The 112,970-nt window shown below is 41.2% G+C and overlaps 4 protein-coding genes and 1 long non-coding RNA gene across 13 annotated transcripts; 3 read left to right on the forward strand and 2 right to left on the reverse strand.

Moving 5' to 3' along the window:
- Nucleotides 1-2,101: 2,101 nt before the first annotated feature.
- Nucleotides 2,102-67,346, reverse strand: CFAP74 (cilia and flagella associated protein 74). 6 transcript variants are annotated; one of them, XM_085080004.1, is made up of 40 exons: nt 67,083-67,346; nt 65,633-65,742; nt 36,826-37,183; nt 36,373-36,463; nt 35,780-35,926; nt 35,478-35,576; nt 33,936-34,040; nt 32,653-32,826; nt 31,974-32,084; nt 30,694-30,796; nt 29,797-29,954; nt 29,068-29,278; nt 28,559-28,738; nt 27,737-27,907; nt 27,119-27,237; nt 24,353-24,419; nt 23,856-23,945; nt 23,563-23,736; nt 22,660-22,819; nt 21,591-21,703; nt 20,996-21,118; nt 19,880-20,001; nt 17,214-17,342; nt 14,175-14,262; nt 13,652-13,825; nt 12,388-12,521; nt 11,543-11,819; nt 10,976-11,083; nt 10,201-10,352; nt 8,900-9,034; nt 8,414-8,523; nt 8,005-8,078; nt 7,648-7,767; nt 7,258-7,410; nt 6,822-6,951; nt 6,143-6,297; nt 5,154-5,292; nt 4,263-4,384; nt 3,705-3,839; nt 2,102-2,657 (listed from the first exon to the last, which is right to left on the reverse strand). In XM_085080004.1, the coding sequence occupies exons 3-40, from the start codon at nt 37,154-37,156 to the stop codon at nt 2,544-2,546; spliced, it is 5,298 nt and encodes a 1,765-aa protein (XP_084936130.1). In that variant the 5' UTR covers nt 37,157-37,183; nt 65,633-65,742; nt 67,083-67,346; the 3' UTR covers nt 2,102-2,543. The 6 variants fall into 6 exon arrangements, 5 of the variants coding, with proteins under 5 accessions (XP_084936130.1, XP_084936129.1, XP_084936128.1 ...); XM_085080003.1 differs by lacking the exons at nt 65,633-65,742; nt 67,083-67,346 and adding exons at nt 37,815-37,958; nt 38,082-38,190; XM_085080002.1 differs by lacking the exons at nt 65,633-65,742; nt 67,083-67,346 and adding an exon at nt 37,815-38,201.
- On the forward strand, nt 38,478-42,681 carry LOC146428250 (uncharacterized). Its single transcript, XR_014856141.1, has 3 exons — nt 38,478-38,575; nt 41,121-41,228; nt 42,339-42,681. It is a non-coding gene; the product is annotated as an uncharacterized LOC146428250 (long non-coding RNA).
- Nucleotides 45,019-60,461, forward strand: GABRD (gamma-aminobutyric acid type A receptor subunit delta). Of its 2 annotated transcripts, none has more exons than XM_085080007.1 (9): nt 45,019-45,145; nt 51,903-52,015; nt 52,564-52,631; nt 52,988-53,208; nt 53,997-54,079; nt 55,403-55,540; nt 56,452-56,607; nt 57,179-57,390; nt 57,694-60,461. In XM_085080007.1, exons 1-9 carry the CDS (start codon nt 45,078-45,080, stop codon nt 57,991-57,993), a joined length of 1,359 nt encoding a protein of 452 aa, XP_084936133.1. In that variant the 5' UTR covers nt 45,019-45,077; the 3' UTR covers nt 57,994-60,461. The 2 variants fall into 2 exon arrangements, with proteins under 2 accessions (XP_084936133.1, XP_084936134.1); XM_085080008.1 differs by having other exon boundaries at nt 56,455-56,607.
- An 889-nt stretch (nt 67,347-68,235) lies between the features above and the next one.
- Nucleotides 68,236-107,865, forward strand: PRKCZ (protein kinase C zeta). 2 transcript variants are annotated; one of them, XM_085080239.1, is made up of 19 exons: nt 68,236-68,551; nt 69,323-69,522; nt 73,163-73,284; nt 75,157-75,246; nt 75,628-75,678; nt 88,254-88,339; nt 90,226-90,357; nt 91,487-91,568; nt 91,773-91,825; nt 93,771-93,959; nt 96,346-96,443; nt 99,389-99,475; nt 100,082-100,217; nt 100,315-100,402; nt 100,859-100,978; nt 101,457-101,536; nt 102,098-102,187; nt 104,886-105,001; nt 105,202-107,865. In XM_085080239.1, exons 2-19 carry the CDS (start codon nt 69,452-69,454, stop codon nt 105,287-105,289), a joined length of 1,779 nt encoding a protein of 592 aa, XP_084936365.1. In that variant the 5' UTR covers nt 68,236-68,551; nt 69,323-69,451; the 3' UTR covers nt 105,290-107,865. The 2 variants fall into 2 exon arrangements, with proteins under 2 accessions (XP_084936365.1, XP_084936366.1); XM_085080240.1 differs by lacking the exons at nt 68,236-68,551; nt 69,323-69,522; nt 73,163-73,284; nt 75,157-75,246; nt 75,628-75,678 and adding an exon at nt 79,139-79,407.
- Nucleotides 106,377-111,789, reverse strand: FAAP20 (FA core complex associated protein 20). 2 transcript variants are annotated; one of them, XM_085080242.1, is made up of 4 exons: nt 111,531-111,789; nt 110,258-110,405; nt 108,970-109,583; nt 106,377-108,399 (listed from the first exon to the last, which is right to left on the reverse strand). In XM_085080242.1, exons 1-4 carry the CDS (start codon nt 111,632-111,634, stop codon nt 108,327-108,329), a joined length of 939 nt encoding a protein of 312 aa, XP_084936368.1. In that variant the 5' UTR covers nt 111,635-111,789; the 3' UTR covers nt 106,377-108,326. The 2 variants fall into 2 exon arrangements, with proteins under 2 accessions (XP_084936368.1, XP_084936367.1); XM_085080241.1 differs by having other exon boundaries at nt 108,970-109,586; nt 111,531-111,788.
- Nucleotides 111,790-112,970: the final 1,181 nt, after the last annotated feature.

Here is a 112,970-nt window from a genome sequence, read left to right on the forward strand (position 1 = left end):
TGGGAAGTACTGGGTGATATTCCCTATTTTTGATTCATAGAGCTCAAACCCAGTGTTTCCAGGCTCAGCAATGGCATGTGACAAAGTGACTGCAGTGCTTTCCTGTGCTCAGGGTCATGGGGACATTGGTCATGTAGGAAACCTGCATTCATACGTGTGAAGCAATTGCTGAAGTCACTTTTGGAGAAGCAGAACATGAATTAATAAGATGTGTATGACACTAGTGCTTACACTCACAGTTTGTGCTTTAGAAATGAACTGGGTTTGCTTTTAAGGATATAAAGATCATACACAGGCATGAATTGCTCATCAAACCAGAACTGCATCACCACCACGAAGTTCATGTTTGCCTTTAGATCCAAGTCTGAAAGCAGAAGTTTGTATCCAGGGACACAAGGGTGATCATAGTTGCAAAACAGCTTGAAAGCAAAATGGTGAAAAGTAAAGTTAGAGGAGCAGAAAACTTCAACATCTAGGAAATGCAAAAATATTTCTGAGGTCACATTTTCCATATTGCCCTCACAATAAGGGCTCCATCCCTACTGGAGTCCTGTAATATGGAAACAGAAATACCAGATTCCATGTTAGGATCACTTGGCAGTTTTAATGCTCCATGTGCTATGGCTGGAAACATGGAAACTTTGTCCAGTGAAACCCAGAACCTTATGCTCACTTCAGTCCTGTGAAAACATTGATCCAAGTTTTGCAGTCCCAGGAATGCAGGTACAGTGGATGACACTTCTGCTCACCATGAGCTGCTCAGTACCAGCAGTGCCTTCAGGTGGTCAGTGGCTGCTGCTCCTTGCCCAGGCTAACCCTGTGAGGGCACCAATGTCACAGTCTTTACCTGCATTCTTTAATTTTTTACCTCTCTTCATCCTCTGGATGCTTTTTCACAGTACCTGAGCTCTGTGAAGTGGAAGATTCCTAAGACAGGGATGTTGTTTCCTGGTAGATAACGTTCCACTTATTTCCAGCACTCTATATGGTTATCATAACCAGAGTCTGGAAATTAATTTACTGTCAACCATCACTTTTTGGTTACCAGGAGGGAAATCTGAAGGATCCTCACATGATGCAAGTCCACAAATTAGGTGCCTGAAATAGCTCTTCCACTCCCACACGCTGTGCCTTTCCTTGCTTTCTGAGAACTTCCCTGTCATGAGGTCACTGTCTAGTGAGCAGTGCTATGTGCAACAGTTTCATTTGATGTAGTGGGATTTACTCACCCCTTTGGGGCTGCAGAGAAGCAGCACACCAAGTCCATTGTCCCCAGCTCCAGCCGCCTGCCCAGCTGTGCCAGCAGCAGCACCCAGGGCCTCCAAGGAAGGCAGAGCTGTCTCTGGCTGGCACTGCCACCCCCAGCTCCTCCCCAGCCCAGCACACTGGGATTGCTTCAGCATCTGCAGTCTTCAGACTGAAGAGTTAAGTGACTCTGCAGGCACTCGAGCCATGATTAAATGAGAGCAGATCTCAATGGATCAAACACACTGTCTGGAAAAACAAGGAATCCCCTCAGCCCTGCCACAAGCCTCCTCTGTCAAAGGGGGAGCCTGGTTAAAGTGTTCACTGTGACAATTGCTTCCCTGCCTTTTCCTGCAGTTCCTAGCTCGTTGCCACAGGGATATTTACAAATAACGTTTCTATTTTCTGATTGCATCATCTCAATCAGTGATCTAACAGCTCCAGGGGCCAAAGGGCAACACACCCTCAGAGTGGTGGGGAGGGAGCTTTGCCACAGACTGGTTGTGACTCAGGAAAGAGTGTGATACAAGATGTACAGGATTTTCCTGTTTCTAATGGCTGCTGACTTCCTGCTCCCTCCATTCTCCATCTCTGCACTTTCCCTGAGCCAGCTGCTGCTTCCTGACAGAAGTTACACCTGCAGGGCACTCTGGCCTCCCCAGAACAGGAAGGATTCTGCTCTCAGCCAGAACTCCACAGAAGGCAAATACAGAAATACAAAGCTCCTGGACAGCCAGGGTCTGTGGCAGGAGTCAAACCATATCCAGGGAACAGCACAGGAATGTTCCTCCTTGAGCATGTGTTATCAGGCAGATTTGACTGCACATTGTGAAAATGACTGCCCAGATGATTTGGAGGAGGCTTGAATAAGAAACTTTATTCCGGTCTTAAAAGAGAAAAAGTTAAAAATTTCCCAAATCCTATAAAAAGCATCTGAAATTGGAAAAAGATAGAAACTCACCTATGTGGATGTAAACCTGACACACCTCCTGATGGAATGCCCACCTTTGGGAGACATGGGATTAACAACAGGTGTAGCTGCTTGGGCCCCTCAGTAATTCTTTCTTCTACCACAAGACTATTGTCACAGAATCAGCTGGAAAATGAAGCTACTGGCACCAGAGTTTACAGAGAACTTTGGGGGAACAGAGCAGAAATATCACAGAGCCCTTCCTTCCCATGTCCCTGCTCCCCTCACGTATTTGTAACAATCTCAAAGTCTTCCCATGTTTCACCAGAGATCCAGGGATTTCCCAGTAATATAACCTCCATCTTCCTTTCCATTTGGCTTGGATCCCTCAGTCGGTGGGAGCAGATGCAGACACAACTCTTGCCTTGAAGAGAACTCGGTACAATTCTGTAATGTCACCTTTTACAGTCAGGAGGGCTGACACAAGCGGGGGCTCACTGGTCTGCAAAAAGAACCACACATAAAACCAACCTGATCACCTTCTAAACTCTCTATTTCCCATCTTGGTGTCCAAGGTAGCAGTTTTAGCTCCAGGTTACAGCCCACTGTGCTGCCTCCTGTCTATCCCCAAGTGATGCTCATGCTGCAGCCAGTGAGGTATGGCAGTGACTCAGCATTCTGTCCCCAGAGTGCCACAGACGCTGTCACCACGTCACAGCCATGGCAGCTGGGCACAGCAACAAACAGCAGAGCTCCCAGGGAGGGCTGGGAAGGAAACAGATCCTGTCAGCCCCCAGTGAGTGCTCAGTCTTGTGTAAGAACCAGAGGTTACCAAGAGGCACCATGTGGGCTGGGTGCACCCTGCCAGGAACTGTGTTGCCTCTTTCTGCATGTGATGGCAGAAGTATTTTAATTTTGGAACCAGCTACTCATTCTGCCATCCCACACATGGGGAGTCAATCCCTCCACTCTCCATGAATGCCCCAGGAGGTGAATCAGGAAGGGCAGTCACAGCCCTGTGGAGTTGTTGGGACATCATATCCAACTTCTATGGTACAACAAGGCACAAGTAGCCAGGGCAATGGAGTCCTTTGGGCTCTGGAACAGTGACTTGGAGCAAGGAATTCCAACTCCTCTGGGATACAAGTGGCTCACCCCTGTCCTTGTCACCACACAGCCCCATGGGACAAGCCCTGGGGAGGCTCCAGATCATCCCATTGCTCCCAGCTTCTGTTCCCATAGGGGTGTTTGCACCACCCCTGCTCCTTCAGGGACTGCACAGGAGCTGTCATGCGGCTGTGTCCAAGCCACGTGTGCTGCCCACAGCCAACAGCAGCTGAGGGTGACACCCCAACAGGAGCAGAGGGTGACACCCCAAAAGGAGCTGTGTGTCACACCCCAACAGGAGCCCTGTGTGACACCCCAACAGAAGCTTTATGTGACAATCCAACATGAGCTCTGGGTGACATCCCAACTATGGGTGACAGCCCAATAGGAGCTTTGGGTGACACCCTCCCGGAGCTGTGTCCCCACGCGGGCTGTGGCTCACCTGCAGGTCGGCAGGTGGCACCCACGACACGCCGATGTGCTTCAGCTGCCCTCGCTCCAGGGCTCCCTTGGGGCTCTCCAGGGCGAACCCCGCCTGCTGCAGCTCCGGCACGCTGTCCAGGCTGAACTCCACGGCCTGCCACGGACACACGGCACAGTCACAGCACTGCCCCTGTCAATCGCCTCTGCCCTTTGAAACTCCAGCTGTCCACTGCGACATTCATTGTGTTGCCTTGTCACAAAATCCTCCATTAAAATAACACGAGCAGTCAGTTCTGGGCTCAAAACTCTGTATTTCAGAGCTGCGGAAGCAAACTGCTAAATTAAGTTTGTTGCTGACTCTGTATGATAATGCTAATTCCTTACATTAGCCCCTGACTAATAATCTTTACAAAACCAGTCATACTTTTATAATGTAAAATTTATCAGAAACCCTGAAAGCTGCATTTTTTCATTTATGAATTTGTGAATTTCAGACAGAAGGCACAAGCAGCCCTTTGCACACTGTCAGTGTCCCATACAGCACCTGGCACAAACCTGCAGGTTTAATTTCCCTCACCTTCTTGGCTTCCAGTAGAGGAGTTTCCATCGCCCCGACTGTGAGCTCTGCCCTGGCTGGCTCTGCTGAGCCCTCCACGTACTCCAGGATCAGGAGAAGAGACCTCACTGTTTCAGGAGCCTCTAAACAAACAGCAACCAAGTCAACTTCAAAACAGTCAAAAGAGAGCCTTTGGCAGTTTGGAACCAACACAAATTGCACCAGCATGGTTCAAAACAAAGTGATGTGGCAAAGTCAGCAGTTGGCACAGATAAAGAGATCCTTCTCACAGGGTTAGTGAGGAATTAAGGAAAAGGAGGGTTTGGATAATTTGCAATTGCAAACTGCAATTGTTACTTGTTTATCAAGTTCCAGGCTCGTTTTCTAGCCTATGGCTCACCTCTGTGTCCTTTTATTTCTACTTGTGTGTGTGAGCTTGGACTTATTTACAACTCAGGAGTTAGGAGCTGTTTGCAGCCTGTCTCTGAACACAGATCCTCTCCCAAGAAACTAAGGAAGAGTAACTTCAAACCCCTGAAAGTTTCATAACAGGACAAACAGGAGAATCCAGGATATCTGATTATATATGAAATAATTTCCTAAACATTTAATACACCTCAGAGAAGTGGCAGAAAGCAAATACATCTTCATACTTTGTAGTGGTATTTCATTATAATAGCCTTTTGCCAGTAAGTTGCAGAGATGGAAGATCATCATTAAGGCAAAAATGAAGAGAGAAACTTTCCTTAAGAGAAAGTTTCCTGAATTTTTTGTGTATTATGAATATACCATAATGCTTTTTTTTTTCTGATTCTGGAAAAATTGTCTTTACTTTCCATTTTCTTAAAGGAAGAGGAACATTCCCATGTCTTATCCCTCCCTGTTCCATAATAAACAGAGGTGGCACTTTACCTTTCTTCTGTGCTTTCTTTGATGGCACAGGTGAGATCACAGCCAAGGACTCCACAGGCACATCCAGGGGAACTCCTCCCTCCACAAACATGGGGTGATCCCGGGCTGCACCCTTCAGGAGGATCTCGTGGGCTGTTTGCTGGGTGAGACACAAAGTTCTGCATGCAGGTGACAGCTCAGGTCACCTGAATGCCACTGGCATCTCACCCAGCAGCACCAGGAAATGGTGACATCACCTCCCATGTGAGTGATTTCAGTGATCCTGGGCCCTAATCAGGAGTTCTGCATCTACCCCTGCTCTTGCCCACTCTGGCACTTCTGTTTTAAACAGTTTTTCATTCCTGGGAAATGTGCCTCAGGAGGGGATTGGACAAACTATTCATACAAAAGCCACTGAAAGAGGCAAAACTCTGCTGCCAAACTTGGGTAAAGTTTGTGAACCAGGAGCAGCTCCCATTCAGCTTCTCCCGATGTGCACTGCTAACTGCAATCCCAAAGCCTGCAAGGAGAGGAGCAGTTCTTGCTCAGCCCCAGCCCCGTTTGCAGTGCTGCTCGCTGGGCATTAGTGGTCACTCTGCACCAACTTTTGGTGTCCTGGCAGAGGCCCAGGGCTGCCCGTGGCGAGGCCACCTGCACATCCGGCCGGAGCGTCGTCCCAGGGCTGCTCTGCAGATGGGAACTCAGCACTGAGCGCCGGCAGGAGCTCCCTGGTGCTGCTGCTCCTGCCAGGCCGTGCTGGGCAGGTGGAGCTGCCCTCTCCCCTCTCCCCTCTGCTCTGCCATTAAATGCTCCCTGCAGGAACCCCTTGGAGCTGTGCTGAGCTCCCATCACCTCCTGACCACGCCGAGGCTGATCCCAAGTCACTGTGGTTGTCATTAATAACTGAATATCTGAACCTGGAAACAGTCAGAGGGCCCCAAACCTGCCCTCTCTTCCCTCCATCAATTCACCTCATATTTAGACTGTCTTCATAATCCTGAGTGTCTCACCTTGCCAAAGAGCACAACCTTGAGACGGTCGGAGTAGTAGAGACTTTCATGATCAGGACTGAAAGTAACAACAAAATCCTGGCTCTTCCCAGCCTCAATTTTTCCTTCTGTTGGAAAGACGCTGAACACACTGAAGCCACTGTAGTTCTGTGTCCCTGGTAAATAAAAATGAGGATAGAGAAAGGAGGACAGCTCTGTTTTACTTCTTCATAAATTTTAAACCCATTTAATTTTTGTTGGAACAGCAAATAAATAAGAGCTGATACATGGCTTTGCAGCAAAACAGGGTGTTAAAAACACCAGATAAATCCATCCATCAGTGTGATGCATTCATCTCCAGAGGAACTGAAGCAGCATCAACAAACCCTTCCTATATTCTGACGTGTTTTTACAGAGATGGACATCTCTAAATAGAATCTTTAATAAGCAATTCCTGTATGGGTTTATTTAGATTTAAACACCAATATCTCCCTACTTGTGGGTATTTGCTCAGGCTGCATAAATTTACAGCTCTCCATATTGAAAGAATTGCTACAGCTCCTACTGGGGAACAAAATGAGGTCTTTAATTTCAGGACTGTGATGCCCCAGGTTGTGTAGATCTAAGAGGACATAGCAGTGCTGTTTTACACCTCCTGAGTGTTTAGCAAAGGAAAAAGAGGAAATAAAAGAAAGTTTACCAACAATCTCTGTTCTCTGCACAGAGGATGTCAGAAAGGATGGAATTTTCTGCCGATCTCTGTCCCGTGTTGGTGACAGTGACTCCAGTTGTACAGAGAATTGCAGGGTCAGGCTGGAAGTGTTCTCTATCTGATGGCATTAATTCACACAACAGCATTTGCATTAAGGAAATTGATTGTCAAGCCTGTAGGATCCATAGTTTGCAAAGTGGCTGAATTTATTCTGCTGCATTAGTGCAGCTCTGTGTCCCCAGATGCCACCAAAGGCACAATTAGTGCTGCCCATAATGTGTCACACCAACCCCTGCCCTCCCCATCAAATCCTGGACCGTGGTTATTGCCATACTTGGACAATTTCTGGGAGGAGACAACTTATGTCATCTTCCTCCTTACAAAACTCCTGCTGTGTTCTGCAGTTTGGCACAGAGGGTCTTACCTGGACTGTAGAAGTCACCGTGTCCCTGGCCAGGACATATCCCACGTCCAGCACCTCTCCCACGGAGCAGACAGTGCTTGGCACCACCCCATGCCCAGAGAGATGGAGGCTGAGCTTGGTTTTTGCCACCTGGATGTCCAGAGTTTCCAAGAACTGCCCAGAGGGTGCCTGGATTAGTCCATCTGCTGAGGGAATCCCCACCCCTGCAGCTGACCCCTCCCAAAGGGCCATCCCACATCCTGGGTTTGGGGCACAGACAAGAGCCAAACACTGGGACAGGGAACAAAGGTTTTGTCATTATTGCAGAGCCTCCTCCCTGTCAGTAACACGTGTGTTACACACACCTCACATCTGTCCTCTTTTCCCCACTGCTGTTGTATCTTTACTCACCCATTTCTCCTCATTTGGACAAAAAGAGATGACAAGGGGTTTGCTTTCACCTGGCTCAAGCATTCTAACTGCCTTGACCAACACGAAGGGGCCATTGGGATTCAGAACTGAGAATCCCAGCTGGAACAGTGCAACTCAAGGAAAAAAGTTCATAAAGATTGAGAAAAAGGATATGAGAACAGATTCTACATATTGTTTATACATCTTTGGTGTGAACTAAGCATCTGTAAGCTTTTGAGAGATCAATAACTCAGAGAAAAGATGAGCTTTAGTGTCCAACAATTCCTCCTGCAGAGGAGGAGGATGAGCAGTAGGCAGAGGCTGGAGAATGAGCTCACATGTTCCAAACAAGGATACTTCCAGCTTCCCTGGGGAGATATTTTCTATTGTAATTCTCTTCATTAATCTGAGGCCTGTAAGGAATGAAAACACTTCCCAAAGTGAGGATGCTCATTCCTGCCCTCCCATTCCTCCCCTTTACTCCTGCTCCTGCCTGGGCCAGACACTCATCCCATGTGTGGCTAAGGCACTACTCAAAGCTCACCAAAATGCTTTCAGACTTGGTCAGTCACTTCTGGAGCTTCCAGTCCATGTTTGGGCATCAGGCCTGTTCTTTCAGTGCCTCAGCTGGCCAGAGGCTCCTTGTTTTCCACCTAAATACCCACTAAAGGCTCATTTCTTTCCTGACTTTTGAAAATGCAGAACTATCTTGGAAGAACTCTCTGTCAGAGAGAAACCACTCCAAACTTGAACTCCAATTCCATACCTACAGAAACATCCCCAAAATCAGCCGTGTTGCTCCCAGTGTCAGAAGTGACCAAAACAGGCGAGGCTACAGCAGGGCAGTGCAGCTCCAGGTACAAGGTGTTGTGAGGGCTGCAGAGAGAGCAAAGGCATTTAGGGACTAAAAGGTACAGCTTTGGGATCACAGGGATAACAATTATTGTCAGGGATCTGCTTCTCTGCCAGGTGTCACCACGTGGCTGTGACAGCACAGCACAGGGCTCGGTGACCAACTGGGTCTGTGCCTGAGCAGAGATGAGCTACAGCTGCTTCAAAGTTTTCACACAATTATTCCTTCAGCTGCTTTGATATTCATGTGTTTGATTCTTATCCAACTGGTGGGCTGGGAGCATGAGTTTTCTACCACTGAGCTATGAAGTAATGAAGATCAGAAAACAAACTTCTCCCCCAAATGAATAAATCACCAAGCCCAGCATTTCCCCCTCACATTTCTGGGTTTTGCACCCACCTGCAGGTTAAGTTCCCAGAGCTCTCCTCTCCAGTGGCGTGGCCACTTGCAACAGAGCATGGAATGATGTATTTATTAAAACTCCCTCTGAAACTCCTCATCAGGGAAGCTTGGGCTGCCCTATAAGCATCAGAACTAGAGAATGCAGGAATAAGAATCATCTCAGTGAGTGAGAGAGCATGAAAAACATCAAATAAATATCTGTGGAGCTATTTGTGATTATTGTTTCTTAGTCACATATTCAAAATTGAATGTAACAGTGAAACTAAATGACTGTCAAGTAATGGACTCACCCTACAAAATGGTTGGCTTTTGTTGCCAAAAGAGAATAAAAATAAAGACCCCAGATAACAGGTGTTACACTAAAGATCGCAAAAACTTCAGTAAAATTTCCTTTGGTTGAATACATCAAGTATTTCAGTGTCTTCAAGTAGTTCTATATCATTTCAGTGACATACAAACACACAGGATCACATTCCTCTAATGAAATATTGAGGCAATACTTCTAAAATATGGATTTTATTTTTATGACCTCTACTGAAAGTATTTAAAAATTACAATTAATGGATTGCAATGAACATGGGATTTTAGTAAAAGATAACAAAACATCCAGTACAGCCAAATGCCTGGTGCTTCAGTATGTATTTAATTCCAAATTCTTCAGATCAGGCAGAAGTGTGGCTCTGAGAAATTGAATTAGCTGCCACAAGTATCAATTTTTGCATGTGAGTCTCCCAACCTGCAGCCAGCAATGCAGTTAATGTTAACTCTCCCTGAGGTGCACAGGGATTGCTTCAAATGCACCATTTCCAGCAGCATTTCACTGCCAGCACTGACCATGCCCATGACTAATGTGATGAACTGTGTAAGCCCTCAAATTAAAAACAGAAATTACTCCCTACCATGGCTTTGGGCCATCAGATGGTTCTGGTCGATGTGTTCAGCAAAGGTTTATTTGAGTAGATTTTGTTGGTCCCTAAGTTGAGCTTTTCAGCTGTCCTTTCCATAAACCCCGCGTTGGCTCAGCCCCATCCGCCCGCACAGCCCCAGCTCCTGCTCCCTGACAGATTCTTTGAAGTCTTCAATCCTTCTGATGCATAAAGGGATTCTTTGCCTCACATGAGAGGGTACAGCTGTGTGGCTCACAAGCAGCACTAATTTTGGAAACAGCCTCTGCAACACAGCTGAAGCCGTTCCCTCTCCAGTTTGCTTTCTTGTCTACCTACAGCTTTAGTAGATTTATTAAACTACTTCTAAAGAGAATGTTGTCTGTGTAGTACAAGATGCTTCTGTTGACTTACTCAGGCTTTATCTCTTCGGGTTTTGGCTCTTTCAGGCTGTTTAGAGAAGCCAGGCTTTTCCTGCTTCCAGCCTTCCCTTTGCGACTGGAAATGCTTGATTTCCTTCTCTCTTTCTTTGCATCTTTCTTCTTTTGAGTGGCATCACTAGCAATCTGACCAAGACAAGGAGTGGGGAAAAACACAGCCCTGGCTCAAGGACACAGAGCAAGGAGGTGACACAATGCAGGGGCTAGGGACAGCCAACAGACGCAGTAGCTACTACAGACATTTCCAATAATATAAAATGAAGTTGAAATGAACATATTTTACCCCCTCTTAGAAGAAGAGGTCTCCTTTTGGAGCAGATGAGTAGAAGTCTGTATCTCATGGGAATTTTACCTGTTTAGCTCACAACCAAAGACAACCACAGGTGCTCACATAAATTAACTGACCCAAGGGTTGCATATAAAATCCATAGATGCTGAGAGGCTGTAAACCTGCAGCAAGTGTAGAACCCTTTTTTTTTTTTGAGTATCGCAGTTGGCATTTGCAATAAAACCCTCTAGGAATACTTTGGAAACTGTGAGCATGAAATTAAATTACTGCTCAGTGAACAGGCCACACACTGAGTGCACCAGCACAGTCACACTCCCGTCCTTTATAGGCAGGGCCTGCCCGGACCATGAGCTTGGGCTTCATTAATATGCAAATAATTTTATGATAAAAATACCATCCAGAGAAACAAATATCTGCAAGTGACAGACCAGCAGCATGTGCTGTTCTTAGCATTCCTTACTTGTATTCCTGCCTCTGGCACAGCTGCTGCGCTGAGCCTCCGCACTGCCTCTTCCCTGATTTGCTGATCTGCCAGCGCCGGGCTGAAGGACACTCGGATGGAGCTTTTCTGGGAATGTGAGAGCACAAACAGGAGTGAGGGCAGAGCTCAGCCACGTGTGGCACCTCCAGAGCTCAACAGGAGCACACAGAGCAGCACACAATTCACACAGCACAGTTCTGCTCTCAGTGAATCACTGCATCCTCAGCATAAGGTCACTCGCAGCTTGTTTGGAAGTCCAGGATGTTACAGTGGGCTGGGTTTACGTGACCAATGCTTTTGATATTTAAACATTCTTCAAATAAATCACACTGACAACACTGGGGACAGAACACTCCCATAAGGCATTAGCCAGATTTGGTGCTTAACTCTCCTGTCTGATTTCAAACATTATTTCAAACAATACAAAATATTCCAGCTACTCTAACAACAATTGATGTTTTGAGCTTTGTTTACAAGTGAGAGCTTTTGTAGGGATGCAGATGATCAAAGATGTGGCACAACACCTGACATTTAAAGGGAATTTACCTGCCCAGGCAGCACAGTTCCCACAGAAGGTGAAATGGTCACAGGACACTCTGGGGGCACATGGAATTCAAAGGCAGTGGGTCCAACTGGCACAGGGTCCCCAGTGCCAATCCGGGGCACAGGGTGAGTCAGGGGGTTCCCATACACGTGGGAATTGATCACATCCACAGTGGCTGAAGACACAGAGTTCAGGGCTGTAGCAGCAAACTGAACCAAGGAATGAGACAATTCAAGAGGTGGGTGGACTCCAACTGCTTTGCATGACAGCTTGAATTGTCTAAAAATAAACACATGATAAATTGTCTCAGCATAAAATAGTGTCTTAATCAGCCCGGAAAATAGGGAGCTAATCCTGTAGTCCCTATTTAAGCAGAATTTCAAGCTTGCAATGGGAATTTTGCCTAAAGATGAACAATAATACTATCTATTTTTAATGCACAATTGGCCAGAGTCCCTGCTTGAATTCTTCCTCTGTGAACTTCTGGAAATACATCCAGTCAAATCAAAGTTTATGCCATCATTATTGCAGTAGCATTGGCTTAATGCTTGAAGCGTTTATACAGAAAAGAATTCCTTCAATAATTGTGCTGAAAAAGCAGCAGAGCTCTGCAGGTTGAGTGGCCTGGGGTGTGGGACAAGGATAAACTTGAGGAGGGGTGGGGAAAGTCACATAAACCAAGGATGGAACCAACAGACACTGAGCAACTCTTGCAACTGGAGAATTCCCACCTGCCTTGTGTTTATCCCAGGCTCACCTCCCCAGAGCAGGCAGGGATTTAATTTCTGAGCTGGGTTATCAGTGTGATTCAGATTTTAGCTTACCTGCTGTCCATCCATTAACACACCTGTTGATCTCTGTCCTGCAGGTGAGCTCAAAGCTGTACTCCTTTGCTTTGGTGGCTTTAAAGATTATGTCCAATGTCAGGCTTTCCAGGGGAAGAATAATTCCAAATCCATCGTTTGGTTGAACTTCAACAAACTTCAAAATGGCAGGATAAGAAATTATTGGTTAAGTTATCCATTTATTAATACATTAGAATAAGACATTACTGGCAAGATAAAAAAAAAAATTGTTAATAAATGTGGAACTATCAGGAAAAGTCAAACCTTTCAGGGAGAAGTTTTTGTCTGAATCAGTGCCCAGAGTGTGATGGGCAGATTTCTCATCTCAAAGTAACTCAAAAGGTATTAAATCCATTAACTCAGAGTTCAGGAGAATCCCTTCCCCAGCTTCTTCCCATCTGTGGTAATCACCTCACTCTTTTATTTACTCTTCATAGACAACTGAATGAAATATGATAAAAATCTCAGCAGTTCCCCTGTGCCTTTGCAAGGTGATTCCTGTCTGAGGCACAGACACCTTGGTGACAGGAGCAGTTCCACACCTGTGGTTGTGCAGTGGTTTGTGCTTGAGTTGAAGATGACTCAAGAAAATCTCCCCATCACACTTTAAGCTCCTCAGGAAACACATGCAGGGAAGTAAAGCTTTCATGAAGCTGAAGCTAACAATTTCTTTTAGCTAATCCTTGATGCCAATATGCCAAACCATTTCACACTGTGATCATCCTGCTATTATGGAGCTTGAAGAACCAACTTTGTGCAAAAAAATTATTCAGGAGACCCAGCCCACATGAACCCAGCAGCTCCTGTGATTAATTCTGTGCTTCCACATCAACCTCCAGTCACTCAGAAATACCCAGGCATGGCTGATGATTCCCAATGAGCACTTTAGAGACAAAGCTTTGGACATTTGGGTGCAAAGTGGGCACATTCCTCAGCCTGGAGGCCACAGCCACAGCCCCAGTGACCCTGAGGCTGAGAGAAAAGTGCCCCAGGTGTTCTGTTAGGAGACCTCTTGGTCTAAAAACCCAGGAATTCTAACAGGAAAAAGTGAGGAACAGGAAAATCTCCTCACAGGGGTTGGCAAATGCAGAGGGTGAGATTCACCCACTCCAGGACAGAAGTAACCCCGTGCCTCCACAGGGAGCAGGATTCCCATGGGGCTGCAAGAAGCAGTCATGATTTATTTACACTCACACTGGAACACGTTCCCATGATACTGAAAGCTATTTTGACAGCAGAGGAGGTGTGTGTGGGATAACTCCGTACCTCTGGCAGTCCCACAAATCCAAACTCCTGTGGCAAGATGGATTTGTTTGTTAGGATGACATTTGCCTGCACAGCTTCATAGATCGTGCAGTATCCAAAGTTGATCTGTGCTGGGCTGATTTCCAAATCAGAAGTAGAAACAATGGCATGGACAGTAAAATTAACTTTTCTAGCCTGAAACAAATGCAAAAGCACAGGATAAAAACCTCCATCTGTGGGTTGTAAGGACAGGATTGAAATGAAATGTCATCCAAAAGGAAAACTGCAAGAAGAAGTCACTCTGTTCCTTGACAGTAACATGTGAGATCAGCACTGAGGAGAAAAGATTTGAATTTCTGTATTGTAAACATGTGACAAGAAAAAAACATCAAATCTGTATTAGCACTTTAAGCATATTTACTATTATCACAGAACTGCAATTAGTACAGAACTAATCTAAAATTAGATATCATTAGGTGAACATTCACTAAAATCATTTACATCCACTGTCAGCCTGATAAGCAGCATCACAAAAATCCCTGACCTTGTCCATGATCAGGATTGCCACAGGGACCTCCAGGACTCCTGTCTCTGCATTGAAATAGCTCCCTGCATCCTCTGGAAGAGACTGCCTGAAAATCCAAAAGTACAAATCCAAAGTACAGTCAGAGCCATTGAAATATTCTGGCTATTTTCTCACTAAGGGGAATAATGAACTTTTGATGGTTTATTTCCAACCAGAAAAACAAAACCTGTTACTTAAGGTCCAAAAATTTTATTATTCACAATTTTAATCTTAATTTAATCCTTCTCAAATCGCATAAACTCCAGTCTTCACTGAAGGGAAGTCTCATTAAAATTTTGCTTGCAAGATAAATACAAGTGTTAGAGAAAATGGAAAAAGAATGGTGGAAGAAAATGCCAATCAAAAATAGTGACCTGTGAAGTGCCACCTTCTGACCAAGGAAAAGAAGATGCAGTCAGGTCAGGAATATTCTGGATTTTTCCCAGATTTCCTTCAGCCTGGCACCCCCAGGCAATGCTCTGAGCAGGAGGGCATGGGCTGCAATGATTGACCTTGTACAGTTATACTGGAATTTTTTGTTGTTTTTAAAGACAGGATTTTGGACACACAGGATTTTGAGGGAGGTCACAGAGGTCAGCATCCATTTATCGTTTTTTTTTTTTTTAAATGCCATCCAGTCATTTAAAATTCTGAAAAATTAAAAGCTTACTCTCTAATCAGAATATAAACCCTGTGCAGAATATAAACCCTGCAGCCCCAGCATGTCACCAACCCAACCCAGGCTGTGGCTCCCTCTGGACAGAGGAGTTAATGATCAGCCTGAGGCAGAACCACTTTGGATCCCAAAGGATGAACATAAAGTGAACCAAGCTGGAGCCCAGCAGTGCCTGATTGCAGAGCAGATCAAGATTTTATAAGGACTATGCAGGTTTTCTGGAGGTGAAGCATCTTGCTGTCACAAGCTCCATTTCAGAGCTTCAAGACAATACAAACCTGGAGCATTTTTAGCTCTGCTGCTCTATTTATATCTCAGAGCACCAGAGTGAGTTGCTTCCTGTTCTTGGGTCTCCACGGTGCTCATGTTCTACTACTACTCATGGAATTACATGCAACTCTTTAATGCATTGTTAAAGAATAAAAGTAACACCCACTCAGTCACCATAGTGATCCAAAAATCTTGCTGTTATTTTGTAATAAGGGTGATATGCAAAGGTGTTGGGAAGTTCTTGACACACAGAACTGGGGTTAAGTACAAGGGAGCTTAAATCAGCTTTCACTTTGTCACAGGACATCTGAATTGCAGAAGAAATTAATCTATTTCAAAATAATCCAGAGGGGGATAAATACTTGCAACTGTATGGACACAGGGATGGACTCTAAATTAGCTGCTGTGCCTTGGGGAAAAGGTCCTGGAATCCTTCAGAAAGTTCTCTGAAAATGGCACAATTACAGAGAAGCACAAAAGACAAATCAGATTTAGACTGCCAGTACCTGCAGGACTAGTTCCAAATGCAGAGGAACTACAGGATGTGGTGTTTGGGAATTCTGAAAGGCAGCAGATAGAGAACCTGCCTTCAACTAAAGAGGAAATTTCTGTTGGCTCCAAGCTCCCAGAAGGTTGGGTATTGGAGCAGCTGCCTGAGCATGTCTGTGTGCACAGAACACTCGGGAGAACTTCCCAGCCCTCAGGCAGCTCCCTGCTCCCTTAGCAGTGCTGAGTGGGGGCTTCTTTTCCCTTTGGTGTCACTTTTAACACAGCTGCTCTATTAATAGAGCTCCTAATGCCAAATCACTGAGGAGGCCCTCACAGAAATGTGTCACTGGCTCAGTGCTTCCCCTCAGCTCCCAGCTCAGTGCTGCACGCACTTCCCCCCTGCATTAGGTCTTTAAACCTGATCTGTACCCTCAAACAGCCAGATACTTATTTCGTGTGTCAGAAATGCCTTAATCTCATCAAATCTCCTTTCTGAAGCTTCCCTGTTTTTTAAAGGAAGATTAAGGTTCTAAATCCAAGCTCTGTTTCCATCCACTCAGAGAGGGAAACAGTGCTTTACAGCAGCTGAAGTTGAGGAACTGAAATATGTCATCATGTTACAGTTGTTGTAATCTGATGGGATTTGAGATGCTGCAAGAACTGTAAATACTTTTAGTTCTTTGAATACTAACCTGGTGAAAATTTTGCCACCAGTGATTAGACTCTCAGGGTAGAATCCAGAGGTGCTGAGCACATCTGTGAGAATCCAAACACACTTACAGCGATGAAACTAAAAATCCACATCAAAGAAACAGCAGGTTTGCAGCAGCATCGAAGACAAAGCCACTGAAGTATTTGGCTGTACACCAAAATTAATTCCATGTGTCATTTAATTTACTTTTTGAAAATAAATGTCCTGCTAAATTCTTTAGGATGGCAATGATGAGGTAAATAAAATTAACAGTGGTCGACAGGAGCTCTGGTATTTAAATTGTTAGAAACTGGAATTGTTTGCTATCACTGAGCTATGTTTGTATTTGTAGATGTACCATAAAATTGAGAAGCAAAACTTCCTGGGATAAAGCTTTTAGCATCAGGAGATGTTACATAAAACATCACGTGAAATTCAAGATCGATACCTTCATCATTTCGAGAAAAAATGTACCTGGGGAGGAGAGATATGGACAGGAAGCCCAAGCACTCTCACCTTAATTAGCAAGCACAGGAGTTCTTGTCCAGAAATTATTCAATCAGTGATCCATGAAGTAGCCACCTGCCTCAATAACCTCCCTGCTGGATAAGAATAGCTTCCCACAGAACAGGAGCAGCCTACCGGGAATGCAGGAGCTCGATTGTCACAGTGCTGCTGTCACCACAGGAAGGCCATTGCCTCACAGCCCTGGCAGCCAAGTTCATTTCCTCCTGGAGCATCTGGCAGCTTCCAGGGGGACACAGGGAGACCAGACCTGCACTGCACCAGCAGCGTGAGGTCCAGTCTGGATGGCGGGAGGGAACAACAACCCTGCTGAGCTTTTCCATTGTCTGAAATCCTGAAAGATTAGAGTTGGATTAATGTTGGTTACCTGGGCAGGAACTTGAGCTGTGCACTGAAGGATGACTGAGGCTGGATGTAGCCTGTTTTTGGAAGCAGCTCCATGTGCTTGCTCAATTCTCTGCACACCTCAAACTTCAAACGCAGCGTGGTTGTTGCTCTGCAAACACATCAGACGTGCTCGGGTGGCTTTGAGGCCACTTCAGTGCCACTGCAGTCTGAGCCCTCCTGCCCCCACCCCTGCATTGTAATCAGAACAATCCCAAGCTCCCTTTGAAAATGATGGGCATGGAAAACTGCTTCAGCAAGTTCACACAGTTGTGTTCTCTTTTAAGTACAGAAAACAAGACTTGGAAGTTCTGTGACAAACTCAGCTGTACAGAAAACAACACAAACTGATCCAACCAGAGCTGTCAATGCTCAGCACAGGCTAAGTCAGGTCAGAGGGAATCAAAGCCAAGCTATTGTGAAATATCAGCTAATTATTTGCTCCTAACACACATTGGGTCTCTCTGGATCAATAGGATGGCTGAACCCTGGTGGCTTCTATAAACAGATGTACTCTGTCCTCTACCAGCAGAGACTCTGCAGGGCTGGAAGTCACAGCGTGGCTAAGCTGGTCCTGCCAGCTCCTCTGCTGAACCTTGGGATCAATATGCCCTGGGAATGGCACACTGGAAGCCAGGAATCCTCTGCCTGTCTACTGAATTCTGGCCCTATCATAGCACAGCAATAGCCACGGATCATCCCCTGCTTTGGAATTTTCTGCCTAAGTGCAAAATTGCCGAGCAATTTACAAATATTTCAGCTTGTCATTCTCCTTCCCCTGGACTGGTTTCCAAGCTGTCAGGCCAGATGGTCTCCTCTAAATCAACAGCTACAGCAAGTGGGGCTGGGAGCCTGCAATGATTTCTGACTGTTGACAATCTAAGAGAATTATATACTACTTCATTAAATCAGTGCAGATTATAACCTGCCAAAGAAATTACTTTTCAGAATGATTTATATTGAACGTGATTCTGATAAGACACTTTTCACCCTTTATACTGCTTATTTATGATGTCTGATCACCAGGGTCTACATGACCAGAACAAAACAAACCAAAACCCAGAACAAAACCAGTATTAACAATATTTTACAATTCACCATAACTTCCTGGGACACTCCAGAGCCAGAGGTATCTGACTCACTTGGAAACTTCATCTTCCCCTTGTACTACAGCCTACAAGTCACACACAGTGGGATACAGGCAGGATCCAGGAGGAATCCTGATCCTGACACACCACAGGGAAGCACCAGGAGCTACTGGAGGGAGCAACTGCTCAGGCCACAACAGAATGATGAAATCAATCCACTTTTGCAGGATAAAAAGTTCACACACGATATTCCTGCACATGAAATACATTGAATTTCAGCCCACCTGACTGTGTAAGAGGCAATTTTTGCTAATTATGGAAATTGGGTGATAAATGAAAGCCTTGACTTGCCAAGGTGCTAAGGACAGGCTACTACATATTAAATGCTCCTAATTTAGTGAAACTTGGCAAAGGATCAGCAGGATTTTTCCCTCAGTTAAGAAGTTTTGCCCTAAGCAATTTGACAGCTTCTATCTTTGGGGTCCCCTTGAACTCTTAAGTTTTATTAGGAGAGTTATTCTGCTTCTATACTTGTAAGTTTCATCCCTGGGTTATCTAGACCAAGTAAAATCACTTACATAACAACTTGTGCTTGTCATATCTGTAAGCTGAATTTCTGAGATAACAGCTTTACTCATTTCTTTCCAACTGTGAAGAATCTCTGCAGTCTGTAATTCTGGTAAGAGGTTTAGAATGGATGCCTTCCACAGAACCAATCTCTCCCCCATCCTCCCACAAACCCACCCCAATCCTATTGAAATAGACTCTAAGAAATGCAAATTGTTCCAATAAGAATTCCATAGTGACTGCATTAGGTGGAGGGAAGACACCCAGCACCTGAAGACAATTAAATGTTCCCATAACCACTTTCTAATGGCAGGAAATCTCCAGAAGCTGAGGAGCTGGAATATTCCCTTTATAACACAGTGCAAACAGAACCAGTCCTCAGACATGAGTGACTTGGACTCTGGAACACCCAGAGATTTTTCCCCTGTCAGTCACTGGCTGGTCACTTTCTGTGTCACCACAAGGATCTGTCCCTCCAGTGCAGTGCTTGAGGTCTACATGGGTCAGGAAAAGCTGCACCTTTCCTATTTTAGAGTAAATGCAATAGGACTGACATGATTTATCCAGCATGTAATCCCAGGTCTGGAAAGACTCTCAATAAAGCACTGCTGGCATGACATTGGCTTCCAGATCTAAGTCCCCAAAGGACTTGAATTGAATGCAAAATAGCTAAAAAACAACAAAATATTCTTACATAAAATTTCCTGGCTGAATCAACCCAATGTGCACTTAATTTTGGACACATTTATCTCCCTCATGTTTAGTGTGCAAATTCCACATGAGGAAACAGTAGGTTTGCTATTCCCTGGGGGTTTCACATCTCTCCCAAAGAACAGGAACAGCACAGGGAATGTGGCAGGAGTGGGAAGGTGTGTGGATACTTCACAGCTTGGGCTGCTGTTGGGAGTTTGGGCTAGCAGGATGCCCAAGGCCAGTTTCCAGAGCTCTGAGGGCTTTCAGGATGTCCCCCAAAGGCACCCCCAGGGCAGCTCACCTGCTCCACACCTCGATGCAGTCCTGGTAGAGCCTCTCATACAGGCAAATCCTGAGATCCACACAGGGCTGGGTCACCCAGATGGGCACATCCACAGAAACTCCAATGGCACTAAAGCTCAGCTGGCAGGGCAGGAATGGGAGGGGATTAGTCCTGTTAGTCTCAGATTCTTACTGACTTACAGCAAGAATTTCTGCTATAAATACAGCTGAGTAAAAGGGTTTATTATTCATATTGCAACAGGTTCTTTAATGAGGCAAAACTAGAAAATCATTTGCAAAGGAAACCCAAGAGGTCTCAGTGCCCCAGCAGAAAAACACAATTATATTTTGGTTTGGATTGTTTGACAGGGAACATGAAGGAAGAGCATCTGGCCATGATACTGAAAAGAAGTATTTAAAGTGCCTTTAGCTGAAGTGGATGGGCCTCAATCCAGGCTCCCCTGGGGCTGCAGCTTGTTCAGGCAGCACAGAAATGCAGTGAAGGCAGCACAGGGCTGTGCTTCCTGCAGTGACCCCAGTCTGGCACCAGAGCCCACGGAGCTGAGCCCTGGATGAGCTGATCCTGGAGGAGAAGGTGCCCATGGAGCCTCAGCAGGCGTCTGCAGCTCCTTCTGCAGCCCAAAAGAGAGCCAAGACTGGCTACTGAGCTTCTGGGAAGTTTGTCTTTATTTTTTGGCAAGCTTCTGTGAACTGTTCCAAGCAGAATTTGGCTCCCAATGAAATTTAGAATCACAATATGCTGAAGTGGTAACTAAAGTTGTCATCTCTTCCAGCTTTCACACATCAGCTTAACTACTGCCTGCTAAATAATTCCAATTCTGATAGATCAGAAAGAAAATAAACTATGTGGGTTGGGAATAAGGGAGAATACTTCCACTTATGTTTTGAGTTCATGAGATGTTTTCCAATATGATGTTTGATAAAATGACAGTTATTAGGATTATTTGCATAGAAATTAAGAGAATGAGCAGGTTTTATAAGCATCCTGCATCAGAAATAAGAGCCATGATTTAGAAAGTTACCTCCCATCAAGCTACCAAATACATAATTCTTAAGAAAAGCATAAAGCAGAAGATTTTAAACTATTTTACATGTTTTGAAGGAGGTCACTCACTGGTTTGCAGTCTGGGTTGTCAAACACGATCACAAACTCTGCCCTCACGTCCCCAGGGACAGCTGGGACAAACAGGACTGGGATTTTCACTGAGCTGAAGGGTCCAATCTCACCCTCAGTCACCTGGACAACAACAGTGAAACTCTAGAAATGGTATTGAAACAAAGAGGCTGTACATACTTACACTATACACACACTCTACTACACCTGGTTTGTAACTAAATGGAATGTACTATGCACAGGAAAAATCACTATCAGAACATTAATATGGCTCAAGTCTGACATTTCCCAGACATTCTTCCTGCCCTTCCTTGTATGTTGTCACCAGACTTTGTTTAATCACAGAATCACACAGCAGAAAAAAAGAGTTAAATTATGGGAAATGTGAATGTACACAGAATCTTTCAGCTTAAATATGTCTATGTAGATCAAAACAAAGGGGAAAGGTGTCCTGTGGTTTCATTTTCAGAATTAACTGATCCAGTGATGTCCAGGCTTTGAGTGACCATGTACTTAGGCATTTCTCACCAGAGCAATTGATTTGATGTAGGCTTAGACTACTGAAATCTTGTCTGCATCTCAGGACATTCATTACCTTTCCAAGCATAATTTCAGTTGGTATTTCTTCAGGAGAAAGTTCCACTAAATCATGTGTACTGCCTGTGTCCAGATCTGATATGGTATTTAATTCTCCTTGATCAAGTTGTTCTGGGGAAAAAAACAAACATAAAACATAACCAAATGCTGAATGTGTCAAGCAAAAAAATATCCAACAAAGCGAAAGTACACTGATTTGGGTCAATATTGCAAATCCAAGCATGTACAGCAGTGATGGGAAAATTGGAATATCTGGAAGGAAATTTCTGTTTGGCCATCCAGCTTTAGTCTTGTCTGGAATTCTACCTGAGGCACCTGAGCCTTCCACTGCTGAGTGACAACTTAAAGGTTCAGTGGGATAAAGTCTGTATTGGAGATTGGTACATCAAAAATGCAGACTCAGCAGGAAACCGGATGGGCTTCAAGAGCAATTTCAGTGGGATAAAGGACTGCAGCCAGAAGGACCTGCAAAAACCACCCACAACCTTTTCATGGAACTTTCAGCTTCCTGAAGCTGGAATGATCAATATTGGGAAGAAATGTTAAAGAACATAGATAAGAAAGTCTTTCTTCTACAAGACTGGATTTTATTAAGCACATAGTAAACATTAGGAATGAGATGGAAAATGTCTGAGGAGGTTCATCTTTCTGCTTCCTTGTTCCTAGAATTACAGCCTTTAAAAATAAACCTGTCATGTGGATTGCTATTCTGAGAAGTGGGGATTCAGTTGCTGAGACAAGGATGATGTTAACAATTTTGCAATTTCTGAAGCTGGTTGGGTTCTGTGTTCTTCTGAGACTGAATTGTTGATCACTAATGAGCACTGAGGTTCTCTGCTGCTTTTGATATAATGGTGTCAGGACATTATTTTTAGTCATTTTCTGTGAGGCAGCATACAAAGATACATAACATTACTAGCAGAGTGATGAACTACTTAATTTACTGAGTAACTTTGCCAACTGAATTGCTCAGTTTGTTACAGGAGACTAGAGATGGATAAAGCTTGGCCTGGGGAAGTGCAGGGTCTGGGGAAATGCAGGATCTGTGTTCCAAACCACCACCTCACCTGTGGCACTGCTGCTCTCGAGCTCCTGGGCTGCACAGGGTGTCACCTCCTCAGTGGGCTCAGCACAAATCTGGTCCTCGTTTTGATCCCCAGCTGCCACAGGACTCGAGGTGTTCTCCTCCTCAGGGTCACAGGACTCAACACTGGGATGTTGAGTGATCTGTTAGGAAACACAGAGAAGGATTTTCTCTCATGGCTGTTCCTCTGCCTTGCACCAACTCACCAGCTCCAGTTTTACCCAGCAAAAGTTTTATGCAGCTCAGAGTTGTGTTTTCTTGCAACAGTTCCATATTATAAATGGAGAAATGTGCTGGTCTTTCTACAAGACCTTTATCAAGCAGATTTAATTTTTGCTGGCTGCCCCAAACAGGTCAGTAATGTAACAGCAGCAATGCAGTGTAGTGCCTGTTATTTTACAATTAAGAGAATTAACATTTTTCCAGTGGAAACCCAGGCAGTTCTATGTTGAAACTAAGTGTGCTAAAACCATCCCTCTCTTTATCACACCCCTCACTTTATTGCTAGTTTTGCACCAGTTCACATGTTTCTGGCTTCCAGGAGTTGAGATTTTTAATGACTCTCTCAGAATGTCTTCTTTTAACTATTTTTTCCTAATTGTCATAAATGTGCAGAAAATAGGAATCATGACATAAATTACTAAAGTACTTAAAAAATTAGCATGGTTGGTTTCCCCACTCCTTGCAAAATAATTGTTTTTAATTTCATCTTCTAATATTTGGGTCTAACAGATTATATTGATACCAACCCAAATGTACTAAAGGTTGGACCAATGATCTTCCCAAGTCCTTTTTGACCTGAGCTGCTCTGTAACTCTGTACAACTCCAGCACACTTGGCAAAGCAGAACTTTTCTATCCCTTCAGGGAAGTGCTTTTGAACCCACCACTCTTGCAGGAGCAGCTTTTACTGTTGCTCTGTGGGCACTTGTGTCACCTGCTGACGTCTGAACTTTGAATCTCGTTCCCAAAGCCCCGCTGTTTGTCAGGCTGATGGTCCGTGAAATTGTCTCTCCCACCACAAGGCTGCCAAAGTCAATGAGCTCTTTATCCAGAGCCAGCTGTGAGAAGATAAACCATTAATTACCACTGTCCTACATAGCACTAATGTCAATTAAAGGAGCATCCGCCTCTTATGATAATAATTGTATTATCCACGTGCTTAAAGGGAGTCCCTTACAATGCAGGCCTTGGCTGTACATTTCAGTGGAACAGAAAAAGGACCTGTCTGGGCCATAAACATGACTTCTCCTTCCAGCCCTTCATTTATCTAGAAAACAAAACAGAAAAAAACCCTAAGTAATTTCAGAAGATTTAGCCTATGTAGTCTGATGAAAATTGTCACTCATTCTTTGAGTACCACATTAAAATGTATCTTTACTTATTCTATGTTTCCACTTTAAAACAGTCTTTGTGACAGCCTGGTTAATTTTAGCTAAGCAATATTAAAAATATTTGGAAACCTGCTCTGATTTGGAGGCATTTTTTCAAACATGCCCTCAGAATGTGCCTTTGTACAATTTATCAGAGCTTGAACATGCCCACAGCTGTCCATGTACAACAGCAGCTTCTCTAAAAATGTAGTTTGTTTCCTTGTTAACAGTTAAGAAATTCAGTTAATGATGTTTTTAATCAGACTACTGGACTATACTAGGATTCTCCTCACTGTGCACTTACCATTGGCTTAAATGTTACCACGAATTCACAGGACATGCCAGAAGATATTTTTCCAGGTGGGTCAAAACTATGGAGATAATGAACATAAAACTCCAAATTAAAGTTGTTGAGGGAACACCAAGCTTCTACTCTGGTAACAATGGCAGAAATTTTTAAATTTTCTTCCCCTCACTTGGACTAATTATCGGAAAAGTCAGAATGAGTGACAGATTAATGAAAGGCTACAGAACCCTGCTGCAACTGGGAAACAACAAAGGCTGGTTTGTCATTAAGGTTTTATTCAGAAAGACTTGAAGTGCTTTTAAAAAGCAGGACAGGGACTGCAGCCAAGGAGGTGAAACTGAGGCTCAAAATCAGCAAGAACAGGTTGAGCTGCCCAGTCAGACAATTAGGAAGCAACTTCTCCCATAATCCATTTATATGTTGCTCTGTAACATCTCCCCTGTCCAAACACAAAATGAAGAGGAAAAACCCAAGGAGGGAGCTGCAAGTGATTAGAGAATGTGCTGCTTGCTGCCAGCTGTATCAAAATTATCTTCAATAGAATCTGCCACTCATTTCATGGTCTGTGTGAGGCAAGGAAAATGCCCATCAGGAGACATCTCACAGCTGCACTGTAAATGAAATTATTGAGGCACTCCTGGAGCTCTGCTCTGCCTGGCAGAGGAGCCAGAGGAGATAAGGAAGTGTTGTCAGCCATGGGAGCCCCTAAGCCAAGTGAGACACAGAAAACACTTGCCCTTCCGAGTTTTAGCAAAACAAAATTAAAATCAAGCCAAAACAAGATGAAATATTAAAAAAATGGGAACACTCTTCAGAATTCAGGATCTTAAAATGTGGATAGGGAATAAGCAGCTGTATCCTGACCTTCTGAACAGATCCCTGGCAGTTTCTCCTGAGAAAGAGTTGAGGAATGGTTCTTTATTTAAAATATTACCTTGATAAAATAGTTCTGATTTCGAGCACAAACCGCCAAACACACAAACCCACACAGGACCACTCTGCTAAGAAGAGGCTCTGATTGCATGGGGTGTAATAATGCTCATTTTAACCACTAGAATAAAGCTTTTTATCAGCAAATGTAGTGCCTGTCACTGACAACAGCTCTCAAGTGCTATATCTGTAAATGTCTGTAAATACCTGTGCACTGATTTCGAGGCCAGTGACACCATGACAGTGTAGACATCCTGGAGAATAAAATCTTAGATTATTTTTGCTAGCTATCCAGCTGGCAAATGTATGGGTCACCCATTTATTTTTAATAAGTTAATTAATTCATCAGACATTGAAAAAGCATTCACAACACTTGATGTTTCATTTGTATTTGAAGACTACTTGGAAAGGCAATTATAGCAAGGAAAGACTTAGGCCTTTCAAAAAGCATTGTTTAATTTTTGGTCATAAACCAGAGGTGCTGATTTACCACATGCAATTGTCCAACATACTAAATGAGAGGGGAAAAAAAATCAATCTTTGAGAGCAGGAAACCCTCATTTTGTCGGATTAGTAGCTTCAGGCTTTGTCACAGAAATTAAACACGTGTAAGTGGGTCAAAATTAAATCCACACACGTGATTTCAAACAACCCACGAGCCACACAGTGAGGTTGAAGAGCTGAAGAGCTCTGCTGTGTCCTGGTCAATTATCCTTCTCCTTCAGCCTGGAAATGAAGTGCTCCACACCTTTCCCAACCCACCCACAGCAGCTGGATTCAGACTTTTCTGCTCTCCAGGGATGTTGTTCAGTCGAGAACTCCAGTTCACATTCCAGGGGAGTCTTGTAGGGACAAAGTGGGCAAGGAATGGCTTCACCTTGGCCATCCTGTCCTTATCAGACGAGCCAGCAATTCCACGTGCAGTTTATCCCTTTACATTTATAAATTTAGCATTTTAGCTGCAGTGGGCAGTGAGCTGGGAAAGGAGCTCTGGAGCAGGAAATCACTCCTGGTGGTGAAACAACTTATTTATTTACTGGGGTGGCATTAAACTGTCCCACAAATGGCTTGTCCAGGTCAGCCATAGGGGTTGAAACCTGAACTTTCTCTGTAAGCCACAGGAATTCACTTCTGTCTCTCCTATTTTTCCATAAGCCTCACTTACATATTGGAGCTGTAGCATTTTTTCACTTCTAGGCTGGACTAAAATAACTTTTTTGCTGCTACCACAGAATTCTGAGTAAATATATTCTTTTCCTGGCTTCAGTTTTTAGATAAGGGCAAGTTGTGAAAAGTAGTATTTTGTATTTTTAAAGGCTCAGACCAGCTCCAGAGAAAGCTGGTGTCTGAATTCTTAAAAAGAAACATTTTGTGGATACCTCCTTTTTTGTGGATACCTCCTTTCGTTTATTTATAAAGAGTGAGATAAAATTATCAATATAATTAAACTGAGATTAATTTGCAATCTCTCAATTAGACACACTGTTTCATTACATAACCTGTCAGCAGGATTACAGGAGTAGATTGATGGGACAGACCACAGGATTGTAATCTAAGTGCTCACTGCTCTGAGATTGATTTCCTTCATTCCATCAGCTTTCTTCCCTTCCTTTTCTGTCCAATTAAACTGTGTTTATCTCAACCCACAAGTTTTATTTTATTCCCTCCAGTTCTCTGCCCCATCCCACTGAGGGGGATTGAGGAGCTGCTCTGTGGAGTTTTTCTGCCTGCAGGGTTAACCCATGACAAGCAGGAGTTTCAACTGCTGCAGAATTGGGTTCCAGCTCTTGTTGTGGTGAAAAGGTAAAACAATTCTAGAATTATTTCACTTACTGAACACTGATGAAGTCCTTGAGCCATTCACTGATTCCCACCAGCCTGCAGTAATTAACACTGTAGGATGCATTTGTCAAAATTATCTTCTTTTTGTAGAGTTGCCCAACATCAAAATCCTTGGAAAGCCAAACACACCAGGTGAAGGTCAGAGACATTCATGGTCTAATAGAGTTATTAACAGTTTTGTTAATTATCTGAAGTCTTATCTGCATGGGAATCACCACTTCTTTTAGGACATTATTTTACAATAATGAAAATATGTAATTTATGTAAATATGTCAATATGTAATAATGTATTTATAAGCAATATACAAGTACCAGTCATGCTGCCCTTTACAAAACACAGAACAGAGCCCAACAAGAGATTTCATCCTCTGCTCACCTTTCTGACAGTATTTAAACTCTTCTAGGTAAAGGAAGTCTTTTATAATTTTGATAGTAAAACTAACTTTATATAATCTATCACTTAATTGAGAGTTTACCAGAGAAAAAGGCAAGAGCTGCTTCAAATTTCACTACAGACCTATTAAAGGCTGCAAGTGAATTTTGATCAAGGCTTTGGGATATACCTATAGCAGATACATCTCTCCAATTCCATCCAGAAAGGCCACTGACCTTGAAATGAATGCAGCTGGGTTTGCTGTGGAAAGCACAGCTCTTAGTTTCCCGACCAGGCACTGTTTGCTTGTGAAAAATACCAGCTTGGAGTTCCTCCATTCTTTTCTCAGCCATTTCTTTCCTCATTGCCCTTATAGCCAGCTGTGTTGGATCTTCTTCTTTGGGTACCTAATAAGGAACATTCAGAAAAGCCACCAAAGCTGTGTGTGATCACAGAATCTGTAGCTCCAGTGGAAAAGCCTGGAAAAGGAATCTTCCAGCACCTGCCCGGCCTTTGTCTGGCTCTCTCCCGGTCAAATTCACCCTCTCAGCCTCAACATGAAGAGTTTAATGGATTCTCAGCTGTCTGTGCTGTAGTTTTGCATCACTATGACATCATGTTTTTCATGGCAGGATTAGCTTTTCTGCAATCTAAGGGTTTTTTTCCCCTCAACTTATTAAACATTGAGAAAAAAAAATCAGCTGACTTCACTGGAATGTTTCAGTCATGGTCCAGTGCTTCTCCTTGTAAGTAAAGGAATATGTAGTGACATGATTTCTTTTTGATTGATTCTGAAGTTTTTTTAAATTCAAACAATTAAACATAATGTGATTTATGTCTTCACAGAGCTCTGAACTAAACCTGAAGTATTGTTTTCTCTTTGAGAGAACAAACTCCTCCAGAAGAATGTCAAACAGCAATGAGTGATGATATTCTCACATCTGAATTTCTGCATCTATGTAATAACATAAAGGCTGCATTTTAACTGCAAAATACACTATTACTGGTTTCAAGCAAGATTCTTTCCTTTTTCTAACAAGAGATATCACAACATCTACCTGCAAGTCATATTTCCGATTCCAAAGTCCTGGGAACTCTGGTACTAGGAGGGTCTTGTCCCTGTCTGTCTCCTCATCACCACTTTCCCAGAGCACATCTCGGGGTATATTCTCAGAACTCTCTCTTTGAGGAGCAATTTTCTCACCAGCCAAGGAACAAACTGATGGAGGGCGTTGAGACTTTGGGGAGAGAACACAAGTTTTGAAGATACAGTTAGAAACTACTAGAGAATGGTTACTTCAACAGTTATCAGTTTCTGAGGACACCTTTTAATTCAAAAAAGGCAGGTTTTAAAGCTCAGAGGCCAAAGATAACAACTTGGGTTGAATCCTCTCTCAAAACATTAAAAGTTACTGTATTTTCTTCAAGAAAAAGGAAACTAACAGACATTGAGAGATCTGATGGGGAAATTAATCTCCACTCACTGGTGAAGAATTTAATGACCTGCACCTTTAATAAAACAAAACAAAACAATCTAAAGACAGTTAATTCTTAGGCCTTTGATTACCTGTGATATTTCTCCATCTGCATGTTTGCAGGTCTCCTCACTATATTGCCAGGCTTCCCTTCTCTGCAGTAAAGGACCCTCAAGTTTACCACGAGCCTTAATTGCCTTAGTAGGGGATTGACTTTTTTTCTGCTTGCGAACAGAAGCTTTTTCTTGCAAAATTCGAGACACAATCTCCATTTTTCTTGATTTCTGCAGTTCTCTAAAAGCTCTGTAATCCAAAGTCGTAAGAAATATTAACCCAACCATGATTGTTTACCTATAATATTAACTACAACCCAGTTCCCTTGGAGCCTTTAGGCTAAATAGCAAGTCTTTAAGTTGGGTTCAGTGGTAATTTGTGCCAAGACACCAAGTGATTCAGAGGCTGTTTATACATTTTTGCAGACTAAATATACTCAGTTACAGTGTTTTAGAAGGCTGATACAGACTTTCACAGTGTTCAGGAGAGCTGAAGGATAGTTACTTCAGGTTTCCAGTTTAGGGTCACTGATCATGAACACCCACAGAGCTCTGGTGCTCTGAGCAGCCCTAGGCCAGCCGTTCAGGGCACCAAGAACAGGCTGTACAAGTGTCACAGGCTGTACAAGTGTCACACCCTGAGGGGGACAGGGACTTCACTCCCTCCAGGCACCAGCAGAGATCTTCTGCCTTCAGGATCTGAGCTCCAACACATTCCTGCATGAGCAGCAGGGAGCAGGGAGAGTTTGATGTGGATATGATACTTACTTTTTCTTTTTTTCATGCTCTTGCTGTCGTTTATGGAGGAAAATTTCCCTGATAACATTGCCTCCTTCTGCTAGGATGGCTTCCCTCATTTTCATCTCCTCCTTCTTTTCCTCCAAGGCCTTTGCTTTGTTCAAAATCTGGAGAGTTTGGAGCCTTTCCTATGAATGCCACACAAATCAGTTACATATCTGATTCACATATTAAAGAACATAAAAGAGAGAATTCAATGTTGGTCTCCTTATCCAAGCACACATTTGTGGTGGATGTCTCTGAAGCAGAAGGTATTGTTTTTAATATTCTCTGTAATCTTGGGGTGCTGAGATGCAGAAAGCTATGACTAGGTCCAGGCTACTTCTCTACCCTTTCAGCCTGCCCTGGAATGCTGCTCAATGAAAGAATGTGAAAATATAACAGTTCTAAACAAATCAGGATTAAATTAAGATCATTCCCTCAGATTCTACAGAGCATAAATAGAATAGCAAAGCAGCATAGCTCAGAAATTCCTAATTTATACTATTTAAATCCTTAATGTTTTCCTTCCATATGTTTTCTCCGTGTGGAATATTTCTACATTGGTATCCAAATAACTGGAAATCCTTCTGGCTGAACCTCCAGAGAACTTATTTTAGTATGCATTATTTCCCAGAGAGTCCCCCTCCCAGAACAACTAGACTGTTGACAGAACAAACTGCATCAGCAGAAGTGTCAAAAGCTGCCCACACAGATCTCACACCATCCCTCCCCAGTTAAACTGTCCTCAGTTTCAAGGGGTTTGGTCAGTGACCTGATCAAAAAATCATCCCACAGCTCTGCAAGGAAAACTGGAATGACTTGCATCAGAACTCAGCAGTCTCACAAGTCAGTGACTTCATTCCCATCCCAGCCCAGCAGCAGTACCCTGTTGGAAGTGATGCTGGTTTTCAGGGAAAGCACAGCTTGTATCCTTCTCTCCATATGCTCCTGAGCTTTCACTTCTTCCTTTGCATTTTTTTCACGGATTCTGTAAGCAAAGTAAAATCTTTCAGGCTCTCATCCTGGAAAGCTCTTGGTATCAGAATGTTTAAGCTGACAAGGAGTGATTGCCAAAGTCCCCAAGCACTGGTGCTGCAAACCCCTGGTTGGTGGGGCACTGGCTGTGGGCACAGGGGAACAGTTGGTGGCTCTTGCAAACACAGCACCACTCGAGCTCCAAGTGCCAACAGGTTTTCAAATATTTTGCTCAACAACTTTAATTTTTAAAAATTTTGGATATGAGGAATGTGTTTCATGTTATGACATATGACTGGCTGCTAAAATAAAGTAAGAATTCAGGTGTTGCTCATATAGCCAATATCTAAACATTATGTAGCAAATTTTTCAAGCCAAGCACATGTACCCACACTAAAAATAAACCCTAAAAACTCTGCAAGTTGGAAATATGTGGGCTGGAATCAAACCTGAGAATATTCCAGCTAATATAATGGGAAACTAGGAAAAAAATTGAGATTGGTATGTTTGATACATCTGTCATGAAAAATTGTTTTTGTTTTACTTAATTATGATCAGTTTGCACATACCATCTAATAAAAATAAACCAGCACAGAAACAGCACAATTATTTCCATCATTTCACAATTAACTCCTAATATTTATACATTAGGATATATTTGTATATCTGTAAAAATACGTAACAAATGTTCAGTTTCTTCAGTAGCAAAATAATTTAAAACCAGAGTAATAACATAAACATAAACCTATGAAAGAACATTTAATTTAAAATCAACCAGAGCAGGAGCACAAAGAAAGAGCCCATCAACCCACTGAGCTGACAGCAAAAGGCTTTTTTACCACATTTCTGAGGACACAGAATGGCACAGGGCAGGTTTCAAACCAGGATTTTGACACACACACATATAAAATGCTCCAAATCAGTATTAATGCCTCCAAGTGGTCAGAGTCCTCATGACAAAGGCCATCCCTTCAGCTCCAGGGAATTTGGAGACCATGCTAGGACAGTGAGTGGATTTTCTTCTTTCCATGTCCTTTTGTGCCTGTAAGATCTCAATGTTTCACTGCACCTGGCTTAAGATTTCCAGACGCAACAGAAGACATACCTTGCAGAAAAATAATTTTTGAAAGACTAGAGGATAAGGCATTGCCCAGCAGAGAATGTACAACTGGAAGGGAGTAAAGCCCCACCTTGCCATGCTTTGCCTCAGGAAGCTGACTGCTTTCTCATGGTTCTTTTTGGCATCCTCCAGGATTTTTTTATTCCTTTCTTCACGTTCTTTCCGGGTTTCCTCCTCCTTTCTACAAAACACAAACAAACCAACAGTTGCAGCAGGACTGAGAAAACTAGATTCCAACACAATGACACCTAAGGGTAGGGTTGGGGAGTTTATTAATGTGCTGAAATGAGGACATTAGTCTGCCCCCCATCCCCCATTTTACAGACTTATTGATAAACTTTGCAAAAGTTTATCAAAGTTTTTTGACACACTGGTATCTGCTTTTGCTCTTGGACATCTCAGTGCACTTGACCAGAAGTCCAGAAGGTCCTAAAGGCCAACAGCACTGCAGACACATGCAGTTAGTCTGACCCAATAAACCCCATTTCCTATAACAAAAAATCCTGCATTCATAGTTTTTTTCATTAACAAGTTTATTCTCATAGATCAAAAATCTTTACCTGCATAACTGCAAGGCCATGGCTAATTCTTATTTTAATTCCATTCCCTCATCAAATATTCCTGAGATACACCCAGCTAAGACACACAGTAGCACCAGTATTTGGACTAGCTAATCTCAGCACCTGCAGTAGTGAATTGGCTTAAAATGAACCAGGAAAGGCAGCAGGCTCTGCCTTAGAGGCTCTTACTTCTCTCGAGTCCGACGCCTTCTTTCTGCTTGCAGGGCTGCTTTTTTTTCCTTCCTAATCCTCACTTCTCTTTCCTCCTGGTATTGCATCTGTAGCTCCTCCTCATCTTTTCGAAATTGTTCATGGAGGTTTTCACATTTTTTCTTCTCAGTTTCTACCTGCCACATCTCAACCCTTTAAAACAAAGTGTGAGTTGTTTTGACTGGAATACTGATATTCTTTCACTTTAAGATGATAGATTGAGTAGGGAAGGCTGTATGGGGAAAATAAACATGTAACCATGTTTTCTTTTATTATTTTAGAACATATTTTGAATCAAACCCTTTTACTGACACAGATGTTCCAGAGTAAGGCTCATACGGAATAGCATATCCCTTTTAAAGACATCAAGAATATTGCTCAAAAAAAAAGGTAAAAAATAAACCCCAAGGTTCTGTTTCTCCCATTCACACAGAAAAAATATGAAAAACAATAAAAAGTATAAAAATAGCTTTTTCTCCAACAGTAAATAACTTCAGGGACAGGCCATAGCTTTTATTCTTCGGTGCTTTGCTGAAGGAACCAGCTATGGTAGGGATGAGTACATTAATCTGTTCTGTGTATTGCTAATCACACAATAAACAAGTCAAGCATTTTCAAGCTATTACACAACACTGCAGCAGAACACACTGTATCCTGGCTAACCACTTGGCTAATCACAGCTAGAAGCTCGTGCCTGTGTTCCTCCTTTGATGTACCTGAGGTACCAAAACACAAACACACTCACCTGTTGCCTTCTGCAAAACACAGTTTTACTCCGTCTAACAGAAAAAGGTAATTTATTATGTGTGAACAATCAATTACAAGCAGCAATATTAGCTTGGCATAAAAATACACATTACTGCTACAATGTCTCCATCATGCTCATTTTCTATCCTTTCCTTTATGCCCTCTAAAAACACTAAGAGGCATAAATTACAAGTATTTATGCCCATCCACAGACAGATTTACTTTAGTCTAGCTTATTTTCCATTTCAAATGAGACCTGTTTAGATCCACAATTTATGCACCTCTCACAATAAAATCAAAACTTTATTTACATATGCAAAACTAACTTGGGGACTGTGCCACAGCACCCAGTTTTGTAAGGAATGAATGATGCAGGCTAGAAGTTGCTCTCAAATAACATCGTTCGGTATTTACAAGCAATTTCTGTATTGATTAACTTTTGAATCCATCCAACAGCATATGAAGAACGCAATAAAGATTGATTTTGTTCACACCTTTTCCATTCCCTCACTTACAAGTTTTGTTTTAGTGTCAAAGCAATTCTCAGCTCCAGCTCCTTCTCCCTCTCCAGTTCAGTGCACAATCGGTTGCTCACGGCCTGCAGGCGGGACACGGCTGCGCTGGAAATGTTAGAAAGAAACAATCAGAAAGAAATTTGAACACTACCCACCTTGCAAGGTCAGCAAGAATAAAGCATGGCTCTGAGGCTGAGATTTATTCATTAGGATCCCAGAAATTTATGCAGCCTCTTGTTTAACCTTCTAAGTGTCCATTCTTGAGGCAGAGCTTTCTTTAAACTTTTACGCACTGGTTGATATGAACAGATGAGAATTTTAAAAATGCTGACCAGTAGCTAAATGCAACTATTCATTTCTCAAACTGATAAAAGTAGTAATATTCATGAAGATAAGCGTAGGTGAACCTAGAGAACCTAGGTTGATTTTGCTTTTAAAATGGTACTACGATATTCCATACACTTTGCCTACAATTGCAGTATTCCCACACAGTTATTTTCCTTCTCTCCCCAGGAAAACTAGCAGACAGTGTACTACAGGATCCACAGACAGGGGCCTGACTATACTCAACATAAATTCCCATCCTCTGAACGAAAATAGGATCTTCAACCTGCAGTTATTCCTCTAAATTCAGCATTTCTGTACTGGCACTGGTATTGCTAATGGCAGCCAGGATTTGTATTACTGCTAAAACACAACGCCTTTGAACTTCATAAGCCAGAAATCTATCAAGTCTTCTCATTCCACTAGTCACTTGCAAAGTGTAAGAGATTGGGAGAATTGCTATTTTTTACCTATCCAGACCTCTCAATGTGACCCATCATAAGGATAAACATTACACTGCCTTTCTCTCTTTGCTGGGTTTTGTTCCTGTCTCTGAGATCCCACTTGCACCACCTCAGGAGGCTCATTTGCATCAACTCATCAGTTTTGTTCAAGCAGCTCTCCCATTCTGGCAGCTAACCTGCCTTCCTTTCTCTCATTCATCGCTGCTCTAACCTGGAGATTAACACAGGTTAGAAATGCAGCTGCGAAGTTTGTTCACAAGCCTCTGGCTCCTGGTACACAAGCCACCCACTGCTTTCTATTTAAACCAAATGTGAAGAGTACAGTAAATTGCCTCCCACTTGATAGCACAAGTGTTTCAGAGCAGCTCCTGTATGCAGAGCTACTCCTGAAAGGCATCCCTGCATTCCAGAACAACACAAGAAAGAAATGGCGCATGTATGTGTATATATATAAATATATATGTACATATTTATAAATCCTAACTAAGTAATCACCAGAAGCAAAGCCATGACCTCCAGCAGTGCCACAGCACCTTGATTCACCAGACTGAATAGAAGACTGAGACCCTGACAGACATAACTGACAGCAGTGGGCTAGGCTGATTCAATACCTGTTGTTATATTTTAAAATATATCCCTCTTTTCCTACTCGTTCCCAGTTTCCACCTCTTTCTGCTCTGATCTCATTAATTACACACAGATGAACATAGTGGATGCCTGTAATCTGTGGTATCCAGAAATACTCTCTACCTACACATTGCCAGCCTCCTCCTCTCTCTCTATTTCCATGTCTACATGATCCAGCTGCTTTGCCAGCATCTTGCTCCGCAGTCGACAGGCACTCAGCGTGTCACTGCAAGAAACAAACACATCATTTAGATTTTGTAGGCTCCTTTCTCTCCCCGATGAAACTCTTCTTTTTGGGGACAAGATTCAAAGCCAGGATTCCTGTCAGATATAGTTTATCATTCTATAAACTAACATTTATGACTGATATAGTATCTCAGTATTTGTTGGTGATCTGTGCTGATGGGTTATGTTTTCTCAAACACTAACCTGGTTTTTTGGACCACCAGTTCCTTTTCCCTGATTATGTCACCAAGCACTTGGATGTTCCTCTGTGAGGCTGATATGCGAACTCTGTCTGCAGACTTCAGAGGCTGAGTGTTACTAATGTTGCCCAAATCGTGTTCTGAGCTTTGCCTTTGAATTGGAACATGCAATCAACAAAGAAACATAATGAGAAATTGGAGTTATGTGAAGTTTGTATGACGTCCTTACATCCTTGCTTTCTGTTGTATTCTAGCAGAATTGTTACAAATAAACCCATTATAAATAAGGAAAAACATGAACACAAACTGCTCAAGAAGTTGGTATGCATGCACTTAAACCAGGATTTTCATGATTATTCATTCGGATATCTAATGTTGAACATTTATACTCTCATTTAATGCATTTATTATATGTCTCTGTTTCCAAATGCCTGTGACTCCTCTTGATCCCACCTTGGGTTTGGAATTTTAGTGTTCCTGAACAATAGTTTACAATTTTACAAGGAACATTTTAAACTAGTTTAAGACATGTCATATGCAGCTGGTCTCTCAGCACCACAAAGGAAATTTCTCTTTTAACTGAAACAAGGTATTTACGTGCTAGAAGCAGACTGGTCTCCAGAATCTTCAGAAGTGTCCTTGTTTTCCCTCTTGCCATCACTAGCCAACTCTTCTTCCAGCTCATATTCTAGCAGATATTGAAACAGCAGCTTAATAAAGAGACTTTGAATTTTAAAATGCAAAGCTTTCTATACTTGCTGTCAAGTCACACCGTGGAGAATCAAAGATGACATTTTATAGCATTACTGCAGCCTACATTATAAAATTCATATGGCAAAACACACAGGACTATTGTACACCTGCAAATGAAGAGGAGAATGTTTTCTGCCTTTGTGTGGAAGTGTCACCAAGAATCCCATTTTTGAGGGAAAATCCCAGACAAGAACAGGGAGGGGACAAGGTTCTGGCCAAAAATCTAACATGTTTATCTCACATTAAGCTTACATTAACGGCAGTTTTTTGTGTGTTACCAAAACAATGCATTTTCACCTTCCCAGTATTTTTGCATGTCAGGGAGCTCACCAGCTGCATCTTCTTCCTCTTCCTCTTCTTCGCTTTCTTTTTCTTCCTCCTCTTCCTCACTTTCTTTTTCTTCCTCCTCTTCTCTTTCTTCCTCTTCTTTGCTTTCTTCTTCTTCTTCTTCTTCTTCTTTGCTTTCTTCTTCTTCCTCTTCTCTTTCTTTTTCTTCCTCTTCTTCTCTTTCTTCTTCCTCTTCTTCTCTTTGTTCTTCCTCTTCTTCTCTTTCTTCTTCCTCTTCCAGAAACATCAGTGGAGACATTTGCGGTTCTCCCTCACTATAACTGCTCTCATGATCTTCCATGCTGACAGTTCTCTCCAAAGGCCCAGGCTGATAAAAAGAAGAACATGTTCTGCACATCAAGTCTCCAACAACTTGCAATAGTGGTGACAATCTCTGAAGTTGAATTCACAGCATTCAGTACACACTTAATGCATGTGAAATAACTGGATACAACCACACACTTCTGTGCTAGTTACACATTTTGAGTATCAACTAGAACAAATATCTTAGCAAAAATCAAGGCTTATGCCGTTTTTTCTAACAGTGAGCTCAGTAATAAGACAAACCTGAATGTATTATATCCACTAAGACCATGACTTTACCCCAAATCATTTGGGCACAACTCCAAGAAACACTGTTTACTCTTGAGTCTTGGGCAGTTCTCCAATGTAAACTGTTCCCAAACGTTGTCACAATTTATTAGAATTCAGTAAATTCTGCCCATCATCTAGAATGAGTTATTACCACATGGTTGAGCATTTCACATCTTACTCACAGAGCGACTTGGACATATGATTAATTTCAACGAAGGTGGCTCAGCTTTGAGTGCATTTATGTCAATCCTTATGCAGAACTCAAAAACATAAACTAGAAGAGCATCTATTTTCTCCAGTTAAGGAGCAAAGCAAGCACAGCCCAGGATTTGAAGTATGGAGGAAGAAGTAAACGATAAAACCACCTTAAAGCCAAGCAGGGTTCCCACGCTGGGCTCCGGCTGATTTAGGGATGTCGGTGGCACTAAGGAGTGGCACAAACATCAAACGAGCTGCCAACGCAGCAGTGGCCCCAGCGCTCTTAGCGTTGTGAGGTTGTGTGGCTCCAACTGCCAAACAACAAAGTTTGGGGTAAATCAGCCGAGATGCAGAGCAGAGCAGAAGGCCCGAGCCTCCCTCAGGGCACCCGGGGGGATGCTGGGCTCTCCTGGCGCTGTCCCCTCACGGCTCACCGCGCTTAGCCCCTCACGGCCCGGCCGCCTCTCCGCCCCGCCGCGCTGCCACGGCAACGGCAACAACCACCGCGCGCGGGGGCGCCGCGCACCGCCGGCCGCCAATCGCCCCCGAACCACCGCGGGCGCGGGGCGGCGCTGCCGGCGCGGCTGCCTGGGTCACCCCCGCGCCCGCCGGGTGGTGCCGGCCGGACGGGCGGGCTGCAGGGCTGGGCCGTGCCGGGGTGCGCTGTCCGAGCGCTGGGTCCGCGGGTTCGGGTCCGGTGTCTGGCCGGTGGGTCTGCTGTCCGAGTGCCGACGTTCCTCGGTCCGGTCCGGTGTCCGGCCGGTGGGTCCGCTGTCCAAGTGCCGAGGTTCCTCGGTCCGATTGCCGGTGTCCCTGGGCGGGGTGCGTGGGGTTGTTCAGGCCACTGAGTCCCTGAGATCTGAGCCATCTGAGCAGCTCTTCGGGGTGTGTTCCTTCTTGATTGTTTGCCATTATTTACTCTCAGAAGGTAGATTAAAATATGAGCCACTGACAGGGCGCCTGTCCGAGTGTGGTGGCGAGGGGGTTAGGCAGCTCTGTGAGCTTTTGACACGTTCTCTAAAAGAATGATATAAACTTTGAAAATATCGTGCCATTTACAATTCCATGGCATTAGTGTCAATAATTACCCGGGTGGCAGTACCTGTGACACCTGTTGTGCCTCGCTGGGGCATCTCGTTCAGGGGATTTCAGGTAAAGTCTCAAAGTCAGAGACATTCTCAGCGAACTTTCAGCTTGGGTTTTATTTACATACATGTATACATCTTAAGCAAGTTAGTGGCATTACGATAAAACCCCTTTTCTGTGAATTCATGACTTGTTGCAATGCAAAGTCTTGTAGATTTGGGACTGGAGCACACAGATGTTAGAATACTGAAGGTTTCCAAGTTCCAATCAAAAATGAAGCTGTCTTAAACGTCTTTTCAGAAGCAAGCCTGTACTGTCCTGACAAAAGGATTTCAGCACTAGGTACTAATTAAAGGTTATTACATCAGAAATCATGTACTGCTCATGCTGCCCATTATAATATCACATTCCGAACAGTTCCTCTGGCTTCAGCAGCAACTGCAGCTCTAGAGGTGCCATGTAACACCTCCATAATTGTTATAAATCTGCACAAAATCACTAAATGAAAAGTATTTAGGTGATATTTGAGTGATTTACATAGTGAATGTCTGTGTTCATAAAATGACTCAGTTGGAATATTCTGTTCTTTAGCGGGATCTCCTGAGCCCATGTGTTCAATATCATGTTCAGGTACCAGGTTTAGGTTGCCCAGAGAAGCTGTGGCTGCCCTATCTCTGGAAGTGTCCAAGGCCAGGTTGGACCGGGCTTTGGAGTAACCTGGGACACTGGAAGGTGTCCCTGCAATGGCAGGGGGAGGAAACAGGGTGAGCTTTAAGTTCCCTTCCAACCCAGGCCATTCAGTGATTTTAGCTCTAAATTGGTAATTAACTGGGTTTCCTTTCTGTTCTATTCCTTGTATTACCTTGACAAAGTCAAGGACCAGTGCAGCTGGATCCACAGCCCTGCAGATCCTGGTTCCCTCACTCTTGGCACTAGGCCTCAATGACGTGCCAGAGAAGCCCAGCTATTCAAAGATTCACAGAGATTCAGTTATTGAAATACTGGGACATCATCCGCACCAAAATACACCCTGATCTGTACACAGAGACAGATGCATCCTCAGATTTATTTAGTTGAAAATGTTCCTTAATTGTAAGCAATATTGCTGTAATTGTTATAGTTGCTATGAGAGTAAGGTCTAGGTTTTGATCCCAGGCATACAAGCACATGCTGCTAATCTGAGCATTTATTTCCACTGGCACATGCAGTATGGAGTATAAATCACTCACAGTGACCAGTTCATTGTCCCACATTTATGCTATAGGACCTCAATCTTGAGAAATACACGGACATTCTTAGCTCTATAAATGGTGGAATCTTGATTTTATGGCATCTATTCATATTACATAAAACAAATTACATACAGACATTTGCAGGATTAAAGCTACAAGATGTAGGCTAAAAATATGCAGTGATTAACTGTATAGCTCTCTCTGCAGATCTGGAATAGTTATAACTGTGTTAACTCTGAACTTGCCAGATCCCACATTCGAGTTGGGATGCAAAAGATCCAACATGGATTTTCCCCTCAAGAAAACAATCCTAAGAACACCTGGAAATATCACAGATTTCCCCTTTCTTGTGATATTTTTATTCAGGGTGTTTATTCAGTCCCAGTTTATACCTGTTTGAATGGTTTTCATAGCAATAACAACAACAACAGAGGGTCATGATTTTGTGTCAGGTGAATAATGTGTATCTAGGGAAAGGCAATGAAGATTTTTATCTGTCATATAGATGGGAGAAGAGAGATGATATCTGCAGTTTCTCTGAAGGAAATGATGGGTCCCCAGCCAAGTTCTTATCTCCCAGTCCACAACTTACGTCTATCAACTTCAAGCCAGTGAATCTTTAAGATTTAAGCTCCAGAAAATGTACAAAAAAGGCTTTGGTTGATGCAGCTCTTCTAGATCTTGTGGGCTGTGGACCCCAGTGATCCATCTCAGAGAAACTGGGTAATGGAGTGAGCAGATATAAATTGAACCCCTGCTGGTTTGTTCCCATGAGGTTAAATTCAGAAGCATTTCTGTGAAGTTCCTTCAGTCCCCCCTCAGGATCAGCTGGAAAGGCAGCAGAGCTGGCCAGTTCAGTTTGCTATATGGCTGCATACTGTGCTTCCACAGGCAGTTGGCATTTCCCTTCCGAACGTTTCCAAGGTGACAGTAGCTCATATATGGAGCTTTCTGGCTTTTAGGCAGGAAGACATGCCAATAATGGAATCTGCATTTTGGCAGGGTGGTTCATATCAATTACATAACACAACTTGTCTGGCCCTCTTGTTTGATAGGGATCAATTCTGGCCTGTAAACAATGGCAAACATTGATTTGTTGGACTGTAAATAATGGCAAACATTGATAAGCATCTTCCCAATGACTCATCCTTACAGATGGATGGACAAAGAACGACAGGGGCATTTGCTATCAGAGCACTTCATGGAGGAATGACCTGGGATGGCACCAGCTGGGAATGCAGCCCTGAGAGCAACACATCTGGGGTAAAACAATCACCCTGCTCCTGGAATTAGCCCTGCCTTGGGGGCAAAGTGGGGAATTTCATCCCAACTCTGTTGCATAAAGAAAAGAAAAGGAGGGCAAAGTGTCTGGCTGCAGTGTGCTTCATGATTATAAAAAAAATTATGCAGACTGAGGGAGGAACTAGATGTTCTACAGAACATTTAGAAACAGATAAAAACTATATTCCTAGCACTTAAGGTGAAAGGGAAATTAATATTGTGGTTATCCAGATACTGATTAAATACAGACACGTTTGTGTTGGGGCTGTGGGACGTTCATACAGTGCAAGTACAGTACAACCCCTGAAATGAGCTAAATATTCCCACCATGAAATTGCTACTGATATTCCCAAATCTCATTTACAAAAATAGGCATATGTGTGTAATTTATATATCTAGAGACATTTGGCGATGTTGCCACAACAGTCTTTCACGAGCTGCTTAGGTGGAATCATGGGAGGGTGAGACTAATTATCCCTGTGGTACATTTTTTGCCTCTAAAAATTATATGTGACAATATGACATCTTTATTTTGCTGGCAGTAAAACCACCTGTTCTGTTTAGAAAATTATCTATTAAGAATACCAGGTATAGCAGTGCAACTGTAAAATAAATTGAAATAATGTCCTTTTGATAGGGTCTCAAAATCCTGAGTAATAAATGAGTGAAAACTTGGGTTTTGGCCCAAATCACTGAGCATGTTTCTCCTCAATCCCATCAAATTATGCAATCCAATAAATCATCATATGGTAGCAGTTACAGGAGTATGAATGACTATGATCAGGGAAAATCCATACCTATTACATGTTCCAGAAGAAAAATTCTTGACAGAAACTGAAATGTGGGTTTGTAGTTTCAGTGTAGTAAACTATACTTCAAAGTTTTAACCTTTATTACTACTTGGGCAGAGTAAATACCTCAAGAATTAGTAATTGTTGCTATAGTAATAATAACAAGTAAAGATTTAATAAATACTAATGATTAAATGTCGTTATAAAATTGTCCAGATGTGGGTGGAGCTCACCAACTTTTGACCTGGCATGGTCAGATACTCCAGAAACACTGATTTAAGGACCACTGTTGCTTTCCCAGACCTACTACAGCTTTACTACAGCAAAGATCAAAGTTTGTTCCAAGCTGTAGAACTCTGACCTGACATCCTGGCCCTGCTGGAGCACAGAGTGATCCCACAGAGTCCCTGCTGGTCCATCTGAGCCCCACATGCAAGGTCAGAGCATAGGATGGGCATTTCCATGAAAGCTGATGCCTGCAGCCACAGAGACTGAGGAGAAGTAGCAATTTATTAGTGACAAAAAGGCTTAGGAAACATTCAGTATCATGGGCCATCTTTTTAAGACTATTTGACAGTTTCCAGCCGGTAGCTAAAGCTAAAGGAAAGCTTTAATTATTTTCAAGAGGATTAGATGAGAAAGATTTGGAGAGCTTATTTATTTTGTTTTGTTTTGATGTTTTAATGGCAATTTTAATAGTTTCTTAATCTATGTCTTAGCAATTTTAATCTGTCATTGACTGTAATGAGGTTGGGATATTTAGCTAGAATTGCAGGAAATTAAATATATTGTTGATCTTTATTATTTTATCTACTCTCTTCCCTTTGGCAATATGAGTTGTTTATTTTGAGTGGGTTGTGCATATATATGTATATATATTTATATATATACCAGTCTATTTTAAATATGTATTGTATGCAAACCCAACTAAACCCAAGGCTGAATAACCAAGCATTTATCCTTCTTCTGTACAATATGAGGATATAATCAAGGCCCTTATATATTAAATGTAATTTATTTATTGGAGAGAACTTACACACGTCTTTTAGGATTGCCACTGTATTTTTATTTGTGTTAATGGTCACTTTTGTAGCAAGGTCTGTCCCTTCAGAGCATGTGTTGCCATGGTGTGCTAATATCAACACACAACTCACACACTCACATGTGTCATCCACGCATAAAATACACACAGACACACTCAATCCAAATGTACAAAAGGCCTCTGTGGATATTTACTACTTTTATGCTGAAGACATAGAAAACTGTTCTTTTTTACTAATAAGTTAGGTGACAGCTGTCCAGCCAGAGAACAACACAGAAGAATTCTCAGCATAGGTATGTACCCCATTGGAACATCAGCGTTCAGAGTAGGAGAAGTACGAAAGAATCTCAACTGAAAATATCCCAAAAGGTGTGAATGTGTTCCGTTGTACAGAGAGACAAAATCATTCTGTTCTGTGTGCCACCACGTAAATTCCATTAAAAATCCTTTGGTTTCCCTCCTCCAAAAAACTAATTTTCATGCAACAAGCCACCCCCTTGGGTTAAAAATTGTGTCTTTTCCTCCTTTTCGGATGTTAGCTGTAGGATTGCCATTGAAATGAGCGGAGGGAGGAAAAGATCAGAAAGAAAATAATCCCCTACATCATTCTCACTGGTTTATGTCGTGATCTTCTGTTAGTTGTATTACATTTGTGTGTGTATTGTGTACATCTGTTCTCCTCCTGGATCTCATGGGGCTGTTATTCCCCTCACCCACCACCCTTTACTAGCCATTTGAAATGCTGGTACTAAATAATAATACAGAATTAAGCAGACAGATAAATCCAACACTTTACCCCACGTGCCTCCTTTCATTAGCTTAAGGTACCTGCATAATATTTTTTGTTTTCTGGTATAATTTCTTGAAAATGTCTCCTTCACACTGTTTCCTTTGTGGGTTGGTTTTAAAATTGTCATTCGAGATTGAACAGCACCAAAAAGCCGAGGAGGCGGAGGAGGAGAGAAGGAAAGAGCGAATATGGAGGAGAAAACCGAGTTTGACCCGCAAGTCAGGATGAACCCGCGGTCCCTCTGGCCCCGTGCCGGGAGCCGCGGTGCCCGGGAGCCAGCGGAGGTCCCGGCAGTTGGCGAGAAACGAGAGATGGAAGCTGGACGATGGCAGCTCCGGGATGGAGCAGTGAACTGCTCCGAGCGTTTCACTGTAGAGAAGCCCCTGAGGAGCCCGAGAGCGGCGAGGCAGAAGTTTGCATTGCCGGCTCTGCCCCTCTCGGTGGTACCGGCGGGCCGGGACAGCACGCAGACAGCGGAGAGGCGGCAGTTTCCCTGGGCACGGTGCCCGGCTCCATTGCCGGCTCGCTCGGAGCGATGCTGGAAGCCGGGCTGCAGCTGCGGTGCCCGAGTGCCGCCGGGATTTGCCGGGAGCTCGGGGGGGCGGCGGGGGGCGGCGGCAGCGGCGGTGCCTGCGGTTCACATGCCCCGTGCGGAGCGGGCACAGCGGCTCCGCGCCCCCGAGCGCCCCGGGACCGGCCGCCCCTGCCCTCCGCTCGGGCTGCAGCTCCTCCTGCTCCTCCCCGGCACGATGCGCGCAGGACATTAGTGGCTCCGGAGCACTTTGAGTTGCTCCCACCCCGCTCCGTGGGATTAATCTATCCTTTTGGAGGTTATTTTCGGCAAGCAGCCTCGCAGGCGGGCAGAGCGGCCGGAGGAAGAGCCCGCGGCAGGGGAGGGATGCGGGAGCAGGGCAGCGGAGCCGGGCGGGACTGAGCCACCCGCAGAGGAGAGGAGGAGAGGGAAGGAGAAGAGAGGAGAGCAGAGGAGAGCTGCCCTGCTCCCTGCTCCCGTGCCGGGCTGCCTGCATGGCTCCCGGGCACTGTGGAGATTGTGGGGGCTGCTGCTGCTGAGCAACCATCCATCGCTTTAAACTCAGCCTCAACTTAGCGCAGCAGGCAAGGATGGCAACGCCACTGGAGCTTTGGAGCTGCCAGGAGAGCCAGGGAACCTGGGTTTTGGTCGCTGCTGTCTAATAAATGGGAGTAAAATGGAATTTCTTACCTGGGTTTTTCCTGCCTTGATTCTACTGTGCACCCAACAGCACAGGTGTATCAGGTAAGAAAACGTCTTATCATTCTTTCTTAGACTGGCCTCAGGCAGCCGTTCTCTCGGTGTAGCTGGAGTGAGTGATGCCAGCTCTGGCTGAGGCTCCCACTTTTGCCCAGGGATGCTTTCTGCACTCACGGGCCACGGCTGCTTTGAGTGAGTGTTCAGGAGAAAAAGGGCCCTTGACTGAAGAGTTTCCTTAATGTGCCTCATCTGTTTCAGTTTTTTCTTTCTTCATTCCCTAGTCGAGGATGCACTTCTGCCAGTTGAGCAGCAGTTTCTTGGCTTAGTCAAGGGCTGTGTTTTTAACAGGATGCTCCTGGAAGCCTTTTCCCAAGGGCACTTACTCTAAATTGGGGGCAATCACTTTTTTTAAGGCACTGCATATCCCAGCTCAGCCTCAGCCCCTCCAGCAGCTCTGGAGGGCCCTGCTTGTACATGAAACTCTTCCATAAACCCCAGCACCACCAGTGGGGTATGAGCTGAATGGCTTTGCTTGGGGCCTCCATAGGTACCATTAAAACCCCAAAATACAACCATTCCTTTCTAATGCGCTCATTAAGTCTCCTGAACTTGTGTTAACAGGAGGAGATTGGCAGAGATCTTAGGGGAAAAAATGTTTGGAGAATGAAAACCATTTCTTAAAATATTAAATTGTAAAGAAAGATACATATTTGCAGCTCTCAGTCACATTCCCTCCGAAGGTGTTAGCTAGGCAACCAGCGACGGTCTCGGTATATTCTTATTCTCTCCAGATCTGGAGGCTGGATGTGGAGAAAGCTTGCCATGATTACGCAATGAAAATAGAGGGGGGAGTAAAAAAGAACTTGCTGCATGTAAAAACATGCCTACATCCCCCAGAGCAGGGGTGGTTGTGGCATCAAAGGGGTCTTATATCTTCTGCATCCTAGACATCCTTAGTAGCTTCAGAGGAGTGGAAGAGGCAAAGTGGCAACTGGAGTAAAACATAACGTTGTTGGGGGTTTTGTAATTAATCAGGGAGATTCGATTTTTTTCACTGGGAAGGAAAAGGATCTTGCTTAAAGGAAGTGTCAAGTCAACTGCTCTTAGTCAGAATTGACAGAATGATTTATCCTGTGACCTTGAATCTGTTATCCAGGGTCAGATCCTGACATCCTCAGACTCTGAAGCAATCTAGTGTTACAGTGAAGGCAGAGGAGATACTGCTTATTACCTAAGGGCACCCAGATCTTGCCCATAATTTCAATGATCCTGTTTCTCCCTCTGCACTTGGGCTACCATTGAGGCTGTGGGTTGAAAAGTGGCGTTTAAGTATAAAAGAACAAAAAAAGAGGATTTTATGGAAGAGTCAGTCTTCTCAGCCTCTGGCTTCAAGGTCTGTAGACACAGCAACTACCAGGATATGTGCAACCTATAATTTGTTGGATACATTATTTATTTTATTATTATTTCCCTGACTTTCTTTATCCAGTTACACAATAGTGATGAGTTGTTTGTTAGGAATGCATCTACTCATGGCAGACTCAGACAACAGACAACAGACTTCTGAAATTCCAACTCTTCGGTTTGTAGTTTTCCAAATATGCCAAAGTGTGAGACATTCCACGGTCAAGGAAAGCTGCTCTGTTTGGATTCAGAATTTAGGGTGGCCACGGCAGGAAACTAATCTTGTAAAAAGGGAGTAACCTTGCTTACATGTGTACTTTGGATCAGTTAAACAGAATTAAAGTGAAATTTTATCCTTACATTAGTAAAAATAATTTTGGTATGAGATGCTTTTATGAATAGCAGTATAATAATGGGCAAAACTGCCAATAGGTTCATTTTAAGGCTCTGATTTTGTTTTCTAAATGCAATGTGATTCACACTTATGATGACAGAAGCCATCCAACCCCTCTAAACTCTCTGCTCCTGAGTTCTGTGCACTGTATATTGACAGGTGTAAGAAAAACATATTCCAGAAAGGAAGAATATTTTGGTAATTTCAAAAGACACTGATAAGACAAAAGAGACTAAAGACTTCCCAAAGGCAAAACTACCAAAGAAAAGAATGTTATGGTTTGGCAGAGGAGGGAAGTGGGGGATATATGCAGCCTGCTTCCTCATAGCATTTCTGAATATCCTTCCAGGGTGTTTTAGCTGTGTGTGAAGCAATTTCTCTGTCATGTGTGCCATTTGACTGAAGTGAATGAGACAAATTCAACCTAAGTCAGCACATTTTTGTCAGGTAAACATTTTTAAAAAGTAGTGTTTTTTGGTCTGCTCAAAACAGTGATTGGTGGCAAGAAATTTGGCACTTATATGATTGATAGGTTTATGGGACAAAGACTGTGGCTTCCACTATTTTATCAGGGTTTGAGATGCTGTGGATGCTGCAATAATAAATGTGCCACAGTGAATGAGATCATCTGCAGAAAGACACTTAGGGAAATATTTCTTAATTTGTATGGGGAAAGAGCACTTTTGATAGGAGTTTTGGGGTGTGTGTCTGTACTTTGTAATTCCTTCCTGAAAGAGATTTTTATTCTACAATTAAAAGCAGATGTATAATTGCTATTTGAGTTTCTACTCTGTTAAGTGACTTTTATACTCTTGTATTTAATTGTCATTCTGCTGTGTGTCTCCCTAAGCCTTTGACTTCTATTCGTGGAAACAGAGCAGCTTTAACACGTGAATGTATGCAAAGAGTGGTCCATTTTCTGTAGCTTAAAACTGGCAGAGAGGCTTTGATGTTCTAAAGGTTGCCATGAATTAAGCCTAATGCTTTTTCAATTACATTTCAAAATACAAAACATATTTACAGTGAGCTGCCCTTAGAGTCAGGAATGGCAGATGGGAAGGATATACATACTGCTATGGATAATCCTGGAGTTTGGCAGAGGTCAGGCCGTTCACTGACCTTGCAGGATATTCCTTGTCTTTTTCCTAAGAAAAAGTTTTCTTCAGTGGTGATGACATCTGGGACATTTGTCCCAAATGCTTATCTCAGGGAAAATTAAATGTACTCCATCCCAATCCTCCAGTCAAACTGACTTTTCCATCTACCAGGTTAAAAGATTCATATAACGACCATGTCACAACCCCCAAAAGAATCAGGTTAGCAGATCTAAAGAAGAAACAGAAGATTCAAAAAGTGATTTTCTACATCTTACTGCTCTATGTATTTGTTAGAAGGTCAGTGCACCCTCCTGACAAGTGTGGCCTCAAATCAGTGTCTCGCTGGCCACTGACTTAAGGATGCTGCTGAGCTTTTTGCACTGATCCCAGAGATTTTGGCACTCCTGTGCAAAAATAAAATTGCTAATGCTATCCCTTGGTCAGCTGCTGTTGTGCTCTCATTCACATGGAACTTACAGATTGCCTCTTCCCTTGGTGTGATTCAAATGCCACATATTTTCTAGTAATATTGATAAACTTCTAGCAACTGTTTTCAAGCAGTGTACTGGAAGAGAGCAAAGACAGGCTAATGCCTCACTTGTCTGACAAGCCCTTTAAAGATGTGCTGTCCACGTTGATGGATGTTTCTCCCCGAGATCACTCCACATTAGTAGGATGCCATGGTCCTGCAGCAGCTGAAAGGAGGATGTCAGCTCAGATAGAAAGGATGTGTGCACTTTTTATTCTAGAACTGCTAGTACTTAGCTCCAAAAGAGATGCATTTATTTGCTCTGTCATGTGACACTCATTGCTTGGAGTTGCTTTCCCTAACCTATGTCAATATTAGGGAAAGAAGAATTCCACAGGTTTGTGCAGTTTATCTATGGGGATTTCCATTCCCCTTTGTCTATGCAGAAGAACTCACTATTGCTTTCATGGTTTAGACAGCAGTAATCTATTTGCAATGAGCTCAGCAGAAGTTGTCTCAGTGCTTAATCTCCAGATATGGACAGATGCAAATATATTCTCAAAAATATCTGCTTGAAATGAGATGTGTACAGAGTGAGAGTGGATCATCCTATTCAGCTTTAGATTTGGGAATGACTTCCAGAGGGATAGAAGTGCACATGATGCCATTCAGCCAGCGAGGCCACCCACACTGGCCTGGTGCAAACTGAAGAGGAGCTTTTGAGGAGCTCTTTTACCCCTCAGATTTGACAAATCAATACCTTAATTTCACAAAGTCCTTTTTCTTACTAGAACAAGCTTTACAGCAGCTTACATTGGGAAGTGAAGTTGCTGAATCAACTAATAGTAGTTTCCTTTCTTTTCATCTTTACTGCTTACACTCTGAAAAATTAATCCCTTCCAATGCATCTTTTCTACGCTGGTCTTCCTTTTTCAGGTACAATAATGAGTAATATTTTAGGCCATATATAATCCCAACTGCTTATCAAGGATGAATGAAATTCTCCCACCATCCTTCATGTCACTTTAAAGCACTGGATGTGATGCACAGAAGTCTAGAGGAGTAACTCAAAGGAGTTATCACCACATAGTAAATCCAGCCATAAAATTATTTCAGCTGTAATACTTTAATAACTCCCCTGCTATTAAGTGCATATAGCTCCACTAACTTCAGCACATTTGTTACACTGATGATCTGACCCTCAGGCTTTATTAATAATAGAAACAAGATTTATTTTAATTGTGTCATGGATACTTAAGTAAAACTCCCTCTAGATTGTAATCTGCTTAAAACACATGGCAGGCTCTAGCCCTCAGTCTTTAACCCGACTCTCATCATTTTAACTTCCTTTGAGCTCCACGGCTTTCCTTAATGCCATTAAAATAGAATCCTGACACAGGAGAACTGCTGCATTCTAAGTGCTTTGTCAAAACAGATGATCAGGCACATGAGATACATCACTCCAGTGCTGTCACCTTCTGACTTGAATTCTGTTTTCAAAACACTTTACTGAACTTGGTTGCTGTTTTAGCAACAGAAGCTGAAAAGCACCACCTTCTATTGAAAAAGCAAAGAGATTTTAGGCAGATATATTCATTCAAGTGAATTGTAGTTATTTAATTAGGGAAAGACACAGAGTACCATTCTTTACATATAAAAGGAGCTCTGACATTTTACTGATTAGAAACACTGTTCCATGTCTTATGGCTGAGACTTTGAAGTTACATAAGTATGTTTTTAAACAAACTTATTACAAAGCTTTAATTTCATTAGAGTAAATAATGGCAGTTGGATGACTGAAAGACCAGCAGTCTAACAGAAAGAAGTGTTGATATAGTTGATGAGACCCAATAAAGAAGGAAAAAACCTCTGTCAACATCTGTTATAAATCTTCAAAGCCCTTGTCTAAATCAAGATCCTTCCTCAGTAGAGACAGAGGAACCTGAGAAATAGCTGGGTAGTAATTTGAGATGAATGTACAGTGGTGTGCTCATGGCAAGGAAATCTTATAAATGCAACTTAATATAACATTTTACTGGGAACTAACAAAGTTTCACTTGGGGCAGTGTCCCTGTGTGTGAGGTCACGTAAACTTTGACAGCTCTGCTAATGCAAGTCTTCAGCATCTCTGCTGCTCAAAACTTATATTTACACATTCTAATCCCAGGACTCCTTTCTTATATAATTGAGTACAGACAAGAATTTCAAGTCCAGGGCAATCAAAGGGTTTTCTTACAATCTCCTGTGAGAAGAAGAATTGATTGTTGTAGGATACTCTGCTCCTGTGCTGGCAATAACTGCTTGTGCTGAGCAGAATGCTCAGGCTGGCATATTTTGGAAAGAAAAACCATGTGCTTTATGTGGGTCAATGTCACATGAACACTCTAAGAAAGTTATGTAAGTACCAAGGCAGAATGTGTTTGTGGTGTATTACTCTGCAGCCTTCCATGGATATTTAACCATTTCTCTCCTGTTACAAGTCATAGGTACCTCTCAAATGCCATATCTATTGCTGGGCTTGGTGGAAGATGCTAAACCAGTGCTCAGGGAGCTTTGATCCAGCACTTGCATTCAGTCACAGGCCCTCTCAAAGAACTGGAAATTCTCTTTGCAAATAGTGGTGGCAGACATTGTCCCAGTCCCTCACTTATCTCCTCCTGCCCTGTCAACCACAGTGCAGCGAGAGGGACGATGTGAGCAAGCACAGATCTTTGACTGAAGTCTGCCAGCTCGGTTTAGCAGATAATGAAGACAACATAATGTTGCCTTTGTTTGCAAGAGATGGTGGAATATCCACATCACTGCTTGTAGCAGGGCTGAAGGGATGGTGGTGGGAAATGGCAACAAGAACCTGGGCTAAAGTCTTCAAGGAGCATCACTGGGTCAGCAAGAAGAGGCACCTGACAGAGGGAGCCCTATTGCTGGGAGGGGCTGAACCATGAGAACAAATCCCACAGCAACACGTCTTCTCCCAGACAAAATCTCCTGCCTGTTATCCAAATTCCAGATGTGCGGTTTTCCTGTTTTCCCATCACATTTGACAATACACCAGCCTTCTTGATCTCAGCTGTTCCATAGTAAGAAGCTGTCACAGCTGCATTTCAGCATCCACAGATGCATTCTAGAGTGTATACAAAGTATCTTGGTTTCCCCTCATGCTTTTTCTAGGTTTCTAAATCTATTTTTTCTACTTTTTTTAGAAAGAAAGGAACTTTTAAAAGTCTGTGCTTGTACTAAAAGAGGCCATAGATTTGCTTGAAATTTGTTTTGATTTAAACTGAAAAATCTGAAATGGTTTTCCTACCTATTACAATCTCCAGTATTGCTGATTCTGCTGTAGGTGGTCTCTGGTGTAAAATAAGTCAATTACTTCCATTTTCTGTCATTTTTCTGTTTGTGAACACGGGAAATTTTAAGATACTTGTTCTCTTTACCCAGAGCTATGAGTGACATCGGAGATTACATAGGGTCCAACATCGAAATCTCCTGGTTGCCCAACCTGGATGATTTGATGAAAGGCTACGCACGAAATTTCAGGCCTGGGATTGGAGGTGAGACTTGGAGAATAAATAATGCTTTTTTGTTCTGGCAATCCTTCTACCCTCTGATGTTTTTGTGAACTTCATACTTTATATGATTATGTTTTACTTGAAAGCTGGAAAAACATGAAAATCAACAATTTGCTAGATTTTGACAAGAGACAGACTGTTCAACAGCAACACAGACTTCTGATGCAGTCCTTAAATCGTTGACATTTAAGTTGAAGGAATTTTGTATTTCATTAAATGGTGATAATTTCTGCATCTGCTTGAAGTCATGCTGTCTTAAACTAGATAATGTGATTTCCAGAAAGGATTCCATAATTTTCAGTAGTTGTGATTTTATCTTGTGTCCCTTATCATTGAAGTCAGGTGTGCTATTGGAAATTGAGGGCACAATTGGTAAAATATTTAAAACTCCTGCTTTAACAGTGTACTTTATCAGAGAAAATACTTTAGTGAACTCACTCAGTATGAAAGAATTAACAGTCTTGCCTCATTGATATTTTATGGGTGCTTTTGATAATGTAAATTACCCTATTCAAACATTTTTTTCTCAGGTCCTCCCGTTAATGTTGCTCTAGCAATCGAAGTAGCCAGCATTGACCACATCTCAGAAGTGAACATGGTACAGTATCAGATTTTTTAGTTTTGCTTTTAAAAGAGCAAAGGTTCAAACCCCAAAGCTGCATTTCTTGAGATATATAAACTGATTTTCTTCATTAAGACCTATGCAACTCTTGAAATGTGTTATATATAACACTGATATCGAATCACATTTTTGTATCTTGTGCTTATCCATGGTAGGAGCATATGACTGAAATTCAAATGCTTGGGCAGCTCCCTGGTTGACTAAGTATAAAAATATGTATTTGCACTGAAAGCAAATAATATATTTCTAGGCCAAGACAATGATTTTTGGCCAAGTTCCAAGACACTATCATTGTCAGCAGCACTTCTTAATTGGGATTTCTCTTGTCATAGGAATACACCATGACAGTATTTCTGCACCAGAGCTGGCGAGACGACCGTCTGTCTTACAACCACACCAACGAAACTCTGGGCTTGGACAGCCGCTTTGTGGACAAACTCTGGTTGCCAGATACTTTCATAGTCAATGCCAAGTCTGCCTGGTTCCATGATGTGACTGTGGAAAACAAACTTATCAGGCTCCAGCCAGATGGAGTCATTTTATACAGCATCAGGTGAGTGACAAACAGTGCAAGTGCAGTCTGTTGTGTGTTAACTTTTTGAACAGACTATAGTCACTCAGCTTTCTTAGGGTGGTTTCCTAAAATAATTATTAAAAATGGAAGAAAAGCTCCTGTCTCTTATCCTTTTCTTTATAAGGATAAGTCAGAAAATCTCTTTGGCAACACGAGCACATTTTGCACTGCACAGTCACTAATTATGTTCAGAATTCCCTCAGTGGGAGAGAAGCACCTCATGGCTTTGGTCACCAGGCAAGGAGGTGCTGAATACAGAGCAAAGATTCTGTTCTCCACTCTCTTGCTATTTTCCAAGGGAACTGTGAGCCTGATTTAGGCTCAATTTCCCCATCTTTCAGAGAAAGTAGCATTTCCTCACTTTGGAAGAGGGCTGTGGCTGGAGCTCAGTAACTACATTGAAAGTTAATTGTGTAATGTTCTAAAAAATAATGAATGTACACTTTTGAAATTGTAAGTCCAAAGTCCCCCTTAAGGTATTGGTAGTGATCTTGGGAACAGTGAAAGGGAGGAAATTGAATCAGAAAATTCCTTTTTATCATCATCAGTAGCTGCAGAATCCGCTGACGTTAGACGAGTCATTTGACCTTTCTTCAATTCCCTCTGCCTTCAGGTTTCCCACAGACTCAGGCAACAGCCATAAGGACTTTGAAAACAGTTTCCTTTGTTAGTATTAAGGTTTCAAAGTATTCCATTCAGTCTTTTGAGTTCTGAGGAAAAGGTTCTGTCTGAATGTAACTAACTGGTGTTCATGTTGCTTCAAACAGGATTACCTCAACAGTGGCCTGTGACATGGACCTTTCCAAGTATCCAATGGATGAGCAGGAATGCATGTTGGATTTGGAGAGCTGTAAGGGCTGAGTACATCTGTGTTTTGTGTAAAGCCTGCATGTGTGGTGCTGAGATAGCTGGAGCTGGCTGGGATGATTCTGCTTTAGTCAAGGGAATGTGAGGTCTGCCTTGGGGTTTAGAGAGAACAGAAGTCTCTTCATCCCCTGTGTTGGGCATTAGACCATGGACTTTTCAATACCAGTTCAGCTCTGATCCAATCCAAAACTCTAGGATTTGATTTAGGGATGATGAGCAATGTAAAGTCCTACTGACAAGTGTCTGGAACTTTGTGTTTCATGTGAAACCTTGTGCAGTTGTGACAGTCACTGGCATTACTGAGGTTTGTATAAAATCCAGTGAGAACAAATAGAAAAGCCCACAGGCAAAATGTGATGTGCTATTTTTAATTTATAAGAAAATAGGAAAAAGAAAGATTTTCCTGCTTTTAATGAATGCCATTGTGACTAACCTTCACATAGCTCTTTAGCTTGTGTTGGCATTCCTGTATCTGTTACACAAAAATCCATCAGAATACTGCATGGATGGGCTTAATTCTTTTGTACTTACAAAGGAGGGTGAAGAATTAATTAATATTTTATCCAACTTGTATTTAATCTATGATCAGCATGTAATTCCCATGAGCATTAATATTTCTGAATGAAAATCACCACTGACACAAGCAAGGACCACCCAGTCAGTGGAAGTTAATCTGGTTTTTAGATCAAGGAGCCTACAGCTCCTGAGGGTTCCAGAGGTCTGGGAATAGCAGATCCTGAGCAGATCCCTTGGCCTGTTGATGCAAGTTTCTCCTTTTCTTTTTTGTCACTGGCTTTGTTTTCTAGGCAGTTAACCACAATACCATTTTATCCTGTCAGAAATAGCTATCTACAGTTTTACTTATGTAATCACCAAATGCAGAGGCAGCAGACAGTGCCCTAGCAATTTGTTCTTTCTCCCAGCCAGTTCTGCAGGGAGTTTTGGTGGGGGCTGAATGTTTTAATTGAATTTGAGGGGTTTAATTTCAGTGAAACAAACAGAAATAAAGTCTCTTTAAACAAATGGATGCTTTAGTAACAAGTTGTCCATGAACAGGAAACCTAGGAAGGATTGATTTCCTGTATATTTGCATATTACATAAATCTCTTCATAAATATCCCCCCTTTCTCTCATGTCCCTGCACTTCTCCAAAGCAGAGAGAATTACCCAGACTGAATCTCAGCATGTTTGCAACGTGTCTGGGGAAAATCAGCATAGCAGAGGAAGTAGAGAACTTCCACTATGAGTCCTCTAAGCTCTTAATTTCTCCCTTGAACTTTGTGTTTATTCAGCTTTCTTTTGGCAGATGGCTACTCTTCAGAGGACATTGTCTACCACTGGTCAGAAAACCAGGAGGAGATCCATGGGCTGGATAAGCTGCAGCTTGCTCAATTCACAATTACCAATTACCAGTTCACAACAGAAATTATGAACTTCAAATCTGGTAACAGAATCTTTCTTCAATTCAGGAACAGTATCTGACTTTTTCCTGCAGATAGAAACCTCCTCTAGCTATAATAGAAAATCCTTCTTCTTAAGTAACTAATTTAAGAACCTGTCAGGTTTCTGATAAGGGTTTCCTTCAGCTTCCACTTGTAAGAAGTGCCATCCTTTGCTGAGCCTCCAGGTAGCCACTGTAGCATGTTCTGTCCTTTAGCTCTCTCTGCTTGACAAAATACTGCATGGAGTAGCCAGACAGCACTTGGTAAAAAGCACTTGAGGTATAGCTCACATTTTCTTGACCTAATTTGCAACTTCAGATCAAGAAAAATTTCCATTAGCCCTGATGTGATGAAGCTTATGACGTACAGTCAGATCAGTCTAATTCTACCCCGTAGAAGTCAGTGGTGTGTATGTCTATCACTGGGCTTATTGCAATGTTTGTACAAGATTGGAGTCATTTCTTTCCTGCTGATTTTTCATCCTCTTTCATGTATTCAGATTCTCATTTATGCTGCACATCTCCTCTAAGCTCTTTTTTGAGTTTGAAATTAACTTGGCCTTTTAAAAAATCTAAATTTAGTATCTGGAGGACTTTCTACAGCAGATGATAAGACAGTACACATTTTGAAGCAATACTGTTATTTGAGAAGACTCATGATTTTATTTTCAGATCTGGCATTGATATGACCTGAGACAAATCATTTGACCTATTCTTAGCTGATGAAAGCTGCAGTACCTCGTGCAGGGTTTACGAAGCATCAATCGAACAGCATTCAAAAAAGCTTTTTGTGATCCTTGTCCAAAAGCTGTTAAAGAATGTAGCTCTGTGTCATTATAGGAAATGGAATTTTTAATATCAGTTTAACCGTAATTCACGCAGCCGGAATCTTTTCTGTCTGCTCTCTTTTCCAGCAGGTCAGTTTCCGAGGCTCAGTCTCCACTTCCACCTGCGGCGAAATCGAGGAGTTTACATCATCCAGTCTTATGTCCCTTCCATCCTACTGGTGGCCATGTCGTGGGTGTCCTTCTGGATCAGCCAGTCAGCTGTGCCTGCCAGGGTGTCACTAGGTAAAGCAGATGGCTTGGGGGACTAACGGGGAAGGGAGTGCTCAAGTGGTAATTATGCTCTCTGGTAATCCTCACTGTCCATGAAGGTGCATTTATGGCTACTATGTTTACATTTGCGGAAGAGATGTTCCTGTGAAAGATTTCCCTCCTGGTTTAATTTCTGTCATGTTATCAGAGCAGCTGCCTCAGTAAAGAACAGCAAATAATCACCTAGGGAGGGTTAAAAGCAGTAATGACTGTGAGAGAAAGAAAGAATCGATTTGAAGGAACTGGGACAGGGACAAAAAAAATCTTCCTGGAGCTTGTGGGTCTGTCTGAGTAAGGGTTGCCAGTCCAGATGCAAAAGTGTTTGAGGTTTAAGCCTTTGGGTTTTGTCTCTCCTGAGCTAGAGCAAAACCAAGGATAACTTGTTCAAAGCTGCCTTAGTCATACAAATGCAAGTTCCCCTGTTTTGAAATTCAGAAGCCACAGTATTAAGGGGCTTCTGCTGTGAAAATAATCCTCAGCCTCATATTAAAAAACATATTTACGTATATTAGTGCATGTATTTCTATCTCATGCTACCCTGCAGGTATAACCACTGTTCTCACAATGACCACACTGATGGTCAGTGCCCGATCCTCACTTCCACGAGCCTCTGCCATCAAGGCACTGGACGTTTACTTCTGGATCTGCTACGTGTTTGTCTTTGCTGCACTGGTGGAATATGCCTTTGCTCATTTCAATGCTGACTACATGAAAAAGCAGAAGAACAAGATCAAGGCGAGAAGGCAGAGTGCAGAGGTCAGTAAGTGTGATACTGGGAATAACCTTGCCAAAGCAATCACCCTGCATCATGACCTTTTTCTACAAGTTCTTCCTAAGAAGGCTTTGAGAATATTCTTGATGGTGCTTTGGCAATTCAGAGCATGTAAATAAGCAGAATTATACAAGGTAGCACAGAGTCTTGCATCAGTTCTGCCAAAGCAAGGGCTAAATCCCATTTGGCACTTAAGGTGTTTCTCCACGTCGGTGCTATGGATAGCTCAGGTGAATGACACTGCCTTTGCCCTAAAAATTGCCATTATTCTCCTCTTTCCTTTGCAGATCAACGTGAAGAATGCCATTGTTCTGTTTTCCCTCTCCATCGCTGGTGTGAACCAGGAACTGGCCATTTCCAACAGGCAGCACCGAATTCCCAGAGGCCTGCCTGGATCATATGGCACAATAGAAATAGAAACTGGGGAGACAAAACAGCAGCAGGGAATGAAACTGGACAAAAAGACTGGCCTGAAGTCGCTCTTTAAGCCCATTGATGCTGACACCATTGACATTTACGCCAGAGCCGTGTTCCCAGCAGCCTTTGCAGCAGTCAATGTTATATACTGGGTTGCATACACAATGTAAAGACAACAAAAAAAGGGAAATTCATCCGAAGACCTACAAACTGAACAATACCCACAGGCTAAAAAGCCCTCGCTGAAACTGAATTAAGGCATCTCTTCTCAAAATATTTTCCAACAAGCGCAAAACACTTCTGAAGTCAAGAAAGTCCTGCTATGAATTCCTACTAAAAGCAGCAATTTATTGCTGACCTGATTTGATACAGTAAGACTGCACTCTGCCAAACAATTCCAGCTCTTTCTTTCCTGTAATACCATGAGACAACTTTTCATATGTACATATTTGTAGCAAAAGTTTAAATCTTAAATGACCATGGTTTTCCTCCACTTCAAGGGTTGATCAGTAATGAAGATTTGGCTTTTCACACTCAGATAATTTCCTTTTTTTGTAATGAAAGAGTTAATTCCTCACTTCTGCACAGGAGTGGTTTTCTGCATCTGGCCTTCTGTGGGTTGGTCTAGGTTTAACAGTAGTGCTAAAGTTGGAGGTTTCAATCAGAAAAATCTCATGAACAAAGTAAAACGGAATAGAGGGGAGTGGAGGTTTTTTCTTAAAATATTATTTGTCTTGGATAAAGTATTGAAAAATTTCAATGCTCTTAGTCACAGCATGAAATAAAATATACTACATAAAATTCTACTGAATTGTTAATAATGACTGTATTACATTTCAGATGTAAGCTAATGAAAATTTAAATGCTTGAACACAGAAATATTTATTAGTTTAATAGGCCCCAAAATAGATAAAAGTGATTTAAAACCACAGGAAAATCTCAGGCCTCCTGTGTTGGATTGGGAAAAATTTGAAACGTGCTTGATAATGAAGTCAGACTCCATTTGCAGGAAGGACTTTAGAACTTGTTCTGTTAATTTTCAGTGAGACTCTACCATGTGTGCCTCTGAAAATATCTTTTTTGAATCTGTCCCTAAATAGCTGAGGGAAGTAAAAAAAAAAAAAAAAAAAATCATAACTGTCTTTAAGTTATTCTGTTGCTTTGGATATTTTTGCTGGTTTTATTCAGAGGCTGACCTAATCTCTTAGGCCTCTTCACTTCCATTTTTCAACAGTGAAATTTATGGGTCCTCATATACACTGCTTAATTCAGGATTAGATCTCTCACCCAGCTCATGCAAAATAACACATTTCTCTGTAAATAATCTCAGTGAACTCAGCAAGTGAACACAGCACTCACAACAAACTAGTCTCACAATTATTTAAAATCTCCACAGAAAATATATTGGAATATGGATTAAAACAACTGAAATACAGTTAATGTAGGAAGCCAATGTAAGATGCTACAAAAGGGAAATTTATTTCAAGGATATTGTTGCCTTAAAAGTGAGAGGTTGTTTTAAAAATAGACTGACAGAAAAGAATAGGTGAAATGAGAGAGATGGAAAGAAGGAAGCAAAGCAAGAGGCTGAAAACGACAATGGAAAGGAGCATGGAGAGAGACTAAGCCAGAAGCTGTAGGTGAGAGAAGAGCTTTGCTGGCATTTAAGGTGGAGGTCTTGAATGTGTGGCTGATAATTAATACTTGCAATAAGGGTGAAAGAAGAATTAGATCCCAGTAATCCCAGTTTGATCCCACACATTCCTCCTGCCTTAATTCAGCTGTGATTTATGGTTTTGTTTCATATGGCCAGCACTGAAAGATAAAACATTTTAGCACTGATTTATAACTTAGAATAAGATTTGTTCAGTATCAGTGAAGTAAGAGAATGCTTGGAAGAAAATATAATGATCTGGGCTGTAATGGAAAATATGCTCTTCTGTAAGTCAGGCTTAGATTCACCTCAATTTTTAGTTTCTGTTATCATGGAAAAGCTATCAGCCAACAGTGTGCTGGAAAACCCCAATTGACCTCAAGTTGTAATTGTTCCACAAAGTCCTCACCAATCCAACCCTGGACTGAGATACTCGGATTCTGCTCCAACATCTCACCACTGACCTGCTGGGGAAACTCAGTTAAGACCTTTTGCTGCATCATCTGAAAAATTGCCATAATGATTTTTTTCCTATATCTGAGTTTTACAGAAGAAAAACCCTTCAGGAGAGGCAGAAACTCTTACCCTCCAAATAGGTAAGTGCACCCAACTGGTACTTTCATGGTACTATTTACCATAGTTTCTGAGACTCACATACTGAATTAAAGTATCACTCAAATTTTACCTTATCCAGAAATGTAATGAAAATTTGCACCTCTTTCAATATATCCAGGTAATCAGGCTTCTTTTTTTCCCCTCCTTCTTCTCCTCTTTATAATTTATTTTTCTTACTGTTTGTTCCTGATGTTGATGAAATGCTACCTTACAGAAATACACTATGTTTTTTTTCTAAGTGTGTTTTTGGTCCTAATCACTTTCTCTCCAAGGAAATTCAACCTCTCCTGCCTTCTTCTGAATCATTCCTACTGTTCTATAAAATGATTTAATGCAGAGTGGAATAAAAGCAGCAGAAGCATGACTTTACATTGCCTTTTCCTTACTAAGTGGTTGCTTTTTACATGATCCATCACCACAAAAATACAACACCCTCTAGAAAGACCACAGTGCCGCTGCCTTCTCTGTTACACTTGCAAAAATCAGAAATAATCTTTAGTTTAAAATCAGTAGATTAACTTCTGCTGTGAAAGCAGAATCAGGCCTTTTTGTATCCCACTGTTTCCCCCAGTTATTAGTTTATTACATAGCCTGTCAGTATCTTCTGCTGAGTGAAATTATTGACTATATCCAGCTGAAGGAATAGTCACAGCAAGTTTCTGAGGAGTGCAAATCATAAGAAAATAATCATGATTTTGGAATTAAAGATATTGAAGAGCAGAAAAGAAAGCACTGCCCTAGTCCCTGTAGTGTGCACTGGCTGGTTATGGAGAGTAATTAGCAAGAAGGTAGCTGCAGATATTATAAAGGCAATGTCGAATCTAATTACTTCAGCAGTAATAGTTTGTAATTGTGCACCTGACATAACTCCTTACACTGCAGCCAACTGACTGATCACATGGGGTTATTGGACAAAATTAGTTGCTTCTCCATCTGGGAGACAGTCACAGGCTGCATGTCCTGCTGACTGCTCCAGAAGATTTATTCAGTGAATTTTTTCTGTAGTTTGACTGCAGATCTTCAAGGTGCACATCTCAGCATGGCTGATCAAAGTAAAAGGTGGCAGCAATCTCCTCAAAAAACCCCAAAGCCAGAATGCCAGACTACATACAGTGACGTAGATAGAAGCATAAATAAAAGGAAAAAAAATCTCAGAAGGTTGCAGGGAGTCAGAAAAGTGCCCTGTGAGTACACATATGGCAATGAGTCCATCACAAGAACAAGGGGAGCAGAGGGAGAACAGGAGTTTTGGCTCTGTTGCTGCACTTGCATGAGTAGCACAAGACAAAACATATCCATCAACAAGAGGGAGATTTCCTTAAATTGGTTTCCAGAGCCAGAAACAGAAAATTCAGATGCCATTCAAACTTTTGAAGAGACATTTCAGTACAGGGGTATGGTGAATTGATTGGGGTTTTGCATTAATTTGAATCTTCTATACTTTTGTGTGTGCTTCACTTGTTTTTTTCATTTAAAACCATCATATTTAAAAATCCCCAGATATTACTGCTTTAGACCTATTAACATCTAAAGACAATTCCCTATTCAACTCTAATTTCATGATGCCCCTAATAAAGTGAAATAAGCCAGATTTTATGTCAGTTGAATGCTGACTTTGGATGGGTTGTACTAGTGCCATAAAAAAAGTATATGACAGATGAGAAGGCACTTTTTCTGTGCTGCACCTGAAAGCATTTGTGTTCCTTTCAGCAATTTATAGTACTGCTCTATGGACTGGCGTGTCTGTGAGAAAAAGAGTGGGATACGTGTTAATGTAATCATTCTAAATGTGAAGTGTTAATAAAATGTAGATATACAGAAACTGGAGCTTCTATAAACGGACAAAATAGGCATTCCAGCTATTGAACTGGAAGATAAAATGCATTAGAAGGAAAATCAGAATGACCCTAGAGATTTCATCCCATAATGACATCCTGCCTTTTCAGTGCCCAGGGGTTTGTAAAACTCTCCTTTGGCCTTGACAACAGAAGAGGAAGTGCCATTGTGTGTTTATGAGAGCTTTCTGGGGGACACTTATGCAGAATGCTGTACTGATGTTAAAAAATAGCTAGTGCTGCCTCACGAGGTTGAAAAGAATCAGAAAGCACAGGAGGAAAGATGCAGAGCAAGATACTGCATTTGTTTGAAAGTAATGCTGGCATTAATAATGACAGCACTATGAAGAGGTTCAAAACCAGAAATGTCTGTCCTGTTTCTGGGCAAAAATGAAAACATTTATCCCAGTTAAAGTAAAAGCTCTCACATCAGTTCCTAACTGGTTTGCGAATCCAATAGATAATGTAGCAAAACCAATTTAGCTCAATGAGGCTTCTGCTGTTGGGACAACAAAACACTTAATACGATTGCTCTGGTTTTAAATACTCCCAGTCATTACCCTGGAAAAGCACTGCTCGTTAGGAGGAAAACAGCACCCTGTATATTTGTCCCTGAAGCCGAGGAGATAACAAAAGCTTATTGAAAGTTTCTGAGAATATTTTTGTTTAAAAAAAAATCTGAAGCAACTCCCTCCTGCCCTGTTTATTACAGCAGTTTAAACCACTTGCCACGGTTGAAAACCTGCTTGATATTAAAATAGCATTGTGTGCAATATATGTGACAAACATAGAGAGCTGATTCTTCCCAATGAAAACTGAATAAAATTTCAGCAATGTTTATGTGTTGTTGGATGGATTTGGTAGATAGATGAGAAAGACACTGTCTTAAATGGAATTAATTTGAAGATCTAAGCCACTCATTACATAATTCATCAGGGATCTGCTCTCTCCTTGTACCAGCTTTGTGCCACAGCTATTCCTTTTACTAAGTCCTGCACAATAAAACCAAATCTGAGAAGACAGTCAAGCCCAGACTGTCAGAAAATACAGCACCAACAGAACTAATCAGATGTTATTGGGAGTTCACTGTTCCATGAAAAGATTGGTCAAAAAAAAAAAAAAAATCCAAATATCCTGCATTTCTGAGACTCTGGAAACCTCTGGAAACCCATCCCTTTCTTTAACTCTTGCAATACTTCTATTTCACTTGATCCTTAGTTCTTTCCCTTTTTTGCCCCACTTGGAAAAGGAGATTTTCTTTCTCTTTGGCACAAGAACATATCGGGCAGAACTAATAAAATCTTACCACCCAGCTATGAAAAACAGAGAGACTGAGAGTCTCAGTTTACAAACCTTTGTACCTTCCAATGATTATTACATAGAAGGCGAGAAATTGAACTCTGTGATAATTAACCAGCACACTCCCACACAAACACACTCTTTCCCCTTCTTTCACTCTGTTACACTGCACACTGCTAACCCCATATATGCAATAGAGAGAAAAAGACAGTTTAAGTCATGCCTCAAATTCTCCACACTCTTAAAGAGACTCTTCTTCCTAATTTTGGCCCAAACATCTTTAACATAGTTACTAACATAAGTTACTAACCAATACAGGCTGCACTAGTTGCTTATTGGGTAAGTAATCTCAATGAGAGCAGCAGAAATACTACAAAACTCAATTTTCATTCATGGGGTTACCAAGTGGGGCAGGGAGAACATTTTTCTTTCCACAGTAATAAATAATTGGCCAGCTTTGGTCAATTGGAACAGGCAGAGCTGGAAGTAGCAAAACAATATATAGGCCATTGAGCTATTCTAGTATTACAATTACTACAGCCTTAAGATTAAATAAAGACTGAGTGATGAAATACAGAGTAATCTGTAAAACATCTGGTATAATGTTCCATCCAGGCTGTTCTTCCTTTATTGCTACATTTCTTCCAGCTTTAGACAAATACAAAAGAACTATTTCTGTACATATTAAACTAACTACATTTTTTACAGATATATTTAAGATTATCCTACCCTCATCTTTGTGGGTGAAACTTTTACATATATAATCTTCTACATGCATATATATAAAGGACAAGAGGATTCTATATTTTCATTATCACTTACATTGCATATAGTATTGTAAAATTGAACAGGTTGTTTAAATATCCTGAAAAAGTAAATACAGAAGCACAGAGGTTTGGTTTTAATTGCTTTTAAGGATAGGTAGTTTGGGCTACCCATAGAATTCTTTCTCCTCCTGGCTAATGAGGTGTCAACAAGGGAGTCAGCTTCTGGTTGCTTCTATCTTATATAAGACAGACAAGTAAGGGAGGTGTTGGCTTAAAATAGTCTTGAAACATTATTCATTTTGTCTATTTTAACACGGACTAGAAAAACACTAATATTCAAGCCAGCAAGAAAATCTACAAAGAATTACCATGGTGATTTCTGATAATATGCGGAATATCTGATTTACTCCAGTTTATGTTCAAATATATTAATGCTTTGCCTTATTATTTTTATCCAAACTTTGTGGCATCTGTCCCAAATTCATTCCCACTGCACCCAACGATTTCACTGCCAGATATTTCAATAGAAACAATATCTAGTCTCTTCCTTGGCAAAAGAAAAGAGTAAGTAGGCTGGAGAGCAGGCTGCACATGCTGCTGGTTTGATCTGCTAAAGAGACATTCTATGGGGAGGCATTTTTATTCTAAAGTGATACAGAACTGGTTACTCACATTTCACATGCATTTGTAGATATGAGCTGTCTCTCTCAATTTCTTTGTTGTTTAGTTCACAGTCTGAAATCATCATTCTAATCCCTACTAAATCTTTAAAACCTTGGAAACTTGAAAGTTCTTAATATAGCTGAAGATTTTGAGTCATGAATTCAAGTATTAACAGGATACCTGTCTTCTACCGAGGTGAAATTAGTGCTGATTGCCCCTTTTTTTGCAACAATTGTCTTTAAGAAGTAGCTGCCATAATGATGTTTTCACTGGAGCATTTGGTAGGGAGAAAACAAGGTTTTGGTGAACCTTGTCAGAAACAGAAAAGTACATTGTTTCTGATGGCTCAAGCTGTGCTTTAGATTAATGCAATCATTAACCCAAACATTTTTTCCCCTTTAAACTGATTTTTAAAGGACAGTTCTCAACAGCCTGAAGCACTAAAATAAACACGTAGGACTTGTAAGCATCGTGTATACAACCGTGATTCCCAGAGAGTTGCCTGGGAATCTCTTGCCATCTGCTGGAAACCTGCGGATGTACAGCCTGAAAGGAATTTAGCTTCAAAGTTGCTGCCAGAGACAAGTGTGCCGCGAAATAATGGGGAAGGTTGAGAAAGCAACACTCTGGATGTACATCACTTCTCGTCAAAAAGACTATTCAAGAAGGAGGCAACATCAGACTGCCAGGCTGCAGCAGTTTAACCACCATCATTAGACTCTTTAATAAATCACGTCTTCACTGCTACAATTAATCTGTGGCATGGCTGGATGCTGAGGTTGAATGTAGAATTTCAGAAATGAAATATTTGAGAAAAAAAGAAACCTTTTTTTAGCTTTCGCTTTCTCAGACAGATAAATTCACATCACTGTTCTTCGGAGTAAAATATCTGATATGAAAAGATTCTAATGATTTTTAAAAGAACTAAAATTTTACATATCTCATTTACACCCGGGATAAAATAAAATTAAATTACCTGTAGGAGCCTGTCAGCCCTTCAAATCTAGATGTAGTAGACAGAACTATTACAATTTTTCATTGAGGTGAGGATGGCTTGGTAGAAGAAAAAGGTGCAATGCCTGCCACCTGGAAAAATAAAGAGAAAAAGAAAAAAGAAGATCAGGAATGCACTCAGGATTTGCAACTTCTTGTGTTTCAAACCAGTTACAATCTTGCCAGCTAATGCATAGAGCAAAGCCAACATCCTCTCCAAAAAATGCCATCTGCCCAGAAGTGGGAAGCATCTATTGAGAAATTCAACTGTTTAAACAGTCTTGTATTAAAGAAAATACAAACCAACCCAAAACAAGACTACTAAAACAACAGCATGAATACTAAGTGAACAACCACAAAATATCTCTGCGAGATGTAAAAATATTATGCTTGAGATTTTTTCCATCAAGCACTGAAAATGTGCCTAAGCTTTTTTCCTCGGTAAGTTGTGCTAGAAGAAAATAACAGCAATAAACCACACGAAACTTCAGATCACAGTTCTGAAGAACCTTTTATCTCCCAATCCAACAGCTCAAGGAGCTGAATCGTTTAATTGACATGACACGGAGATCAAAGTCTACCTTGACCTGGAAGAATGATGTTTGTAGACCTATCTTACATAATGTTCCCCATTTTAAGCAGAGAAATTTGGAGCACATGAAGATTTAAAGGCCCACTTTGAAATCAGATTGACAGGTCCCACTAAGATAAAATTAGCAGTGGACACACAAATATTTCAGATTAAAGACTGATAAATGGAGCCATTTGGTGCATTTCCTTGGTGTCAGAGAAAACATCTTGAATGATGGCAATAAATTTTCCCATTTTACTGCTAAAGTAGTGCCAACTATTATTTATTTGTATTTTGGAAGATTGGAGAAACACCAAAAGAAACTTCAGAGCAATACTGCTGCAAACTCTCCAACACACAAACCCCAAAAATCCCACAAAGATTCTAGCAAAGTGTTAAATGTGCCTGAAAAAATAAATCTAACAGTTGTGTCTCCTTGTTTTGGTTTATTTTTCAAACTTGTAGGGTTATATTGCCCAATGGTGGATATAAATACATCAAGAAAACCCCCAAAACAACCCTTTTGCTTGCATAGCTGATTTGCTTGGAGAAGTTTTAAAATACACAAGGAAACCAGCTGTTTGGGCAGGATGAGCAGCATTTCCACTAGAGGACTCTCTGAGTTCACCATCCCAGCTTTCTGTGAGGAAAACAGGAGATCCTGATTCAGTCACAGAGGAGTCACACGTTGGAAGAAAAAGATCAAAGTATCAGTAGGGAGAAACATCCAAACCCAACTTTAAAAAGCGAAGGGCATTAACCATGTCACAGACTGGCTCTTGTGAAACTCTGGTTGCTCCACCACGAATATATTGTTTTTCTCTTTGGTCTGGCCAGTCTAATATTATTTCCTCTTTATTACCTCAGCTGTGATTTTCCTGCTTTAGCCGCTTTGAGCAGCCTCTCCCCGGGATGGATGCTGGATTGACACTCACAGGACATCACTGCTGGGGCTTCCTGCTGACCTTTCCTGGGAAGCAGCTCTGGCAGATGCAGACAGGGCTTGTCCCCTGACAGCTGTCCCTTCAGCACCTGTCCTCTGTCCCCTCAGCACCTCTCCTCTCAGAACATGTCCCCCCTGAGTCTGTCTCCTCATATCTGTCCCCTCAGGACCTCTCCCCTGTCCCCCCTGGTCCTCCCCAACCTGTGCCCTCACACCAGTCGCCCCTGCATCTGTCCCCTCACACTTGTCCCCTGAGCACCTGTCCCTTGTCCTCTCACATCAGTCTGCCCTCACACCAGCCCCCTCACCATCTCCCCCTCACACCTGTCCCCGTCCCCTGAGCACTGCCCCCTCACACCTGTCTCCTCAGCGCCGTCCCCTCAGCACCGTCCCCTCAGCGCTGTCCCCTCACACCTGTCTCCTCAGCACTGTCCCCGTCCCCTCACCACTGTCCCCTCTCCCCGCAGCACTGTGCCCTGTCCCCTCAGCACTCTCCCCTCACACCTGTCCCCTGTCCCCTCAGCGCTGTCCCCGCAGCACTGTCCCCTCTCCCCTCAGCACTTTCCCCTCAGCACTTTCCCCGCAGCACTGTCCCTTCAGCACTCTCCCCTCACACCTGTCCCCTCTCTCCTCACACCTGTCCCCTCACACTCTCCCCTCAGCACTCGCCCCTCACACTCTCCCCTCTCCCCTCAGCGCTGTCCCCTCACACCTGTCCCCTGTCCAGTCAGTACTGCCCCCTGTCCACTCAGTACTGTCCCCTCTCCCCTCAGCACTGTCCCCTCACACTGTCCCCTCACACCTGTCCCCTCACACTGTCCCCTCACACTGTCCCCTCAGCACTGTCCCCTCACACCTGTCCCGTCCCTTCAGCGCTCTCCCCTCACACCTGTCCCCCCCCCGCTCCCTCAGCCGCCCCGCCCTGCCGCGCCGCGCTCCCATTGGCTGCAGGTGTTGCCCGCCGCCCCCCCGCCCGCTGTGGTTGGCCGGGACGCTCCGGCTGCCCAGGTAACGGTTCCCGCGCTGCCATTGGCGGCGGCCGGGCGAGACCCGGGCGGGGATTGGCTCGCATTGGCTGCGGCTCACCGCCCTCAGGCCGCCATGTTGCCGCGGGCGCGGGGCTCCGAGCCGGGACAGCGGCTGAGGGGCCCCGGGGGCACCTGAGGCGGGACTTGAGGGGACACCCGAGGGGCACCGCGGCTCCTCCGCCGGCCAACTTCGCCGCTCCCCGCTGGGGGCACCGCCGGCAGCGAGGCAAAGTCCTCTGCGAAACTTCCTTGCGGGACTTTGAGCAACTTGAGGCCGCGGAGGTGTAGCCGCGCTCCCCGCAGAAAGCTAACCGCGGGAACCGCCGCGGTGTGAGGGTGGAACCGCCGCGCTCGGAGCAGGTAGGAGTCCTGAGGGTCCCGGCGGGGCGGCCGGGCAGAGTCCGCTCCGCTCCGTGCGAAGTGCCGGCGCCACTTTGTCCCGAGCGGCGGTGTCGTGTCGCCTGCCGGCCGCTCCTAGCAGGCCGGGCTGAGGGGACACCGGGTGGGCGACAAGGGCCGTGTGATCCTCTGAGCCCCCGGGAGGGTCTGTCTGGGATTCTAGGCTCTCCGCTCCCCCGGTACCTGTGGCCCGGCTTGCCCGGCCAGCGCGGTTAGGGAGGTGTCTGGGAACGCGCGTTCATGTGTGAGGTGATAATTCGCAATAAACAGGATGTTTGTCAGCCTCCAGTCATAAAGGTGTGTTAAATTGCCCCTTGGAGTTCCTCTTCTGCTTCTCTTGGGTAAATTTGTAACCGATAGTAATTGACTTCAGTGTTCTGTGTGCGTATAAACTATTTTTAGTTGCTCGAGTTTTGGGAGAAAAGAGTAAGATGCTGTGTTGATGAATAAGTAAAGACTTCTGTGGAGTATTTTCAGCCCAGAGGGAGCTGTTGGATGATTTTTTAAGAAAACATCCTAAAATGCTTGGGATATTTCTGTAAAACTAAATTGCACTGGGTATTTTTAACCAATCTCATTTAATTTCTGTGCAGGTCAGTGGTCTTACACATTTCCCTTTTGATTTTTTGCTGTTCCATGTAAAACTATATGTGTTTCTAAAATTTGACACAACTCATTTGTTTAGCAGTGTGTATATATATTCATCAATATTCTGCTTTTTTATTTATGCAGCTGGATTGAGAATCATCTGGAGCAGAAACACATTTCACATGTGAAGCTCTTCACTTCAGAATCTGTTATCTGTCTTGAATCAACTTATTCTGCATACTTGTAATTTTATTTAGCTGCTAAATACAGACCATGCCTAGCAGAATGGGCTCAAAAATTGATCTGAACAAAGACTTTATCAGAGTTAAAACACACTACAGTGGGTAAGTCAGTGTGTCCTTTCCTCTGTGTTTTACCCTGTCTATTTTTGAAGCATATTGAGCAGGAGTTCGTGGTCTGACCTAGTGATAGAGTAACCAGGGCTTTGGTGGATTTGTAATTAATGTCAGATCAGGCAGGTAAACTTCTGAGCTATAAAAATACCAGTCAGGCTCCTGCAGCATGCTGATCAAGAAGCAAAGTTAATTAATGCTTCTCCCAAAAGGGGGGGAAATGTGCATAACTGACAACCCACCGTTATTGAGGGGTTGATGGATTATTGATTCCCATGGTCACAGCCAGGTCTAGATCCATCTCCTGCATCCTGATGCAGTTATTACATTTTATCCTATCTATAATCAGAATGCCATGGTCCTTTATGACTTCACTCAGTTGACAGTAGAAACAGGAAGGCTTTATTGCAGCAACATGAAATTTGAATTTTCAGGTATGTTTAATCCAATTGGTTTCCTGCCACTCCAAGGACCTTGTGAAATAATGTTGCTTTGGTCTCTGCTGTCATCCTTCAAGGACTAAGTTTAAGGCTTTAGAGGAGTGAAATATTTTGCCTAAGTAAATCCTTAAACTTGATTGCAAGTACTTAGACTGAACTTGTTGGCATTTAATAAGTGACTTGAGTGATCTTTTCTGATGTTTTACTGCTAAATAAGGAAATGTTGTTACAACTGTGGTTTTTCTTACATTATCATTAGAAAAATGCTGTTTTGAATTCCATGTGATGCAACTATGAAAGTAACTTCACAAATTTTATTGAAATATGCTTTCTTTTTAAACTTGCTTTCCTTTTAAACTTACCTATTTATCAATGCCATGCAGTTTGAAGTCCTGAGTTCAGAATTCTAGAGCAATTGTATTAATGTGGTAATGCAATGCCTTAGCTCTGGAAGGGAAGGCACTACAAACACCAGTAGAACTGGGTGTAAATAATTTGGGGTAGCTTGCTGGCAGGTAGTGTTGATATAAAGTGAAAGGAGTGTGTTTGTGGAACTTGTCTGTGCAGGATTGGGGGAGGTGATAATAATTGTGTTAATGTTAGAAGTCAAGAAATTATTACCATGTTTTACAATAAACCACTGTAGTTTTTCCTGCAACACTAGATTCAGTCTTTTGCATTAGCTGTGAAGTCTGTAGAAGTCAGTTTACAAACAAGAGTTCCAAGCTCCATGAATTTTGTTTTTGTTCTGCTGATCAGATTGAGTTAAAACTGACTTTTTGGCACTGTGTAACTGATAATCTCAATATCTCCATTGCAGTGCTACACTCAGCTTTTGAACAAGTTTAACAATCATTGATGCTGGGCAACTTCAGAATTAGGAACAAGCTCGTTCAAACAGCTGCTAAAATTAAAGTAATGGTACAGATGCCATATTGAAATCCCAGTTAGAAATCTAAGCATGAGGAAGTTTAAAGTATGTGAGTGTTTAGTGTGTATCTCTGGAAGCTGAGTATCTCAGGTATTCCTGTTTCTGGGTGTGACAGAGTTCCTAGCATAGCACAGTAGAAATAACTGCCAGGCTAGATTACAAAATAAAAACTATGTAACTGCAATAATGAAACAAGAATTACACAAGTTGCCTCTCTAGTTTATACCTGGTTACTTGAAATGACTTAAATAGAGCAGTGGTGCAGTCTGGTTCGCTGTGTTATCTTGGTTCTAAGTGGTGACATGTTTGATCTGTCAATGGTAATGATTTCTTTTGCTGTAACTGCTCACACAGGACTTACTGGTCATTAGATCTTCATATTACTGTGTAGTGTCCAGTTTAATTTTTTTTTTAAGTGTCCTGTGGGATTATTTAGTGTTAAACAAGGAATGGTTTTCGCTTCCTGATGGCCTGGTGTGGCTGTAGAGATGTTGAGATTAAATACAATAAATCTCAAAGGAACATGGACATCATGGGTATTAAGTCCATTAATTTACCTGTAGAATGACATCTGTTATAATAATTTTAACAATTCAAGGCTGATTAGTAGTTGCCAGCTTTATTTGGAGTTTGTAGTGTGCATAGTACAATGTTGTCTTACAGTGTATTTTCAGTTTTTGAATATTATTTAGATACTTGTGAAAGTGTGATGGTCCACAGTTACCACAGATCTGCAGCTGCTTGATTTCATGAGTGCCTTGTGGTGGCAGTGCATTAAATAATGAGCTGCATTTGTTAGTGACCTTGTCTTGGGACAAGGCATTGCTCCAGCCCTCAAACAATGCTGTGAGATCCAGTTTGGTCTCTTAGTTTCATAAATGCATAAAACATGACTTCTTTGACAAGGAAATGTTCTTAAACTCAACCTCACCTGACAGCTCTCAGTGTTGTAGATGATATGGATTTACAGGCTGGCAGGTAGCATATGTATTTCTTTTGCTGTTGCTGTTATGAAGAATTATTAAGATGCTGTTCTTTGAGAGCTTTGCAAAGTGTAGATTAAAGGTACACTTGAAAAGGTAGCAGTGCTTTTAATCTGAATTTGAAACAGTACAGTTCTTTAAGGTGATTGTTTTAGAGCTTTGCTTATTGTAATTATTCTCAGCAAAGGCAAAATGGCAAGTTATTAATGCATATCATTTAAAATATAAGTTGTAGAATTTAGGTTTCTTATTTCAGTGTAGTGCTATTCAGCTGCTGGCTGAAAGAAATAAGTAGGCAGAATATGTTGTATAAGATTTTTCTAAAATGACTTGTCACACAGTATGGAAATAGGAAAATTATCTCAGTCATGTTGGACAACTTCTGATGTATTTGCTATATTAAACTTAGAGGGGAAAGAATTACACGTCAGTAGCCATTAACTACAAAACTGTTTCCTAATTGTCCTCTGGGAGGTTTTGAAGGCAGCAAAATGACTTAAGTTCATCTCCTGTTTCTTTTTACACCTATTTATTAATTGGTTTGCCTGAGTCAGTTATTTGGAAAAATATTTTTAAAATGGTAGAAAGTCTTGTTTGTATCATCAGATTTTGTTTTGCATAATCTTTTTTCCTTTCTTTAATATTTAACCTGCTGTGACAATACTGTGTGGACTTGCATAATATCAAAAGTTATTGTCACAAATGCCTGAAATAATGTATAACTTGCATACAGAGTTCAGTATTGGGTTCATGTTCTCTAAACACTACAAAGGTAGAGCACAAGATGCAGAATTTGAGTAAGATTTTATCTGAATTTTCCTGTAATTACATCTTTTGAGAATTCACCTAATGAAAGCTTCATCTCTGACAATAGAGTAGATGTGAGGAAAAGCCTAAAGTTTAAAAGGATTTTAAAATAATTGAGATTTTACTTATCTCCTGATGGAAGAAGTACCTGGATAAAAAAATTTAATTTTTACAAAAGCATCTGATTTTGTTTTTTAACAACACTTCAAAGGCTGATAATTATAATAAGGGAACTTGGCTCACCCAAGCAAACATGCATTAAAGATGGGTAATTAACACATTTATTTCCTCCACACTGAAGTATTTTTAAGCTAAGCACTGTGAGGTGTAATCCTGCTGGCATAGTAGGAGCATTTTGTATGAGGAATGCTCATTCTGTAAAAATGATTTTGCAGCTTGGTGTCCATAGATGGAACTGTTGGAATATGCAGGTATTTTCTGATAAAACCTGATGTTTTCATCTTCTGCAGGGACATCCTGATAACAAATTTGGATGCATCCATGAGCTATGCTGAACTCTGTGATGAAGTACACGAGATGTGTAACTTGCAACAGGAACAGCCAATTACCCTCAAGTGGATTGATGATGAAGGTATTGGACTGAAATTGTTCTCAGGTTTTGTTGTTCACTCTGGTACAGAGAAAGGGGCATTGAGGAACTTGTATAAACAAATACTGTGGAGTTACTTTTTGTTCCTAAATACCTAGGTACAGAACCCTACAGAGCAGGGAGCTTGGAGAAATGAGACTCAAGACATCAGGGTTGATTGCAGTAGCACTTGAATTCTCTTCTGTAGGAGTAAAGGCTTTGACCCCTTTGCAGCTTGTCAAAGCCGTGGTCTGCAGAACTAGAACTGAATGCAGAAATGTGGAAAAATACTAAACTAGTATGGCTAATACATGTAATGGTGTGGTTTGGTTTTTCTAATAGCTCTCTTTGCTGATAGTGTTGTTTGGGTAAATGGAATTTCACAATAATGTCCTAGGAAGGAGGTAGCCAGTAGTCAAAGAAGACACAGCCCTTTTTAAGACACCAAGGAGTAGTGTTAATATTTTAAAATTTTACTCTTTATCTTTTGAATATCAGGGAGGACAGAGGCAGCTGTACCAACCTCAGTTTAATGGTGATGTAATAAAAGTAACCTGATCAAAAGGAAGTGGAGGATAATTACATTGTCTTTGCTTAGCTGGTTGAACTGCATGCTAATAAAGGAAGATTATTGCAGTGAAGAAGAAAACCCCAAGAGTTTTGAGTTAGAGAATTCTAAGTCATGAGTCCTGTTAAGTGTTTCTTGGTTGGGCTCTCTGTTGCATTGGCTTTTTGAGGCTTACTTCAATTAGAACAACAGATTCATTTAGTCTTTGTTCTAATAAGTATTTTCCTCTAGTCTTGGTTAAACCTGTACAACCTTTTTCTAATTCCCGGGTCTGAGTTGTTAAATTTGAGCCAATCTGCTGTGTTGGCTGTCCTCAATCCTCCTGGGGTTTGTGACTTATCCTATTTCTGCATATGAGTGTTTCCACTTATTGCCACATGGAATTTAAGTTCATTTGACTGATTGCACAAACAGATGTTCTCTTTGAAATAACTAAAAGCAAACAATTGCCGATGGCTTAATGAATAAACAAAACCTACCAACAGATGAAGAAAATAGATTTTCTGTTGGGCTTTTATAGTGTTTCTTTGTTTTTAACAAGATCCAAAAGGTTTGAACTATGAATAGCTCACTCATGATAAAATCCCGTAAACATATAAGAAATATGGATTGATGATTTGCAGTACAAATAATTCTTTTGTCTTTCATGTTGCATTATATCTGTATTTATAGGTCATCGACAGCAGTGGCCTTCCAAGAAGGGTAGCTGGGCTGTGCATGCATCATTTTACAAAATAAGAATATTTTTTAAAAATTAGAAATTAAATTTTGATATGTGGCTTGACAGTGGTGTCTTCACTTGGCCTGGATATTGTAAGGTCACGTGTCACCCAAGGTGTGCTGCAGGAAGGTGGCTGTTCCACAAAGGCACAGGGGTTCAGAGTGACACCCTTGCTTCTTTGCTTGTCCTCAGTGCATTGTGACGTACTGTACTTTACGTGTGTCTGCTTAAGTGGATTTATGGATTAATTATCCAGTTTTAACAAAAATAACCCTCCCAAGGTAATGCTCATAATGTGACCGCAAGCAGACAAGACAACAATGGGGAGATCATTAAGCATATCTGTTCACTTTTGGGTTTTTGTTATCCTTTTGCAGACCAATAGGATAGTTCTGTCTTCCCAATTTTGGTAAAATTGGAAGAAATAATTGTGTTGCTCCATTTTTGGCTTTGATCAAAATCCTAGCTTAATATCAAGCGATTGAAAGAAAGGCAGTCCTTGAGGCTGGTACATTTTTTTCCTAATTGAAATTCTCCACTGAATTCTGCAGTGGTAAATTTGCCTGTGTGTTGCTTTTTTTGTTAGGTGACCCCTGTACCATCTCATCTCAGATGGAGTTGGAGGAAGCCTTCCGTTTGTATTGTCAGAACAGAGACGAAGGGCTGATTATTCATGGCAAGTATTGCACAGTTCAAGAACCCCTGTGTGTCTGATAATCCCAACAGCTGCTTAAGTGTGAGGCTGGAGTTACTCCTGTGCCTGTCAAGTATCATTCTTTGTGTAGCTGCTGCCCTGTAGTTTGATGCTGAAGAAGGAACTGGAGCCCAAAGCTGAGAACTGTGCAGGAGGCTTTGAGTTCTGCACTGCACAGATTTGTTACTGCTTTACTCCAGTATAAGCTGCTGACAGTCTGGAACCAAATTTTGATTGCATCATTTCTCATGTAGAGTTATTTAAGGGCTTCCAGAAACTGTCTCTGTGTGAATATATTCAAGAATCAAGGAAAAAGTGCTACTGAGAATCTATTATCTTAAAAATCTAATGTTTTTGTTTTAGTTTTCCCAAGTACTCCAGAGCAACCCGGCATGCCTTGTCCAGGAGAAGATAGTGAGTACTAAAATGTTACCAAGTTCTAGCTAAATTTTTTTTTTCAATCACATGGAAAAGAAAAATATTAAAGTATTTTCATAACCTAGTGCTACATACATGTATATCTCTTTTGTTTTCTTAAAAGAATATAAAATGTTTTACATTTTGTCAACAGGGAAATAGCATAAATCAATGTTGTAGCAGTGTTTTAATGTTTCTGAGGATTAATACTGGTTTCCAGTAGTTGATATATTGGGAGGGAGAGACAATGGGATTTTAGATGCATATTTAAACGTGGGCCTTTGGTTTTTTTGTGGTTCTTTTGGTTTTTTAACTTTCACAGAAAAGAAATGATGTACTGAAGAGGGAGATACAGCCATTTTAATAAAAAGGTTATTAATCTCTATAAAAATAATCCTCTGAGAGGTAGATAAACCTCCAGAGGAAGGACACATAATTGATATGGTTTACCTGTATTTCAATGGCCTGAACTTCACAGGGATAAAAGGATTAAATAGCTGTATAGTCAGTTTTCATTACAGAGGGATGGCATCAGGACATGAGTTCATATCTTGGTAAATGTTAAGGAAAGGAATGGGAATAATTGAGTGCCAAAGGTACCAGATGATGCTTGGCTGCTCACAGGAGTATAAAGAAAAGCTGACTGAAGAATTTGAAGGACCTTTGCTCTTCTCTTTGAGAAATATAAGAGGAGAAAAAATTAATTGCTGATAAAAGCAAGTAATGCATACTAGTAGAAGAGTACTTGGTTGGTCAGGATTTACTCAGACAGACTGGATAAGGATGAGTAGTGCAGTGGTAATAGTTGTGAATAATATTTTTCATCAGAGAAATAATACTAATATGCTAATAATTGCTCTATTGAGAACTTCTACGAAGGTGGAGTGAGGTGAAATAAATACCAAAAAGTTACCATTCAAATATGTTTTTCTACATTTAAAGTACAGTAGATGAAAGGTTAAATGTGAAAACCAGGTAAGTTTTCATGTTGACTAGATTATTAAAATTGCCTTTTAGAAAGGAAAAAAAAAGTAAGTGTGCAACATTATTTTCTCTAATTTGCTGAACAAGGACAACAGATGAAGTCTGTCTTCTACTCTGATTAGAAGAGTTAAAGAAATTATCCCTGAGACACCTAATTTAATGAACTCATTAGAGGTGTAGATATTCTAGTAGAAAAGTTTTTTGTGCTAATTTGTCAGAAGTTTTAGTTCTCTCAAGCCACAAGATGAGCTACAGAAAGCACAGCTGAGAGTGGCTCAGATGACCTGGTTATTGTGTCTGTAGGGTATTTCTCCCTCCATGGTTTTACAGGTCACGTTGAATCACACTGAGATTGTTTAAAAAGCCTGTGTAGTTGGATGTGCTTGATAAGGGATCTCTGCTCAGGTTTCTCATGGTTTCATGAATTAATTTGATGCACATTACCTCTTTGCATCTGTTGGGCCTGCATGGAAATTGGGTCTTATGGCCTAGATATAACTATTTTTTGCAACAGAGCTATTAAATTGTATTTAAATTGTAACTTAGCATAGACTAATGCATTCAGTGTTGTTTGCATTCAGCTTGTTAACTAAAGGCCCACAACAAATATCTGCAGTGCACTTGGACTGTATGGAAATACTACTGGTATTAGTGATACAGCTCATTTAAGGGGCAGTTTATTTTGTCAGGACTGAAATATTGTCCTTACTTCAGAAAATATTCATCGTATTTCAAATTCTTATTTTGTGTCTTTATCACTGTAGTTATGTTCATAGGAAATCCTTTTAATAGTGAGAATATTATGTAATGTATGTATGTTTTCTAGAGCATATGTTTGCACTATAAAGAGCTTATGAGTTTGCCTCAGGTTTTTTCCAGAGACAAATAAACAGTGAAGTAGTTGGTCTATCCAAACTGAGTTTCTACTTAAATTAGCAGTTCCAAGTGTGGACTGCTGGTTTGTTACAGAGCTACAGTCAGTTTGAAATGGAATTTTTAAATAAAACCATTCAATTGTGAAATAATTGCATTTCCAATCTGTTGCTCAGATGTGTCGATGGTAGGTCATGGAGTGGCTCTTTCCAATAGTTTGTGATCTTCTGAAGTGCAAATCTGTTTCTGTAGATTTGAGGTTTTTCTTTCCAGCTCCTTCAGAACAGTAATACTTTGGAAGAAGAGTGCAGGAGTACAGACTGAAGGGTTTGCATTTATGTTGAGATTTAATGATAGAGTTGCTACCTATCCTCACCTTTGTTAAATTGATATGGTTTTGAGATTGTATCAGCCAGCAAAGCTTGAAATAAAAGCCTGTAATCCATTAATGAAATAAACCATGTGACTAATATTTCAATTCTATTTGCATGACTTAAGGAAAGTTATTTCTGTGCTTGAAGAACCTTTGCTCTTACATTGATGTGGTGCTGTGTGTGAGACAGAAATTGCAGTCTGCAGCATCTGCACTTGTATTGTCTCTGTATTCCTTTGCTCCTGAATTTCTGCACTTGTTGTTGGAGGTGTAAGTGCACAGCTCTGGTGTACAAACAGCCCTTTTCCCTGCTGCTGCCCTGTGCTGGCAGTGCTGCTGTGTGGCTGAGGTGACAGCATGTCTGAGCCATCTCCCATCCCTTCCCAGACACTGAATGTGACCTCTCCGAGGTGTTCCCAGCATCTGCTGGACTGGAGCCTTGGGTGCTCGGTCAGTGTTTCCTGATAAAGATGGCAGACTTTTAGACCAGTCTGGGATTTAACTTCCACTTTTTCAGTAGACGAGCTGTTCTTTCAGAATTGAATAAAACAAGGTTGTTTCAGAGGCGTTTGGTGTGTTCTCTCCTGTGCCCCGAAGTGACAGCACTCCTGATAGCGCGTGTGGATCTCAGCAGCTGATTGGCAGTTTTATAACTTAGTTATTGGAGTCTCAGCTTATTTACCCTGACAGATCTTGATCTGATTTATCACTCTTGGTGCTGCAGTGCATTGTGTAACACAGCACGTCCAGCTGAACAATTTCCATCGATTTGTAGGACTTCCCTAACAGAATTGCTGGGTTTATCAGAGAAATACTTGTTTTGGTGACATCAGCTCCTTGACATCCATGCCATGTTTTAGTTGTGCCTCAGCTGCTAGCTACAGCCTCTCAAGGGAGCCAGTACCACCCGTGCCTGGATACATGAGGCAGAGATGTGAAAGGGAGAGACGGGGGTAACCAGTCTTCCATTAAATATTTGCTCTTAATGTTCGAGCTGATCCTGCCTATTGTCCTTGGTGTCTAATGGTATTCACACAGCGGCATCCGTGGAATAAAGGGAAAATGTTTCGTTTCATACCTACTACATTGTAAAGAATTACATGCTGAAGAGGCTAAAGAATAAAACCCAGTGAGTAATGCATGCTTTTTCTGTAGATTTTGTGTCATCATTGTGGTTGCTGTTGCGAGCGGCGGGCACTGACGCGGGCTGTGTGTACGTGTGCTGCAGGAGAGAAGAGAACTCAGCATTTTGGTTATGGTACAGTCGCTGTGCCTGCCACCCTCCTTTGCAGCCATGGATTGTTACAAATGCAGAGATTCCTGCTGCCTCTGTGCGTAGGGATGTGGCTGAGAGACCTCCTGGAAATGCTGATAAAATTGCATTGAAAGGACTCCTGGGGAATGTATTTTGGGAGGAAAGGAGCGGAAGAGTGAGTGATGCTGCTGCTGCTAATATTGGAGATTATTGAAAGAAATGTATCCCAAAAACCCTGACGGTATGTGCTCAGGGCCTGTTTATTGTAGGATTGCTGATGTAAAGACTAACCATTTAGGAGCATCATTTTCTGAGGCCTTTTTGTTGAATTCTGCTTAGTGGATTGTCATAGATGGCTGTTTTTTAATTGTGAAATACTTGTTTTGAATTAAGGGTTACTTAGTTTCTAATATTGTCAGAACAAACTGTGCTAGTTCACTTCTGCTTAACAAATAGATCTGTGTATTTAATATTAAAATTCATCTTGGATTTGGGTAGCTAGTGCCAGCAAATTTTAGGCTTGTTTTGCTGTTGGCTTTATTAAATGGAAGAATGCAGACTAGGAAACCTTTAATTTAATTAACAAAAGAGAATGAATATGTTTTTGATGTTTTAGTACTTACGACATTAGTGTGACAGTTTCTATTATCTAATATTTCTGACTGATTTTGCTGCCTTATTTTTTTGCTAATGATTACACTGTGTTGTGCATGTCTCCTATGCTCTTTGTTTATCTGCTCAGTATTTTAGCATTAGGTGTTTGGACTTCATTTCCCCCCAAGCCATCTTTCTTGAAAATTTCATCAGAGGCTCGAGTAAAGGTATCTTAGTAACCTAATTGTTGTTGTGAGCTTTTTATTTTACGTAGAGAGATTTGATTTTGCTTTATGTTCTGCCTGATACTATGAAATAGCTCTAAAAGGCTTCTTGCTGGAGTAGTGTGGCCTGTAAATATTTTTCTAGCTCATAAGGCAGGTTTTTCCCTTCATTTGTTACTGTATTGGCAGCAGTGATTAGGTTATTCAGAGCACGTGAACCAATTTAATCCCCCAATGAAGAAAGGAACTATTGCCACCATAGAGACTGTTCTGAAGATGTAGATTGGATTGCACTGGATAATTAGGCAATTTTGAAACTGCTAGTAACCCTCTCCTGGTTTTCAGTAATTGAACTGGTGGGGGGGGGACTGTACTATTTTAATGTAAGATATTCTTGCTTAGGATTTGAAAATAGCTGTGTCATAGTTTCTCAAGAATACCTGAAATCTCTTCCTCTGTCTTAACTGCACCACATTTGTGTCATACGTGATATATTTGAAAACGAGACAGATTGTGAGGCAGCATAAGTTACTGAGAACAGAATTGTAGTTAAATGTGTGTTCTGCTTAAAATAATTTCATTATTTTTAATTCTAAAATAATTTCAACATTTTTCTCAGCTATGAAACATTCAATGAAGAATAAAGGGCTAGACCTTTTTATAATTGAGGCATAAAATTACAAAGCACAAGTCTGATTGTGGGATTTGAGATCTGCTCTTAATTAAAGGTGCTGGCTGTTTTAGCAGCTGTTTGTATTCCAATTTGTAAACTATAAACTAAAAATACAGTGGATTAAGGAATGCTTGGGCTGGTTTTTAAGGTGTCATAGCAAATAATCTGTGTTCTTTTTTATTCATTCCACTTCCCTCTCTCTTAGCTGTTACTCAGAATGTAGTATATTAAATGCAGAAAGGATGTCACCTGGTTTCAGAAAGCTTCTCTTTGATGTAATGTCTAGTTCCCCTCCCTGTGTTATCTCTCACATCATCTTATAAGTTGGTAAATCCAACTTCTGATATTCAGGCACTTGGTAACTAAATGGGTGAGAAGGTGATGAAGCTTTTTGGTTTTGCTGGAATTAGTGAATATCTGTGGGCCTGTTAAATGTTAGTTAGGCCTGTGTGTTTCAGTACTATGGAAGAGCTGTTTAATATGTAACCTCCTCATTTTTACAGCCAAGGTTAATTATATATTATTATACTTGGGTTCTATGTAATACTTTTGGAAATTAGTTGCTCTGTGCAAGTTATGGGTTTTTATGTTGAACTGAGCCACAGAATTAACAGCAGAGGCCTGCAAGGCAGGTAAATGGACTCTTCGACATTCATCTCCTGGATTTTGGAGTTGCTCTGTGAGAAACCAGATTGTGTGTGAGATTCCAGGTGCTGCTCTTTTGGAATGGAGAACACCAGGAGCAAACCTTGGGAGACTTAACTGTGATAGCAGCTGTAGCCACTGAGGGCTTGCTGTAGTACAGTCTGGGTGGTAAATAAAGCAAAAAACAGCAAACTTGAGGTTTGCTGCCAGGGTGGCTTTGAGGAGAGGCACAGGAGAGCTCTGATCACTGTCAGGATAGAGAAGGGTGAGCAGACTGTGCAGTTCATCCTGAAGCCACACGGGGAAGGTGCTGCCTTGGGGAGTGCAAAAAGGAAAAACTGATCTTCTCAATATTGTCTGGAAAGGGCCTCATTTGTAATCGAGTTCCATTGCTATTTCTTCTGCATCTCTAAGGGCTTGTCCTTGAATTGCTAGCTGGGGAAATGTTTTAAATGAAACCAGGAACTATTTGAAGGCAATACTCCAAGATTTTCATACAGCCTTTACTTTTACAATAAATTGCTAATAATAATAATAATAATAATGCTATTCTATGCTTCTTCCAGTAATTTAGGTTCTCATATAGTGCTCTTTAGTAAAGCAGTACAGATGCCCTGTGACTGGCACAAGACTTCCTGTTCTTTGTTTTGTCAACTCTGATGAAAAGTTACCTAACTTTAATTTCAATTACATTCCAAACACAGGTTCTGGAAACTATTGCTAGTTCTGTGATGATCAGCTTCATGTGCAATAGCACTTTGCAATGCAAGTAGAATTGTCCAGGTAACTCTGAAATAAGGGGGAAATTGGGTGTACAGGATGATCCACAGCTAGTGGAACATTTCAGTGCAAGGAGACAAGACTAGGACTTCAACTTAGAAAAAGACAAATGATGAAATATGCTAAAATTAATTTAAAAATATTGTTTGGCATAGGATAAATTAGTTACCCATTTCCTAAAGGACAAGAAGCCAGGGAAATTGGACTCTTAGAACAAAGTCTTCTAAAATATTTTCTCAGGGATTTGTCAGTAGTTAGCTTTTTGTTTTTCCTTTGACCTTTTCAATAGACATGTCATAATTTGCTTTTTAAGATAAGAAAATAAGACTAGGTGAAAATTAGATCTGACCAAGTTTTCACTGATGACACTTGAACAATCTGGATTCAGTTCCTTCTGATTGCTGTCTCAGTCCCAAGAACTGGGCTTCTCCCCCCTTGCAGTTACTCATAGATATGAATTCTGTGTGCTCAAAGGATGAAAATTTTCTAGAAAATGTGTGCTTTCAGATCTGGGCTAAGATTCTCAGCAAGTCTTAAATCATGCAGGCTGCTGATGAGACACAGCAGAACTTCACTGGGTTGCTCCTCACTTTTTTTGGTTGCTTTCTTCAGTGATTCCAGGGTGTATAAAAGAGACTTTCTGTTATCAGGCTTTTTTTTTTTTTTTTAAATAGTAAAAAGTATTACTTCATGGATTTACTAAGACATAGAGGTTTGTTTAAGGACAAAACAGTGGCCTGAGAGTGGATGCAGCTGCTACAGATTGCTTAAATGTTCAGAACTTCATTTTGCTCTTCCTCAGTCCTAAGTTAGCTAAATTAAAGAATTAAATCATTTAAATAAGTACTGGTTCAGTACTCTTTCAGCTTGATCAAACATTTTAATGCAGCTCTTAAATGAGACTAATAGAACATTAAATTCATTTTTCATTGTAGTGAATCTTTTAATGAAAGTGATTTTTATTTTGGGAGAATAAATGATGCAATCATCAAAAGAAGCCTTTGGGCTTACTGTTAACCATGCAATGCAAGTTGCGTTTTGGGGTTCATGTGACCACTGACTGTAACCAGAGGAGCCAACTGCACATCATGAAAGGGTGTGGATTGAAAACTGCTTAGAAGGTCCAGTTAGAGAAGGGAAAACATGAACCCTTTTTTTCTTTCCTAAGCAGAGATGTTCATCACCTTCAGAAGCATGGATCACCAGTCATCTTCTGGCCTTTTTCATGTTCTTTCAAATTAAAGCAGCAAATAGAGCAGCAGTTTATCCTGTGCTTGGGACAGCCTTGCAAACAGCACAAGAGGCTCAGGAGGGAAGGACATCAGCAGGTTGTGGGCACAGATGTGCCCAGAGATGCTCAGAACCTGGACATGGTCACTGCAGGGGCAGCAGCCACTGCCTGGACTTGGTGATGATCTCTTGAGTAATACTTGCTATATTTTATTTTCAAGTACATCTGATACATTGCACATAAAATCACAGACTTCTGAGTCAGAGCCTCGCTCGAAATGAGCTGTTAGCACTGTTTTATTTGTGGCATTGCCTTTGTAGATGTGACTTTGTCACCTTGCAGTGCCACAGAGCCATTTTAGCAGCAGGATTTGAAGGTGAGCATCCAAGAGCTCAGGCAGGAGGGAGCACTGCTCAGGCAGGAGTGTGGGTGTGCAGTGCAGGGGTTCCACCTCACAATCCCCATGTGGGACTCAGCTGCCCCTCCTAAGCCAGTGGGGAAGGATATTCACCCAGCTGTGCTGCAGTAAATGCTGGGTAAATATTGCTGCTCTGTAGGACTTTTGTTTCTTTGTTGGTTCTCCATTGATCCTACGCTTCCTTGGTCATTGTTGCTGTCTTAATTGTGCTTTTTCTTCACAGAGGTTGCTTTGACTTTGTAGTTAATTTTAGTGAAGGATGGGGAGATGGTTTCCAAGTGCTAATCAGCCTTAAATTAAATTTTAAAAAGCTATCTTCTGGCCATTTAATATTTTGCAATAACTGCAAGAGGTCAAAGCACTTAATACCTCCATATTGTTAAGGATACTCTTTTCATTTTCCAGCTTCAGTTGTACATAGCAGCTTATTCATAATAAAAGGAAGGGCCAGTTAAAGTCCTATATATGTCTTAAAATTGCTTTCTGAAGCACATAAATTGTTTCAATGTAACTATTTGTAGGAAATTAAATAACAGATGTCAAGGAATGTACTATCAAAGTGTACTTTAGAATTTAACATCCCAAAAAATATGTTCTACCTTTTATATGTAATTTCTTTATCAAGTCCAGTCTATCTGAAATGCCAGTATCAATTTCCCCCTTGTAATTCATGAGTTGCTTTTGAAAGAATGCTCACTTGTGTGCTCAGCACAACATTAAAAGAACAAAACAAAAACTGGGCATTCTGGTAGTGTCCAGCTGGCAGGCTGGGTAATTGGCCTGTAAACAAGTTGTATTAATCTCTGAGAAGTGATTTGCAGCAATAGCAAATTACCTCTGTGCTCAGGATAGGAACAGATTTCATCAGAGTTGGATCACATAAAAACCGACTTTGGAGTTGCATTTGGAAGTCCAAATGGAGAGGGAATAATTTTTGTGGCCATCTTACTGCCATTCATTGGTGTAAACCAACTGTGTTGTCATTTGGAAAATAACTGTGCCTTCTTCCATTTTTCCCTACTTTTCCAAGTTTCATTTTTCAAGGCAAGGTTGCCATCCTTTCTGTGAAGTTCTGCAGACATCATTATGGAATTGGGGGATTTTCTTCTGTAGTTAAGTTCATTTGGAATAAACACTGAACAGCAGACAAATTACTTGTCCATTTATATCCACAGTTAAATTTTGTGTCTTCATGTTTTTCCTTAGAACTTTCCTCTGCGACTTTTCTTTGGTAAAAGATGAGGGAAAAGAAACAAACCCAGCCCTAGAAAATGTCATTGGAAAGCCAATATTAAATATATTTCCAGGGTTTCCTGTGCATTACTGTTAGTCATGTAGTTGCACAGTTTGACAACAGAGGGAAGAATTGCACAGCAGCAACAGCCAGTTGTTCCCCACTGCTTTTTAGGTAGAGGCAGCTGGTTAATTTTATTTTGAGTATTTTTATTTCCCTTGTACTCTTACCTTGAAAAAGCCAGCATTCTTTTTCTTTCAATTTTCCAGTCTTGGAAGTAGATAAAGTTCTGTGCTTTCATTGTACTTAAAATATGTATTTCTGTTCCCCAATTAAAATGTTATCCCTGCTAAGAGCTTAAAATATATTTTGATTTTTTTCTCTAAACTTATTCACATACAAAATAAGGGTTCAAAAGATTTTTTTTTTGGTTAGGCAATGTCTTGTGTTTAATATTAATCATCAAGAAAAGATTACTGTGTTTAATTAGGGGTCTGATATCTCCTTCAGCCTGCAAGCAGCCAACTTGAACTCCTTAATGAGTTAACTGATGTGTAGTGTGAAATAAATGAGAAAGTAGCCCTTTTCATTAAGCTCAGTAATTAAATAGTCAGGCTTTTGTGGTGGCATTCCTCTTTCTAGGTAGCTGGGATCCATCCTGTAAAAACTTGGTTTAGATCTTAGTTATCAGGAATCATGGAATCCATTCCTTGTTTTATTCTGAAATGTTCTGGAAACATGTACCTGAAAATTTTGTTTGGGTTCATTTTGCCATGTGAAGTGTAGGGATGAGATGCAAAGTCAGATTAGAGCTTTTTTCACACAACACTGGCAATAAATTGTTTCTTAATTAAAGATATGCACTTCCTGCCATTTTATGCATCTGATTATTGTTCAAGGTGGTTTCTTTGATCTAGCAGAGCTCCAGTTAGGACTTATAGCTGATATTGCTTCAAAATAACAATGATCTTGAAAACCCAAACTGCTTTTTATAGCCTGGCATTATCCTTAGGGGAGTTTCTGGGAAGGATGTCCCCTTTCATAAGGTTCCTGCCTGCTCAGTTTTCCAGGGGTTGAGGTCTCTCTGGCAGCACAACCATGAGGTCTGTCAGCCACTCGTCCCAGTTTTGGATCCTCAGTGAACGAGAGTATTTTATTCTGTCATAGAAAGTTAATCTTAATGTGTAGTAATAATAGAATGTGTGCTATAAAGGTGTGTCTTGCAGTGATTGCTGTTTTCTCATTTTTTACCTTGGCCCCTTTTAGAGCCAGGGAATAGAAATTGATTTGCCTCAGCCCCTGCACTGAGCCACTGACAGTCCCAGGGGTAAACTCCAGGGGTTCCTACTTTTTAAAGCTAGTCTATATTAAGCTCAGTTTTTGTTAGACTGTTGCCTCACAAGTACATGATATAAAATCCTGCCTTTGATTTAATATTTATCATTAATTAGGGAGGTGACTTGCTCCTCTATTTACAGACTTCATCAGCACAAGCTGCTCGTTAACTTATCATTCACTTAATATTCCTCATGTCAGTGATAAGCTAATGTTCAGATCGCAGATGTATTACGTTGCCTCCATATGGTGCTTTGTCTAATGAATTAATTAACTATTTTGGAAAAAAAAACCCCTGTGGAGATTTTTTCCTCATGGTGAAAAAGTCACCCTAGAAATGGTGGAAGGCTTTTCCATTGGTGTTCGTGTTTGAGCATATTTTAGTTTAAAACTTCACAGTCATTTTGCCAGGTTCTTATGTTAATTTTCTTTGCACTTACGAAAAGTTTGCTTTAAAGTTCATATTTGGCAGATTTTGAAGAGTTGTTTGAGTCAAATGACCATACCAAATCTACACCTCTGTTTTAGCAGCTGTAACTTAGCCACTTTTGATGTGCAGTCTTTTAGCTGCTTTGAGAAGCTGGTGGGTTTTTTTTTTTCCCCCCAAATTGTTAACAATTACTTTCATAGTGCAGTATCTGTTTCAAATGCTTGCACAGTAAACATTTGCACATGCAAATAGAGTAGGTATGAATGTTTGGGGATTTGGCACTGTAGATATGTGGAATCACAGAAACTTCAATGCTTCCTTTGGAAGGACAAAAATAGAGAATCTAAAATCAGACCCAGTATTGCAGCCAGTGTTCACACATTGCGTGTCAGTAGCCTGCGAGTTTTGGCTTGCTCAGTATAACGTTAAAATAATTTCTTGACAAAGAAACTTTTTACTACTTGCATTATCATTTGACACTGAAAGTGTGTTTTTCTATTAAAAACAAAATCTTCATCTTTAATAAAGTCTGGATGTTTGAAACTTGAAAGTAACATAAAAAATGAAAACGTAAGAAAACGTAAAAAAAATGAAAACTTTTGTGTTAATTTCCGGGGTTTATAAAAGTACAGTCTGCTTCATTCTGACAAAGTATCAATAGTAGATCAAGTCTGTTAGAGTCTTTCTAGCTCCCTGTACCACTCAGTAGCCACCTGTGGCAGCTGTGGGAAGCTGCTGCCCCTGGCTGTGTGCAGGGCTTGGCTCTGTCACCCTTACAGCTGGGAGCAGCTCCAAATGGGACGCCTGTGGCACAACACTTCATGTTCAATATCAGACTCTCTAATTAGCCAGTCACACAGAAATTGCTCATCTGTATGTAAACAGCACCAACAAAAGTAACTTGGACTTAGATGCTGGGTTCTGTTATGTTTGGCTTAAATGGATTAAGTGATTTCTTGTTATGTTTAGAATATATTAAAAATAATTGTGGACCTGCACTTGAACTGCCCAAGCAAAAGAAATATTTTGGGCAATATTTACAGTCAGGGTAAAAATGAAGTCAAATAATATCACTCTGCAGACTTATAACATGTTTAATATTGCCTGTCTGAGGTGTTATCAGTACCAAACACGTCTCACTATCAGCACCACACATTCTTTCTGCCTGTCCATGGAAGGTGACAGGGTGAGATCAGCAGCGCCATTTCCCCGAGGAAGCTGCTCCTTTAACAGCTCTGTCCCTCTCACCTGAGCTGGAGCAGGCAGGAACTGTAACGGGATTATGATCATGTGAGGGAAAAGAGACAGGGCTGGAGGGAAGGGAGAGGCAGCGGTGAAAGCACATCCTGCCCAGCCGTCACTCACGGCCGCCTTAAAAAAAATCCAAATCCCCAGGGATTGTGGCTGTGCGTTGATATTTAGGAAAGCAAGATTGTCCTGAGTCACAACTTGCTTCCCCTGCTGTGTGTGGTGCTGCTGGGCTGCCATGCTGCTGCTTTACACCTTTCTGGTTTCTTCCCTAGAATCCATCTACCGCCGGGGAGCCCGAAGATGGAGGAAGCTGTACCGAGTGAATGGGCATTTGTTTCAAGCCAAACGTTTTAACAGAGTGAGTACTGTTGCATGAAACGTTGGGGTTTGCTCATGTTCTGTGCTCATTGTTTGGCTCAGTCTGTGCTTTTTCTGTGTTGGAGTGTTGGAAAGAAAGGAAAAGCAGGATGCTTGTTGATGTGACATTTCAGTCTCTGCGGTGTTGTTGGAGTCATAACGAGCAGGGAAAACTTGGCAGTGTTTGAATTTGAGTTAATACGGGATTGGTGGGAATTATTTGTTTTTAAATTCTCTAAAATACTGGGTTTGTGACTATTTAAGTTGATATATACTTGGAGCAGCTTCTTCCCTCTCCACTCCTGTGATTTTGGTTGCTCGTTGGCAAAATCTTTTACCTTCAGAACACTTTGCCATCTTTAAAAGTTACAGCTCCTGGTGTAAGCTTTAACTGTTTAGAATCTGCGTTACTACATAATCTAAGAATTTGAAAAAATCTTTTATTGAGCTAAAATACAGCTGCATTTTGAGAGTCTGATTTAATCCATATAAGCAAGTGAATGTGGCTTTAAGGCTGAGACACCTCCTTATCCCATTATGTCTAAGTATTGCAGCATATATATATAAATGTAGTGTGCACTTGGGGGAATTCCACACAAAACTGAGTGCACTCAGAAGAATTAACTCTTTCTTTAGCAGGAAGATTTTTTTTTTTTCTAAAAATTGAATTTAGCTTTTTTTCCCTAAAATTCCTCACCCCAAAAATGTACTGAAAGAAGGAAAAGCCCCTTAAAACTCACCATTTTATCACTAAATACACTTGAAATGTCATATGTATATGAATTATCACTGAATTTATATAATTTGCTATAGGAATTCAGTTTGTAAATTTACAATATAAAAGTATACTTTTTGTGTTTATTTGCTACACAGCACAAACATGATCCTTTGAAACACTGTGACTGCATACTGCTACATTAATAATCCATAATGTTACAGATTGTTTTAACTGCAATGAGGGATATAAGGAATATACACAGAGAGTTTGATATCTCATTAGGATGCCCACTTGTCATAATCCTAAACAAGACTGCTTTCCTACCTGCATACAAATGACATCATACAAAGCCAGAACACAAACCACACTAACAAGACTAATTAAGTCTTGTTTTCTACAACTACCAAAACACAACAAGGGCACTATAAAAAATGTTTTTTGAAAAAAAGCTCCATTCTTTAATCATTAGTTTTTAACTATTCTAGCACTACTGGTAGGGATTTTTAGGAGCTGAAGAGTTCTGGGCAGGAGCATGTGTGACTCACCAGTGGGAGCATCTTGAGTGACCACAGTGGAATGGCAGTGCCTGGGAGGAACAGACTTGCACTGTGGCTTTGGGAGTTCTGTCTGATTTTTGATGTTCCATGCAACATAGAGATGTGATATCTCTGTTACATGATAAATGGGTTTTAATTATGCAAAGTTTCTACTGGTATTCTACCAGTGTTAAATGTATAGGTGCAGATACAGAACACTTTTTATTTATTGTCTGCTTAACATTTCGTGCCAGTGTTCTCCAACACAGTCAGTTTGGGTGCTTTTTATACATAATTGTGTACTACAAACTTCTAGCAATTTTGTTTGGGTGATCTCTGTCAAAACCTGAGATTCTAAATAGAATTATTCTCTAAAAATGATTTGCTAATACCACACTGTAATTTGTTCCATATGCTTGAGGTATTTGTTTTCCTAACATTCATTAAACAGGACTGCATTTAACTGAATTCTGAGTGTGAGGTGTAACCTTCAGTTATTACTGAAATTCTGGATATTCTAAAATTATTCCTGAACATCTGTTAGGCAACTAGGATGGGTTCTTGCTGCTAGAGAGCTGTTCACTTCCAGCAGGGATTGGTTCTGGGATTGATATTGTTCCTTGTGGCTTGCAGAGAGCGTACTGTGGCCAGTGCAGTGAAAGGATATGGGGGCTCGGAAGGCAAGGCTACAAGTGTATCAACTGCAAGCTGTTGGTCCATAAACGTTGTCACATCCTTGTCCCACTGACCTGCAAAAGGCATATGGTAAGTGTGCATCCTGGCCAGAGCTGAGGTGGCACTAGATGTGTCCTAAGAAATTAAATGTGTGCATGGCTGTGGGTTTGTAACACTTGGGAGTATTTAAGTTGCATTTTCTGTGGAAGATCTTTGGATTGTGGGCAGAGACAAAGTGAGAAAAGGAAGCTTGTGATGTGACTTCAGTGTGCTCAAGCTTGAATTTGACTTCTTCATTAGATGCTGACAATATCAGAAGTTATTCTTTCTAGCCTGTGGGAATGTTTTAAGAACTAAGGCACTGATGTGATTTCTGCACTGCTCTTTTCAGAAAGGCTTATTGCTTTCCTGTTCCTGCTATCTCAGTTTTTCCAATACTATTCTCTTCCTTTCCATGACCCTCATTCCAGTCCTACTGCTGGTTGGTGTCTTTCTTAGGCTTTAAACATCAAAACGTTTAAACATCTCTATCTCTGAATTTTATCCCTTTCTTATATTCATCCCCAGTATTTCACTGGTGGTTGTATCATGTTTTTTCTGACTCAAAACTTAAACCAGTATTTTTCTTTACTGGTATTGCATGTGACCTGCCTTGACATTACCAATTCTTTGCCAGTTAATTTCTGCATGTTGCTGTGCTTCCTGGTATAGTCCTACTTGTCTTGGGAATGAGTCCCAATATAAGTGTCCAAATGCAATATAAAATATCTGGTATTGTGTTCTTTACCAATTTATGCAACAGCCTTGCATAATGACCAACAATTCATGTTTTTATTAAGCAGGAAAGGAATATGCCAGTGCTCTAAATGGAGTGTGTAACATCATGCTGAAGTGTTTACTTTGTTGTAGTTCCATGTGAAACACTCAAGAGGTCTTTAAATAGATTTAAAGTCTGAGCTTTGCTGTAAAATACACCACTCTTACTTTTAGAAGAGAGCCAAGCATCTGTTGTAGCTGCAGAGAATGGCTGATGTAGCATTTCAGTTTTGGTAGGCTGATTTTATCACACTTTGCAAAATGTTCATATTTGGACACACTGTCTCCAAAATCCAGTGTTCATTCTGGAGGGTGTAAGGTTCTCATGGAGCTGTGGCTCTGATGCAGGACACCCCAAGGGGCTGCACACCCACTGGGGTTTGGTTTGTTGGTGTGTTTGCAGGATTCGGTCATGCCTTCCCAGGAACCTCGCTTAGATGACAAAAACGATGAGGCTGATCTCCCTTCAGAAGACACTGATGGAAGTGAGTACTTTGTTCCTTTGGAATCTCTTTTCCTCCAAGTTTTTCCTCTTCCTGTTTACAAAAGTGGAAATATTTGGTCAACTGTCCTGTAGTATTTAAAGCAAACTGGCCATAAGCTACTTAATATCTTCGTTTATTGATTTTTTTTTTTAATTACTTCTATTGAAGGCCTTTATAACCACAGTACTTTGATTTCATTTCCAGTTCCCTACATTTCTTCAAACCGGAAACATGACACTATTAAAGATGACTCTGAGGTATGTTTTTAAAATATTTTTGCAATGCATATTTATGTACTCCTAATCATTCAACTTTTTATGAAATAGATGATTACTTGTTTTGGGTTTTCTGCTGCCCTTTTCAAAAGTCTGGGGTTTTTTTCTGAAAGTTGATAATTTTTTTTAAGCATTTTTATTGATTTTTTTTCAGATTTCTTCTGTTTTCAGCTGTTTGCATTGAACTCAGGATCCAAGATACCTTTTAACATTTTTGTTTTCTCACTTCCATTTGTGTTGGAATAACAGTGGTTTAGCAGAGGGTTTGACTTTTATGGTCCTTGCAACAAATGGTGGCTTTGACATCGCCTTTTCTGCTGTCCCTAATGGATGCTCACCCTTTGTCACCCTCAGGCTATTGCTGTGGAACTTGGTTCAGTCTGGTAATACATTAACTACCCAGCACTCTGAGAGGGTTCACATAAATAATACCTAATCATTTATAGACAGCTCCTGTGGAAATACAACTAGAATAACATTCACTTAAACTCTTTTTTCAGGTCTTTTGTAGAAGATCTGACACAATCTCTGCACATCAAGAATGTTGTTCCCCTTAGAGCAGTCTGAAAAATCTGAATATGCTTCAATTCTAAAGGGCTTAAAGACATTTCTTTTAAAAATGCTTCTGGCGTGTTTAAAATAAATAGGATGCACTCTGCAGAACACTGGCAGTTGGTCTGATATTCCCCTCTGAGCAAGGCTGCACCTTTTCTCTTTGCCTCCACTACAATGCTTGTCACTCCCATTCCTTTCACACTTGAGTAGCTCCTGCTCGTGGGTGACTGCCTTATTTTCAGTCATAGGCTTTATCTCAAATTCAGAGATGGAGGGTGTGAATTAAAAGCACATCAGAGAGAATTTTAATTGCTCACTTCTGCTGTGGTTAGTGCTCAGGTTTGTGTTTAAATTTTGGTGGGAGCTGTTTGCTCAACTGTCCTGAATTATGCTGCTCTGATTGTCCCACCTTGCCTTTAAGCTGTACTGAAATAATTTAAGGTATCCTATGGAAAGGAATTGGTGTTCTGGGAGCTTTGTCTAGAATCTTTAAGCTTAGAGCAATCTCTTCTAATAGCAGTCAATCCTAGATCAAGATTCTTTATATAAACACTTTCCACAGTTCTGCAGAATGCTGATCTGTCTGCAAGTACAGTAGTGTGAGGTCAGATAAAAATAGGCCACAGAAGTGTGTCAAAGCCTTGGATATATTGGTAAAACCTGAAAGTCCAAGTACCTGCTGCATTTGTCTTGTTCAGCTGCTCCATCTTCAGTCCCATGTTTTCACATCCAATTCCAGCAAACAGCCAAGATGATAAAATTTATCTTTTTTAAATAATGAATTTAAAAATAGCATTCTTTACAGTGGAATGTTTTGTACAAATTCTCAGACTTGAAAAATTGAGATCTGTATGTTCCAAGGTACCTGTAGAAGTTTTTATTTTCATTAAAACTGCAGTGAGCTGAGCACAGGCAGCTGTTGCCTATAATGAAACCAAGGCAGGTATATTAATTAGCAAATTAGTGTTTCCATATTCACCTTATTTTTATGCTGCAGCATCTGTCAGAATATGAAAGATGCTCCTCACCTAGTACAAAGAATACAGTGTACATGGCTTGAGGTTCAACAATTTGGATAAACCTCATTTCCCAAGGCACTGCCTTCTGCTTTCCAGCAGGGAATATGAAAATGATTAGTTGGATGAACCATTACCTTGGAAAAAAAAAAAACCAAACAGTAACTTTTAGTAAGAGCAAACCCAATGGAAACCAAACATTTCCAAACAAATGTGTTCCACTCAGCATCCAGCCCTGGGTGCCAGTGCCAAGCAAACTCAGCAAATTCTGTCCAGTGCTTAAAGATTTCTTTGCTTTAATAGTTGCTTGCTATGGAAATGTCTTCTGTTTCTAGCATCTGCTTCTGTTTATCCAGGATCTCAAACCAGTCATTGATGGAATGGATGGAATTAAGATTTCTCAGGGGCTTGGACTCCAGGACTTTGATTTAATCCGAGTTATCGGCCGTGGAAGTTATGCCAAAGTTCTTCTAGTTCGGTTGAAAAAGAATGATCAGATTTATGCTATGAAAGTAGTGAAAAAAGAATTGGTCCATGATGATGAGGTAAAAGTCTGTGTTAATTGCATTTTGTTACATATGCTTTAAGAAAAACTATCCAACTAAGAAAGAAGCTCCTGTTTCAGATAACTTCTCTGTCATAGAAGTTTTTCTGACTTTTGAACTCATTTGTCATCAACTCTGCATGAGCACCAGGATGAAATCTGAGAGAAATGTCCCTTATTTTGATAACAATTAACTCTTACTAATAGTCTTGGTAGAAATCATGTATTAAAAATTCCAACCTGGATGTGCTAATAATGAGATAAATAGGGTGGAATTTGTGCACTTAATTTTGAAAGAAAGGAAATATATTTTCCAAGGCAAAAGCATTGTCTGTGTGTCAGAAAAGGAGCTGAAATTGTGTTCTTGCAGTCATGGTGGTAGAATCTATGAGCAAGTGACTCAGTATTCTGGAATATTTTTTTCCATGAGTTCAAAAATTATGCTGCTGCCATTTGAGATCCCTGTGGTTTTGTCTGCCACAGGAATCTGCTGCATTTCTCCATTAATTTCAAAATCCTGGGTGTTTTCAGTATAAGATCTTAAATGCACAAGTTCTAGGGAAAAATGAAAAAGGGAAAAATGAAAAAGGAAAAAATGCCCAACAGCCCTTGATCTGTAATAGTCCTGCTTTTTTGAAAGCAGGATGTTTGGGCAAAAACCACCAAAACACTATTTTAAGTGCTCTTTGTGTTGGTAGTTTCAATCAGTTGCTCTGGCTGTCATCTTTGTCATTATTCCAGAGGCTGGGCTTAGTTCTCCTAAAATACTTTGGCTTGCTCATTTATTTGATGTTTCTTTTTATGGACCCAGATTAGACTGTTGTGTGGTTTATTTACTGTTTCCTTTTTAACATGTGTTTTTCCAAGAAGGTGGGAGCTAAAGCCAAGTCCTGTTTAATGAGTTGTGCAGCTGTTTGAGAACCAGAGATAGATGAAGAAAGGCTTTCTTCAATTGTGGCTCTCATAATTACACAGAAGATAGAGCTAATTGGTTTTTCTTTTCTCTAAGATAGGCTGTATAATGAATTTCAGGGAATTGATAGGAAATCCACTGAATTCTGTGAGTGCATGAGATATTGCAAGTAATGGAAATTTCACCTTAGAAGTATTCCACAGAGAAAGAAAATCAATTACATAGCAAGTATCAGCATGTTTAAATTAGTTGGTGCTTTCCAGGGAATGACTGCTAGTGGAGAGAACTGAGATGGAGGGAAATCAAATACCTGGGCTTCTGTTCAGTTTGGCCAAGTTTAGTTTTGTTAAGTGGAGTACTGGTATAATCCTAATGACAAGTACACTAGGGCACTAATTAAGGAGTTAATTTAAAGACTCTTAAAGAGAAGCTCATTCAGTAAAACCAAAAAGAAATAGACCTATTTATTGCCTTATTCCAAATTGGATTTTTGGCTCATGTCTGGGCTCGGGTTTACCCTTCCAAGGTGGTGTATCTTCATGAGTGTCCACACAAAATACCTAACAGATTTCTTTAATTTGATGGTGACAGTTCTTGGTTTCCTCTGAGACTTCATTTTCACCATCCATCCCTGACAGGAGGGCCTGGTTTCTCAGTCTCTGTATTTATTGTCTCCAGATTGGTTGGAAAGCTGGGAGTATGTGTGGTAAATGGAGAATTTTTAGAACAATTGCATTTCTGGTATATTGGCAGGGTCCTGAGTGTTTGCAGGGTGGCACATGATAGTGCATTGCATAAAGGGTGAATATTTGCTGCTAAACCCAGCTGTCTGTAAGGTTTAAATTGTGTTTAAATGCTTTCTTATCACAGATCTGAGTTTTGCAGCACTGTGCCAGTATCATGCAAACTTTGGTAGGTTTTTATGATATGGTTTTGCACTGGGTATTCAGGACTTCTCCCTTTTGAAAGATTAAAGATATCTCTGATGCTTTTAATGATTTTGGCTGGACCAACTAAGCAGGTTTTGGTAGTTTCATTGAATTCAATTTGAATTTCAGATGAGAAGATGAAGTTCAGTTCGCTTGAACCTTTTAAAAGCTGGAGATTCACATTGCTTGTGTTACTGGCATGAGCTGCTTCAGCAGTTTTGGGATCATTTATCTAAGAACTGAATTTATTTCCATGCAGCAGTGTGAGCAGTGTATCAAATATTACAGATGTGTATTACTTACAATGGCTTTGATTTTGTGCAGGCCTTTCTTAAATGTGTAAGAAATTTCTGAATATATATCTGAGTTACAATGTTTTATAACTTCCTCCAGATTTTTAGGGGGCTTTGCCTTTCTGAAGAACAATGTAACAATGACAGTGTATGTAAGGCAGCACTGTGATGCTCACAGGTTTTTTTTTTTTCTGGGAATACCCACAGTGGTTATCCAGCAGGAGTTCTGATTGTTCAATTACTCTATTTCAGGATATTGATTGGGTACAGACAGAGAAACATGTGTTTGAACAGGCATCCAGTAACCCATTCCTAGTTGGTTTACATTCATGCTTTCAAACAACAAGTCGGTAAGAAAGATCTGAAATTCTTTTTTTTTAAAATCTTGATCATTGTGCTAAACTGCTTCTTCTAAAGCAAATGTAACCACTGCCATCACACAGCCAGGAATTTTTGGGAGGAAGCATTAGAATTGTCAGGAATTCACTGCTGCAACAGTGTCAGTGCTAGATGGGTAGCTCAGGCAGTGGTGTGGAGAAAAGTGTGGTGTTGTGGGTCAGAGCTGAAGGGAGAGGGTGACTGAGGAAGAGGAGGAGCTGTCCTGCCTTCCTGAGCACAGCCCTGTGAAATGGGCCACACAGAGCTTCCCAAGAGCACCTTCCTTACTGAGAGGCCAAATCAGTTCTCAGCACTTCGCTGTTCCTAAAGAGCCTAAGAGTTGGGTTGCCCAGCAATAAGCTTTTAATGATAATATAAAAACCTACCTGCATATTGGTGTTTTTACCTATGAGGCTTAAAGGCCTCTAGCACCTATCAAAGCAGTGTGTGATTTTGAGAAAATACTTATTTAACTCTAAACTGCTTAGAAATACTAATTCTTTGTCCTTGTGTGCATAACCCAAACTCGATTATTTGCTGCTCATTTTGCAATTGGAATATGAAGAAAACAAGAACTTTCATGTCCATGCTTGTTACTTAGGAAGTTGGGATGGGGTTTGGGATTTTTTTGTTTTCTCAGGCATCTGTTTGCTGTTACACCTCTATAATGCCTCATGCCATATGTACCATAATCAGAAAACAGTCATTCTATCCAATTTACTTGCAGTTTAGACGGCAAAGTTTTAAAAAGATTTTTGTGGCTTATCCAGTCATTTATCCTTAAGAATAATCACCTGTTTGTTGCAAAGTGTATTATCAATTTTTAAAATACAAAAAGTCATGCATTGTACCTTTTCTTCAATCCCCAAACTTTCACCTCCCTAATGGTTAGAGTCAGAGGAAATCTTCCTAGCAAGGAAAATAGAGATGAAGGAAGTAAAGGAGCTGTATCAGATGTTCTGGAGGTAACATGGACCAAGGAGTATTTGGAAGCAGGGAGAGAGAAAGAATGATCTCCAAAGGTCACTGAGTGAAGATTTGACCAAAAGAAACTTGTCAGAAAAAAATTAATAAACCTTTAGACAACTGACACTGTTGTGAAAAGCCCTTTAGTTAAACCAAGTCCCAAACACTTTCTCACCAAACACAAAGTGGAATTGAACACCTGATATAAAAATTCAAGCAGTCAGGCAGGGTGAGGGATTGAGAATGAGGTTTCTTGTAAATATTGAAACCCAGGAAAGGGCTGAGTCAGCAGCAGGGTCCTGTGCATTCCTCTTTGGCAGCTACACTGGCATAGCTGAGGAGCAGAAATAGGAAAAAAAACACCCATGCTGAACATAATCAAAGCTTTCTGTATTCCTGAGGTATCTTTATGAGTCCTGCTTTTCCAGCCCAGCTGCTTCTTGCAGTGAAACTCTAGTTTTTTTGTTAGTAACTTCAGCCATTTGCCATGGATATAGCCATAATGTCATGAATTCACAATTTGATTATAGCTGTAATGTTATAAAATCATAATTATGACCTCATTACATCAAGCAGGAAAAGCACAAAACTGATTTTGAATGAATAAATTCATCAGCATCAGATTGTGTTAAGTGGCCCAAAGAAAATGAGTTGTAATAGGAGAACAGTTTGTGACAAGGATACTAATGGGAGTAAAGTTGCAAGAAAAAAGTTGAAAGAAAAAATGTTCTTTTTTATATAGTTTTAAATAAAATTTTAACATAAATGTGCACCTAAATGTGAGGTGAATTGATGCTGTATGTAGCTGTTTGCATTGTTTCAGATATTAATGATGCTTTTTTCATTACTATAATAAAATCTATGCCTTGGACTTGCCCAGAATTGCCAGATAAGTGTCTGACAAGGATGGCAACAACCTGAAACCTCCATCCTGCACAACTGGTGGTGTTTGAGTAAATCCTTCTAAAACCAGCAAGGCCTGCCACTATTGCCACACTTGAATATGACTTGACAAGCAGCTTGAAATTGCAGGTTCTGAATGGTGATAAAACACTGGGGACTTCTAAATAGGATAGGAAAGCTGGAAGGAATCACAGGAATGCTGTGATGAAATACTCATGGTGTTGTTATGTATTTTGCTTTTTGCTTATTTAATTTCAATTTAGCATTTCTCTTCTTGTGGGGAGGCCACTGAGAGACCTGCCAGCTGGATTTTGTCCAATAGTTTTTCCTGGTTTAACACTTTGTAAGTGTTTCAAATGAAGAATCCTTTTCAAAGGAACAAAAAAAAAATTACCAGTTAGAGTAATCTGAGAGACTGGAGCACGTGTTCTCCAAATGGAATGTTTTCCAGTGTGTGCATGTGTGGAAAGGAGTTTTCAGCTCCTGAGGAATGAGGTGTGCAAGGAGATTCTGCTCCCTGGGACAGCCCAACCTTGCCCAGAATGTTTCCCTCAGCATGTTTCTGTCCCGAGGTCTCTCTGACCTTGGCAGCATTGCCTGGATCAGATTTTCCCCAGGATGGAAGCTTCCCTGCAAAGTGTAATAGAGATCTTCTGTCTGGCTGATTCCACCTGAATTTCTGTCCCCTACTGACTTGTCCCTTGTTTTGGGAAGACTTTGTTTTGAGGAACAATGAGCCCAGAGCTTCCATCTGGTGACTGTGTTGTGTGCAGTGTCACACTTGTTTAATTCATACAATTAAAACATATCATTCATATCCTTAATTTATACAGAGAAAGGTGGTAGCATTTAAATAAAGGGTTTATTCCTATATAACTTGCATCAAATAAGTGCTCTCTTTTTTTCCCTCTTAAGTAGCTTCTGTAACTGTAAGAAATCTAGAAGTCTAAATCAAGAGTGGAAGTGAGAATGGCTGAGATGGGAAGAATAAAAACAGCTTTTCTGGAGAGTTTCCTTGGAATTCATGAATTGTGTTCTGTGCTTTCAGATTGTTCCTTGTCATAGAATATGTGAATGGGGGAGACCTCATGTTCCATATGCAACGGCAGAGGAAACTTCCTGAGGAACATGCAAGGTATTTCCTGACATTTGCTTGTCTTGTGGTGCTTTACTGGACTTGGGTTCTTAAGTTTAGAATGTTCTGCCTGGGGAGAAATGTAAATTTCTTTTTTTTTGAAGGATATGAATTTTTTTAGAGAGCAAGCAGTTCATAAGTAGTAGCAGTTATTCCTAATTACTCCTCTTTATTGCTTCATATTCAGGTGATGCCTCTTTGATCTATTGATAGAACATGTAACTATTCTACTTCATGTGGTCTTATGTTAAAATAGTACAGTGTTGGTGGGAGAAGGTTAAAAATCCATTCCCTGCACTACATAAAGGCTCACTGTCACTCTTTATAAGCTGAAAATAAAGATCTTCCATCTCAGATATGGAATTTTCAGAAAACAAATCTGTAGAATAAAGAATAAATATTTTTTAATTAGTAGAATGAAAGAAAAATCTCATTTTTAATTTAAGAAATGGCCTTAATAGAGATCAGTGTCCTTATGAATAAATGTGACTTGGTTTCATTATACTATTGGTATATAAAAGTTGGCTGTAAGGTGAAGTTTTAGGACCAGGTCTTTAAATTGCACCCTCTTAATGCTAATATGAATTTTCTCCCTCTTAATTTCAGGTTTTATGCTGCTGAAATTTGTATTGCTCTAAACTTCCTACATGAAAGAGGCATCATCTACAGAGATTTAAAACTGGACAATGTTCTTTTAGATGCAGAGGGTCATATCAAGTTAACAGATTATGGCATGTGCAAGGTAGGATTTTCCTGACCTTTCTTCTGTCACTCTAATTAAAGCAAATTCCCAGAAGAGGAGGTCAGCTTTTAATTAATGAAATGATTTCTGCATGTAGGAAGGTTTGGGCCCAGGTGACACTACAAGCACTTTCTGTGGGACACCAAATTATATTGCACCAGAGATCCTCAGAGGAGAAGAATATGGTAAGAATATGGTAAATTCCTTCCGAAACAACCTGTAATTACAATAAATATAGCTGTAGCTTGGTTGAAATACAATATAATTTTTGACTTGCATATTTCTGTGTTGTTATATATTAAGAATTAATTGAGTGCTTATTGTAAGTTTAATTTTTCCTAAAATAAGGTTTTTTTTCTCTTCCAATAAACACTTCATCTTCTTTTAAATCATACATGGCCTGAAAAATATTGATTAAATGATACTATAATGAAACATTTTCCCTGCAGCTTTGCTACTGCAGACACCCTGAGTTCCCCTCCAGTTACATTTGTCACTCCAGTTGAGAAACTCAAACTCATCCAGCGATGGTGTAAATCATATCAGTGGCTCCAGAACTTTGTAAAAACAGATCATTAACCTTGATTTATGTGAGAAACACCTAAATTCAAGGCTGCCAATGTCTCTGTGACCATTTTCAGGGTTCAGTGTGGACTGGTGGGCGCTGGGGGTGCTGATGTTTGAGATGATGGCAGGAAGGTCCCCCTTTGACATCATCACTGACAATCCAGACATGAACACTGAAGATTACCTCTTCCAAGGTACAGCCCTCTGGGTTTGGGTTGTTTTGGGAAATACAGTCAAAATTGGCAGTTTGCATAGCAGAGTTATGGTTTCCTTTCCCATTGTTACCCCACAGCTGCTGTAGTTGGGCAATTGTGAAACTGCTCTGCAGTTCTGTAACAGAATCTGTCGTGGTCTTCTTGAATGGCCTAATATTAAATCAATTTCTGTTTAAAATCACACTTTGCCATATACTGAGGACTGAAAATTTTATTTGCTTTTTACACAATAAATAACAACAAAAAGTAATAAAGGTAACATGTCCCTTAGGAAATCTTGCAATGTCAATAGAACAGTGCCTTCAATTACTGTAGCTCCTTTTGTTTGCACAATTTTAAATAATTGCTTTATCTTAGCATTTTCCAACTAATACCACATTGAAATAATAACAATGTTTGTATTGAAATCAGTGTCACAAACCAAAAGCCAATATTGCTGTTTTTAAACCTGTAACAGTTATTCTGGAGAAGCCAATCCGGATTCCAAGGTTCCTTTCTGTCAAGGCTTCCCATGTGTTAAAAGGATTTTTAAACAAGGTAAATAACATTCTCTTATTTTTAGCATCTGAAAGCTGGAAGTCAGAGCTTCCTGTTGAAAGTGATACAGTTAAGAAGTTAATCTGCTTACTGTAAAGAAAATCTATAAAACCTTGGTATCCTTTATGTTAAAAACCCCCTTTAGTTGCAAATTTACTGAGGGAATTCCACAGCATAGGCTTGATTTTCAACTAGGTGCAGGCTTTTAAAAATAACTATAGCTTTGTTTATAAACTCTTTTCTGTAGTACTTATTACTCATTTAATTAAGCTGATTGAAATCTGTAGAACCATTATCATGAATGGAGAAAAGAAGGCTACAAATTCTACATTTCTAAATAAATCCCTTAAGAAGTTGTAAAATATCATTGAAAAATTAAATTTCAACCCAACATTATTAAAAAAAAAAAAAGACTAAAAATCTTTTACTAGCTATAATGTGTTTATCCCAGCAGAGTTTGCACAGTCATGGGAATGCTGGGAGTCATCTCTGTGGGCTTTTGGCAAACGTGGGCTGGAAGTGGCTTGGAGTGTGTAATTCCAGTGTCTGTGTTTTCCACAGGATCCCAAAGAAAGGCTTGGCTGTCAGCCCCAGACAGGATTTGCTGATATCAAGTCTCACACGTTTTTCCGCAGCATAGACTGGGATCTGGTAAAAATCACTCCTTGTGTTTCTGGGGGTTCAGAAGGAATGATTCTATAATTTATTAATTGTGTGCCTATGAACAACCTCACTGCAAGCAGGGAAAATTGCTGCTATAAATGTAAAAGTAGTACTCATAGCACATTAAAACCCACCTGAATTTACCAATTCTGTGACTTCTAAAATCAGTAGGATTATTCAGGTGGGTATCAGGGTTTAGTAAGCTGAGGAGGAGTGAGTAGGATCAGTCCCTTTTGTTAAGGATGTGGCAGGAGAGCAGTAGGGTTATTTATAAAGGGTTTGATTATAGTTTTCAGGTTTTCTTTGGTACTGCTGGCGTGAAGGAGGTGTTTGGTTCATGGGGAAGATGACTTGCATTTCAGTGTGTTTGCAAGCATAAAATTGTATCAAAATTGAGTTTTTAAATCTTCTGCTACTCAGTAATTGTGTTAACTTCTGTCTTCAGTGTGGAAACCATCCCCAAAATGACATTGTAACATTTATTGACACTTGAGCTATAATAAAGCTGCAGAGTCTGGAGCACTTCCCTATCCACATTACATTTTTAATAGCTGGTTAACAATTGAAAAGTGTGTCTGTAGTATTTCCACAGTCTGGGGAGGCTGCAGGAAGTGTAGGAAGAGGCAGCAATAACATGAAAGAGTTCAGATGAGAGAAAGCTGCACGGTTTCATTTTCCCTTTGAAGCTGCTGCTCTGAATTTCATTGTAACATTCTTCAGAGAACACATTCAGAGCATAAAGAGACAGTGTTTTAAAACACCTGGTGTTTACAAAATTATCCCTGCAATGAGAGCTGTCTTTAATTTTGTCAGACATCCCTTGCTTGGAGTTCTCCCTTCAGCCTGAGTGGTTTTGGTTTTTTGGGAATTTTTTTGCTACCTTGTGGTGCCACAGTGCAGCTCACCTGGGGCTGTGGAGCAGAACATCATGTCCTGCAGTTTGTTCTGCTTTGCTGGTTTTTGGCAGAGAGGGAAAAAGACAACTGTTGGATTTGTATTTTCTTTATTTGTAGAAAAAATTCTTCATTGGAATAGGTACTTCTTGATCAACATTTATGCTGATTGAATTTTTATATTTTTCTAACATATTTTTATGACTGAAAGCTTTAATATTAAATAGCTGTTAAAAAAATTGGAAGCTTTAGCTGATCTGTTGTGTAAAATGATTAGGACAGTGCTGCTCAGAAGGATCAATGCCAGATAAACTTGAAGTTAAATTTCTAATAAGTTTTGGCAAATAAACTCAGGAGAAAATGAGAAAATATTTGGAAAGCTTTTTTAGTTATTAGAATCTTCCATTCACCACCTGCATTTCAAAGAAAACATTTGGACTTAAAAGCTTTTCCAAACCTTTTCAAGCTGAAACCCAAGGAAACGAATCTAACACTGACTTAAAACTTGTTCTGTGTGAAGCTTGAGCTAAATGGAAAAATAAATAGAGGGAAAGTGAACATGCAGCCCAGGAACATTTTTCCTGGTGTTAGTCATCCAAACTGCATGTGGCTCAGCCCAGAACACTTCAGATTGCTCACTCTGCTGTAGGATGGCTCAGCAGCACCCAGGGCAGTTCTTTTTTTGATTGTTTTGGTAAATTCAGTCTATTCTTATCTCAGTGCCTCTTTTATGGTGTTTAAGCATTTATGCTGGAGCAAGAACTACACAGCCACAGCTACTGTTTGCAGTGAGGTATTTTCTAGAGCTCTACCACCTATTTTTTTAAGTCATTTTCTCAGGTTAAAGGCTTATTTAGGAGGGCTTTTATGCTTTAGTGAGTATAACAAAAAGGAAGTCTGATGTTTAACCCCTTGTGGAGTAATGGCTGCTGGATGTGAGTGTGTGGGGCTACAAGTCCTGCCACCCTACTTCAGTTTTGAAATATTCATTTTGCTGATTCCTTCATGCTGCCATTCTTGTTTGGGAGGAGCTAATTATTTTGACCTCACAACTTTGATTTCATGGTGCTTTCCCAGACCTGATCACTGATAGGATGTTGTTGTGTTAATTCACCACCCTGTGACAGTTTCACAATTTCCTCCTATCTCCACCTGTACTTACTGTGCTCTTATCTGAAACCTGAAATGCAAGATTTTTCTGTGATTTCCTCTCTGTTTTGTCTGCTCTGTACCAAGGATCATGGGAGATCCTGACCCTAAAATCAGGTTTGCTCCCCATGTTGGTAATACAAGTCATATTTTGGTCAGTGGTAACTACTACTCACTCACCTCATGCTTACCTGTCCTAAGTTAGATTATGGAGATTTGTAGCCTAGACAGATTTTAAACTGAATATAAATGTTAGAATTAGAATATTGGTGTCTGTGCTACTATAAATTGGACTATGTGACAGATTGCACACAAATGCAGGAAGAAAAGTAGGTCGATTTCTCAGGAACAAAAGTAAATATATTGTGCTAACTGCTGTATTGCAGCACTGTGGGAATTGATCAATCCTGAGTGTAATCTACCAATTTAGAGAGAACTTCAATGATTAAGTTATTTGTGGATTTTTATTTCCAAATGCAGAGCACTGATTGTGTTGCTGTGTGTTGCCTGGCTTGTAACGTGTATTACTTGGGTATTTTGATGTTCCTCTCCAATAGCATTTACTGCAGTTGGATTTGATGTTCCTGAGGGATTTTGTAACTCTTGCATGCTGTAATTTTTCCTTTCCCCCATATTTTGGGTAGCTGGAGAAGAAGCAGACGACACCCCCGTTCCAGCCGCAGATCACAGACGATTATGGGTTGGATAACTTCGACACACAGTTCACCAGCGAGCCTGTGCAGCTCACCCCAGATGATGAGTATGTGCTGCTTTTGCCCAAGAAATTAATTCATAAATTAACTGAAAATCACTAAGAGATGATGGACTTGCCATTAGAACATAGCAACATTGCAGTAAATTTGAAATCTTTGTATCCTATGTATCTTGAATAACTTATTTTATGATACAAGACTGCCCAGTGTTCTAACAAACTAAACTCTGCTCTCATCTGTTTTTCAGAGATATAATAAAGCGAATAGATCAGTCAGAATTTGAAGGATTTGAATATATTAATCCATTGTTGCTGTCAACAGAAGAAACAGTATGAAGGAATGACCTCGTTGGGGACAGTGTGAATGACATTAATTTATCCTTAACTACAGTATATGCATGCAAGGCTGGGGACTGGTCACTTTGGATGGAGACCAATGATCTAAAAACAAATTTGCTGCTGAAAATCAAAGAAGAGAATAATGATTTTGGTGGGTGTCCTCTGCCACTTAGTGATTCTTAAGTTCTGGGCACTGACACTACTGGCTTCATTAATGAAGGAATTTGCATTTTGTGCCTGTTTCATGAAGGATTGAAACGTTCATTGCATCCCTGCAAAAGGAGATCATGAGAAACTGTGAGATCCACACACTTTCTACAAACATTTGATGCAATGAGCTCCCAGTTGAAGAGTATTACAGTGTAACATCCTGAAGAATAAAATATATTACGGTGGTGTTGAAGCTTATTTTTGATGCCTTTTTTCACAAGTGGTACCTGTCTAAACATCTCAGATATATTTAAAAGGAGTTGTGTTTTATTAGCAATCAAAACATAAATTTGGGTACAGGATTTAAGTGCCTAAATGGATAAACTGCATTGAAGGATTATTTGGGACGTTCTTACACCTGGTAAGTTCTGCTTGTTAATGTTAACTGACATTTCCATCTGAAACATACAGTTCACAGCTGCAGCCTGATGTTTAGTTGCATTTTTACAGAATTTGGAATGCAGAGTGACTCAGTGAGATTAATTCCAAATTAGAATTTAGGGTATCAATTTCAGAATCTGTTGTCTTAAACTCCAAATTTACCAAAACGTAGAGATTGAAGAAAACTAAATTTGCACACAAAGGATTTCTAAACGTACTTAAGCAGTGCCTACACCTACAATGATATTATGTTGTATATTAGATTTTTGAAAAGTATTTTTATCAACAATACAAATATTCAGATGTAGAGCAAAAGCATAGTAAAGCATAGCCTTAAAGTTTAAGTAGTAAATCTAGAATAACCATAAGATAAAATCCACTTTCCTGATAAAGCACACCTCCTACTTATGATAAACTGTCTGCTTACAGTTGCTCAGTGTACATTAATAACTAATCATTCTGCATCAGAGAATGGGATCTTTCAGCGAAATGATTTGCATCAAAGTAGTACAATTTTTTTAATGGAAGAAAAATGACTAGCTAAGGAATTGGAAAAAGCAAAAGACAACTATGGATTCCTTTCTGGTGGGAACTGGGGGTGCCAGGGGGGCAGGGAATGTGAAAGGGGAGGAACTCAGGAGCTGGCAAAGCTGGGTTTGGGGTCCTGGAGCCTCAGCTGAGCCCTCGGGGTTTGCTGCTTGGGACAGCAGTGAGGCTCTGCTGCCTTGGCTGGGCTTGTGGGGTGTGTGGGAAAGAGAAAAGAACCCCTGTGCTATGGCATCTCACCTGATTTGGTGTAAAACACAGGATAAATTGTGACACTTTCACTTTCTTTACATTAACCTATGGTTTTCTCAGGGTACAGCATTGCATTAGGTGCTGAACATGACATCTTTGGGATTCACATCCAAGTCATGAGGTGCTAGGACCAGACTGCCAAAACATTGTTTGAAATAATTAATCATTGATTAACAATCTACATTTTGTATCCCCTCCTTAGCCACAATTATGCAGACCTGTGGTTGTTTAGTTCTACGAATCCCATTCAGGTTTCAGTTGTGGGTTTCTCTGTTGGACTGTAGCTTTTCATATTCAGCAAAATGTGTTTTAATCAACACTAAATAATTTAACTAGTAAAAAGTACTTGCCTCAAATGCCTGGACTTTAGATACTTTATTATCTACTAAAGGCAACATTACCTTTTAAATGTAATCTGACTTTTTTTTAATTGCTCCTTTTTCCCCTTTCCCCTCTTATTTTATTTACCCTGAATAACTTCCCATTCAGTGTTTGCAACTCCCCTGGTACTAAAGCTAATCAGTAGTGATCAGAGTGACTGCAGGCAGCTCATGAATGGAACTGTGACAGGTTAAGCTGTCCTTTGACATGCCAGGGCATGGAACTTTAAACTGGAAATATTAGAAATGTGGGTTGGGTTTTTTTTTAACCTTTTTTCTAGGTTTCAGAACATTTTGGGAGGGAGGGAAGGAAGAAGAGAAAGACACATTTTGCTAAACAAACATTGTAAAGACTATTTGATTTTTATTTAAGAATTTACAGGCATTTACAATGTTGCTGTGTTGCCAAATAGTTTGCTGGGTACAAGTTTGGTTGCTCATGTGCAAGTGTTTGAATAATGTTCTGTTCATGATGAAGGGGAAATTTTTTATATAAAGTACTTGTTTTATAAATAAAAGAAAATGAAGGATGTAATTAAATGTGTGGTTTGGAAAAAAAATCCTAATATATTACAAATGGATCTGGTAATGATATATAGTTGTCTTATTTGAAATAGTAAATGAAAATTCTAGCTAATTTAATGATTGTAAAACAGTAAATATGTTCTTGTAGTTTTGTATAATTAATTAGTTGGGATCTTTGCTGACCAGTTTTAATTGTGCAGAAGATGGTATACTAATCCATAACAGCTGAGATCATTTATATTCTTGCACATCTATTAAAGACTTTAATGAAAAAGTTAATAGACTGTTATTATTTATCAGTTAACTGGGCCATGTCCAACTGCTGAAACAGAACCCATTGTAAATTAAATCCATAGGAGCCTTCCTGTATTTTTACACTGTACTCTGTTTATTCTGTGTCTGGACTGTGAACTGTCAGAACTGTGGTGCCTCAGACAAAGCAGGGTCTCCAGGGTTTCCAACAACACATTTTTTCAGGAGTACCAAGCTTGATTTCCCTGGGGGTCTCTGGGACCTCCCAGAGCACCATTTTCAGAACTAGAAGTACTTTATGTGCATTTGAGAGACTTTAACATAAAAAACCCCAAATAGGCAGGTGGCACTTGACCTTCTATTGAGTTACTGGTTTGTGATCCTTAAGCAAGGCAGAGACAAGGATGTGCTTCCTTGACATGTTTTTCCTTTTCCTCTGAGAAAGCTTCATCCTTGGCCTTGTTCCTTTGCTCTTCATTCTTCTGGATTTACCACATGACATCATCTGCACTTTCAGACAAGCACCTGGCAAGGTGGCCATCGATATCCAGCTGTGAGAGTCTGCAAACACAGAGTTTGTGCAGTTAAAACAGTCAAATCCTTCTGTTGACTCTGTTCTTTAGCCTTTCCCAGAAGTGTTCTGGTACCCTAGTGAGGGAGTCACTCCTGTGCCCAGCAAATCTGCTTTGCTGTTACTGCTGCTCAAACTGGAGCTGAGTAGCAGACTTGATTATGGAGACCTGATGCATTTTAAGGCTTTCTGTCTAACTCACTTGATAGAATGACCAAAATTGTATAAATATTAATGCAGCCACTCTTTTGTCTCCCTGTTCAGCCTCCAAGCAACAGGAAAAGTTGCACCCAACAGAGCTTGCAGGGTTAGAGGACCTGTTGAAAAGTGCATTTTCAGCAACTCTGACAGTCTAAGTACTATGAAATTGTGTTAACAAGTCTTATTGTAGAGCAGATACTCAACCTGTAAACTGGATTAAAGTAGGTAATTCTGGCAGTTTAAAAGGATCTTACAGTAGTAGTTTGGTCTGCTTTTGTTATTCTGTATATAGAGGATGCATAGAGAACCTGCTGGGGTTCAGTTAGGGGGAAGTTATGAAAAAAACAACACAAACTTACCTTCCACTGAACTGCATTTGACACATTGGACAACAGTCAAGAGCTGAAGCTCCTTCACTCTGGTTTTCCATCTTCTCCTCATGGCTCTCAGCCCCAGGAGTGCTCCTGAGCTGAGGTTTCTCTGCAGGCACCCCTCTGTCCTTTCCTCCTGGAACATCCCCCTGATGGGGTTGGATTTGAGGCTCTTTCTCACCCTTCTCTTTCCTGTCTGCCCTGCAGTTCTGGGCAGTCCTTGAGCAGTGCTGCTGAGGGCTGAGAGCTGCTGCAGTGCTTTGTGCCAATGCTGAGGGCTGTGCTGAGCTGCTGTGTCCAGGGAGTTTACACGATTTAGGATTCACACCCAGCTTTGAAACGCCTCTTGCCTCTTCCCCAACTGCAGTTTTGGCTTGATCTGTACTGTCCCAGCAGGTTTTCTCAGCTGTAGATGATAAACTTTTCAGTTTATCTGCTTGGCCTTGTCCTTTATGTAACTCATTGCTCTGTGTTGGCTGCTGGGAGCTCAGATCCTCAGGGTTTAGGCATTTTTCTTTGTGAAAAGATGGGAATGATACCCACTGAAAGTCTTTCATTCCGACTGTAAAGACTTCCTGGTGTTCTGGACTCTTTTCCTCAGCCTTCTACAACACACACACACAGAGAATGTCTTAAGCAAATGTAGCTCAATCAATACCTAAACCCCAGGCTTTGGAAACACATTGCAAATACTGAGAAAGCTGAACTACACTGAGGAAAAGAACATTTTATTTATGTTCCTTTCTCTAGCACCCATAAAGCAATTAGGAGCTTCCTGGAGCTGATGGAATATGGATCTTCCCTTAACATTTCTAAATGGGTGCAATGGGTACTCATGTTCCAGAGAGACTAAGGATGAAAACAACAATCTGCTGCTGGTCAGGGGGAAAAAAAAAGGTACTTTCTAATTTATTATTTTGTTGTGATCTTGCCTAATGCTACTGGAGTGACGTGAGGGTGAGTTTTGTGTAATTAACTCCATTACAGTTTGCCTTTTCCAGTTTCATTCCTTAGGGAGATGCTGGTGGTTTATGGCAGTCAGCATCCTCACGCAGTCTCCCTCTTCCCAGCAAAATGTTGGAAAGAATTTCCTGTACTGCAAAAAAATCTGTCCTTATATTCCCTGCCACACCATGCTTGGCCACACCACTGCAAATAGAAATTAAACAGCTGAAACCCACATCTCTAAAAGCTGTTTCAGGTTGTTTCCCATTAAGCAGGCTGTCGCTATTGGAAGCAGGACACAAAGTGCAAAAACAAGGATACAGCACATTACCTTTTCCAAGAACTCCGGAAAGCTGGGCACTGTGTCCCAGTCTGTGCACTGTGAATCTTGACTGATGTCTTTCAATAACAAAATCCAGGTTTTTTCACACTCATTTGATGGTTCCTTTTCGAACCAGGAACATCTGTCAGTTGATGTCCTGTAAAGACAGGCACAGTCCAATAATTTGAAGCTGGCAGAGAGGAAAGAAAATACTCTTACATTGATGCTTCTTTTTTCTGGAACACAAAGACATTATTTAGCCTGTAAACTATTTTTTACAGTTTACTATGATTTATGTAATTTGTACAGCTAGCAAAAAATTAATGTCTAAGTGCTTTATTTTGTGCTTGTAACAAATGAGCTGTAAGTATCTATCACTATCTTTACTTCCAAGTGAAACAGTTAAGTGCAGCCACTATTTTATCTTCTCAAACTTAACACCTGCTGAACGCAGAAATATCGAAGTGCTTGCACTGAGGGTGGCAATTGCATCGGTTCCCATGTATGTCTGGGCATTCCAACACCACCATTTGAAATTACTGATTATCTTTCCAAACAACTTGATGCAATCGATCCTAGGAACTATAAGCACCAAAAGGTAATGCTGTATAAAGACAATTCCATGGGGAGGATGGAATGTTAATGCCACAATGCTATTTCCAGCATTCTTCCTGGTGCTTTTACTTGGGTCTCTGTGCAGGAATGAAGCTGCACGGTGAAGAAATTAGAAATAACATGCCCTTGAAGAGCAGAGTAATGAATCTCTCACAGCCCATGGTGGAAGGGATAAATATGAACCAAACCCCTCTCTGCCTTCACTCCTCCCGAACATCAGGTCTGGAAAAAAGAGCAATTATTTCTGCTCTCCTGTGAGCTGTATGCTGGAAGAAAGAGAACTGAGTTTTCATACATTAACACTTCTCAGGCCCTCTCCTCGCCAGTGCTGCTCTGTGCCAAGGAAAGCGCAGAAGGCCCGCTGAGCTTTACCCTGCAGCTTTATCTCTCTTTTTTAAAAGGCGCTACAGGCGGCATTTTATGAAATAACCTTTAACAGACGGATTTGACCGCGAAACGTCGCTGGGGCTGTGAGCCCCGGGTGAGGCTCTCCGGCCCTCAGGACCGACCCGATCCCCCGGGACAGATCCGGTATCTCGGGACAGATCCGATCCCCTGGGGCCGATCCGATATCCCGGGACAGATCCGATCCCCTCAGGACCGATCTGATATCCCGGGACAGATCCGATCCCTCAGGGCCGATCCGATCCCCCCGGTCCCGACTCACTGGAGCCGCGGCGGGGGCTCGGCACCAGGGCTGCGCTCCCGGCCGCGGGCGGACGGCGCCGTCCGGGACTTGAGGCGCAGCTTGGCGGCTCCTTCCTCACACATGCTCCCTGTTCCCCGCGTCTCGCCGGGGGACGGCGCTGGAAGCCGCCGTAGGGCGGGGAAACAGGGCGGCCGTGGCTTCCTTTTCCTCCTCCTCCTCCTGCCGCGGGCTCGCTGGCGGGGCTGCGACTCTCCGCCCTCAGAGCCGCCCTCGGAGCCACCGCCCTCACAGCCGACCTGCCTCAGAGCCGACCTGCCTCAGAGCCGCCCGCCCTCAGAGCCACCACCCTCGGAGCCGCCCGCCCTCGGAGCCGCCCGCCCTCAGAATCGCCCTCAGAATCACCCTCAGGGCGCGTGGCGGATAGAGGGGGCGGGCAGCACTGAGGGCGCCCTGAGGGGGATCCCGCCGTTCCCCAGCGCTTGCACCCCTCAGCCGCCGGGGGCTGGTCTGCCTCGAAGGCAGCTCTATTTATGTTGCTTTTCCTCCTCAAACTCTGTGTTTTTATAGGCTTTTGGTGTGTTGGAAGGGCAGGGTTAGGGGCTGTGTTGGGGGACAAGATGGCGGCGGGCCGGGCCTGGCCGCTCCCGCCCTGGTCTGCAGCTGCCGAGCAAACCCAAAGATTGTTCTTCCAAAGAATAAAATGGGCCGAGAGCGCCCCTCAGACCTAATTTCTCTTCGAGGGAAGAAGCTGAAGTGATGCAGTTTGACGCTCATGGCGGGAATGTGGCCGTGTGGGTTGAAATAAGGTGGTGCAGAGGGTTAAACATTCCCCTTCTCAAAAACAGAGCCCAGAATGGTGACAGACACTCCAACAGTACAGGAAAGGATCAGAAAGTAACTACTGTTAAGTTCTTGAAAATTGGTGCAAAAAATAATTGTACAAGGAAATAAATGCAGTTTGGTAACAGGTGTTTTGAGTGAGCACCAGTACAAAGCACTCCTTCCATAAAATGAGTTTATTGTTGGTGAAACGTGAATCCAAGTTCACAATCTTCTTCTGTAACTGCACTTGTGTATTGCTGGATAGTTTCATCCTTGGATTCTTCAGAGTGGAAAGGAGACATTAGCATTGACTCTATTAAAAGTTACACCTGTGAATGACTGTGTTTCTCACATGGCCCAGCAAAAATTTATTAACAATTAACATGACTTAATACATGCTTTGAGCAGATCTGAGCCTTGAAAATGGGTATCAGAGTTTAGAGATTCACATTGCACATGAATTTAAACCTGGGCAGGTCCAGCAGCCCCATCCAGAGAGGTTTCAGCTGAAGATTATTCAGGCAGTGCATGGAGACAAGAGAAGCTCTGCCCAGCCTTCACCTTCTCTCTGTTAACTCAGGTACTTTGTGATTCATTGAGTCCATAATGTCTTTTACTCTATGTAATAACTAATTT

This window comes from Lichenostomus cassidix, chromosome 21, assembly GCF_008360975.1.
Source record: "Lichenostomus cassidix isolate B80296 chromosome 21, HeHo_3.0, whole genome shotgun sequence".
Taxonomy (NCBI): Eukaryota; Metazoa; Chordata; class Aves; order Passeriformes; family Meliphagidae; genus Lichenostomus; species Lichenostomus cassidix.

Bases quoted from the DNA above. Each gene is read 5' to 3' on its own strand.
- CFAP74 (XM_085080004.1), bottom strand. From the start codon at position 37,156: ATGGAAGATCATGAGAGCAGTTATAGTGAGGGAGAACCGCAAATGTCT. The intron at 29,955-30,693 runs GTACTGCTGCTG...TGGCATTCATAG, and splicing joins CCAGCATCACTTCCAACAGG to GAAAGGCTCCAAACTCTCCA. The intron at 27,238-27,736 runs GTCAGTGGCCTT...TGGCTTTCCAAG, and splicing joins CCAGCTGCATTCATTTCAAG to GATTTTGATGTTGGGCAACT.
- GABRD (XM_085080007.1), top strand. From the start codon at position 45,078: ATGGAATTTCTTACCTGGGTTTTTCCTGCCTTGATTCTACTGTGCACC. The intron at 52,016-52,563 runs GTGAGACTTGGA...TTTTTTTCTCAG, and splicing joins TTTCAGGCCTGGGATTGGAG to GTCCTCCCGTTAATGTTGCT. The intron at 57,391-57,693 runs GTCAGTAAGTGT...TTTCCTTTGCAG, and splicing joins CGAGAAGGCAGAGTGCAGAG to ATCAACGTGAAGAATGCCAT.
- PRKCZ (XM_085080239.1), top strand. From the start codon at position 69,452: ATGCCTAGCAGAATGGGCTCAAAAATTGATCTGAACAAAGACTTTATC. The intron at 75,247-75,627 runs GCAAGTATTGCA...TTTTTGTTTTAG, and splicing joins CGAAGGGCTGATTATTCATG to TTTTCCCAAGTACTCCAGAG. The intron at 90,358-91,486 runs GTAAGTGTGCAT...GTGTGTTTGCAG, and splicing joins TGACCTGCAAAAGGCATATG to GATTCGGTCATGCCTTCCCA.
- FAAP20 (XM_085080241.1), bottom strand. From the start codon at position 111,634: ATGTGTGAGGAAGGAGCCGCCAAGCTGCGCCTCAAGTCCCGGACGGCG. The intron at 110,406-111,530 runs GTGAGTCGGGAC...CTGTCTTTACAG, and splicing joins GAGCCCCCGCCGCGGCTCCA to GACATCAACTGACAGATGTT. The intron at 108,400-108,969 runs GTAAGTTTGTGT...CTGTGTTTGCAG, and splicing joins CAAATGCAGTTCAGTGGAAG to ACTCTCACAGCTGGATATCG.